This window comes from Thamnophis elegans, chromosome 2 (genome assembly GCF_009769535.1).
Source record: "Thamnophis elegans isolate rThaEle1 chromosome 2, rThaEle1.pri, whole genome shotgun sequence".
NCBI lineage: Eukaryota > Metazoa > Chordata > Lepidosauria > Squamata > Colubridae > Thamnophis > Thamnophis elegans.
Genome location: NC_045542.1, coordinates 148391085 through 148534039, shown reverse-complemented (window position 1 = coordinate 148534039; position 142955 = coordinate 148391085). Strand labels below are relative to the sequence as shown.

General features: G+C 42.9%; 5 protein-coding genes across 11 annotated transcripts; 1 reads left to right on the top strand and 4 right to left on the bottom strand.

The window, feature by feature from the left end:
* Positions 1–6141: 6141 nt before the first annotated feature.
* LOC116504632 (C-type lectin domain family 2 member B-like) lies at positions 6142–20317 on the bottom strand. 4 transcript variants are annotated; one of them, XM_032211784.1, is made up of 6 exons: positions 20054–20317; positions 16387–16500; positions 9227–9328; positions 8043–8230; positions 7360–7457; positions 6142–6419 (listed from the first exon to the last, which is right to left on the bottom strand). In XM_032211784.1, the coding sequence occupies exons 2-6, from the start codon at positions 16463–16465 to the stop codon at positions 6272–6274; spliced, it is 615 nt and encodes a 204-aa protein (XP_032067675.1). In that variant the 5' UTR covers positions 16466–16500; positions 20054–20317; the 3' UTR covers positions 6142–6271. The 4 variants fall into 4 exon arrangements, with proteins under 4 accessions (XP_032067675.1, XP_032067673.1, XP_032067674.1 ...); XM_032211782.1 differs by having other exon boundaries at positions 16387–16482; XM_032211783.1 differs by lacking the exon at positions 20054–20317 and adding an exon at positions 18965–19641 and having other exon boundaries at positions 16387–16482.
* Positions 20318–33839: 13522 nt separating this feature from the next.
* LOC116524049 (C-type lectin domain family 1 member B-like) lies at positions 33840–43325 on the bottom strand. The gene is made up of 4 exons (XM_032239146.1): positions 43244–43325; positions 39982–40083; positions 37734–37871; positions 33840–34057 (listed from the first exon to the last, which is right to left on the bottom strand). Exons 1-4 carry the CDS (start codon positions 43323–43325, stop codon positions 33840–33842), a joined length of 540 nt encoding a protein of 179 aa, XP_032095037.1.
* Positions 43326–47309: 3984 nt separating this feature from the next.
* Positions 47310–55535, bottom strand: LOC116503767 (cholinesterase-like). 2 transcript variants are annotated; one of them, XM_032210380.1, is made up of 5 exons: positions 55371–55535; positions 52124–53648; positions 50725–50879; positions 49284–49332; positions 47310–47749 (listed from the first exon to the last, which is right to left on the bottom strand). In XM_032210380.1, exons 2-4 carry the CDS (start codon positions 53620–53622, stop codon positions 49298–49300), a joined length of 1689 nt encoding a protein of 562 aa, XP_032066271.1. In that variant the 5' UTR covers positions 53623–53648; positions 55371–55535; the 3' UTR covers positions 47310–47749; positions 49284–49297. The 2 variants fall into 2 exon arrangements, with proteins under 2 accessions (XP_032066271.1, XP_032066270.1); XM_032210379.1 differs by having other exon boundaries at positions 55375–55533.
* Positions 55536–59707: 4172 nt separating this feature from the next.
* On the bottom strand, positions 59708–79288 carry LOC116503638 (general transcription factor IIH subunit 4). 2 transcript variants are annotated; one of them, XM_032210191.1, is made up of 14 exons: positions 79200–79288; positions 76379–76552; positions 74669–74773; positions 73959–74090; positions 72482–72578; positions 70940–71028; positions 68582–68693; positions 68418–68486; positions 67742–67825; positions 67408–67540; positions 64893–65023; positions 64719–64766; positions 62835–62913; positions 59708–61148 (listed from the first exon to the last, which is right to left on the bottom strand). In XM_032210191.1, the coding sequence occupies exons 2-14, from the start codon at positions 76510–76512 to the stop codon at positions 60976–60978; spliced, it is 1386 nt and encodes a 461-aa protein (XP_032066082.1). In that variant the 5' UTR covers positions 76513–76552; positions 79200–79288; the 3' UTR covers positions 59708–60975. The 2 variants fall into 2 exon arrangements, with proteins under 2 accessions (XP_032066082.1, XP_032066083.1); XM_032210192.1 differs by having other exon boundaries at positions 68582–68690.
* On the top strand, positions 79242–119838 carry LOC116503637 (valine--tRNA ligase, mitochondrial-like). Of its 2 annotated transcripts, none has more exons than XM_032210190.1 (30): positions 79242–79325; positions 82655–83031; positions 85262–85343; positions 87717–87817; positions 88578–88699; positions 90548–90614; positions 91323–91420; positions 92037–92118; positions 94590–94709; positions 94791–94902; positions 95141–95229; positions 96454–96544; positions 96650–96777; positions 97247–97350; positions 98222–98303; positions 99326–99402; positions 100425–100512; positions 100623–100731; positions 101545–101615; positions 104632–104757; positions 107480–107584; positions 108741–108809; positions 108904–108982; positions 109940–110067; positions 112225–112377; positions 114257–114466; positions 115013–115124; positions 118431–118612; positions 119431–119565; positions 119721–119838. In XM_032210190.1, exons 2-30 carry the CDS (start codon positions 82783–82785, stop codon positions 119820–119822), a joined length of 3273 nt encoding a protein of 1090 aa, XP_032066081.1. In that variant the 5' UTR covers positions 79242–79325; positions 82655–82782; the 3' UTR covers positions 119823–119838. The 2 variants fall into 2 exon arrangements, with proteins under 2 accessions (XP_032066081.1, XP_032066080.1); XM_032210189.1 differs by having other exon boundaries at positions 79284–79377.
* The last annotated feature ends 23117 nt before the right edge of the window (positions 119839–142955 follow it).

Below are 142955 nucleotides of genomic sequence, written 5' to 3'. Positions count from 1 at the left end.
ACTCCAATCAGGGAAGGGGAGCGGCACCTTTGTCCCATCCTGAGAAAGCCCATGGCAGCCTGGACTGCCTCTGGGTTCCCCTCCTCCAGGGAAGGGAGCATTGGTGATGGGCAGGCGGCTGCCCGGGGCAGTCTTGGAGAGCGAAGGTGAGGACCTCCTTTGTCCAAACGGGGATCTCTCTTCCGCTACCCACACCGCCAGTGGTCAGCCTCTACCCCCCCAGCCCGCTTCCCTCCCTTTCTTCGGGTCGGGCCGTTGGAAGGGGTGGGTTGGGCTGAGCCGGGCGGCGGACGAGACTCCTTTCTCAGCCGCGCAGGGCTCCTGGCGGACCCTGGCCCCGTGGGACTGCAGCTCCCTTGGACGTTTGAGGACGAGAGGGGCGCTTTGGCCCTGGTAGTGGTCCTTCGTTTATTCCCTGGAGCCGTCGGCCGGGCTGGGCATCTTCGGCTTGAAGCCAGCGAGAGGGCCCCTGTGCCCCAGCGGAGGGCGGGCGGGCTGTGGGCTCCCGGTCCCCACATCAGTTTGCCTCAGTTGGCGTGGCTCCAGGGTCGCTGCCCGTCAAGCGGGACATGAGGTCGCGCGCCGCCCCTTTTGCTCCAATTCGGGGCGTCCTGTTCTGTCGAGGCTCGCGGCGAGGTGGCGCTCGAAACCTGCCACCGGCCCCTAACAGAATGCGCCGCGCGAAATGTCTCCCCCGCAGCTCCGGCTGTCCAGGAGGGCGGCCGGTCGGACCCAGCGCGGGCTTACGTACGGCGCGGCAGCGGGAGCGAGCAGGCGGGCGGCGACGGCGGGTGGGGGGGTCTCCAGCCCCAGAGGCGCTCGCGGGGCAGAGCGGCATCCCAGGCACGCCGCACGCCCCACCCGAGCCACACGGTAGTTGGCCAGCATGGAGGAGAGAGCCAGCGGGGTGAGGAGACAGGAATCACCTCCCCCGATGCGCCACGGAGTCCTGCCGACGAAAAGGTCGGCTGGCACGGGTCATCCTGCCGCTCATCCAGCCGAGAGCTGCCGGCCCACAGCAAGCTTGTCTCCTGCCGCTTGTCTCCTGCAGGGGTGGCGCGACGCGGGGGCGTTTCTGCTCGGCCTCCTCCTGCGACTCCATGGGCGAGGAAGAGGTCGGTGGCTGCTCACACACACACACACATTCTCCCACGCACAGAGCGGGAAAGGCGAGCAGCGACACCGGGCTGCTTCCTCCGCCGCCGCCGCCTTCATGCAACGTGCACATTCCCTCTCTCTCAATTTCTCTTGGCTTGCAGCTGCAGCTGCTCTCAGGCAGGGTCAGCCCAGAGCCTGCAATGACAAGCCCCACCCTTGCGCGGCTCCCTCCCTCTGGCTCGTCGTCCCCTGGAGAAAATAGGATCGCGCACGTGTGCAACGGCCACGGGGCTTGCCGTAGCTCTGGTTCGGGTGAAAGGGACGACGGCGGCGGGAGATTAAGCGAATTCGCCCCGACGGCTCCCAAGACAACAGAGGCATTTTAAAAACGATTTTTGGGGGGAGGGGGGGGCGAGTGTTTTTCCCACGGCACACCTCACACTGTGCCGCGGCACACTAGTGTGCCGCGGCACAGTGGTTGAAAAACACTGCTCTAGACCAGTGTTTCTCAACCTTGGCAACTTGAAGATGTCCGGACTTCAACTCCCAGAATTCCCCAGCCAGCGTTCGCTGGCTGGGGAATTCTGGGAGTTGAAGTCCGGACATCTTCAAGTTGCCAAGGTTGAGAAACACTGGTCTAGACATAACCTCACATTAAACAGCTGCTACTCCCTTAGGAGAAGTCTGATTGTTTCTCTGGAGGAGACCTAGGCAGAGAAAGCCATAGTTTGCTTACTGCTGTTGCTTTGCATTTCAGGTTTTTTTTTACCAGCAATCTGCCTGTTTTGCAACAAGGGTCCAGCATTAGCTGTGATGCAGGCCCATTGGAAGAAAGAGGAAAAAAAGGGAGGGGAGACTGAGCCTAGAACAGGGGGTCGGGAACCTGCGCCCATAGAGCAGCATGTGGCTCTTTGGTCCCTCTCCTGTGGCTCCCTGTAGGATGATCCCACCACTAGGTGGCCCCTCCCCTCCCCCTCCCTCCTCACCTGCTCTGAGAAGGAAGGGTGACTGCGGCAGATGGAGACTCCCCATATTCCTTTCGCTGCCACATGGCTGCTTGCTCCTCTTGCGCTTAAGCTTAGCGCTTGCACAATAGAGGAGACGATGTCCCCTCCTCCTGTTCTTCCTGGAGCCCATTACAACGGCTGCAGCTGGGCGGCCCAGCCAGTGTCTCAGCATGGAGAAAAGTCGCCTCTCCCAACAAGGGCCGGAAAAAGAGACAAGTAGAGTGGAAGGGAGCTTCGCTTCCATTCAGGAATACAGAACAAGTCTCAATTTGCCACAGTCGCCCTTCTCTCCTCAAGGAAGGCGAGGAGGGGGTGGAGGGAGGGGGTGCAGCCAGCCAAAAGGGAGCCACAGCAGGGGGACAAAAGAGCTTCATTTATCTGGGAACCTGAAATGATTCTGGATTCTTTCCCAAAATGGGATTGGGCGTGGGGGCGGGGTAGTAGGGAGGAGGATAGGGGGCTTGGAGAAGCTCAGCTGGCTTTCTTTTTGGGGGAGGTGGAAGACCCAATAAAAATCCAATCTACCCCAATAAATGGGGAAAATAAAGCCTCAGCAGTCCAGAGTCCAAAAAGGGGGGTGGAGTGGAGTCTGTTCCTCAGGATCGGAGAGGAAATCAGTCAAAATCTGGGCAGGAAGCTATTCAGAGAAGGATCTGCCTGGGTCTCTTCTTTCCTCCCCCTTAGATTCCCCCTCTCTCCCGGCTCTCTTCCCTAGCCTGATTTTAAGGGGAGGGGAAACAAGGTGGGACAATAGTTGCTAAAAGGCTGCCAGGGGAGAGCGGATAGAGAACTCCTTCTGTGGTATCGACCAGCTCTTTGCCTCCCCACCTCAAAGGGCCTTGGTTGGAGGCAACACAGCAACTCCAGACCCCCCCAGACCCGACCCATTTAGTTTCTTTTCAGAGTCCCTTGCCATCTTCTTTGGGAGCCCAAGCGGTTGAATTCACTGCCTTAATTCATGTTTGGTGTATTGCCAGAGGCAAAACTCTTATAATATATTCACTGACTATGAATGTTTTTATTTGCTTTGTTCCAGGTGCCTTATGGAAGCTGAGAGGATTCTTCACCTCAGGCTGCCAGATTGCTCTCCTAGACGTGGCTGTTTCACTTTGGGATGCTCTTCGTTTACTACTAGAGGCCCCTGCAGTTTTCTGAACAAGCTTTAAATAGGCTGCTCCATAACCTTGTATCTGACCATCTTTGCACTTGTGTTTTTATTTCCTTCTGCTGTGGTTCATGAGGCTATGTTTATCCTAGCCTCTTTTGTACAAGTTCTAATAAAAATATAAAAAAGGGAAGTTTGTTCTTTATATGCAATAAGTATATTATATATTTTATATTCGGCCCAAGACAATTCACTCAGTGAGGCCCAGGCAAGCCAAAATTTAGACAGTTGTGGTTTAGATCAACCAGAATACAATGGATGATGGCTGTTTACAAACTTGTCGGGTAAACAAAAGGCATGCTTTAAAAACAACTTACCAATATGTAATGTGTATATTTACTCAACATCAAATCTATTTTCCTCCATTTCAATTCTCCTTCTTAATCACTGCAGTTCAAAATCAGTTTTCCCAGTGAACAGCCAACAAAGAACCAGAATTTCTGCGTCAAGCAAATTCCTGCAATATTTCCCCTCAGTTTATAATGTAGCATAAGGCTCACCGCTTAGAAGCGTGATGGCAAACTGTTCTGACCCCCTCCTCCGTCCAGTAAAGAATGCTGAGACAAGCTTAGTTGGAATGTCACAACTCTTTATTAACAGGAAACACAAATCTTGGTGGCTGAAAGCCCAGGCACAACGAACAGATAAGAACCTTGGCAGCAACCCAGACTCTGACAGATACAGATAACAGCTTCTCCAGCATAGAGAATTAAGTTGAATCCTGCAAACCAGACTCCCCCCAGAGTCTCTCCTTAAATACTATCTTGAGAGGAGCCTAATTACAACCACCTGGATCCAATTATCTTTTGTATCTGCGTAGCTGTTCTCTATGTTATCTGCCCGTCGTTGCCGGGCATCCAGGACCACCTCCCTTGTCTCCTTACCACTGCTCCAAGGCCTGACATCAGGAGCACACTCCCTTTGGCTTTCACCGCTGCTCCATGCCTCAGGCACCTCCTGGTGGTCAACCAGCCTCTCTGATCCCTGCTCAGAGTCGGAACCCTGTCCAAGGTCCTCCACATCTTCCAGAATCGACTCATAAGGCCACTTGCTGTTGGAGTCTGTTTGCAGCTCCAGCGGCTCCTGCTGGGCAACAACACAAACCTATAGCATGTGTGCCAGAGATGGCACACTGTGGGCACATGCACCATCGCCAGCTGCTTTTTTTGACATTTTACAAACATTAAAATCACAATTACATTTTCACAGCTTTCTGTTATTGGTATTTATTTTTCTAATTTCAGGCTTTCCATTTCCCATTCTATTTTATATATATTCTTCTTCGTTTCATACTTTCTCATTTTTATAATAAATACATCTATATCCAATGTTTCCATCTCTATTGCTTTCTATACGCCATCTCTTTTCATTTTGTTTGCTATGTGTTCCTTATACATTGATTTTACATCTCTTTTCAAGCCAGTTATACCATCTGTTCCATATGTTTCCTCTCTATCTTAGTTCCATCATTAGTTTGTCCATTTCTGAACATTCTAGCACCTTTTTAAATGGTTTTTGCATTTGATTTAGTTTCTAACTTTGGGCATATGAAATTCTAGCAGCAGTGATTATATGAAGCATTAAACATTGGATATCCTTACTAATATTTTTTATTATTCCTAGAAGAAACAGCTCAGGGTTCATGTCAATTGCATGTACCATTTTTGAATTTTGGTTTTTGGTTTGGTTTTCGGACACATCCACCACATATGATAGAAGGTCCCCTGTTGGTGATTACAGTTCCAACATTTTAGAAATCTATTTGGGAACATTTTGTCCACAGCTGGTCTTCACAGGCACCGGGACATCAGAACCCCCCCCCCCCCAAAAACAGGCAGTTTTCGGGGCCATCTACTGGCCTAAAAACAGCCCCCCAAACTGCCTGACAATGACTCAAAAACTGCCCTGAAAACTGCCCCAAACATGGCAAAAAACATAGGCATGCACATGCTCGCCAGCTGGTCTTTGGGTTTCCGGTGCTCTGGCACGCACACAGAACAGCTGGCCGCCATGCATGTGCACTGGCCACCTGGTCTGCATATGCACAGGCATTTCGGTTTTGGCACAAAAGGAAGGTTTCCTATTTAGCTTGCAGAGCTTGGATTCATTGAATGACTTTACTAAAAATATAAATATTGCAGAATATACGGGCTTATTTGTATTTTTTATTGTATTTTATTAATACTTATAGGCCGCCCTTTTCCCTGAGGGGACTCAGGGCGGCTTACATAAAATGAGGGGGGGGGGGGTATACAGACAATAAACACAAACAATACATAGAAGTCAAATAGTAAGCAACATTCATTCATCATTCGGGTGGGAACAGTTATCTTTGTCCCCAGGCCTGACGGGCTAGCCAGGTCTTAAGGGCTGTGCGGAAGGTCTGGACGGTGGTGAGGGTACGAATCTCTACGGGGAGATCGTTCCAAAGGGTCGGAGCTACAACTGAGAAGGCTCTCCTCCGTGTAGTTGCCAGCTGGCACTGCCTGGCAGATGGGACTCGGAGGAGGCCTAATCTATGTGATCTGATTGGTCGCAGCGAGGTAATTGGCAGGAGGCGGTCTCTCAAGTACGCAGATCCACTACCATGAAGGGCTTTATGAGTGACCAGTAGCACCTTGAAGCCCACCCGGAGATCAACAGGTAGCCAGCACAGCTCGTGGAGGATAGGTGTTATGTGGGTGAACCGAGGTGCACCCACAATCACTCGCGCGGCTGCGTTCTGGACTAGCTGAAGTCGCTACATAAAGTCGCTTATGCTACATAAATAAGTTCAATTTAATGCTGAAACAATTAAATTATTATTAAACAAGTTAAAATCTATCTTAAATAGAAAACTATATTTAGTTTTAATTTCATTTCATTAAAATAAATTTGATTAAAAAAAATATCTGTTTTAAAAATTTGATTACAATTTTTTTAAAAAAAACATTGATTTTTATCCATTTACGATGTTCTCCTATGTAAAACCATATAATCCAGAGAGGGTGTATTTTCCTTGTCACACAACTGTATAAAAATGATGATCATGTTGTTTCATAAAGTCATTTTTTTTGCAAATGTAACGGTGTTTATTGATGCAGGTCCCTGAGTTGGCAGTTGTGTCAACCAAATACGCACAGTTTGCACCATCTCCCCCGACTGCCAACCTGCAACAGAGGAAGAAATTAGATAGAGGGGAGTATTTCCCACCCAGCAGTACTAAAGGGCTTCAGAGTTTACAGTTCATCTAGCTGAGCCTTGCCTTCTCAAAGATGATTCTGCAGATTGATCCCCCCAATTCAGCTATGGGGAAGAATTGACCTTACAGTACTCGCTGTGTCCCAGGAGCTCAGCATTCTGGACTCCGTGCCAAGTGGAATTCTGAGAACTCTTATTTGTACAGGTAGTCCTTGACTTACAACCATGATTAGCACTGGAATCTCCATTGCCCAATCAAAGCAGTTATTAACTGAGTTGTGCCCAATTTTATAAACATTTTGCCGCAGTTGTTGAGTGAATGAAATGATTTCAAGCGGGTCCAGATTTCGCTGTTGAATCTGCTTCCTGGGAAGATCGCAAGTGGCAACCTCATGACCCCAGGATGCTGCAACCACTGTCTTGCCAACAGACCTGGACACCCCAGCATGATGTGGAGCGCATCAACTGGTCAATGTGACTGTTATTGCTGTAGGGGTGAGGGGAGTTTATTTAGTTTAGTATTGTTCTTTTATTTCTGTAAGCTACCCAGAGTCACTAGGAGTGATTTGGGTGGCCACATAGAGTTTCCTAACAAATAAATATGGGCTACTTGCCAAATTTTGATCATGGGGATACTAATGATAATTGTAACTGTATGGATCAATCACAAGTCATTTCTTTTTTGATGCCATTATAACTTTCAAAGCTTGCTAAATGAATGGCTGTTAGTCAAGGATTACCCATAATGCACCTGAGTTACATTAGCAGGGCCAAATATTTTTAGGAGGAAACGCCTGAATCCTGGCAGCCAGGAGGCTCTTTCTAGGATTATTCCTGAGCTGGGGAGAACCTCAATGGAAGCATTTTATTTTCCACTCTTATAACTGAAAGGAAAAGGGGAAGACTCACGTTGAATTTTCTCCATCTAGCCACTTCCAGGGCTGTGGTGGTTCTCTCTTGAGGCCGATCCAAAAGACGTGGTCTCTTGTGAGATTGGTCACAAAATCCTTTTTTAAAAAAGAAACAAAAACTGTGAATGTTGGAATCTTGCACTGCTAGATTTCCAGCTGAATTTCTGAACTTATTAAAGGTATCTTTTGAACAGTAATTAACCCCAATAAAACATATCAAGTAGTTCTTTGGTGAGCAGCAAAATGATAGACGCCAATTAACTTTTTAAATGTAAGCTTAAAACCTTTTTTTAGAAGAAAGAATACTCTGATTTTCTTAAAATAGATCTTGGCAATGTCTAGTTTGCTTGCTTCCTGATTCTATCTCTGTTCTGAAATTTACATATATTAATCATTTGGAGATAGTTATCACATCTTTCTAAGCAGGAAACAATGAAAGAAGATGATGACAGTGATGTTTATTTCAATGATATTCTTGGATTTTTAATTTTCTGCTTTGTAAAACTGGCAGATTTTGGAACCTGGAGACGATTAAAAGGCTTTTGAAGCTTTTATTCAGAAAGGCATCCAAGGAGACTTTTTTTTAAGTAATAGTAGGACAAAATCTTTTTCCTGTTGTAGAAGAGCGTGCACCATCAATGAAGCAACAATACTTCCATGGTGTCCAGTTACATTACTCACCATTTCCTCCTTTGTAATTTTGGCCAAGGAAGCATTGTGCAAAATACAGAAGTTCCTGCTCTCCATCCAGTTCTTTTCCTCCTTTGAAAGATAGTAGCAGAGTTCCTGATGTGCAATCCAATCAGGTGGACATGTAACAGATGGACATTTTACCACATCCTTTTGGTAGTTTAATCCTACTAATATTCCTAGAACAGAGAAAGATGGAAAGGATAGACACTAATTAATCCCATTCTGTTCTTATGGGTAAGATGGGACCCTCCTGCTCTATCAGTGAGTTCTGACAAAACCCAATCTAGATGAGAAGCCCCATATTCTAGCACAGTGATGGCGAATGTTTTTCTGCTCAGCTGCCAAAAGGGTGTGGGCGTGCAAAATAGCATGCACATGTGTGCCCACGCCCGTAATGCAATGCCCCCCACACACATGCATGCACAACTCATACAACCCACCCCCCTCACATGCGTGCAGGCCTCATTAAAGCCTCCGAACGTCTGGTAGACCCGTTGGGCCATTTTCCACTCCTCCCAGGCTTCAGAAAACCCCCAGACGGCTGGAGAGGGCGAAAAATAGCCTACCGGAAGTTTAGAGACTTCAGTGAGGCCTGTGCGCTCACTATATTCTCTCTCCACCCTCTGGAAGGCTGAAAATCAGATGGCCAGCGTGCACATGCAAGCTGGAGCTGACATAGGGGAACGCATGCCCTCAGATACGGCTCCACGTGCCACCTGAGACACATATGCCATAGGTTCGCCATCACGGTTCTAGCAGATGTAATGACCTCCGTCCTGCAATCCTCAGATTAATAGGGACTAAGGACCTGAGCAGTAATTTGCATGCTGGCTTTGGATCAAAGATACCAGATGCAAATCCATTTATTCAGCCACAAAACTATTTGTGGGATTTTCCTCTAATTTGGCCAACCTATCACATATTTGTCCACCTATTTCACATTTATTGCTTTTGGCAGGAAATCACTAAATAAATATATGTCCCCCCCCTCCATTTTTTAAACATCGAGACTTGTTCCAAACATTGGACCTGAATTTTCTTCTATTGAAGTAGATTACAGTAGCTAAAAATAGGGACAAGGCCCACTCTATGTTTCTGATTGAACTGCATTCAGCTTCATGAAGTTACGTGTAGCATTTAAAGGCAAAAGTATTAGGGTCAGGATTCCTTACCCAAGGAAAAGATAGTGGCGGCGATGACTAGACAAACGGCTGCTAGAATTGCTATTTTGCGTTTACTGCCAAATAATCTCCTTTTGATTGTCTTGGCACATTCTGCACACACACACACAAAAGAAAAGAAAAAGTTAGGTCGAGAGAAATCTGGATACTGGCTTTCCTTCAAGTGAAAACCCAGAAAAAATATTATGCACATTTCTAAGTTGGCAAGGGTTTTTTTTTAATGTACAATTTCCAAACCCAACAGCCCTCCTCTTGAATCAGCTAAAATGCCAGTCTTAATCTGATGAAAAGAAACTGAGCTACAATGTTCTCACTGAGAAAATACAACTGCTTAGGAATTTTTACCTCTAATCCTCCCCCTCCCCCTCATGGATCTGGAGGCACTTTTGTAAATAATGATGATGCTCCAGTCTATACTTGCGTTTCATCTGGTTCAACTGAAGCGAAGCGTGAAACATAAAATAAAGGGTTTTTGGGGGAGTATTTCTTTTCAAAGGCAGAGTGCTGAGGGGCTAGGGATTGATACAATCTAACACTGCCACCTAGCGGACTTTGAAACAATGTTACCAAACTTTACTGCTGGAGCTACTTAGAGAGAAGGTTCTTATCTATTCAAGGTTAAGACATGATAAGAGGCAAGAACCACAGTTGTTACGCAGGTGTTTCTTGTGGATCTTTAGTGTCTGGAAACTTATTTTGGAAGATGAATGAAAATGCTTAAGGGAAAATTGGAGTGACCTTGAGAAAGGAAAAAGAAAAAACTTTGAACTCTCTCCTTCATGGTTTTGCTTGACTATGTTTACATCACTCTGCCTGGGATGTGATGTTTTCTTTCTTTCTTTTTGCCTTTTTTGCATTCTTTTTCTTGTAGAAGCCCTGAAGTTTTGAAGTGTTGAATATTTTTTTTTCCTTTTGCTTGTTCCCCTTCCTACCTTTTTGAAATATTTGAGATATATACATCAAATACATGTACATATACATATGCATACACACACATACACACACACACACACACACTATTGTGTGTCCCCTATTTTCTCTCTTCAAAAAATTGGGCTTTAAAATTTGGATCTGATTGGACAAGGTGGCCAAGATTTTTATTGGTTTTTTTTTTGCCCATTCCTCTTTTATTTTCTACTACACTTTCTATATCCTTTTTATCTTAATCTTGACCTATCTGCTTGCTTCTCTACCTAATTTTTATTTCTCTCCTCCCTCTTTCCTTTTTCTTTCTTTTCCTCTTCCTCTTTTATAGTTAACTATAATTAGATTGAGTCATGAAAAGAAAAAGAGAAAAAATCAGGACGATGAGTAGAAAAATAACGCCAGTGGGCTCCACAACAACGACCCCAGCCTCTTCCCCACAGGAGGGCGAAGATCAATACAAACAATGATCCATCAGGAAAAAGAGAAGGCTGCATCACTAGAGACAATTATGCAAGCAATACAAAAATTACAAACAAGCACCGATGAAAAACTAGATATGCTAGTGGAAAAAGCCTGAAAATATGGAAAAGAGGATGGAGACAATGGATCAGCGAATTGGAAATATAGATCAAAAATAGATCAAACAGAGGGAAAGATTGCAACTATACAAAATTAGATTGTGAAACAAGAAGATAGAATGCAAAAAATTGCCGAAAGAGAGGAACAAAGAGAGAAGAGGGATGAAGAATTTGACAGTAGATTGAGCAAAATGGAAACAGAAAGCAGCACAATAATAGGATGGGAGATGGAGCACTCTGAGTATTTTTTAGATTTCAAAATATAATAGAGGAAAAGGGAGAGAATCTGCCACAAATAATATCTGAAATTCTGATAGATATGTTAAGAGATATCTGAAGAGAAGATGTTGGATTGTATAGATGAGACCTTTCAAGTAAATACAAGATTTGCAACGAGAAACTCTCTTCCAAGAGAAGTCCATGTAAGATTTACTAAAAAAGCACCAAAACTACAAATATTGTAAAAAACAAGAGATAGAAAATTGGAATATAAAGGCAAGGAGATTGTAATTTAAAAAAAAAATTCCAAGAAGAGTGAGAGGAAAAAGAAGAAAATACCAATTTTTGACCACAATTTTACTTAAAATAGGAGTTAACTATAGATGGCTGATACCAGAAGGTTTAATATTTCTATAAAAAGGACAAAGATACAGAATTGATACAATTGAAAAAGCAGAAGCTTTTTATACAGAACATCTGAGAGGAAAGGCCGAGAAGTCTGGAAAAGAAGAACTTCTGGTGCAATTGTTAGACATACCCATAACTGAAACTGAGAAGGTGGAGGGTGCGGTAGTTGGGATTGACATTGAAGAAAGTGCCGTAGCGGGGGGTAGAGATTAGAGAACAACTAGAGCCAAGAACAACTAGAGCTATAAACCCTAATTATAAAACATAATGATGGACTTTCAATAAATGTAAATGGACTTAATTCGGTAATCAAAAGGAAAATATTTCATAAATAAAATAGACATAATTTGCTTACAAGAAGTACATATTCAACAAAGATACGATTATTTATTAGTACAACCAAAACTTGGGAAAACTGTTACTTCCTTGGCGGACTGTAAGAAAGGAGGTGTGACTTTTTATATTAAAGATAAAATCCCAGCAAAACAAATCTATACAGATGAAGATGGAAGAATTTTGATGGTGGAAATTATGGACAATGCAAGGAAAATACTCTTAATCGCAATTTACGCACCTAACGAAAAACAGGATGAATTTTATAAAAAACTCCACAAGAAAATATTTGACTTAAGATTATGCTGCTATTTGCATGATGGAAGACTTTAATGGCATTATAAATCAGAACATGGATCATAAAACCCATAAAACAATAAAATCAAATAGAAAAACACTCCCGAAATCCTTCTTCAAGATGATGGATGAAATCAATCTAAAAGATATCTGGAACGAAAGAAATCCTACCAAAAAACAATATACCTTATATTCAAATAGACACCTATCATTCTGTAGAATTGATATGATTTGGGCCTCAACGGATCTATTTGACAGTATACAAGAAGTGGAAATTGAACCAAGTATTTGGGCTGACCACAACGCAATGATAATAAAATGGAGAGCGCAAAGAACAAGATCTAGATGGACTTTAAAAAAGAAGATACTGAAAGAGAAAGACTTTTTAAAGAAAATCGAAAAAGAATTGACTTTCTTTTTCAAAGAAAATAAAAAAGAAGACACATCCTTGCAGAACCTTTGGGATACAATGAAGGCCTTTTCTAGAGGTCTGATAATAGACTATACAAAAATGAGAGACTCAAAGAAAAGACAAACATCCAAAAATCTAGAAAAAGACTATAGTATTTTGGAAAAAGAACTATAGAAATCTCCACAAAAGAAAGAGACTAAAATAAAAATGGATATAATTAAACATAAAATGGACTTACTGGAAAAGGAGGAACTGGCACAAAAAATTAGAGGCGCTAAACAGAATTATTTTGAAAATGCAAATAAACCAGGCAGATGGTTGGCATATAAACCGAGAAAGGAGAGAGAGGCTAAGAAAATACAACATCTAAAAGACGAACGAGGACAAACCCACTATGGAAATGCAGAAAAGAAGAAAATCATACAAGATTACTACGCCAAGTTGTATGAACAAGAGAATATAAAAGAGGAAGAAGTTACACAATATTTACAAAAAGTTAATCTTCCCCTAATACCCAATGATATTAGAACTGTGTTAGAAGGCAAAATAACAATGATGGAGTTAGCTGAAGCTCTTAAAAGACAAAAGAATGGGAAGGCCCCCGGTCTGGACAGCTTACCTGTGGAATTTTACAAAACACTAGAGGAATCCTTGACTCTTCCCGTTAGAAGTTATGAATGAAGTACTGATTGAAAGTAAAATACCTAACTCTTGGCTAGAAGCATATATTACATTGATACCCAAAGAGGAGGCAGACCATCCGCAAATTAAGAACTGCAGACCAATTTCCTTGTTAAACTCAGATTACAAGTTATTTCCTTCCATACTGGCAGAGAGACTGAAAAAAATATTTAAACGGGTTTATCCATTCGGATCAAAATGGTTTTTTACCAAAGAGACAAATTAGAGATAATATAAGAATAATCTTGGACACATTGGAATATTATGAAGCTCACCCTGAAAAGCAAGTGGCCTTGATGTTTCTTGATGCGCAGAACGCTTTTGATAATGTGAACTGGCTATTCATGATACAACAAATGGAACAAATGAACTTTGGTAAGAATTTTATTCAAGCTATACAAACAGTATATCACAAACAGCTAAGATAATGATAAATGGAGAATTGACAGATCCTATTGAAATAAAGAGAGGTGCGAGACAAGGCTGCCCATTATCACCACTATTTTTAGAAGTTTTAAAACAGAAGGATCAGAGAAGAGGAAGAAATAAAGGGAATGACTATTAAAAAAGAATGTAAGTTGCAAGCGTTTGCAGATGATTTAGTTTTCATTCTCGAGGAGCCACTTGAATCTGTACCCAAATTGATAGAAAGAATTGAAGAGTATGGAAAAGTAGCAGATTTGAAAATAAATAAAAACAAAACAAAAATCATGACAAAGAACATATCATCAAAACAAAAAGAAGAATTGGCAGAAATCTTGGAGATGCAAGTTACAAACAAGGTCAAATATTTGGGGATCTTTTTAACCGCTAGATGCAGTACCCTCAAAGAGGATAATTATTTTAGATTGAAGCAACGAATTGCAACGGACTTGGTGAAATGGGAAAGTCTTCAACTATCAATGATTGGGAGAATCTCTACAATTAAAATGAACATTTTACCTAGAATCCTACACTTGTTCCAGACAATCCCAATTACGTTGGGGGAAGATTATTTTGAAGACTTAAATAAATTGGTGTTGAAATTCATATGGCAGGGGAAAAAAGCAAGAATAAAACGCAAAGTGCTGCAAGATGCTAAATCAAGAGGAGGGTTCGGATTACCTGACTGGGAGCTATATCATCACACAGCTAGTCTGATGTGGGTCAAGGAATGGATAATGTTAAGAAATGGTAGGCTCTGGGAACCTAGAGGGTCACGACTTGCTGTTGGGATGGCATGCTTTTTTATGGTATAAGGGAAGTAAAGTACATGGCTATTTTAGAAGGCACTATATAAGAGAGGCTTTGCTATTAAACTGGGAGAAGGTTAAAAGGCTACACTATTTAAAAATTCCAGTCTGGATATCAACCATTGAAGCTTTTTCATATTCAATAATATACAAAAAGGAACAAACAGTTAGATTATGCTGAACTATTGAATACATTGGGTGAACTTAAATCCATTCAAGATTTAAAACAGGAAAGTATTTAAGTTAATTGGTATTCATATGTGCAAATACATTTTAGATACAATGAAGATCGAAAAAAGGAGGTTTTTTACAATAAAATGACTGAATTAGATAAAATCTTAACAGGTACCGATGAAAAAGTAATTAAAAAACTCTATGGCTACTTATTAGAGGTGAAACTTCAGGAAGAACAAGTCAAAAAAACTATGTTAGCTTGGGGGAAAAACTTTGGGCATGGGACTGAATTAGAGAAATGGCAAAAACTGTGGACGCAAAACTATAAAATGACAATGTCAACTGCATATAAAGAGAACTTGTATAAGATGTTTTACAGGTGGCATCTATCCCCAACGAGAATTGCAAGAATGTCCAAGAATAAATGTCCAAGAATAAATGTCCAAGAATAAATGTCCAAGAATAAATGTTGGAAATGTCATCCGACACTGGGCACATACTACCACATGTGGTGGACTTGTACTGAAGCTAAAAGATATTGGACTAAAATCCACAAGTGGTTGGAGAAAATGATACATAAACACATAGACTTAAAACCGGAATTCTTTTTATTGGGAATAATACCAGAAACATACAATAAGGACTTGAAATACCTGATAATAAATATTTTAACAACTGCTAGAATTGTATTTGCCAAAAATTGGAAAAACGAGAAAGTACCATCACAGGTGGAAACTATTCAGAAAATAATGAAATGTGCCGAAATGAGTAAACTTACATTTGAAATTAGAGAAGGAGAGGACGAGCAATTTTATAAAGTATGGGACTTGTTTTACCAATGGTTAGATAAAAAAAACTGGGAATGAAACTGTTTACTTATGTAGTAATAGGAAGTTATAGTTATTGTTATGAAAGTTGTTTTTCTCTTGTTATGATATAGAGCACTATTCACTTGATATATAAAGGACAATAATGATCTCAATTTATAAGAGTGGGATGATTTGAACACTTTGGTATAATTGTATGTAGTGACCATTTTATATTAGAAAGATCTTTGTATATTAAACGGATCAATGATGATGTAATGAACAATTGATATATATATGAATTGAAATACTTAACCACTATATGGATTAATAATTAATAATGGAAAACTATTTTTGGAACTCTGGATGATTGGTCACATTATGGTCAATTGAAAATATGAATGTATATTATAAATTAATGGGAATTCTTTGTTCTAATCTCCGCTTTTTCTCCTTGGAGATAGGTGATATAATACTTTAAAGACTTATTGTTATTTGATAGATAATTATGAATTCAAGGAAATAAGGATTGTTACAAATGAAAGAATATTAATGGTAATTTGACCACATAATGCTCAATGACAGCGAAATATTCAGTTATGTTTAATGCAAAACCAGTGATGTTATTCTTAATCTTAAGAATTGATGCACAAAAACGTGTAACCAAACAACATGCTTGATGAAATGGAGGAAAGTTGATTTTTTTTCTTGCTTGTTTTGTTTTTTCTTTAAGAAAAAGAATAAAAATATATATTAAAATAAATAAAATAATAATAATAAGACCTCCCCGAAAATAAGGTCAAGTGTTTATTTTGGGGTTCAAAAGAAAATAAGACCCTGTCTTATTTTTGGGAAAACATGGTAAATGACTTCTTAACGCTCACTAGGATCACAGCCTAACTCTGTAATGATATTTGCTTCTTTCTCCCAAGAAACATTAAAATTCAGCGGATGTTTTTTGAAGTCCAATTGGGGACACGGTGCATGTTTTGAATTGCTCCATATGCCCCTGTGGCTACGGCTTGGACATTTCAATCCCTCATTTGCGTGACTGGCTTCCAGATATTGATATTGTTATTACTACCTGCATCTTCCTCCTGTCCACTTGCAGATCCATTGGAAGAGGAGTCCCGCAGCTGTTTCTGCTCATCCATATTCAGCATTCTTGGCTCTGTATAATCTGGAATTGAAATTGGGGCTGTAAAAAGAAGGAAGGCCAAGATGCATACAGAAGCTGGCAAATTGTTACTAATTTCAAAGAATCTCTTTCTATATGTAAGACATAGCCTCTTAAAGAGCATGCAGCAGAAAATAAGTTGTCATGCAAAGTTTTTTTATTGCCATCAATAAATTGGGCAACTTTTTAGTAGAAGAGCAAAATAAATATGCAACATTCTGTTATTTACTTCATGTCAAAAAGGCTGAAATTCAATTGAGAATAAGAAGCTAATCTTGGCTAATCTTAAAAAGCTAAGATGAGATTCTACCATAGACGCTGAAGGCTACATTAACTAAAAACTTTTCATATAGCAACACTCACAAATATAAATCCACACACAACACAGGAGAAACATATCTCTTAAATTTCTCACAATTTCAGCAGAAAAAGCCCTATTAGAAACCCAAGCAGGAGATGATAGTTTATGTAATTTTTCTCTATACACCAATGCCTTTACTCATTTGTTTTTATCCAATTCAGTGACTCACCCAATATCTCCTATATCCACAATTTGTTTTACAATCCTAAAAACTTTCCTGAAATCTTTAGAAAAAAAGTAGTGGAACATATAATTCTATTATTAAATAAATGAAGAACGAACTAAGAATGAAGAATGTGCTTTGCTGGAGGTGTGCTCTGCATGAGTGAGCAACGTTTAGCAAAGACTGCAATCAGTTGGATACCACCAGATTGTCGGAGAAAAAGAGAAATGAAATCCTACACCAATATTACAGGAATATCGGAAATAGCTGTGGACCCAGAACTATGGAAAATGCTTGTAGCTCAATGTGCTTAGCACAGGATGTGACATTATCATTAACTATGTGAGAAGTTTGATATGCAAATATATTTTATACTGTTTCCATCTTCCCTTAAAATATTAGCAGAATCCATACAGGTCTGAGAATCAGTGTCTCCACTAGATAATTGACAGTCAAGCTGAAACTAAATTAATCAACCAAATAAGTTACCCAGACATAATCCGCATATCAAAGGATAAGGTCTGCAAACAAGAGTTCATCAAATCAGGTCTCCCAGGGTAACCTCATATTCACAAGAATAAACATACATAGACATAAAGGTAATCCTCACAACAGATCAGCTGACTGTTTGAAGTCAGTGAAAAAAATTACTTATGACTATTTTTCACACTTATGACCTTTGTAGCATCCCCATGATCATGTGAATAAAATTCAGATGTAGGCAACTGATTCATACTTATGACATTGCGGTGTTCAAAGGATGTGATCCCTTTTGCAATCTTATTGTTGTAATACTATCATACCCCTATGTATTACTGTACCAATTACCAGGGTAAATTTGATTTAAATCAAGTTGATTTAAATCACGATTTAAATCATTAGCAAGAAGGCTTGATTTACTTCAACTCAATTTAAATCATAATTTTTAAAGAGCAACTGTCATTTCTATCCCGCAGCGGCTCCTCCTGTCCTGTTGTTGACTCACCGAGTCCCAATATTGCAGAATATATAGCATCATGCTACATAACTAAGCTCCATTTTATGCTGAATAAATTATTAAGGTATCTTTAGATGGATTTTTACTCCAAGAGCATTTTTTAAATTAATTTGATAAAAATAAAAAAATCCAATTTAAATTTAAAAATCCATTTTTAATTTTTTTTAAAAATCATTGATTTTTATCCACACTGGGAATTACTATAATTATAATATAGGTAGATATTCAAAAGAAAACTGTAAGAAATATAATTTTCACTAATACAGCTAATACCCATTGTTATTGCAGAAGATTTTTCCATTGGTATTAATGAAGAATTTTGCCAAAACATCTCGGATGGACATTTTGCAAGATTGCACACCCAATTTCAGTAACTGTACGCACTCAAATCCTCCGATACAAAGAAACCTTTAGCATGAATTGCTTACTAGAAAATAGGTACAGATTTCCCTCCCAAATATAGCAAGTTCTCAACTTACAACTACAATTGAGCCCAAAATTTCTCTTGCTAAATGAAACACGTGTTAAGTGAATGTTGTCCCATTATAGGACCTTTCTCTCAACGGTTACTAAGTGAATGACTGCCATTGTAAAGTTAGAAACAAGGTTAAGTGAATCCAGCTTCCCCATTGTCAGGTCGCAAAAGGGGATCACGTGACCCCGAGACACTGACCGTCGTAAATGTGAACCAGTTACCAAGCGACTGAATGTTGATCACATGACCATGGGGGACGCTGCATCGGTCGTGAAGGTCGTTTCAGTGCCGTTGTAACTTCGAACGGTCACTAAATGTATTGTTGTAAATCGAGGATATCCTGTAATAATTCCACTTCTCCGAAGTTACCCACTCCCCTCCGCCCACCAGGGAAACCTCCGCAACTGGACGTGAAACAACGCCTGGGAGACCGGCAAGGGAAGGAAGAACCTTCCCCCCACTCTCCGCTTCCTCCCCAGCCCCAAATACCTGCGGAGCTCTAAGCACTTTTCACCCAAACTACCGGGACGTTTTCTTCCGGCCCTTAACAATGACGTATGTTACACGCCCGTGCCCACGTAAAATGGAAGCGCCGTTGCTTAGTTCCTGGGGAGGCAGATGGCCTCGAGGTGGCGTTAAGAGCTGTGGAGGGGGGAGGGGGGAGAGGTGGAAATCCCGTGACTACAGTACAGCCCTCTCGAGGCTGCTGCTCCATTGGAAAAAGAAACCTTTTCAGCTGCCTTTAGAGTTTATTTTCCATCTCCTTTGTCAACGGCCAGGATGGATCTGTGTCTAAAGAAGTTGTTTTCATGGGTTGAAACCTTCCTAAAGCAGATGGGGCTTCAATGCAAGTGCAGACCTATATGGCTTTCAAGCACAGCAAATGGCTTCCCTCAGAGACCTGGGGGGGGGGGGAGGAGAGACGGCCTGTTTTTTTTTTCTTTACTATATACGCTTACAGGGATTTAAATAGAAAAAACCGCCACTATTCATACCACCCGGTAAAAAGCTGCTTCCTTTCCTTCTGATCCCTTGAAACACCGTTTTTCTCTGGTTCTCCCCCAGACCTGTTTTCTAGCACAGCTCTGCTCTATTTTCTAACAATTCCTGCCCTGCTTCCCTTCCCCCCTCTTTTCAGAGAGGGAGGGAAAGGGAGATGAGAGGGAGAGGAAAAAAAAAGAGGAGAAAGGGGGATAGAAAGGGGGAGGGAATGAGGGAGTTTAGAGGAGGGAAGAAAGGGAGGGGAGAAAGAGGGGAGATTGGGAGGGGGAGGTGAAAAAAGAAGGGAAGGGCAAGAGGGAGGGAGGGAGAAAGAGGGAGGGGAGACTGGGAGGGAGAAAGGGAAGGAGAAAGGGGGGAGACAGGAGGGAGGGGACAAAGAGAGACGGGAATAGGCTGAAGAGGAATATGGGATGCCCAGTACAGGCACAAGTACCCGCTTCCCCCCTTCTAATCTCCCCCCCCCCCACTGAAATATCCCATGCTTCTCTTCCCTCCCCTTGGGGTCCCCACAGTGGCTTAGGCCATCTCCCAACCAGCCCTTGCACCCACTCAACCCCGTCACTGATTGCTTTTTACCTTTCTAAGATCCGCAGAGTTAAACATGTCCGAAAAGGGAAGGAAGAGAGGCTTCTCCATTGTGTGCCCGTCCGTCCTTTTCTGAGACGCTGGCTAATTTCCCGGCTAGTTGCCAGCCTTCCCTCCATCCAGCCGCTTAGCTCCCAGTCGCTTATCTGCTGACTCTCAAAATACCCCTTTTCTGCGGTTGCTGAGTGGGGCTTCATGGCGGAAAAAAGAATCAAAACGCCAACGTTCGGTTTCAGTTCCCCCTTTCCCCGCCTACCAAGAGCCGAGGTGGCGCGGTGGTTAAATGCAGCACTGCAGGCTACTTCAGCTGACTGCTAGATCAGCAGGTCAGCGGTTCAAATCTCACCGGCTCAGGGTTGACTCAGCCTTCCATCCTTCCGAGGTGGGTAAAATGAGGACCCGGATTGTTGTTGGGGGCAATATGCTGACTCTATAAACCGCTTAGAGAGGGCTGAAAGCCCTATGAAGCGGTATATAAGTCTACTGCTATTGCTATTGCCTCCTCCTGGCTGCTTTTAGCACTTTATCCACCCCCACTGCTTCCTTCTTGGGAAAGGGCCAGGCTGGGCGTACTTGTAACCCCTCCCTTTCTCCTCTTCCCTTCCTCTCAGCTTTTCATTGAGAGCTACCTTAGGTAAGAAGGAAATATGTTCCTCTCTTAGGGTTTGGCACTTGGTCCTTTTCCAGGCAAGTAGCTATTTTTATGTCCATTTTGACCTTTGCATGAAGCACATGCTTCAGTCTTTGGCATGACAAAACAGAGATACATAACATATCTCAAAGCAGGGGTGAAATCCACTTACTTTAGCTACTTGTTCAGAAATCCTGCTTTCTAGTGTAGGAAGTTAAAACCCACCCCTCTACTAGAAAATGGAATATTTTAGGAAATTTTAAAAGAACAGAATATTTCCTCTAAATGGGAGACTCCACCCACCTTTGTCAATGGGCCATAACAAAGATCCCCCCGCCCCTTCAGCTCCAGGATGATGGGAGTAAAGCATGATAGCATTAGCCCTTTAGATCCATCTCACCACATGGTACCTGAAGCGATGCTCAAGCAAAATTGGACTCAAAACACATCTTACAGAGTTGCTTGTGCATGGCCCCATGGGAGTCTGACAACCAATCAGAATACAAGCTCAGGTTCAAAGCCCAGAGAGGGCATAAAGCCAGAGGCTTTCAGCATCTCTGCTCTTGTTTATTCTTCACCCAACATCTGGAAGTATGTGATCACCCTTTTTCTGTTCAGGAGCTCAAGCCATGTGATCCTGCCCACCATTAAACCATCTTTCCAAGCAGCCTCCATGTTTCCAGTGTCTTTTTCCCCATTTGGAACTGAACCCAGAAGGACATTTCTTCCAAAAATAGCTAAATCACAACACTAAATCACACAGCACAGCTGATTGTCAGAAAAAATGGTTTGCCCTAACGGGTAGCAATATTTTTACTACCGGTTTGGAGGAACAGCTGGCATCTTTACTACCGGTTCAGGTGATACATACCTCCCAGAGGGGAACAACAGAAACAGACTGTGAAATGGGTGTGTGGGGTCTATAACAATGCTTCGAGCTCTAAGCATATAGTGCTTATAAACAGTATCCTGAATAACGGGAAGCAAACTTCCTATAATCTTCTCGACTGTCCTTACCATCCCCAACATAGAGCCCTTCTATTGGCACCATCCAACTGGCAGAGCAAAGTATTTTAAGCTCTTACAAAAGGTCAGGAGTGTTGGATCTGACTTTACTTTGGGGTGGGGGAATAAGATGTTCCAGAGGGCAGGCACAACAGCAGAGAAGCAGTGGTGTGATTCAAAGTGGGCTTGGCTTGATGGGCGTGGCAGGGGTAGGATACTACAAAATCCCCATTCCCTCCCCACCCCATTAACCTGCTTTCCAGCTCCATTCTCCTATGCAGGGCAACAAAAGAAGACCCAGCCAATCAGCTGGAACTCAGGAAGCAGATGGGGAGGGGGGAGGCAGCTAGAGGTGGTATTTGCTGATTATCCGAACTACTCAAAATTTCCACTACTGGTTTGCTACAACTGGTCAGAACCGGCTGAATACCACCTCTGCAGAAAAGGCTCTTCTCCTGGACATCATGCCCCCTTTGCTGGCATTGGTAAGGTGGGCCAATTCCAGTAGAATGGGAAGCCCCTGAAGTAGACTGAACACATGCCTTTTAGTTACTGAAGAAAACTGTCTCACCCCAATGGTCAGGAGTGTTAGAACTGATTTCACTTTGGGCTAATCCCACTTGTGCCTGCTAAAGGAACATGCTCCAGATCCCATTGGCCAAGGAATTCCAGCTGGCAAGGTCCAGGAGAAGAACCATTTTTACCAAGGCTCCCACCCTTTTGAACATCCTGATTCCTGTCCCTCAAGGTGAAATCTCTCCTCCCATCCCCAACATACACACAGCCTCTTAGCCTTCTGAAAGGGCCTGAAAACCAGATTCCAGTTTTCCTGCCAGCTTCTCTTTGGTGACTTTTCAAGAGTTCTTCTTTTCCTTTGGCCATACCAATAATCTAGTTTAGTCGAGTCCATCTGATCCAGTTCCCTGCTTGCTAGCAGGGAGAAAGAACTGAGGCTGGAAATCAAATCCTTTAGAATTTTTCTGCTGGTTTTCAATTAGCTTCTTTATCTGAGGGTCTATTTGTAAACACTGAAGTTGTTTTGAGTCACATAGCAGTCCTGATGGCCATTGACCAATCATTTCTAGATGTAGTGTTAGGCCTGTGGTTGGAGGGCATTGTTTTTCAATTCATTCCTTTATTTGATCAACTCACTTTTAGCAATAGCAGTTAGACTTATATACCGCTTCATAGGGCTTTCAGCCCTCTCTAAGCGGTTTACAGAGTCAGCATATCGCCCCCACAGTCTGGGTCCTCATTTTACCCACCTCGGAAGGATGGAAGGCTGAGTCAACCCTGAGCCGCCGAACTGCAGATAAGTCAGCTGAAGTGGCCTGCAGTACTGCACTCTAACCACTGCGCCACCTCGGCTCTTTTCCTTGGTTGAACCGGATTTCTAACCCTTGCTTCATTCCTCCTTCTCTGGATCTCAGTTTCTGGGTTGAGAATGGGAGAAAGCATTTTAGCAACCTGACACTTTGCCAATTAGTCTCCTGAGCCGATCCCAGCCAATGAGAAAAGGGCAGAAGGATGGGCAAATGGGCTTTCTGCGCTGTCGCCGTGCAGTTTGCTTCGCGATTGGCTATTTCGTCTTTCCCCCTTTTTTTAACTTCGCTTCCTCGCAGCGAGAAGAGCGTCTTTTGTGCTGTCAAAGGATTGGGCGATCGGTAGAGAGAGTAGAAATTTGTTTTCTTCTTTCACAAGTTCCGGCCGGCTCGGGGAAGGCAGCCTCTCCCTGCCTTTCACACTGTGTGTGTGCACGCGCGCGCGGGGTGGGGGGGTGTACGTGCGGTACGTGCGTGAGAGAGAGAGAAAATCCACTCCCCCCGAATAAATAATTTTGAATTGAATTGAAATTCTGAGTTGATCTTAGATCTTAAAAAACTCCGAAATGTGTAGTCCATTTCAGCAATGCTAGCTACTCAAATCCTGTTATACACACACACAAACTTAGTCTGAATTACTTACTTACCAGAGCCGAGGTGGCGCAGTGGTTAAATGCAGCACTGCAGCTACTTCAGCTGACTGCTAGTTCTGCAGTTCGGCTGTTCAAATCTCACCGGCTCAGGGTTGACTCAGCCTTCCATCCTTCCGAGGTGGGTAAAATGAGGACCCGGATTGTTGTTGGGGGCAATATGCTGACTCTCTGTAAACCGCTTAGAGAGGGCTGAAAGGCCTATGAAGCGGTATATAAGTCCACTGCTATTGCTATTGCTACTAGAAGTGAGGTGCAAAGGCCTTTCCCAATTAATAATTTCATTATCTAAAGTTCCAAAGGTGCAACACAAAGCAACCATCCCATCCCCCACCCCAACATCAGGGAAGCCTTCACAGGAAGCTCCCAACACCAAGCGATTCCAAAGATGCGAAGCAGCTCCCTTCTGCCCCTCCCATGAAGCAGGGAATACCTGGGAAGCTCCAACGCAGCTGCTCTCACTATCCGTTGTCTCTCCACTCCTGCACTTTATCTACAAAGATCAGTAGTATTTATTAAGCAGGGTTTAAGCCCTGCCCATTCTTTACTGTGACTCAAAAGCTTTCACTCCATCACGGCTGCCAGCTACCTTATTCATCATGGTCAAACACTACATCTAGAAATGATTGGTCAGTGGCCTATGATGAAAGAAATGTTCTTCTGGGTTCGGCTCCAAGTGGGGAAAAAGACACTGGAGACATGGAGGCTGCTTGGAAAGATGGTTTATTGGTGGACAGGATCACATGGCTTGAGCCCTGAACAGAAAAGGTGATCACATGCTTCAATGTTGGTGGAAAAGAAGAGAAGGGCTGAGGGAGGGGGCTTGCTAGGCTTTTTATAACCTGTTCAGTCCCACCTCTCTGTTTCCTGTTCCTGTGTAAGAAATGTATTCTGATTGGTTGTCAGACTCCCATGGTGTCATGCAGGGGCAACTCTCTAGGCTGTGTTTTGAATCCAGGTTTGGTTGAGTTCTCAGATGCCATGTGGTCAGTTGGGGCCAATATTATCATGCTTTAATCCCATCCACCTCTAGCTGAAGTGGAGAAGTCTTTATTATGTAAAGGGACTATCTTGGTCTTCCTAATGGCCCATTGGCCAAGTGGGGATGGGCAGGAAGCTACAGGCAGCTATTCTGTCTTTTAAAACATGTTTCTTTCTTTTCACATCCAGAGAAATATTCTGCCTTTTCAATATTCCCTAGGATATTTTATTTTTATGGGAGAGGGCTGGGTGATAACTTCCTACACCTACATGACTGCTATGTGACTCAAAACAACTTCAGTGTTTACAAATAGACCCTCAGATAAAGAAGCTAATTGAAAAACAGCAGAGAAATTCTAAAGGTTTTGATTCCCCACCTTCAGTTCTTTCTCCCTGCTAGCAAGCAGGGGACTGGATCCGATGGACTGGATTAAAATAGATTATTGGTATGGTAAAGGAAAAGTAGAATTCTTGAAAAGTCACAAAAGAGAAGCTGGCAGGAAGACAAAATAAAGCTTCCTTTTGCAGGAGGAAAAAAGAAAGATAAAGGGAGAGATTTCCAAGCTTAGTCAGTAAGAAAGCAATTTAAAGACATAATTTCATCACTTATTCACTAGAAACCACTAAGAAGTTTATTTAAGCTGATACATTTTATGAACACACACACAAGAAAAGCACTAACAATTCACAACTATGTTACGAGAAAGAGCAGAAATTATACTGTAGATAATTTGATAACAACATTCCCTCCTTGCCAAGTGATTTAAAGTGTTTGTATCTTTTCCCTGAGAATGTAATTCCCCTTTAATGAATTATTTCCTTACTACCTCACCCAGGGGTGAAATCAACTTACCTTTGCTAACGGTTCGCAAATGTGAGTGTTCGCAGAGCGTCAAAACGGGATGAGCCTGCTACCGACTGCAAAGGTAAGTAGAACAGTGGGAGGGGGAGGGGAATCCACTGTGCCAGGTGATTTAGATTACCTAGAAAGCAGGAAATCCCGATTCTAGCTAATATAAATCGCACGTCACAGCTGATCGTTGGAAATACCGGTTCACCTGAACCGGTAGCATTTTTTTTTACTACCGGTTTGGGTGAACCGATCTGAACCGGTAGCATTTCACCCCTGACCTCACCCCTCCCCAGACCTCTATTCCAACCACAGAGCTTTGGAGAGCAGTGTCCAAAACAGCATTTTAGCTCAAGCTAAAATTTGGATGTATTTACATCCAAAGCTTCTGCCTGGCAAACCCAAGCGGAGAGAGTTGAACAGGATTCAGCAACAATCTTTGGCCCAATCAGCATTCCACACCTGTCTCCTAAAAGGGGTCCCAATTCTTGCAGCCTGAAGAATAAAATAGAGAATGAAGGTTTTTAGAAAGAGCAGACATTCTTCCTGCCATCTTCTCCCCCCCACCCTCCCTTTGTTTTTGGCTGGGTTTTTCTATTCCCCATAATCAGCCTTCTAATATTTATATGTTGATCAGTAGACAGTACATCTTTTATTTTATTTTAACTTTCATCCAGGAACACAGATAAAGAATTGTTTGAAAGACTAGAAACCTTATATGAACTTAATGTTTAAAGAAGACTGAATGGATTTGTGAATTTAGGGACTAAAAGTTGAAAGAGAAGGGAATGGAATTTTTTTTAAAAAAGAGGGAAGGAAAAGAGTAAAAAGGTAAACTGCACAATAGAAAGAGTGGAAGTGAAAATACTATATTTTTAATTATTCAGTTAATTCATTATATTTTTATTTTACGGGTAGTCCTTGACTTATGACTAGTTGCTTAGCACCTGGGGGTTATGTATAACCAGGATTGGAAATTAAGATAGTTGGGCCTCACGTGACTGAACTTTGGACACTCAGCAATTGGGACACCACTTATGGCTGTTTGCAGTGTTGGAAGAAATATCCATCTGGTTCAGTTCCAAGCGGGGAGAAAGACACTGGAAACATGGAGGATGATTGGAAAGATGGTTTAATGGAGCAGAACCATCAAGCACATGGTCCTGATGCAACTGACCAGGGAGAGGGGTGTTTATACACTCTCTAGAGCTTCCTGTTCCTGTGCAAGAATGTGTATTCTATTGGCTGCTGTCAGGCTCCCATGGGGCTATGCAGGAGTCATAGATGAGGTTGTCTGAGCTCCGATGCTTGGTTGAAGCTTACTGGGTGATGCAATGTCCCTAGGTGATTTTGCAATGCATTGAGCCCTGCTGCTAGATGGGTTATTCCTATTATGTCCTGGAGGGTCATGTCTTTATCCCATCACCCTGGAGCTGGAGGTCTTTTGTTTTCTAGATAGGCTGGCCCAGTCCTTCTCAATGGGCACCAAATATCTGCTGGGGGCAGGGAGCTGAAGCTCCGAGTTTCTGTCTTTAGAAACATGTTTTCCCATTAGGGAAAATATAATATTCTGCCTTTTTAATATTTCCTAAAATATTGCATTCTTCTAAGAAGGATGGGTGCTGACTTTCTACAGCAGCATCCTGAAATCACATGACTGCATTTCACTATGTTTTGTTACTGGTACGTCCAGTTTTTGCCAAAACCACTCCCATTGTGGTGGTTTGCTTAACAAACTGCCACAAAAAGGTTGTAAAATTGGGTCGGTCATGTGACTGACCCTTTGATGACTGTCACGACTCAGGACCGTGACGGGCAGTGGTGGGTTCCTACCAGTTCGGGCCAGTTCAGCTGAACTGGTAGCGGTTTGGCGGCCTGGGTTGCTGGAACTGGCAGCGACCCAGGCCTGCCACACTCCCAAACTGGTTCTCCTGGTGGCGCCATAGGTGCTGCCACCTTGTTTTTGGCTTCTGCACATGCGTAGAACAATTTTTATTATACTGTGCATGTGCGCGCAGCGCACATCAAGTGCACCCAGTGCATCAAGCGCGCGTGTGTGCCCATAAGCGAACCGGCAGTAGTGGCTGTCGGAACCCAGCCCTATTGATGGGGCAGGGTTCATTGCAGTCACAAGTCCAGGACTACCTGCATTTAAAAATTACAATTTTAATAAAAATTGTGAGATACTGATTTGAGAGTACATCTCTCCCCTTTCAACTTTACAATCCAAGAAATGGGAAGGAGTCCCTTTTGAGTTTTTTGCCATTCTTGTATACTGACATTTCGTTCTGTAGATTCAGAGGCCACTTGTCTGTCTGTTGTCTAATTTATGAGTCTTCCTGTCAGGTGCAAGCAATCCATCCCACTTATAAATAGCTAAATCAAGTGATCTTACTGTCCTCTACTTAGAGAATCCCCTTTCACTGTTTGCCAAGCTAAGACATTCTACACTTGAGGAAAGGTCATACTAGAATATAAACTGAAGACAAATTGCATGCGCTGATGACGTTACTTACTGTACTGTTCGGTTACTCACGCCCTTGTCACCTCAAGGCTGAATTATTGCAACGCACTCTACATGGGGCTACCCTTGAAAAGCATTCGGAGACTGCAGCTAGTCCAGAATGCAGCCATGCGAGTGATATGGGGTGCACCGAGGTACACCCATGTTACACCTATCCTCCACGAGCTGCACTGGCTACCAATTGGTCTCCGGACGCAATTCAAGGTGTTGGTTATTACCTTTAAAGCCCTACATGGCTTAGGGCCAGCATACCTTCGAGACTGCCTACTGCCACATACCTCCCAGCGGCCAGTAAGATCCCACAGATTGGGCCTCTTTCAGATGCCGTCAGCCAGACAGTGTCGGCTGGCGGGCCCCCGGAGGAGAGCCTTCTCTGTGGCTGCTCCGACACTTTGGAATCAGCTATCCCCGGAGATCCGGACCATACCCACTCTCATAGCCTTCAGAAAAGCTGTAAAAACCTGGCTGTTCCGGCAGGCCTGGGGCTGTTGACCTCATTGTTGAAGTCCTGCCCCGATTAGAATGAATGCATGTGGTGTTGTGATTTTAAACTGTTTTTTTTTCCCTCTCTTTCCCCCCACCTCTTTTTGTAAGCCGCCCGGAGTCCTTCGGGATTGGGCGGCATATAAATTTTATAAATAAATAAATAAATAATACAGATAGTCCTTGAGTTACGACCATAATTGAGCCCAACATTTATGTTGCTAAGAGAAACATCTGTTAAGTGAATTTTGCCCCATTTTACGAGTTTTCTTGCCACAGTTGTTAAGTGAACCACTGCAATTACTAAGCTAGAAACACAGTCGTTAAGTCAAACGGGCTTCCCCATTGACTTTGCTTGTCAGAAAGTTGCATGGAAGCTGATCACAGGGCTCCGAGAAACTGCACTATCATATGAGTCAGTTGCCAAGTGTCCGAATTTTGACCATGTGACCATGGGGATGCTGCAATAGTTGTAAGTGTGAAAAGTTGCCGTAAGTCACTTTTCTCAGTGCCGTTGTAACTTTGAACAGCCACTAAATAAACTATTGGAAGCAGTGGTGGGACTCCAACTTTTTTACTACCAGTTCTATGGGCGTGGCTTGGTGGGTGTGGCTTGGTGGGTGTGGCATGGCTTGGTAGGCGTGGCAGGGGAAGGATACCGTAAAATCCCCATTTCATCCCAATCAGCTGTGACTCAGGAGGCAGAGAATAGATGGGGGCGGGGCCAGTCAGAGGTGCTATTTACCGGTTCTCCGAACTACCGTATTTTCACGACCATAAGGCGCACCGGATTATAAGCCGCAGTATCAGTTAACGTTAATTTTTCAAACTTTTTTCATATATAAAGCGCACCGGGTTATAAGCCGCACTTTTTTTTGCAACATTCATCCGCGCGCAACTTTCGCAAACAAACAAATTACTAACGAAATCGCAACATCTGCCACTCCTCGGACTCCGCACTACATGATACACCCCCCCCCCGCACCGTTCGTCCAGTAAGGTCGGGGAGGCGTTGGGCAGAATTGGGAGGGAGATTTTCAAAGAAGCGCGCCAAATATCTCCCGCGAACTGAATCGGCTTTAATAAAGCAATTACCTGCTCAGCTTTAGTTCCCTTTGTGAAAGTTAGAATCCGCAGCTTGAACCCGAGAAACTATTAATCCTTCTCCCATTAAGCGCTATTCCATCGGACCTCCCCATTAAAACCAATCGGATGAGAAAGCCTGGGCGAGCTGGGGAGGGAAACTGCTCAGATGGTGGGAGGGACGGGAGGCAGGAACGGAGGAGAAAGCCTGGGCCAGCTGGGGAGGGAAACTGCTCAGATGGTGGGAGGGACGGGAGGCAGGAACGGAGGAGAAAGCCTGGGCCAGCTGGGGAGGGAAACTGCTCCATATATAAAGCGCACCGGGTTATAAGCCGCACTGCCGGTTTTTGATCAAATTTTAGGATTTTAGGAGGAAAGGTATGTGAGAAGGAGGGAGGGACCGAGGGAGAGAAAGGAGGGGGAAGGAAAGGAGGAAAGGAGAAAAGAAAGGAGGGAAGGCAGGGGAGAAGGAAGTAAGGGGGGGAGGGAAGAAAAGAGGGAGGGAAAGATACCTAACCTTTGATGTTTATAATGATTTGATAGTATGGGAATATCTCGAAATGTAGTTGTATTGTTTGTTACAAGTTATGGATGTTGTATTTTCTTTTTACCAATAAAATCTTTAAAAAAAAATAAAAAATTTAGGATTTTCAGTGCGCCTTATAGTCGTGAAAATACGGTACTCAAAATTTCTACTCCAGAACTGGTCAGAACCTGCTGAATACCACCTCTGATTGGAAGTCAAAGACAACCTGTAATCTGGGTAATGAAAAGTCTGCATAAAAACAACCAAGCTAAGGCAACATCAAGGACCCCTTCAGGGCATGCTTATGCCTCTTGTAGCTGCACAAAAATTCTAAGCTAAGACCTGGTTTGACCCCTCCTTCCAGCCTAGCTTGCAGTTTCCAAACACTTCCACTAGAATCTTTGTGCAGCTGCAGGAGGCATAAGCTTGACCTGACAGTCCTTGATGTTGTTTTAGCTTGGTTGTTTTAATGCAGATTCTTCATTACCTAAATTGTTATTTAATTCACCACTGCTTGTAAACCAGTGGTGTTTGGTTTCAGTTTATATTCTAGTGGTTTGCCCTGTCACTTTACCTTCCCTAAGATCCATGTCCTTATCTAGCAAGGAGTCTGGGAAGATTCTGTAACTTAAGTAGAAAACAACAGTCACTTGTTTGAGCTATTTACAAGTGTTATTTGCATGTACAGTTACTCCAGTTGAATTGTTTATTTCTGATTTTATTCATTTTACTCAGAAATAGGCTGCATGTTGTTTAGTGGAATGAATTGTCCACTGCAGGATTTCAGTAAGTCTAGAAAGAAATACTCACAGTTTTTCATTCAATGGGGAATCATCAACCCACATCCACTTTCTTGCTGGAAACATTCCTATCAAGCCAATCCATAGTGATTGTGTTTCATCAGAAATACTTTGGATAAAAGTCTGTTAAAAAAACACTTGATTAGTAAAATTATATTTCTATATCTGCTTCTATACCTGAAGCAGTCTATAAATGAATGTTTGCATAAGTATATTAATAACACTACTTGTCACTGTGGAGAAAATAGGCAGAAGCATTAAATATACCATCTGGACATACAGGTAACAGTAGGATATGCATCTGATATGCAAAACACACAGGTACAGTATAGGTGGTACCTTGCTCAATAGTAGTAACTGTGAGAGGGATCTTGGAGTCCTAGGGGACAACCATTTAAATATGAGCCAGCAGTGTGCAGCAGCTGCCAAAAAAGCCAACACAGTTCTAGGCTACATAAACAGAGGGATAGAATCAAGATCACGTGAAGTGTTAATACCACTTTATAATGCCTTGGTAAGGCCACACTTGGAATACTGCATTCAGTTTTGGTCACCATGATGTAGAAAAGATGTGGAGACTCTAGAAAGAGTGCAGAGAAGAGCAACAAAGAGGATTAGGGGACTGGAGGCTAAAACATATGAAGAACGGTTGCAGGAACTGGGTATGTCTAGTTTAATGAGAAGAAGGACCAGGGGAGACATGATAGCATGTTCCAATATCTCAGGGGTTGCCACAAAGAAGAGGGAGTCAAGCTATTCTCCAAGGCACTTGAGGGTAGAACAAGAAGCAACGGGTGGAAACTAATCAAGGAGAGAAGCAACTTAGAACTGAGGAAAAATTTCCTAACATTAGAACAATTAATCAGTGGAACAGCTTGCCTCCAGAAGTTGTGAATGCCCCAACACTGGAAGTCTTTAAGAAGATGTTGGATAGCCATTTGTCTGAAATGGTACAAGGTTTCCTGCCTGAGCAGGAGGTTGGACTAGAAGACCTCCAAGGTCCCTTCCAACTCTGCTATTGCATTATTGTATTGATGATGTTCGTCCATCGTGTTCGAAGAGCACCTTGACATCTAACAGGTTGTGGGCTGTCCACGACGTGTCCGCAGGTGGCTGGTAAGGCCTATAAGGGCATGAAATGTTCTGACACATGTTCGGCAGACGTGTGTGGGCACCATTGTTGCAGCATTTGCAGCTCTGGCTTTGCGGAGGGCTCGCTTCTCTTGTGCTGTGATTGTTCTGTCCTTGGATGTCTGGCAGCCTTGGTGGATCAGCATGCGCCATGTCGATCGATCTTGTGCCAGGGTTTCCCAGGAGGGGGTGTCAATCTCCTGGCACTCGAAGGAGGCTTTCAACGTGTCTTTGTATCGCTTCCTTTGTCCCCTGTACAATCGCTTTCCTTGAGATCATAGAGGAGCTGTTTAGGAATGTGGTAGTCTGGCATCCTTGCAACATGGCCTGCCCCAGCATGTCTGGGCTTTCATCAGCAGGGTGTGAACTGATGTCAGGCCTGCACTGGAGAGGACGTCTGTGTCTGGCACTATGTTCTGCCACCGGATCCTCAGTATTCTACAGAGGCAAGTCATATGGAAGTGGTTCAATTGCCTAGCATGCCTCCTGTATACAAGTCTCACTGGCATACATCAGAGTTGTTAGCACTACTGCTTGGTAGACTTTGAGCTTTGTAGCAAGGCTTATTCCACACTGGTCTCATACATTGATCAGTTTACCTTGACGATTCTGCAGTTGACCTCAATGTCAATTGTCACTGCACGGGAGAGGATGCTGCCAAGGTATGCAAATTGGTCCACTGCTTGCAACTTTTTCCCCTTCACTATGATGGTGGGCTCTTAGTGATGGGCTTTCGGAACTGACCGATGCATCTAATAATATACATCTAATAATAAAGCATTTACAAGGGATGCGGTGGCTCAGTGGCTAAGGTACTGAGCTTGTCGATCAGAAGTTTGGCAGTTTGGCGGTTTGAATCCCTAGCGCTGCGTAACAGAGTGAGCTCCCGTTACTTGTCCCAGCTTCTCCCAACCTAGCAGTTCGAAAGCACGTAAAAATGCAAGTAGAAAAATACGTGGCACGACAAAACCGCGCTTGACTAAAGCGCGCCCGATTAAATCGCGTCGCTGACGTCATCAACAGGGCGACAACAGCGAGCGCGGAGAAAGAAGGGCGCTTTAAATAGCGCTTTAAAAGCAAGCTGATTCAAGTTAAGGTAAGGGTTAGGTTTAGGGTTAGGTTTAGGGTTAGGTTAAGGGTTAGGGTTAGGTTTAGGGTTAGGTTAAGGGTTAGGATTAGGTTTAGGGTTAGGTTAAGAGTTAGGTTTAGAGTTAGGTTTAGGGTTAGGTTAAGGGTTAGGTTTAGGGTTAGGTTTAGGATTAGGTTTAGGGGGGTTAGGTTTAGGGGTTAATTTTAGGTTTAGCGTTTACAGCGTGCTTCTGTCTCCACGCTGTTGTCGCCCTGTGATGACGTCAGCTACGCGGTTTCGTCGAGCGCGCTTTAGTCGAACGCGGTTTTGTGGTGGAACCGAAAAATAGGGACCACCTTTGGTGGGAAGGTAACAGCATTCCGTGTGCCTTTGGCATTTAGTCATGCCGGCCACATGACCACAGAGATGTCTTAATTGCTATTCTATCTAGAAAGCAGGAAATCAGAGCCGAGGTGGCACAGTGGTTAAATGCAGCACTGCAGGCTACTTCAGCTGACTGCAGTTCTGCAGTTCGGCTGTTCAAATCTCACCAGGCTCAAGATTGACTCAGCCTTCCATCCTTCCGAGGTGGGTAAAATGAGGACCCGGATTGTTGGGGGCCATAAGCTGACTCTGTAAACCGCTTAGAGAGGGCTGAAAGCCCTATGAAGCGGTATATAAGTCTAACTGCTATTGCTAACTGCTATTGTGGGGGTTGTAGTTCAGCTCTCTTTCCCTCCATCTTCATTGCTCCCTTGGCCTTCCCAACCCAAACCTTGACCTACCATTTCTTCTTGTTCCTTCAGCACCAGCATTTGAGCGCCTCTGGCTCTGCAGTCTTCCTGGCTTTTGTCCCAGGTCCCCAGTTCTTTGGAAATCCAGTAGCATTTGCCATCATGATAAGACCAGTTTCCAGGACACAAGGGACATCTGAATCTTTCTAAAGGCCAAACAAAAAAAGATGCATTTTTTTTTTTACAAGAATCATATATGAACTTTCTAAAAGAGATGTAGATGTTTTAAAGCTGCACTACGGTCATTCATGCATTTGCCATCACAGTGAGACACTGATAGGCCTCAATTGATGACCATAATGGAGTCTTCTCATTACGGTCCCAAGTCGTGATGGTCATTAAGCATAGCTCTCATATGATCACCTGGCCTAATAAACCCATCCCTGGCCTTCCCGATGTGGTCATTAAACGACCATACTGTAGATTTCCAGAGCTCATATTGGGGTAAGGATGGCTCCTCTGAAAATGGTGCCTGCTTCTGGGACAGAGCCATGTAGCCTAGGGATGCCAAAGGGCAGCGCAGCCGGCTCTCCTTCCGCAATGAGAGCGCCAGGGCTCCACAGTGCAAAAGATAAATGAGTGCTCAGTGATAGGGGATGGGGAGGAAGATGTGGGATCTGGAGGAGTGGCAATGGGGATGAGGGCCACATAGGATAAATTTTATAATATTTGCAAGATGGGTTTTGTAGTACTATTACACTGGCTAACTAATGCGGATTTTCTTGCATTTTAATTTGCCTTATTTCTCTTTCTCTTTAAAATGTATTGTTAATAATTGGCTATTATAGAGGAGATAGGCAGGGAGGCACTGCACCGTCCCTGCAATTGGTTGTAAGGGTGAATCTGCCTGGATTTTATTCACGTGACCACAGAAGTGGTGCAGGAGCTGCTGTATAACTTCGAACTGTAGCTTTGCAGATTCCATCATAACTTTGAATGTTGCTAAGCGACTAGAAGTAAGTAGAGGACTACCTATATTTGCAACTATTCTAGAGGTATACTTTCAAGTACTGAATCTTAAAAAAAATATATCTAAAATCCGGGACAACTGGGGAAGGGTGCAAAAATATCAAACAGCAGCTGTATCAAACCACATGTAAAAAGTGGGGGCATCAATTATATGGCCATGGCTACTATCTCAATTTTTTTGATCCCTCTTGCAGATTCTAAGACCGAACCAGATATAATGAGATCTTTTGGGCAGCTGGCTTTGAAAGCCTCCACCAGGGTAGCTTAATGCAGGTTGATTTTTCTTTTGGTTGAGATTTCAGAAGGGGAAATGAAACTTGATTCATTGTCAGTTACATTGTGAATATTTAATTATTATTCTTGCTAATACACATAGAAGTCATGATATGGGACAATACCAAAATTTAATGAACCCAAATAAGCCAAGCTGTCATTTGTATTCTGGGTCTACTACCATTTAATTTTTTTTTTATAACAGTCTATGCTGTATTTGCTGTAAAGATTAAAACATCAAGTTGACAAATTATTTTTACAAATCCTGACTAAGCTGGGTGAATTTTCACAGCATTGTATTTCTTTTCTGCAGCCTCCTACTAGTGGTGCCATAAATAGCATTCATATTTAGCATTCATATTACGCATAGTTACTTGTTGTGGCCCAGCAGGTGCCGCTGGAGCTGCCACCAGACTCCGGCAGCGAGAGGCCCTATGAGTCAGCTCTGGAGAATGTGGAGGATCCTGGACAGGGTTCTGACTCCGAGCAGGGCGCAGAGAGGCTGGTTGGCCACCAGGAGGCACCTGAGCCTTGAACCAGTGGGGAGGAGACAAGGGAGAGTGAGCCAGAAGCCAGTAGTGTGTTGTTCCTGGATGCACTCCATCGAAGAGCTAATAGGCGTCAGGAACAGTTGCGCAATTACAGGAGGTGATTGCACACATCTGGCATTAGGCTCCTCTCCAGACTATAAAACGCTACTTGTGCACACGCCCCTCTTTGCAGAAGTCAATACAGAATCGAATGTCGGAGAACTTTGTGTGAGCTTGGCAGGCTGGATTGCTACCAAGCCTTATCTGTGTTTATTGCTGCCCAAGCTTGTCTGTGCTGGGTTTGTCTGTTAATTAAATGCCGTAATTTATCTCTGGCTCGGAGTGTGCTTTGGTGTGGAACGAGGGAGGTCAGAACAGATACTGATCTACAGCTTGCGTGTTTGGTGGGGTCTTTTTTAGGCTTTAATATTACTGTAACATAGAATATATAAAATAATGGAGGGAATATAAAAAGGGAATATAGAAAGATGCATTGATTCTAAACCTCTAACAATATAGACATCAATATATTTATAAATATATTGATGTCTATATGTCTACGTATATAAAGAGGAACACGGTGGCTCAGTGGCTTAGATGCTGAGCTTGTTGATCAGAAGGTTGGCAGTTCAGCAGTTCAAATCCCTAGTGTCGCATAACGGAGTGAGCTCCCATTACTTGTCCCTAAGAGCCAAGGTGGCGCAGTGGTTAAATGCAGCACTGCAGGCTGACTGCTAGATCAGCAGTTCAGTGGTTCAAATCTCACCGGCTCAGGGTTGACTCAGCCTTCCATCCTTCCGAGGTGGGTAAAATGAAGACCCAGATTGTTGTTGGGGGCAATATGCTGACTCTGTAAACCGCTTAGAGAGGCCTGAAAGGCCTATGAAGCGGTATATAAGTCTACTGTTATTGCTATATATTGCTATTCTGGCCAACCTAGCAGTTTGAAGGCATGTAAAAATGCAAGTAGAAAAATAGGGACCATCTTTGGTAGGAAGGTAACAGCGTTCCGTGCACCTTCGGCGTTTAGTAATGCCAGCCATATGACCTCAGAGACATCTTCAGACAGCACTGGTTCTTCGACTTTGAGCCGGAGATGACCACCGCCCCCTAGAGTCGGGAACGACTAGCACATATGTGCGAGGGGAACCTTTATCTTTATCTTATATTTATAAAAGTTCTGTATCTTTCATCTGGAAATCCATCATGTCCAGGGTCTTCCCCTAGTTTTACACAGAGATTGTATTGTCTTTATGGTAGTAATAGAGCTATAAAAAGATTCCTTAAATACCCTCCTAGAGGAAAAACTCAGTGATAAAGAGTATTTATTTATTTATTTATTTATTTATTTATTTATTTATTTATTTATTTATTTATTTTAAATGCAAATATTCCTCTTGATATATTCCACAAAATAAGCATTGCTTATTAGGAAAGCTGATATCATATGTTATAATATTTAAATTTGGGAGCAACTGGAATGTGGTCCAAGGTTGTAATGAAACAGAGGAGTTCATAAATGAATTTAGCAAAAAAAAAAAAGATAGTCTAATTTAAAACAATTTTCAAGTACATGAGAAAAGAGTATATTGCCTACATTTTGGGTTTTAAAAATGCCAATTTGTTAACTTACATTCCAATATATATGTTTGTAATACTTATCCATTGTGAGAAAAGACAAAGGGTTTTATGTATTTTATTTTAAATAAATAAATATTTAACATCACTAGCACAGATTACATGTTGATGGTTTGCAGAATATAGTTATGGAAAACATCTATAAAGTATTTCAGAAGTGTTCTTAAGGAGGCCATAAAAAGACCATAATCTGGGCAATAGAAACCGTAGTTATCTTTACTATCAAAAAATAATAATAATATATCCCTCAATGTCCCAAAGCTCGTATTCCCATCATTTGTGAAAAGACAAGTGATGGTTACATCACAGATCTTCCCAATATCTACATAAGATGGAATTTTCTCAAAATTCAGGAGATTGGGTGTGATATGTTCGCCATCCTTATCTCACAGGGAGAGAATATCGGCATTACCTGTTGAGTTAACCGGGACTTGTTTACACAAAAATGCCTGCAAGCGAGAGACAACATTCTCCAATCTGTGCTTAATTTCTGTTTCATTGCTGGTCTCCCGAGAATCAAAAGCCTGCTTGTAGTGTCTTCTCTGAAAAGCTTGAAATTCAAACAGGGAATAAATCAATTGAGGAAAGGAAGATATTATTATCCTTTTTTTCCTAACCCACCCTCCACTCCTTCTTATTAATCATCTGATTATGATTTAACTCATAACATTTTGTTCTTCTGAAGAGTATGATGCAGGAGTGGGTTCCTGCCAGTTCTAACCTCCTCTATAGAAGAGGTTCCACAAATCTACAGTGCCATTTAGAACCAGTTCCAGCTCCCTCCCCCCGCCCGTCTGCACATCATCAAGATGAAGAGCGAGAGGAGAATTCTGGGAGTTGAAGTCCACAAGTCTTAAAGCTGTCAAGTTTGAACACCCCTGGGGTTTTTTTCTAAAGGGTGAGGGGTGCAAGGGTCTTGTAACTTGACAGCTTTAAGACTTGCACACTTCAATGCCAGAGTTCCTGAGCCAATGTGACTGGAGGAGGAATTCTGGGAGTTGAAGTCCACAAGTCTTAAAGCTGTCAAGTTTGAACACCCCTGGGGTTTTTTTCCTAAAGGGTTAGGGGTTCAAGGGTCTTGTAACTTGACAGCTTTAAGACTTGCGTGCTTCAAATGCCAGAGTTTCTGAGCCAACATTTTGGTTGCTAAGCAAGAGCGTTGTTAAGTGAGTTTCCTCACATTTTACAAGTTGTCCACGCCCACTTGGTCACATGGCCGGCAACCAACTCCCACAAAGCAGGCCACATCTACAGAAGAGGTTCTAAAAATTTTGAAACCCACCATTGGTATGATGAAACACTTAAAATACATAAATAATAAGATAAAGAAGAGTTACATTACAACAGGCTTAGGTGAGCAAGAAGAAGCAAACACAAGGATGATTTGGATTTAATAATATAATTTGAAAGCACAGATGATGCCAGATTCCAAGAGGTAACTGTTAACATTCACAATCCCTTTCCCTTTTTGGGGGCGAATCAAGCACATGGTTTCAGCCACCATTTTGGCTTTTATGTCATACACACAGGGAAGGAGGTGTTATCTGTCACCATACTACCATCACACAAATGTGTGCAGTTACTTTGTGGTATATGTTTGGTCTAGTGGTTAAGTCATGAGGCTAGGCACCAGGAGATTGTGAGTTGTAGTCCCACTTTAGTATGAAAGCCAGCTAGCTGGTTTTGGACCAGTCGCCCTACCTCAGCCCAACCTACCTCACAGGGTTGTTGTTGCGGGGAAAATAGGAGGGAGTATTAGGCATGTTCACTACCTTGAGTTATATTAGAAATAATAAAGGCAGTTAGAAATAATAAAGGCAAGATACCAACTAACCAACTAACTTTGGCTTCTAGCTGATATCTATGATTCCTGGCATGATTTCCTAAAATTTATCTGAGAGAATGACTGAAGAAGACATTGTAAAATATAATAGCTATAATGCCTTATTAGTGAGCAAAATTCCAAACAGGAGAACCTTAACGTGGTTGAGAAGAGTTATCTTCTGTTCTATGCCATTAAATCCTGGTATTTTGTAAGCCCCATTGGATGAATGAGACCATGGGAAAGCTAAAATTATTTTGATTGAGATTAGCTACAATAACAGAATCTTGCAAATCTGATTTGACTGAACAACAACCTCCTCCTCCTCCTCCTCCTCCTCCTCCTCCTCCTCCTCCTCTTCCTCATAGTTCAGTGAAGTAGGGAACTGTCTGAGTTCGGGGTGGGTTCTGGCAGCCACTACTACTGGTTTGCTTGTGAATGTGCACACGCTTGATGCGCACTGTGCATGCATGCACAGTACAATAAAAATTGTTCTGCGCATGCGCAGAAGCAAAAAACAAGATGGCGGCGCCTATGGGGGTGTGGAAGGCCTGGGTCACTGCTGTTTCCAGCGACCCAGGTCGCCAAAATACTACTGGTTTGGCCAAACCAGTCCGAACTGGTAGGAACCCATCACTGGTCTGAGTTGCTTCCAAATGTTATCTTCCTGTTCTTACATTATCTGCCTGTTGCTGACTTCAAAACTATTTCAGCCCTCTTTTTTTGCCTAGACAATAGCTCCTGCATATCCTCGTCAAAGTAATCTTCCTTACTTTATATAAATTTCAAAATATTCAGAAGTTCAGGGTAGAAGGTTGTTAAATTTATAGTGACTCACCACAGATACGCAATGCTATCACACCTCCTACTAATAGGCTGATCACAACACATCCAGCCCCAGTAATGATCCAACGATAACAACGGTATCTCAGCGGACGATCTACAAAACAACCCAAGGATAACGTTGGATTGGAAGAAATATCCATCTAGTTCAGTTTCAAGCCAGAAGGAAGACACTGGAAACATGGAGGCTGATTGGAAAGACGGTTTAACAATGAAGCAAATGCACATGTTTCTGGTGCAGCTGAACACATGGAGTTGAGAGTGGGGTTTTTTATTCCTTCTCATGGACTTTGCACTTGAGCTTCCTGTTCCTGTGCAAGAACATATATTCTATTGGCTGTTGTCAGACTCCCATGAGGCCATATGGGGTCATGTTTGTATACAATATGTTTGGTTGACGTTTGCTGGGGGTGATGCAATATCCTTAGGAGATTGTGCCATGTGGTGAGCTCTGTTGCTAGATGGGTTAATCCTATTATGTCCTGGAGGGTCATGTCTTAATCCCATCACCTTGGAGCTGGAGGTCTCTTGTCTTGTAGATAGGCAGGCCAAGTCTTTCTTAAAGGGCACAAAATATATCTGGGAGCAGGGAGCTGCTTTCTGTCTTTTATCATCCAGGGAAATATAATATTTTGGCTTTTTAAATATTTCCCAAAATATTTCATTCTTCTAGGAGAGGGGTGGGTGCTAACTTTCTACAATAGGAAAAGAGGTTCATTTTGTGATGATGATCAAAATTTTCTCTCCACATGAAATAGTAATAATTTCCATATGCTCACTGAATTAATGAGGAGATTAATCCTTTTCTCACAACTGCGACATGGCACAACTGACAATCTTAATAAAACAGAATAATTTATCTAGTTTTGTTTTCGTTTGGAAACAGCTTCTGGACTCTGTGCTCTTAATGCACACACAAAAAAAAGAATGTTAAGTTTTGAGGACTAGATTTAATTTTTCTATAGAAATAGATTAAAATCATTGCAAATGTAAACTAAAGGGATGTTTGTAATTTTTTGTACTCTACTATACTGAAAAAATGGAAATCACTATCTTGTTTCTTTTTCCTTTATTCTTTGCACTCTACTCTTTATTATCTCTCTTTCTTGACTTTTATTTCCATTTGTATTTTATCTCAAAATCAACTATATATACTCTGTGTGTATATAGTGTATTTTATATATATATATATATATATATATATATGTATATATGTGTGTGTGTGTGTGTGTGTGTGTGTGTGTGTGTGTGTGTTTGTGTGTGTTTTATTTGTGCTGATAAATAAATAAAGGGAGACTAGTATAGATCTATTTCAAGCTATTTAGCTCTCATCAGCTAGCCATAGATATATAAATATAAATATAACAAAGGCAACAGTAAAAATATTGGGTTTCTGTCCTGATGGACTCTTGTGACGAGCCAATTGACAGATGATGGAAGCAGTTAGCTTCCTCCCATAATTGGGGCTTACCAGGGGTTGTAAAAATCATATATATATATATATATATATATATATATATATATATATATATATATATACACACATACACATACATACATACATACATACATACATACATACATACACGCACACTGCATACAATATATATATTGTAGATGAAGATGATGGATAGGTAGGTAGGCAGGCAGGCAGGCAGGCAGGCAGGCAGGCAGGCAGAGATAGATAGATAGATAGATAGATAGATAGATAGATAGATAGATAGATAGATGATAGATAGATAGATAGATAGATAGATAGATAGATAGATAGATAGATAGATAGATAGATATAGGTGATGGACGATAGATATAATTTGACCTTTTCTCAGAGTCAAGACAAAAATTTTCTTTCATTGCTCATTGTATTTCACATTGTCGGTTTGCAACTATTTGTCTAATTTATGACTCCCTTTGATCCAAGAAGCTGAGAGGTAGCTCCCTGGAATTTCTTTGTGGTTTTACAAGATTGTAAAATCTCTAATCTTCTCTAATCCTTGCATTACTCTCAAATCAGAGAGTGAGAAATGAGAATTTAGTATAGGCAAATCGGTGAGTCTGCCAATAGGCCAGAATGTCCCAGTTCTTCCTTTATGCCCTCTTCGAATCTTCCTGTGTTGTGCTTTTATAGCATCACCAAAATAGTTCCGGTGTTTCTCAATTCCAGCAACTTTAGGGTGTGTAGATTTCAACTCCTGGAATTCCCCATGCTGCCTTAAAGTTGTTGAGGTTGATAAACTGTTCTAGCAGCTCCACCTTCATTTTCTGCCATCAAAATCTTATCCACAACGATTTATTTGTTGATTTCTTGGTGTTCGTTTTGCTGGCTGTATATATTGTTTGCCAGACTTGGGGGATTTGGGTGGGCATCTTGAGAAGAGCAAAGCCAGAGGCATTGCAGGGTGGTAGGGTTAAAAAATTCCAGGGTGGTGTCTGCAACTATTTTAACACACACAAAATTGACAAGGCTTTGATTACTTATTTGTGGCAATTATCTTGTTTATTGACACCCTCTCTGTGGACATTCCTGGACCAAAATAAATCAGGGCAGTAATTAGTATACTAAAATGCAAAATGAAGATGTTCCTTTATGGATCAGAAATCCCTTAATTCCAAGTTGCATATTTGGAAATTTACCCTGTCTTGGAAGCAGATATCTTATTCAGTGATCAAATATTTTATGTTTCCTCAACCATATCCAACATTTTGATTTGTGAAATTGGGATTTAACAGCTTCACTGGCTTTCAAATTAAAAGCTGAGATAGACAAACGTCAGATTTGCATTTCCTTCAACAATATAACCATGGTTCCTATCAAATTAAAGCTACTCATATCAGAGGAAGACTGTCAGTCTGTTTCCTTTGTGAATGTCCATAAATGTCATATACTCTATAAGTATCAGAACATAGGATGGCCAAATGTACTGAACTAGAAAAGCACGCCATATTTTTATACGTCTTTTGGATGTCTTCTCAAAGACATTCAAAATTTTGGCTGGTCTAAAATCAGCCACTCAGCCTCATATCTGAGAGGATTGGAGTCCAACAATTCCCAGTTCATTTAATCTAACACTCTTCGCAATGCTTCCCTCATTGCAGCAATCAAAAATATTTAGCAGACATGGCAATCAAACTAATAGGCGGAAGGAAGAATGTAGAGAGAAAGTGTGCTGTTACCTACAGACCCAACCTTCCATATTTGATTATAGATCTCATGAAATCATAGTTCTTAAACTAGTTCAGATAAAATTTTATTTTACCTGATTCCCGAGACACAGAGATTGGATTTTGCTGTTTTCTGGCTTGAATGTTAAGCGCCAAGTAGCCTTCCTCATCCTCCATTTGACAAGATGTTCTTCAGAGTGCCCTTTGAAGAATGTGGGGGGTGTGTGTGTGTGTGTGTGTGTGTGTGTGTGTGTACACGCTTTTCTGAGCTTGCAATTCTGTGGGAGAAGCCGCAGAACCGACCACTTGTGGTAGAGAAGCAACAGAGAGAATGAGGCCTCCGGCTTGACCATCTCTCAGCACCTCTGCTCCGCTCTTGATAGCTCAATTGTTCCAATGAATTTGTTTCCAAAAAAGGCTGTAGAGAAAGGTCACAGGCCAGCTCTTGTTCACTTAGCTGTTCACTTCATCCCACCCACCCCTCTCACCCCGTGAGAAAACAGCCAATAAATACTATATCAACTGACTACAGAAATGTGCAGGCCTTCCCATTAATGTGCAAGCCTATCTGTCTGAAGAATGCAAGGTGAAAGGTGGAACTGTTAAATGCTTGCTATGCTTCAACCAAGATTATATTATCTCAGGGTGTAAAAATACCCACAAAGGGAGGAAATCCAGACTTCGGCCTCAAGGCTCAGACCCTTACCACGCTGGTTCTAAAGAAAAATAAGTGTTTGGCAAGCCAAGAGATGCTTCTAATGATGCAGCCACATTTATTTAATATGCTTCAGAGGTGGGTTGCTCCTGGTTTTATTACCGGTTTGATTCGCGCGCGCTTTGCTTTTGTCTCGTCTCTCCTTCCCCACTTTGATTCTATGAACACCCACTTTTTCACAAGTACTTCAAACAGTACAGCTATTTCCTCAAAGAAATTAAAATCTAAATAGCTTTGTGGGTTGTGGATTGGCATTAGTCCTAAGGGCCTGAGGGCCTCACTCTGTTAATTTGCAGGCTTTGGGATTAATCAAATGGTTTCAACCTTCTTTCAACCAGCTGCTGGAAATGTTTTTGGAGAGTTTTCCACCATTTCTCTGATAGTCACAGAGAGGTAGAATAATGTTGAGGGACAGGAAGTCCTCCCAGGTCAGTAAGGACAAAATTGTGACGTCGTTGAAAACACAGACTGTGCGATGGGACTTTTCTTCTGGCCTAACTAGCTGGCCAATCACGCTGACTTTAACAATGCAAAAGCTGGAGATAGAAGTCCACTGGATGGACTTGATAGGGCATGAAAGCTTATTCTTGTATAATAGTCTCCGTCTGTATGCATGCGGAGCAGAAGTGGGTTGCTACCGGTTTGGCCCAGAACAGTAGTAGTGGTGGCGGGAGACTCCACCCACCTGCCCTGGATGCTTCTGCTCATGCACAGAAGTGTCTCTCGCGGGAGCATGCCTGAACCAGTAGTAAAAAAATTAGCAACCCAACTCTGGTGCAGAGCCTATGCTGACCACTAGCAACTGTCTTAAAATTCCTGCACTTTTCTCTGAAAGGCTTTTTCACTAGAAGATGGGAACCCACTTGTGACAGTAAAAATAACAATTGTAAATACAAATTAAATAAGGTGTCAAGAGTGTAGGAAGTGGAAATGGAATACTGGAAGAAGGAAGATTTGCCTACTATTCAAGAATGGACATTAAAAGTAACAAACTTAGCAGAGATGGCTAAAATATCAGCATAGCTTAAGGATCACTCAGATGAGAAATATAAAATGGACTGGAGAAGATGGATTGATTATATTCAAGATAAATACGGGACTAAGAAATTCCAGATAGTTTATGACTAAAAAAGCGAGGAATGAGATAATGTGTTTAGAGTTAGCCTAACAAAAGACGAGTTAAAGCACAAATGAAAGATGATACTAACTTTATTTTAGTTTATCGTAGAATATGCTTGTTAAAGATTTATACCTTGTATTTGCTCTGGGAAGCTGGGGGGGGGGAGGTTGGGGGGGGTGGGTTTGGGCGGGGAGGGGAGGTAAATATTTGTAAAAGCTTTTTTAAAATTTTCAATTAAAAAAAGAGTGTAGGAAGTGAAAACCACGAAATAGGTCCTGATATAGGCTCTCATCAGTGCTTGGTCAGATTCAGAGTTACTAGCCCTCCAGCGGCGTTCTAGGTGTCTCTTTTGGCGCTTCATCTCCCGGAGTCCTCGGTGAACCAAGGAGCCCTCCTGGATCCATTGCCTCGGAGAGGCCGTAAAGGCGCAATCCGGTTTAGAGCCCCCGCCACCGCTATATTCCAAGCAGCGACTAAGGACTCTACCGGACTGTGGACGAGAGCGACAGGTATTTCTCCAAACGCCGTCTGAAATCCCATAGGGTCCATCAGGCATCTGGGGCGGAACCACCTAATCGGTTCCCCCTCCCTACAGTGGGGGATTGGTTATATCTATCTATTGGTTATAAATATCTATCTCAATAGCACTAAACTACACATTCAGAATTCTTTCTTCATTTACTGTATTAAAATTATTACTTTTTGATTGAAGTATTATGTTAAAGAAGCCTTTCTTGCTTAATGCTGTCCAAAGATTTTAACCTTGAAAGGATACCAGGTAGGAACAAGGTAGGCTTAAGGATATTTACCTCTAATAGCAATAGCACTTAGACTTATATTCTACTTTACAGTGCTTTACAGCCCTCTCTAAGTAGCTTATGGAGTCACCCTATTGGCCCCAAACAATCTGGGTCCTCATATTACCCACCTTGGAAGGATAGAAGGTTGAGTCAAGTTTGAGCCGGTCTGAATCGAACTGCAAAACTGCTGGCCGCCTGCAGTCATCAGAATTAGCCTGATGTACTATATTCTAACCCAGTGATGGCTAACCTTTTCCGGACCAAGTAGCCAAAGCGTCCGTGCATGAATGCACGCACGGGTGCACAAACCCCCAAAATGTCATGCATGTGCATCCCCTGCAATCACTCTATGTGCATGCACATGCACCTCCTGCATGCGCCCCACCCCTGCATGCACGCCAGAGACCCAAAGACCAGCTGACTGGTTGGAGGTGCACGCATGCACGGTGGAGCTGAACTGGGCTGACAGCCCATTAGAAAGGGTGCTGTGCGCTACCTCTGGCACACGTACCATAGGTTTGCTATCTCAGTTCTAACCACTGCGCCACGATGGCTACTAATCCATTATAGTAGAGTTTACAGATTAATCCAGTGTAGTATGGTATGGTATGGTATAGTATGGGGTGGGGTGGGGTGTGTGTGATTGTATGGTGTGGTGTATGTTGTGTAGTGTGGTGTGTGATGTATGATGCACATAGCATGGTGAATATAGTATGGTGAGGTGTGAGTGTGATATGTGTGTGTGTGTGTATGGTGTGTATGGAGCAGTGGTGGGATTCCAAATTTTTTACTACCGGTTCTGTTGATGTGGCCTGGTGGGCATGGCAGGGGAAGGATACTGCGAAATCTCCATTCCCTCCCCACTCCAGGGGAAGGTTACTGCAAAATCCCCATTCCCTCCCGATCAGCTGGGACTCTGGAGGCAGAGAATAGATGGGGGCAGAGCCAGTCAGAGGTGGTATTTACCAGTTCTCCAAACTACTCAAAATTTCCGCTACCGGTTCTCCAGAACTGGTCAGAACCTGCTGAACGCCACCTCTGGTGTAGAGAAACATTGGGAGTTTGGGATATGGGAAGGTAATGGAGGTAGTTTCAGTAGATAGTTGCTAAGGGGAAAACTTTGAAAAGCCCAACTCTCAATGCTATGAATTTCTGTTGACCCTAACCCTAACCCTACCTTTCCAAAGCAGGACCCATGGATTCCAGTAACTACTAGTATCTCCGATTGAAACTGTTCTTACAGCACATGAGAAAACATCTCTAATTAAATGAATCATGTCCCAATGTAAGCATCCTGCCTAAACTGGTTTCTCCATATCAGGGTATATTAAAATAATTTTGATACCCAGAATACCAAACCTGCCCATTTATTAGATTTAAATGGGCAGGTTTGGTATGAAACCTAAGAAAAAGATATGAGAGTCATTAGGTTCTACCAAAATTTGGCAGAATTCCTGTTTCCTTTATTTGTTTTTCCATATTGCATCAAGTTCTGACATGGTTGTGAAAATAAAGAGATGTTTAGCCTAAGAATTCAGGAGTATTTATTAAGAGGTTCTTTTTGAGGGAGGGGGATTAATTAAAAGCCTGTCTCAAATCAAGACATAACAAATTACTCCTAGGAATTTATTATTTTAACAGCAAAAGTGATGTGGGTTTTAGTTGTCTCCTTATTTGTCTTCCAAGTTCCCGCCAGTCAGTCCCTGAAAGGACAATGGATGCTTCTGGAAGGTTCTCTGGCTCAGCTTGTCATCATTTCTCTAGGCTTTAAGGGGAGGTCTTGACTGGTTCCCGAGAGAAATAAACACACAACCACTATTCTAAAGCAAACAAACTGTAGCTAGGTTTTCAAATGGTGCCTTCGACATATGGATGCCATTTTCAAAGAGAGTCAACCTAAGGGGCAGTCCTTCATAGTAGGCCAGTTCAAGACACAGGCAAAACAGAGATTCCGGGATGCTCTTCTCTGTAGTAAGATAGAATAAGAGAATTTTATTTATATTTTGTTTATTATATGTATCCCACCATTATTATTATTACAAATAACCCAAGGTGGAGAACATACCCCCACATTCCTTCCTCCTCCTCCTCCTATTTTCCTCACAAAAACAGCCCTTTGAGGTAGGTTGGGCTGAGAGAGTGACTAGTCTAAAATCAGCCTATTTATTATAAGAAGAACACAGAACACCTTAGATGGATTTTTGAGATTAAGTCACCAGGCTAAAAGTTATCAGACTGTGAATTTTAATCCTACCTTTTTGTCTTTCATGGCTAGGGTAGGATTAATCTCCTGATGTCTAGCCTGGTGCCTTAATCTTAACCTTAAATGTCCATCTAAGGTGCTCTGTAACCCCCTTATGCTAAACCTGGAGGGGTTTGTGGAATCAAAATGCAGGATCCAAAGCTCGTAATCGAGGCTCGTTGCAGTATTTACTGTTAACATTGGAGAAATTCCCTTGAGAAAATAATTCCTGCAGAGAAAAGGATGCTGTCAGGCTTGTCTCAGCTTGGATGTTTAGGAAAGAAAGACCCTTGAATCCACTTGTAGCAAAAGGTATACTTTTCTTAAAGTCAAGTGGTTACAGCGCAAGAAAAGCTGGATCTGAGTATTCCCGCAGAAAGTCTGCCTTTTCCCCTTCTCCAGGGCCCTCCCATCTTGTTTTAAGAGGCCAATAATATTAGGAGTTTTGGTAACAGCTTTAAGGTTTGATGCCTCTTTGGTGGAGTTTCACATTCCGTTCTCATGCTTATGTTATTGGATCAGCCAGCCTGTTCCAGACTGGCATCTCTGGATTCTGTCATCCTGTCATCCCCCTCCCCATATTTTATGGCAGGATGCTGAAGGCTGAAGCCATTATAATGGCAGATCTGACAAATTCACTCATATTTATACATTTGAAAATGAAGGGGAATTTATATGCATGCATACACATTGGAAATTAATAACCTAACTGATCTCAAGTGACTTCCTGTCCTTCTTTCATCTAGAGAGGACAATGGTCTTAGTTAGAAGAAATATTTGCATCTTGAGATTCAGGGGTGCCTATGGGAATGTTCTGATAGCATTTATCACTGGGCTACAAGGACACATTCCTAATGTCTCCATTAGTCTATTAAATAGTCCCATTCACCTGAAAACTGATTCCCCCCCCCCCACAGGTTGAATTTCATTTGCATGCTTTCTCTTTCTCAGCACTGCTCATCTTCTCTGTAAGTTACTCTTCGTGGCTCGTTCCTTCCTTCCCCTATGCCCAAGATCTGTATTTGTTTATGCTGAGATCTAGAGGTTTCTCCAGGTTCCTCTTCCATAAAGGCCATTGGCATCAGCTTGGAGAGCTTCCATTCCACACAGCGAAGCCGAGCCACAAAAGTGTTATTTAAAAATGGTTTGGAATGCCGATGTGAAATTACTATTTAAAAAGAAGTCTAGCCCCCTTCTGAAATCATCCAAATTGATCCCAATTGCTGGCCATTACTACAACCAAGCACTGGATTCTTACCTCCTGTCTTCTTCCTAGTCTGATGAAACAGAATCACCTTCGGACTTGTCTGCAGAACAAAGAAAAATACAATATCAAGATAAAGTGTACATCTTATCACTAGAGAATCTGAATCTAGAAGTAGGATTCTGAGGATTCCATGATTTATGGCATAATATACTATATTTATTTTATATATATATATATATATATATATATATATATATATATATATATATATATATATATACACACATACATATATATATATACATACATACATACATACACACACACACACACACATACATACATACATACATACATATATACACATACACTTAAAGTCACAACCCCTGGTATGCCCAAGTATGGGAGGAAGGTCACACTTCCACTCTCTGTCATTAGGCTCGTCACAAGAGACCATCCAGACAGAAACCCAATATTTTTTACTGTTGCCTTTTTTGTTACATTTGTTATATTTATGCTGATAAATAAATAAAGGGAGACTAGTATAGATCTATTTCAAGCTATTTAGCTCTCATCAGCTAGCCATACCCAAGTTTGGGAATCGAACCTGTGCTCTATTGCCTCCCAGGCAGGGAGTTAACCATTTGAGCTACAGAGAACGACTCCTTATCAGCCAGCCAGGGTGGGAGGTATATACTTAAAGTCACAACCCCTGGTATGCCCAAGTATGGGAGGAAGGTCACACTTCCACTCTCTGTCATTAGGCTCGTCACAAGAGACCATCCAGACAGAAACCCAATATTTTTTAAAATTGACCTTAAAAGTGACCTTCCTCCCATACTTGGGCATACCAGGGGTTGTGACTTTAAATATATATATATATATATATATATATATATATATATATATATATATATATATATATATATATATATATATATATATATATATATATATATCAAAACATTGTTTTGGTCAGCCAGATGTTTAGGATTTGACATTTTTTGTCCACCTACTCTGTCCTTCCCAAAAAGCTGGGATGAGCAGATATTTTTTTGTTGGTATTAAAGTTACCATTGCAGGATGTAAGCTATTCCAAATAAAGCTGCCTTTTGCAATTGACTGAGAGGGATTTTGTCAATGACGATGGTCATCAAGTGGTGAGCCAGATGTTTTGGGATTCGTTATTGTTGTTGTTGTCATCTTTATGTGAGCAACTAAGGCTTACTTAACGGACATTACTAGAGACCTAACTCTTAGGATGTCATGAAATATGCTTGCTCTACAAAATTTATCACTAGCATTACGAAATTGCCCAGTGTAAAATCAAATGAGTATGTTTCATCAAAGAGTGGCAATAAAATCAATTTTTAGAGATTGCTCTATGAGTGAGATGGGTGATCTCTATATCTGATATATAAATGATTTTTAAAAACATCTTTTCCATCAACCCCCACTCCCTTCCAAAGGCAGAATTAATAGCTGAACTTACGTGTCTCTTCAGCCTTTGAAAAAAGGCTCTTTAAAAAGTCACAGTGCTCTACCATCCTTTTCTGGAATGGCTCAGTATTAAGAAGGAAGAAATTCTGTTCTGTGGGATTATAAAGTGGCCAGTCATCCTTGCTGGCCACTAAACCAGTGGGATTCCTAAGGAGGAAGAAAAGGACATCGATGGAAACGAATCAAAGGGAGAACCAACCTAGAAATAAGGAGAAATTTCCTGACAGTGAGAACAGTTGATCGGTGGAATAGAAGTTGCCTTCAGAAGCTATGCCTGCTTCATCATTGGAGGTTTTGAAGAAGAGATTGGACAGCCACTTGTCCAGAATGGAATAAGTCTAGTTCTAGTTGCCTGCTTGGCAACTGCTTGAGCAGGTTGGGCTAGAAGACCTCCAAGGTCCCTTCCAACTCTGTTATTCTGATGTAGCTCTTTTCCAAAGAGACTGGTTTTGACTTGAGAAACCACAACCAAGGAGAACTCCCAAAGGGGACTTTGAGGGAGGGGTGGAGCTTGGCTTTGTGAAATCTCTTGTGTCTCCCCCTTGCTGATCCGAACCCAATTCAACTCCTCATAGACTCTTGGATCTGCCAGTCCCAATCCTGACACCCTGGGCACCCTCCATCTTGTGAGTTTCCCCTTCACTACTTACTCCCTTGCAAGCCTTTGTTTGTTCTCTTAATGGTAGAGTAACGCTCTGTTTCTTATCTCCCTTTTGCCTTCTTTATTCCACTTGGAGATATAATGTACCGTAGAATAGGTGTGATACCACTGAACTCATAAAAGAACAATTATCTATGTGACATTATTAAGAATCCTTAGAAATTCAGGGCTGTTTCCAGTACAGGTAGTCCTTGACTTACAACTATTCATTTAACGTCCATTCAAGGTTACAATGGCACTGAAAAAAGTGACTTACAACCGGTCCTTGCATTCACAATGATTCCAGCATCCTCACAGTCACGTGATCAAAATTTGGCTGCTTGGCAACTGGTATGTATTTACAATGGCTGCAATATCCCGGGGTTACATGATCAACATTTGCAACCTTTCCAGATGACTTTCAACTAGCAAAGTTAGTGGAGGAAGCTGGATTCATATAATCATATATTGTACTTAATTGCAGTGATTTGCTTAATAACTGCGGTAAGAAAGGTTTTTAAATTGGGCATGATTCATTTAACAACTGTCTTGCTTGGCAACAGAAATTCTAGTCCCAACTGTAGTTGTAAATCATGAACTGCTTGTATTAACACAACCTGCAAACATATGGAAAGGGAAAGCGTGCATTACTTTATGGTTGTATTACTTTAGATATAAAGTGCATTTGTTGAATGGAAAGGCTTTTTTTGGATTTAAAATAGAGATTTTTGAAATAAAGTGAACCACTTACCCAGTTCTGGCAAACTCTGCCCAGTAGTGCATCATTTTATGGCTCAGTCTGGCTTCAGCCTCTGTGTACGTTTGATTGAAAGGCGGCACTGATTCAAGGGTTCCAAAAACATAAGAAATCTCAGCACCGTGAGTTGCCCCAATCCATTCAGGCCAAATTGACCATGAAGGGCGATGTGTGAATAAATAGGCATATACAGGACTCCCAGTTTTCCTGATATTTCTTGCAGCTTCCCTCGATGGGCATGCAATGATCTGATCTGTATAGAAGTGGGACAGAGCGGAGCGGAACTGGGCTGGCCCATATTGTCCTTCACTGAACTTCTGTGCAATAGCCTGAATAAAATCTTCAGTTGCATTTCCAACCAACAGCTGTATCCCTTTCAGAAGCTGCTCCTGATTTATGAGATTGTGGGTGATGTTAGGGAAAACAAAGTGGACAAATGAGGCTGCTTCATCAGAGGTTTCACCTATGAGGACTGGTTTGACCTGAATTTGCCCCTCCTCCATGAGCTTTTCTGGTTCACCAAGCAAAAACTCCCCATCTGTGGTTGGCACGAAGGGAAAATTCGCAAGGAAGCCACCTTTGTAGAACAGAGATATTTCATGCCGAATAAGTTCAGAAACATTTTTTGTTTGCAGACAATGCCCTATGCTGATATTATTGTCCTCAGAGCAACCTAGCAGATGAATAAATTCCAGTGATAACTTTTTGGCATCCTCAGGAGACTTCCAAGACCAGAAGGCATTGGCTGTTCCACTCTGGATCACCGCTTGGGCAAAAAGGTCATGGCTTTTTGGTGCGAGAAGATGGAGATTCACAGAAGCTCCTCCAGCACTGTGGCCAAAAAGGGTCACCCGAGAAGGATCTCCCCCAAAGGCAGCTGCATTCTCTTTTACCCACTTCATGGCCAGCTGTTGGTCCCATAAGCCAAGGTTCCCTGGAGCAGCTGGTGGTAAGTAAAGAAAGCCTAGGGCTCCCAAGCGATAATTGATGGTGACCACAATGACGTTCTCAGTGGCAGCCAAAGGTGCCCCATTGTACATGTCCACAGAAGATGTGCCCATTAAAAAACCCCCTCCGTGTATCCAGACCAAAACAGGGACTGGTGAAGAAGGTTGTGGGTGTGGCACCCAGATGTTGAGAGAAAGGCAATCTTCTGACAGTGGTGTTTTAGGAGACCACATCTCTGCTTCAGGGACATCCCGGAAAATAAATTGAGGACAGGAATTGCCAAAACTGGTGGCTTCCAATGTTTGCTTCCATGGCTGATGTGGAAGAGGTTTCTGGAGACGCAACTTCCCCAGGGGGGGCTCAGCATAAGGAATGCCTAGATAGGCTGTCACAGATCCAGGGCCAGCCAGGAACTGCTTGCCCTTAACAGGGCCACTGCTGGTTATGACCACTGTGTCCCCATTAGAAGCAGAACTGGAGGCTAATGGAAAGTGGAGGAGGAGGAGGAGGCAGCACAAGAGAGGCGGGCATAGCAGACAAGCCATTGCAACAGTAGGACAAGTCAGTGGACCTGGAAAAAATTACAACCAATATGAGATTATTCCAATACTGTATAAGTACATCTTATGCCAACTCATGATTACTTTATTGTGATGGTTGGGCTCCATTTTTGCTGAGGACACCAATGGTGAGCATGAAATGACTTAGTCAACCTTGCCCTTCTCCATGATGTATATCCAACATTCTAGAAGAACCGCTTAGAACTCCTGTTTACTGATCCCTTTGCTCAGCGGATGGACAGCTTTGTACAGAATTGCTAGTAGATCTTCTCCAGGGTTCCCAATGCAGTGTTGTTATATATTATCTATGTTCTAACACAGTTAGAACACAGATAATATATAACATAATAAGTTAGAATAAGTTTCTAACATTCCAGAATTCTATTCTGGAACTTGGTGTACTAAGCCCTATCTTGTAAATTATGATATAACTGAAATAAATAACAATGTAAAATTACCCCAAATCAACATTTTTATTGCTCTGATCTTGTTTTAAATCCACCTACCATGTCAAGCCAGAAGAGTCACTGAAACCTAGGATTACCAAGGTAAGTGTGCCCTCTTTTGGGTATGTTGTGCAATAAAATTCCTTAGAAAAACTAGTTATGGTAAGAATGGCAAAATAAGCAAAATTGTAAAACATCAGGAAAAAAAATGGAGAGAGCTAATCTATAAAAGGCTATAAATCAGTGTTTCTCAATCTTAGCAACTTTAAGATGTGTGGACTTCAAATCCCTGAATTTTGGGAGCTAAAAGTTAGGTACAACTGAAAAGATGAAGAGCACACTTTCAACTTCTCCTCTGAACCCAGTAATTCAGTAACTCTAATCACCATGGGATTTCCTATTTTCTTTCACACAAAGGCTAGCATCAGAAATATTTTTTAGAACAGCTACTTTCCCCCAACCCAAGGGTGCCCAATCTCTGGGCTGTGGCCCATTACCAGGCCTTGAGACTTTTGGAACCGGGCCACGGAGGTGGCAGGTGAGTGTGTGAGCATGCACGCATCCCCACTCACGCAAGCAGCATGCATTTGTGCCTGCCGCACACACAGATTGTTCCCCTCTACACCCACACACGGCGATCCACAACCGAAAAGGTTGGGGAACTCTGCCCTAACCTTAATATTTTCCCATCCACACATGCTTTTCTCAGCAGGCACTCTAGGCTGCCTAACAAGCATTTCTGTAGGCTTCCTGAAGAAGGCCTAACATTATTTGTCCTTGAGGAGCAAGACAGACTCCAAAACTGAACAAATTGTCAATTGTACAGCCAGCAATATTAGAGCAAAGCAAAGTAGAAATAATACCTCCCATCCCATGATGTATCCAGTCCAATTGCACAAGTGCTTTAGGAAATGCAATTCTATCAGCATCTACCTAGAAGAATATCCCACTGATTTTTAACGGGTCTTATTGCTAGATAAAGATGTTAGGAATTTGCAAGCACATATCTGAACCTAGAAGAAATGGCAGCCCACTATGGGTTTTATCTTCACTGCTTTTCTTTTCAACTCTTGTTCTCTGTGTCTCAAACTCTACAGGCATTTCCTATTATGGTTGAATAAATTGTTGTCTCTTTAATGTTATGTTTAGCCTGGAATAGAAATAACTAGTCTAAACAGAATTAACCAACCAGAAAAAACAACAAGAAATTCTAGTCCCTTTCCTAAAAATCATCTTCTAATTCTCTGGAAAAAAAATCACTGTTTTTCAAAAATTCTGCAGACTTACTCACTTGTCAGATTTAACGGGATTATTTGTTATTCGAAAGAAGAAAGCAGCTTCAGAGACGACCAGGCTGTATCCTGTTCACACAGACCCAGAAAAAGATCATGAAAAGAGGAACTTTATATATTGCGGGAAGGTGCATTGACCAACCGGATTCGGTCCATAAAAGGGGAAGGAAGCTGAAAGTTTTGGCAAAAGGCTCCAATATCAAAGACATGAAAAAACAGAGAAGTTCCTTCAAATGGGGTGAGAGAACTCCAGAGCAAAGGACAATCACTATCTTTGGTTGTGCAACCTGCAGCCTTGAAAAGAGCCATTGCAACATCTGTCCAGATTTCAAAGCAACTAAAGAACCTGAAAGCAAATAACAGATACCCGATGTGACCCTAAATTTGATGGCTCTAAAAATGTAGGACAGACAGCATCACCACCAGATAGATTTGCAATTGGCTGACCAATTGCACTCAGCAGGTATCACGAACAGTTGTGGGAACTAGCAGCTAGCCTAAGGGTCGGCAATCTTAAACAGTCAAAGAGCCACAAAGATCCTAACTGGAAGCCTCCGGTTCCCGCCCCCCCCCCCCGAGTCTCCTCCTCACGCTGTGTCCTTTTTCCTTTACCTGTCCTAACCGAAACCTCTATCAATTGTGGAGCTGACCAGAAAGCCCACCCCTTGCCATAGAGTCTCCTCCTGGAGTCCCCTGCTTCCCCCTCAACTGGAAGCTCCCCTCAAAATTGTGGTGCCGACTGGCAACAGGGAGCCGCAGCAGAGGGATGAAGAAGCCACATGCTCCACCAGAGCCACAGATTGCTGATCCCAGGGCTAGCCTATTAAAAAGGATGAGAGGGGATAGCTGTCTTCCAATACTGCTGTCACACAAAAAAGGGGACTGAAAAAAAAGTACATTATTTCCATAGCAGGGAAGATAAGGCAGGAATGGTTAAAATGACCATTTTATTTAAAGAGAAAAATATGTTCTTATTTGGGTATCACTTCTGGAAATTGTGCTTGTGAGGAACAAAAATGAAACTCTGACCTTGGTTTTGTTGGTTAGCGGGATTTGGTGTTATAGGAATGGCTAGTTATATATTAATGTGTAGAAGCAAACAGTTGAGGTTGGAATGTATTTATCTTGTTCTATGCCAGGAAGAGTTGGAAGTCAATGCCCCCTTTTCTTTCTTTTTCTCTTCCCCATTGTGTCTCACACCCCCTTTTCCCCGTTCCCTTTCCCTCCCTTAATTTCCTATTTTCTTTTCTTCTTTGTATTTTATATTAGAATAGAATAACAGAGTTGGAAGGGATCTTGAAGGTCTTCTAGTCCAACCCCCTGCTTAGAAACCCTACACTTCAGATAAATGGATATCCAACATCTTAAAAACTTCCAGTGTTGGAGCATTCACAACTTCTGGAGGCAAATTGTCCCATTGATTAATTTTTCTGTCAGGAAATTTCTCCTTAATCCTAGGTTTCTTCTCTCCTTGATTAGTTTTCACCCATTGCTTCTTGTTCTACCCTCAGCTGCCTTGGAGAATAGTTTGACCCCCTCTTCTTTGTGGAAGTCCCTGAGATATTGGAACACTGCTATCATGGTATCACTAGTCCTTCTTTTCAACTAGATGTACCCAGTTCCTGCAACCGTTCCTCATATGTTTTAGCCTCCAGTCCCCTAATCATCTTTGTTGTTCTTCTCTGAACTCTTTCTAGAGTCTCCACATCTTTTGTACATTGTGGCAAACAAAACTGGATGCAGTATTCCAAGTGTGGCCTTACCAAGGCACTTTAAAGTGGTATATATAATAAAATAAAAATGATACACGTGTTAGAAGACCTCTAAGGTCCTTTTCAGCCCTATGATTCTAAGTTCTATGTCAATTAATTTGCACATAAGAGAGTACGTTCTCCAGCTTGATACAGAATTATTAACGCTGATGCTCTGCACATGGTTCTTCATTCAGTTGTGGACTCCCCTTACTGCACTGCGATTCAAACCCACATTTCGATGGCTGGTTAATGACATTGTCACAGGCAGCCTGATTAAAAGCTGTACTGAAATTGAGGTACATTCCAAGTCTTTTCTTTATCAATCAGAGTGGTTACCTTGTCAAAGAAGGAGCCAAGATTTGTTTCACACAACTGTTCTGGGCTGTGTTTTATGAGATAGGCCAGAAAAGAGTTTACAGAGTTTGATGCCTTTCCAGGTCAAAATGTGGGAGCAGATCTCAATTCAAGTGGGGAGATAATCCATAGAACGGGGCCTCCCCAGCCCAAGGACGCCCGAGATTCCAGTTTGTAATATGCCTTCAGGAAAGAAATGTTGGTTTATTGGTGGGAGAAAGAGGTACCCTACAAATGCAACTCTGGCATGTGCACAGCCAAGATTAGCTCAGTTGGTTCTCCTCCCATGATAGCAATGTTTGCCAATAACCAGGTCAATGGCAGTACATTGATCCTTATAAACCCTTTACATAAGCAATCTTGTGTGTTTGGAGGATTAGTTTTACATTATGGTATTTCCTGTGACACTTTATGGCAGCAAAAGTTGGTATCTAAAGAAGCAGGATAAGGAAGTATTGTTGACACCTTTGAACTTAAATGTTGGAGAAGACTCCGGAGGCTACCACGGTCAGCCAAGAAAAGAAACAAGTGGATCATCGAGCAAATCAACCCAGCATTCCCACTTGAGGTACAAGTGACCTGTGTCAAATTATTCTACTTTAAAGGAGAAGAGTTGTAGCTCAGGGTTGAAATGAGGGGTTCCACCACAAAACCGCGGTAGACAAAAGCGCGCTCGACGAAAGCGCGTACGTGACGTCATCACAGCGCGACGAAAACATTGCGCTGTGATCGATAAATGTAAAAATAAAGCGAAAACCTTACCCTAACCCCCCCAAACCTAACCCTAAACCTAACCCTAACCCTAACGCTAACCCTTAACCTAACGCTAACCCTTAACCTAACGCTAAACGTAACCCTAACGCTCTAAACCTAACCCTAACCCTTAACCTAACCCTAACCCTTACCTTTATGTGAATCGGCTTGTTTAATTTTATTTTTATTTCAATTTTTAATTTTTTTCGTCGCGCTGTGATGACGTCAAATGCGCGCTTTCGTCGAGCACACTTTTGTGGACCGCGGTTTTGACGGGTCACGGAAATGAGGAACCCTTGGTGCTCTCTGAGCTTGCTTGTTTTCTTGCAGAAAAAGGGGCAATTTGTCAAGAGTGCCAGTCAGAGTGCATGACGAAAACTCTTTAATTTCACAATGTATGGACTTAACCACAGTTTCAATTGAGAAACTCTGGCCATCTTAGACTAAGCCAAGTCCACAAATACCAGAGAAGTCCTGGAAGCCTGGCACTGTATCAAATTGGCCATCAATAGACAAATAATATCTACCTACTGTACAAAGGGCAGTCCTGTTGGGAAGGAGGGCTCTTCAATTTTAATATAGATAGCGTCTGGCACCTCTTTCAAACCTCTCTGTCCAGATGATGGACTTTGCTATCTTCAAAAGCGTGGCCTTCGTCTTTGAAATGCAGATGAACTGCTGCATTTTGTAAGGCAGATGGACTGCAAGATCACTCAGAACTGAAGGAGCTTCTGGGATGACCAGCTCAAGGCCACCCAGCTGGTTTTTATGGCTAACCAGCTTTCCCGGTTTCTAGCCTGGTGCTTTAACCACTAGACCAAGCTGCCTTTCCCATCATCACTTCCCTTGCTTTTTGCCACAAGATGGTCCATCTGTTTGGGAAAATGGTACCTTTAGGCTCATGGCAGATCATTTCAGAAGGACTGGTGGACAGCAGAACACAATCCCCACATTCTGGTCAATCAAGGAAGTGAGGGGGAGACTGGCCTAGCTGGGAACATTTCCCAAAGCAGAAGGACAGGGGAGTTTATATAAAGTTATTGTAAGTTTGTATCACAATAGGGAAAAAAAATCACTAAAGCAATTTGGCAAACTTCAGATTGAGGAAGGAATTCCCTTTCAGTGATACAAAACCTGTATCTATGAGAACCAGAGATAACTAAGAATTTTATTATGTCTGGAATGAGAACTTCTGCATTATTCACCTCTGGCAATTATACATTTGCTAGATTTATCCTTTAGAATGACAGATCCCTCTGAGTACAGGAATACACCCAAGGTACTTTATTTTATTTCATTTTTTTTAAAGAAAAAACATATTTATCTGTTTGATGTACGTAAAAAATTCCCATTTCCTCTTTACAATCACCCATAAGCCACTTAGAGCAGCTTCCCAAGTATAAAATACACCATTTCCTCCGCAGTGTTTGGAGATGCCAAATTTAGGATGAAGAATAAAAACCTGAAGATATTCCCACAATTTCTCAGCTAGCTTTAATTCAACATCTGGACTTCAGATAAAAAGAGGTGGAATGACAAGCCTGTTGACCTACATGTCCATGTCAACAGAGGCTTCAACTGTGCATACAGGATTTAGAAAGTTCACCAACGCAGGGCAGATTGGTGAACAGGTAATTTGCTCAACTTCAACTGAAGACTTCAACCGAAGTCTCCCACACAGGTAGAAGAGGAACAAGTGAAATCATAGCATCTTCATGCTGGAGTGACAGCGTTGAGTCACGGTGAAAATCTGAGTATTTGGCACTGGTTTTTAAAAAAAACAAATGGCATCCCCATGATGGAATATCAAATTGATATCAAATTAGGCAAACCACCAGATCAAGAGAGGGTGATTTGGTGTGCTGAACACATTATGTTAGGGCCGAACTAATCACAATATGGGTGAGTGCAATGTGTAAACCCAGCTCCTGCATAGAGATCTGTCTTCATTCACACATGGATAGAAAAAACTCCTTGAATTACCCCTATAAAAACACACATCTTATTAGAACAAGGCAACCTGAATATAAGCTGTGTTTTGTCACAAATTAGCAGTTTCTATAAAACTAGAATGAAAGGCTGTCTCTTCTTTCTGTACCCTTTCAGCGGAGAGGGTCAAGCCATTTAAAGGATAAAAATGATAATTGCTTAATACTTTTTTTCCTGACCTTCTTCAAGGTGTTGCATTCCAGATGTACTGAGCTCCAATTTCTATCATTCCCCAGACAAGTCTCAGGAAGGGTCAAAAGAGTAGGATGGTGCCAGGTTGTAGACAGTCTGATACTAGAACTCCCTGGCACCTTGAAGATTCAGTATTCAACCATGCAGGGAACATCATCTCAACTTTAGTAACTTTCCACAAACAAACTTTCTGGACTTTTAGTTTAGTGAGATGGCTTTGTCCCTGCTATTTCTATTTTCTCAAAGCATTTCATTGTTCACTTCTAACCTATTTCAATGCCAGTGTTTCATCCCAGCTAGGGTGTCATTCCTACCGGAGAGTGTTGATGCAAAGGTGACACTTAGACTGAACCAATGAGCTTTTTTGTTCTTTTTTTTTAAAAAAAGCAAGTTTCGAATCTCTTTTTGGCTGAAAAGGGATAATCACCCCTGTTTTCCTTCTCTCCGCCTGTCTTGCATCCACTCGAAGTAATGGGAGGGAAAGAATATTCCTGCCTTTCTGTTTGGTCCACTTTCCAACAAGCATGATCAGAAGAACACGGAGTACAATCAATGCCTTCATGAACTGTGTTTCTGACGCTTCCAGAAGCGCTTGACGTCTGAGTGGCCGGCGGGAGTCACCACCATGAGACGCTTGATTGGGTTCTCAAAAACCAGGACCCCAAGTTCCTTGGCATGGTCACGGAGCAGCTCAAAGTCCACCTGGGATAAGAACTGGTTGTATAGGACACCTGTGGGAAAGAGTTGGAGAAACAGATGAACAGGAAGGCATGCAAAGAGAAGCTGATGGAGAAATAGAAAGAGACAGGTGTGGAAAACAGGCGGGGGCAGCAATATATGGCAAAAGAGGAATAAGAGTGGAAGAAATGGGGCAAACAAGGACAGACAAAACCACAAACAAGAGCCTCTTTATATCCCCCCTGCAGACATCAGGGCCAACTCCTGCTTTTTTAAAATGATAATCATGACCACCCCTGTAAGTGGCGTGACCCAGCCACAAAGAATATGGCTTCTTAGCTGTACACAAAGCCCTAGATGTGGTCCAGGAAGCAGGCACCCTGCTGGAGAAATTAAAATTCACATTTTAATTTCAATTTAATTTTTAACAAATCCATCCTAGAACTAAGTAGGAATTTCCTGACAATGAGAACAATCAATCTGTGGAATGCCTTCAGAAGTTGTGAGTGCTCCATCACTGGAGGTTTTTAAGAAGAATAACAGAATAACAAGAGTTGGAAGGGATTTTGAATGACATCCAAACTCTGACCAGGAAGTCTATAGCTAAGGCAGAGATGTCAAACTCAAAGGTCTGGGGGCTAGATCCGGCCTGCAGGGTGCTTAGATCTGGCCCGTGAGGCTGCCCTGCAAACAGTGAAGGACTGGCGACGGTGCCTCTGCCAGTTAAAATGGAGCTTGGGAGGGCCACTTTTTTTGCTGGCGGAGGGTTACAAGAAGCTGTCACAGCCAAAAATGGAGCTCAGAAGCCTGTTTTCGCTGGCAGAGCGCTCAGGCTACTACAGACGCCCCCAACACAAGTGACATCAAGCTGGCCACACCCACTCCAGTCCCCCCAAGGTCAACACAACCCTGATGAGGCCCTCAATGAAATCGAATTTGACGCCCTTGAGCATTATATTTGGACCATGCAACTTTAAGGTGTATGGACTTCAGCTCAAGGCTGGCTGTGGAATTCTGGGAGTTGAAATCCACACGTCTTAAATATATTAAGGCTGAGAAACACCCGTTTAATTAAAACTAAAGAAAGCAGAGATGAAAGTGAACAAGAACTGGAGTCAATGACCAAAACCTCTGATATATAGGTGGTCCTTGATTTATAACCATTTTTTTAGTGACCATTTGAAGTTACAGCAGCACTGAAAAAAGTGACTTAGGACTGGTCCGTACATTTATTGCTCTCATAGCATCCCCATGGTTACATTATCAAAATTCAGGCGCCTGGCAACCAGCATTTATTTGTGACAATGCCACATTTCAGATTCATAGGATCTCCACTCGCAAGCTTCCCGCCTGCCTTCGGACAAGCAAAGTCAATGGGGGGAAACTGGATTCACTGAATGACCATATGATTCGCTTTACAACTCCAGTGATTTACTTTAAACAGCGGGGCTTTAAAAACAGGTCATAAAATTGGCTGCAACTCATTTAATCTTGTTTTAGCAATGGAAATGAGGGTCTCCATTGTGGTTGTAAGTTGAGGACTACATCTATATTGGACTAAAGATTAATGCCCGGACGGTCTGGCTAATGGCCATACTGAAGTTCAACGCACTGGGAGAGGAGACCAGGTTGGGGAATCTGCCAAACTATAATGGACCTAGTTTGACATCCTATTAGATTCTTCTCCCGGTTATCGCTTCCTCTCCTGACCACCTGTCCCATCTCTCGGAGATGCTCACCCTCAGAAAAGCGCAGTCTATCCCGTTCCAGTTCCCACAGCCGGATCTGATCTGTGATTGTGGGGGGCAGTACAGGGGTCTGTGGAGAGGAGAGTGGAAAAGTTAGAGATGGCAAAATATCTATTTGCTAAAGAGCAAAGAAAACAATCTCCCAATTGCATTGTCCTCTAGAATTGACCAATCCCTACTTTCCCTGAACCTGTGGTGGTGGCCTGCCAGCGGAGTTAGCAGCAGATTCGGACAGTAAGGAGGTTGGGAAGGAACATGGGTCAGTCCTGGAGTCTGGGGAAGGCTCTGGGGAGGGCTCTGTGTCAGAGGCAGGCAGGGGGCCAGAGCCGTATGCCAGTTATCAGCTGCCTTCAGAGTCAGACATCAGTGAGGCAGAAGAACAGCTGGAGCCTGTTCCCAGTGTGCGCATACACAAAGTTGTCAGACGAAGGGAACAGCTAAAGAACAGGGGTTGACTTGGGAGTAAGGCCACAGGTGGACGATAAATGACCCCTCCCAGAGGAAATAAAAGGGGAGCGAAAGGGGAGTGGAGTTTGCAGGAGACAATTAGTTCGTTTAATTGGTTTGTGACTCTCCAAGGCTCCTTGCCACGTTTTGCAGATATCAGCCTATCAGCTCTCCAAGTCAGTTAAGGTCTGTGACTGTAAACCCTCACTTGAAAGACTTTGCTGAATGAGCAGAATTCACAGTAAATTAATAAAAGGGTTTTTTGTTGGGTCAAGGAGTTTGCGTCATGCTCTTGGGAAGCCTACGTCAGAACAGAACCTTTTAATCCAGGGATCCACAACCCCGGGGCTATGGCCTACTACTGGGCCACGGCCTGTCTGTAACCAGGCTGTGAAAAACATCAGACAAGCGCATCTGTGTGCACAGCTCCCCTCGCATAAGCGACGGGAGTTTGCACTCAGGTGCGAAGTTCCCCTCTCATGTCTGATGGGCATGCGTACCCCCGCTCGCACAAATGGAGCTGGGTGCAGGCCCACCACTCGCACACAACCATTCCCTCTCCCCCCACCTCTGCACAGGGTACCAAGCAGGAAAAGTTTGAGACCTCTGTTTTAATCCATATTTCATATTTGGGATCATGTTAAGTCTTGTATTGGGCTTTCTCTCCAGAAGGCTTAGCAATCTTCTTTTATACATAATTTCATAGGACCTTTACAGTGTTTTATTTATATCTTATAAGTTTTGTATAAGGTAAAGATAAAGGTTCCCCTCGCACGTATGTGCTAGTCATTCCCGACTCTAGGGGGCGATGCTCATCTCCATTTCAAAGCCGAAGAGCCAGCACTGTCCGAAGATGTCTCGGCATCATTATATGCCGAAGGCGCATGGAACGCTGTTACCTTCCCCCCAAAGGTGGTCCCTATTTTTCTACTTGCATTTTTACATGCTTTCAAACTGCTAGGTTGGCAGAAGCTGGGACAAGTAACGGGAGCTCACTGTTATGCGGCGCTAGGGATTCAAACCGCTGAACTGCCAACCTTTCTGATCAACAAGCTCAGCGTCTTAGCCACTGAGCCACCGCATCCCTCCTAGGTTTTGTATAGTATCTTTTTAAGATACTTTTTAAGCCGCCCAGATTTATCCTATGGCAACATGGGTGACCAATAAATTTTCCAACCAAAAAAAAAAAGGTTCGGGCTGCCAATAATTTTCAACTTTTTAACTGTCGCAAGACTAATATATTTTTAAAAATTTAATTTCTGGGGATGCGGTTTGGGATGGCTTGGCTGCTGCGTTCCTTAAGCTAGCATTCATATTGCCCCAGCTTTATTAAACAACAAATACATTGTTACAAAGGGCAACATTTTTCTTGGATGCCCTAATCCCCCAGGGGTCCTCTCCCTTCATTTCCTCTAGCCATTTCCTCACCTGTTTCAGCATCACGGCGTGAGCTCGTGTCCGTAGGAAGTGAATGATCTGTAGCAAAAGAGGATAATGAACCTTGGGTACATTTGAGACTTTGTCATTAAAGTTTTAATCCCCATCCAACCAACGGAGAGAAGCAGAGCATGATTCCGAAGTCCCCTTTAAACCTATCCTCACCTGATCGGCCGTGATCCCGTTGGCAATGGCCTGCTGTGTGCTCTCCCGGGTGACTTGCGCCACCACCAAGTTAGGGAAGCGATACAGCATCTCAGAGAAGAGGGCAATTAGTGCAATCTGTAGTTCTGAATCTGGAAGTAAGCACATGTAGAAAGTTAGCACCCACCCCCCTCCAGAAGAATGAAATATTTTAGGAAATATTAAAAAGGTGGAATATTATATTTCCCTGGATGAGAAAAAGAGAAACAAGTTTTAAAAACAAAGCAGCTTCCTGCCCCTCCCTGCCCCTCTATCTTCAGCTCCAGGATGATGGGATTAAGACATGGGCCTCAGGACATGATAGGATTAGCCCTCTACCCAGAGGTGGGTTCCTACCAGTTCGCACCTATTCGATAGAACTGGTTTGTCAAATCTACCGAACTGGTTAGAAGAGGTTCCACCAGTGGACCTGGAAAGCAGGCCACACCTACAGAAAAGGTTCCAAAATGTTTTGAAACCCACCACTGGTCCTTGGATATGATTATTCTACACTATCAAGCTCATATTTATAAAACTCAGTGCCTCTGTGAAAGGTAAGGATGACTATTGCGTTTGTGGTACAATCAGAACATTGCGTGTCTTGATGTTGTTTTAACGCAAACCAAAGATGCCTTTTAAAAAACAAGTTTACATCATATTCTTATGCATGCCGGTGCTGTGTGTGAGGTAATTTAAGGTGGTTCTGACAAGTGTCGTCAGTATCTTCATATCCGGTCACATGGGTGGCAAGCCACACCCACAAAGGAGGCCACACCCACAGAGTAGGTTTGAACAATTTTTGAAACCCATCACTGCCTCTACCTATCTCACCACATGGCACCTGGGAAGATTACATCACCCAGCAAGGCTCAACCAAGCCTGGGACTCAGGACAGCCTACAGAGTTGTCCCTGCATGGCCCCATGGGAGTCTGAGAACCAATCAGAACACAAGCTCAAGTTCAAAAGCCCAGAGAGGGTATAAAACTCAAGCCCTATCAGCATCTCTGTCCTTTTTTCTTCACCCAACATCTTCAAGCCATGTGATCCTGTCCACTGTTAAATCATCTTTCCAAACAGCCACCATGTTTCCAGTGTTATTTTCCCCACTTGGAACTGAATCTGGAAGGACATTTCTTCAAACACACACAGAGAGAGGGGGAAATACAACATTTTTAGATAAGGTTTCTCAGGCTCAGCCACTTCAAAGGTGTGTGGACTTCAATCCCAGATTTCCCCAGCCAGTGGGCCTTGGTTGAGGAATTCTGGGAGTTGAAGTCCACACGCCTTAAAGTGGCCGAGCTTCAGAAACACTGCTTTAAAATAGGCAAGCAGCTTTCCCCAGTCCAGTGTCCTTTAAAATCAGGGGTTCCCAACCTGTTGGCTACTGGACTGCATGTGTGGCTGGCCTGTGCACGTGTGTATGTACATGCACAATTCCCTCACTCATGCTAGTGTTGTGTTGCGTGCACTAGCGTTGTGTACATGCTTGTGGCTCCGTTCGCGTGCTTGGGTCACCGTTTACACGTGCCCATGTGTGCGTAAAGGTGCCTGCCCCTCCCCGCCGTGCTGCCAACCCAGAAAGGTTGGGGATGTCTGCTTTAAATAGTTCAGTGTTTCTCAACCTTAGCCTTTTTAAGATGTGTGGACTACAATTCCCAGAATTCCTCGGCCATTATTGCCCCTCCCTCCCCACCCAAAGGGGCAAATGAAATACTTAATTTTGGATTATATCTCTTGGTATAGTAGTATACCCTTTATTGTCATCGTGCATCATGTATACAACAAAATTGGTTTTAGCCTCACTGGTGCAATCCATGACCAAAAATACAAACAACATAAATAGTATAAAGAATAATCCCTATGCAAGTAATTAGGGAAAAAAAGAAAAGAAACAGAAAAACTAGTCATACATTTCATACAAATGACGCACCCCTTTCCCTCAAAAAAGAGGTTGAAAATCTGGGTGCATCTTATACACTGAATACAGCATTTTTTGCCTCCTGAAACCCCGCCCCCTTCACCAAAATGTCTGTGCATAGCCTTTAGGAGGATTCCAGAGTGCTCCTGGCGGCTGGGGAGGGCAGAAATGAGCGAAAAACAGGCCATTTTTTGCTCAATTTCAAACCCCCCCCCCCAGGCCCCAGGAGCACTCTATAGGCCTCATAAAGGCTATGCATACCCTTTTTAAAAAGAAATTGGGCCAGTTTTCACAAAAAACGGGCCATTTCTGGGAGGTATGCAGAGTGCAAAAACTTTTTTTAATTTGCCTCTTCAAAATCTTGGTGTGTCATATTTTCCTAAAAATACGGTATATCAAAACAGCCAATAATTTGAGAAATATTGTCCTAGGTCAAATGAATCAGTAAAGCAAAATCTTGGAAGTATTGTGTTATACAACCAAGAGATATTTAAAAAACTGGAGGCACTGATTCCTAATTCTGAATTAGAAGAAGAGGGATGGGCCTCTGAAGAAAGGAAATCAGTATGGTTTCAGACCTGTGTATGCATAGATCCTGTAGTTGGTCTCCACCACGATAAAGCCTTGGTTATGGGTGTCCACGGTGGTACCTGAGATGCCGGAGGAAAGATTAATAGCTAAGCGGGTGGGATAGTAACGCCTGGATTTTCTCTGCAAAGAAAGAAGGAAAGACATTGGCAACCAGTTTGTGGAAAGTTCAGAGCTCTCTGACAATTCATCTTTCAGAAGGCTAACCTACCATTTTTGCTCACAAGATCCTTGAAGAAGTCCTTAATACCTCTAACATCTGACAATTTGTGTTTTTTAATACTCTGGTTCAGCTCCTCATATAATCCCCCTACTGTGTTGTACCTTTCTTTGAAACACCAGGCCAAATTCCCGGAGATGCTGAAGGAAGTTCAGAAGAGAATCACTCATTCCTTCCACAGAATAATCCTGAGAATAAAGAAATTGGAAAATAATTTATTGATAGACAAGTACATTGCACAAATATCTTGATTGGTCAGTAGATGAATAGGCAATCAAATCACATTGAGAGGCCATGAACAAATTCTTCTGCTGATTTACCTGTAAGAGTCATAAATGGAAGATGCACTTACTAAAGAATGAATGCTCTGTGCACATATCATTCATGCTTTGTTTCCTAAACAATTAAGCTATGGTTGTGACATCATAATTTACACTAAGCATTTAGCAAACGCACTATGTCTTCTTTTCGGCCATCTGCTCCAATTTTCTAGGTTCTATGCTTGTAAGACCCTGTTCCGCTCAACATCAGAGGCTATTATTTGGCTTAATAATTGAATAATGTGTGCAATCTAGATGTGAGACTTTAATTAGGGTTAGTTCAAAGACCACGGTTCCCCTAATCTTTAAGGTAAGCAACCTTAAACCCTAAAAGAGCCACAAAGATTCTAACCGGAAACCCCCCCCCCCCCCCCGTTCAATTCTGGAGCCAGTTATTGTCTTGATATGTAGCCCAACTTCTCACCAACATATGTTACTGATAGATAAAGTTCCTTCTCACCTTGCCAAGCGTGGAGAAGCTGAGCTGAAAGAGGAAGGAAAGAATCTCCACCAAGTCCATGCCCCTGGTCTGTAGAATGATGCAAAAAGGGGAATTAGAAACAAGAAATGGGCAGAATAACCAGAGCCGAGATGGCAAGCAGTCATTTCATTGTTTCTCCTCACCTCTGCTGACTGGAGATACTGGAGCATGAAGTACCACAGCTGTGATGAAGTATCCAGCAACAGGAACTGGAAGCCGGAGGATGTGATGCAGGGAGGTTCCCCAGGCTCACTGCTAGGAAGAAGCAGAGTAACTCAAGAAAAAATCCAGAAAAGGAAAAACAATTCTTAGTTTTGCAAAGTTGTACCCAATTTTCACATGATTTACACTGATGGTGGCTAGGGTTCCCTGATGCTACAGGAGACTGATATGCTGTACATCATCCTGCCACTATCTGAGTGTTAATGCCTGACAAAATAATAAAGTTGGTAGGGACCTTGGAGGTCATTTAGTCCAACCCCCTGCTCAAGCAGGGGACTCTAGACCATTTCAGACAAATGGTTGTCCAATCTCTTCTTGAAAACCTGCAGTGTTGGAGCACCCACAACTTTGCGGGGAGGGGTGTTCACTGATCAGCTATTGCACTGATTAATTGTTTTGTCAGGAAATTTCTCCTTATGTCTATATTGTGTCTCCCCCTGATTCGTTTCCATCTATTGCACTGATGGTGTGTGTGTACTAATTGCTTTCCCTCCCATCTTTCCCTTGTGCCTGTCCCCCAATCGTTTGTTTCACCATCCCTTGTTCTCAGGGATATGAGTTATTGCAATGTGACACACAAATAGCCTCATCTTACATAAGCCTACGATTATGTGCAAATGTAACTTGGGACAATGAATTTATGACACAGTATGTTCTCCATAGGTGGGTTGCTCCCGGATTTACTACCGGTTCGCTTTGCATGCGCAGAACATGTTATAGTGAATTGCGCATGCACTTGAACTACTAAACAACATGCCGGCAATGGCGACTGAGTAATTGGTTTGGGTGTGTGGCCAGCCTGGGCCGCTGCTGGTTCTGCAATCCAGGCCAAAATACCACTACTGGTTCGGCTGAACCAAGCCGAACTGGGAGCAACCCACCTCTGATGTTCTCCAAACTCAAATTATATGTACTCAATATTTGTGTATACTTAATTTCTGTGGTACTGCAACTTTCTACAATAGAAACAAAAGGATGATTGGAAACCTGGTTGGGCAAGAAATAAATATGCCAGCTTTTAAATCTGACATTTAAAAATTAAAAATCTAAATCTTACAAGGATTCTTGCTCTCTGCATGCAAAACACCAGTCTCCACACTTTACCTAGACCAGGAGTCTCCAAATTCATGGCTGTGAATTCTTGGCTGGCCAGGGGATTCTGGGAGTTGAAGCCAACAAGTCTTAAAGTTGCTAAGTTTGGAGACCCTTGATCTAGACAAACCTGACCAGGGTTTCAAAAATGATACCTGCCCCATAGTTGCTCAAGACACACACATACCTCCTCCGGAAGGTCCTAACCCATAGTTTGAGAACGTCTGCAGTACATCATGATCAGAGGGTAAAAATGTTGTCTGAATGCTGGCCCTATCTTTCTGCACAGCCGTTCTTTTTTTCCTGATGTCAAATCTGACAATTCTCTACTGTTCTTAAAACAGATACTGGGCTGTATTATGGCTGGAGGAGATACTTTGGGAAGGGGGTGACCTTAATCAGTGGTCACCAACCTTTCAGACCTCAAAGACCGCTAAATTCATAATTTTAAATCCCACAGACTACTAATATGATATGCCTAATGATCAGCTGGCTGGGCGTGGCTAGGTGGTCATGTGACTGGATGGGCAGGACCAACTTGATGTCACTCACATCGAGGGTGCCTCGCCTGCTTCTACTCACCCCTCCCCTTCCAGCCTGCGTGCCCGGGCTCCTTAGTCCCCCACCAGGAAGCAGTTGTTGGAACTAAGCAGCTACCATGAGAAAGAGTTGGCAAAACAGCTGGCTCAGTTCAAATTGGATCTGACCGAGAAGGAGACTCAGCAGAAGCACCTCACTGAGAACGATGAGCATAGGCTTTCCAAGCAGAGGGAAGACCTGAGGGAGTGCAAGGCCAGGTTGGCACTTGGAGGCTCAGTGGGCTGAGATGGTCAACCAGTTCCAGGCCATGATACAGTCCCACTGGAACAAGGCTTTCTGCTCTTCACAACCAGCAGCACTTCCCTCCAGTCTTCACCCAAAGACTTGCACCAGGAGGCTGAAGCAGACCCCAAGTCAGAATTTCTGCCCACCTCCGACCCACACAAAAAGACCCTGAAGGGGGAAACTCTCTGTAGCAACACAAGTGTTCATTGCACGTATCTGACACGTATCTGTAGTTTGAGGACCCCTGATTTTGTGCCATATAAGAAATGCAAATAATTTTTCTGCAGACCATCAAGATTTTCTCGGGGACCACCAGTTGGTGACCGCTAGACTAAATGCTTGTATCTCCCCGAGACACTTACCTCTTCATCAGGCCAGCTTCAGTCAGCAGTTGAGCCAGGTCCTGACTCACTGCTGCACTAGGAGAGCCTACCATGAAATGCAGGATGACCTAAATGGAACAATGTGGAGAAAAAGAAGAAAATTGTGATCTCTGTGGAATCTGGTGTTTGGTACACTCAATTCATTGTGTGCTGCACACCCTATGCAAAGGCACCCAGTCACTGGAGACTCTACAAAGGGTTGCAATTCCACTCACGATTCATCATGATGTCTATTGCTTTGATGGGCAGAATTCTAGGATACACCCCATTGAGGGATCCTGGCTTGTAATGGCAACTAATCTCAGTTGAAACTATGAAGCAATAGACAACTGCAAATGCTACTAAAGGACAGTAAGACCACATTAGATAAAGGGAGAGTTAGTAAGGAATTGGGAAACATGGATGTCCACCCTAGGCCTGGTGAAAGGAAACGCAATAGTATTCTACCATGAATGAATTCAAACAGGAAGAATCAGGAGCTTAATCCTCCATAGAAGGAAACACACCATTTAAAATACTCTGATTTCAAGGAAATTTAAAATGCTAAGCACAATGGTGCTGGAGGAGACTCCTGCGAGTCCCTTGGACTGCAAAGTGATCAAACCAGTCAATCCTGAAGGAGATCAATCTTGACTGCTTTTTAGAAGGCCAGATCCTGAAGATGAAACTCAAGTACTTTGGCCACCTAATGAGAAGGAAAGACTCTCTGAAGAAGAGCCTCATGCTGGGAATGACTGAGGGCAAAAGGGGAGGACAGAGAATGAGGTGGCTGGATGGGGTCACTGAAACATTCAGTGTGAGATTAAATGGACTCCAGGGGATGGTAGAGGACAGGAAGGCCTAGAGAAAAGTTGTCCATGGGGTCGCCATGGGTCGGACACAACTTTGCAACTAACAACAAGAAGCACGTTAACCAAACCATATCAAAAGATCTTATTTTTGCATGATTAACCTGGTGTTTTCTCAGAAGGAAGGCTTTTGAACTAAATACAAACAAGAAAGGAGAGAGAGCAGCAATCTTGGTGACTTCACTGGCAAGAGGTGGGAGAACACTGCAACAAAATCAGTCTTTTGAAGACTAATACAGATAGTCCTCGACTTATCATCACAATTGGGACCAGAATCCCTGTTGCTAAGCAAGGTGGTTGTTAATTGCGTCACACCCTATTTTTTGGCTATAGTTAAGCGAATCACCACAGCTAAGTAAATCATACAGTCATTAAGTTAATCCGACTTTCCCCCCATTGAGTTTGCATGCTGGGGAGATTGCAAATGGCAAGCCAATGATCGTGGGATGCTGCAACCATCCGAAATACATGCCAGCTGCATGCATGTAATTTTGATCATATGACTGTTGGGATACTGCAAGAGTTATAAGTGTGAGAGCTGGTCATGTCACTTTTTTCAATGCCACTGTAAACTTCAATCCTAAACAATCCTAAACAAAATGTTGTAAGTCAAGGACTACCTGTAAATACATCCATAGCAAATCAGGCTACTTAGACAAGGCAAAATGCTCACCTCCCACCTTTCTTCTGCATACTTGTCCAAAGATGGGACATCTCGGGCATGCTTATCTGGGCCCAGTTGGCTGGTATCATCGGACCAGGCCTTACCTCTGTGGACACAGAATTGAACAGTAAGAAACTCCATTAGTATTTATGGGCTGTAACTTAAGGATGGCACTACTAATGTCCTATTCAAGAGTAAGGATTCTTAAACCAGGTAATAGATCTTCTGTAGGTATTAAATGCAAAAGCAATTCCTACAAAGGAATTATTGAGCCTGTCATTTCTATCTCTATACCTTTGGGACAACCATGACATGGATGATTGAGAATCTCCATAGACATTTGACCTATTAATAGTGAGACTACTTCAGTGATCTCCCCCACCCCCCTCTTCCCACTTATGGCTATAACCATGTTGCTTGTATCTTTAACATTTTTTTTTTCCTAGTAAAATTTGACTGCTTATTAGTAACCTGCTGTGGCCCAGCAGGAGCCGCTGGAGCTGGCGATGGACTCCGATAGCGAGGACCCCTATGAGTCGGCTATGGAAGATGTGGAGGACCCTGCGCAGGGTTCAGACTCAGAGCAGGGACCAGAGAGGCTGGTTGGCCACCAGGAGGCGCCTGAGGCATGGAGCAGTGGGGAAGATCAAAGGGAGTTTGTCCCTGACGCCAGGCAAAGTAGGGCGGAGAAACAGAGGCAGCAGTTACGGAGACAGACTCATAAGAGATAATCAAGCCCAGGTGCTTGTGGCTTGGCCCCTCCCAAGAGAGTACATAAGAAGAGACTTTGGGAGGAGTCCTTTTGCAGGACACAACTGTTTGTAATAATCTGGAGAAGCTCTTGTCTGTATTGTCTATTGGAGTCTGGGTTGCTGCCAACTTCTTGCCTGTGAGTTGTGTTTGGGCTTTCAGCCAACAGGATTGTAATTGCTGTAAATAAAGAGTGGCAAACTACTAAGCCTGTGTCGGCGTTAATCACTGGACGGAGGGAGGTCAGAACAGTAACCTATGGCTATCACTAAGTGTTGTATCTTATAATTATTGATGAATGTATTCTATTTTATTTTTCTTTATGTACGCTGAGAGCATATGCACCAAAGACAAATTCCTTGTGTGTCCAATCACACTTGGCCGATAAAGAATTCAATTCTATCCTATTCATCTGACTGCTAACTGCAATTTGGCAGTTCAAATCTCACTGGCTCAAGGTTAACTCAGCCTTCCATCTTTCCGAGGTGGGTAAAATAAGGACCAGATTGTTGGGGGCAATAGGCTGACTCTGTAAACTGCTTAGAGAGGGCTGTAAAGCATTGTGAAGTGGTATATAAGTCCAAGTGCTATTGGTCTTGCTATTGCTAGTTTGCTCTCTTATCAGGATCCCCAAAACACCCCTTTCAGAGAACTGAAATTACCCTCATCTTCAGCCAGTGCAGTCATTTCTATGAACTTCTGCCTTCACTCTCCAACCTTAAGAATTTGGACTCACCCTCCCAAGAGAGCAATGCGCAGGTTTTCCTTGAAGATGGGGTTCAAGACGATGCCTTCGAGCCCACCTGGAAGTAGCTGTGTGTGCCAAAGTCGCAGTCCCAGCAGGATATCCGAGCTCTCCTCTTGTTCCCTGAAACACCATAGCCCATCATGAATTCAGGAAGTGTAGTTCCTTGATGAAGGTACTTACTGTAGTTAAGTTTAAGACAACTAAGAATAATTAATCAAGGAACTACCAAGAAGAAAACACTCCCACTGACACAGACAAGGCAAGCCACTGCATATAAACAGAGAGGAAATCCCATTCTTTTCTAGCACTGATGGTATTACCTAGTTGGGTAATGAAACGTCTGCAAGAAAACAAACAAGTTCAGAGAGCATCAAGGACTCCACACGTTAACCTTCACCTGTCCTTTTATATTATTATGTTGCTACTGTTGTGGCTTTTGAGGTTTTTTCTTATTTTAGTCCAAATATGTAAAATGTCTCAAGTTGTCATTGTAATTGAGGCTGTGGACAAATTTATTAAATACATGATAATGAATACGAGCTTTATTTATACCAGCCGGCCACATTTCTGCTAATGGAATATCTCAATGCAACATACACTTTCAATCTTACAATATTTATTTGAGCAGTAATCGCATTGGAGTTTTTGTTCTTTTAAAAATCTTTGTTAGACAATCAAGGCTTGAGTTATAAACTTACTTGACATATTCCTTCTTCACCCACAGGGCCACAGCTGCCTGACGAAGAGGCTGTTCCAGAAAAAGCATCCGCATGACATAATTTTTGGCTAACCCGGGCAGTTCCCTGGGAAGAGAAGAATGTAAGATCAGCATGACGCACAAGGTACCTTTGTTTTTTTCATAGCCATGGAATGTTTGCCAAAGTCTTTGTCGGCTGCCACCTTAATGCTTGCCTGCGCTTCAGCCACAGTGACATACGGCTATGAAGCATGGGGAGGGGGAAAGCAAGGGGAGAGGGGGAAACGAAAGTGAATGCTGTATCGCTTCCAGACTCTGCTTCAAGGTCACATAACATACCAGCTGCATATCGTCCTGAACTTGAACTGGCCATTACAAAAATATCTTTCCTGAATCTGACTGCTTGTGTGTGTGTGTGTGTGTGTGTGTGTGTGTGTGTGTGTGTGTACGCGCGCACTCAATCCTCATATCTACTACTTTAATGCACTTTTCTTCTAAGAAAACTGTCCTTTTCTTAACAAATGGAGCCAAGGGTCATTTCTATTTAGAGCAGAGGTCAGACCCGATTTCATTGAGGGCCGCATCAGAGTTGTGTTTGATCTTGGGGGGTCGGATGGTGGTGTTGGCTGGTTGTGGCCAATAGCACTTAGGCTTATATACCGCTGCATAGTGTTTTTACAGCCCTCTCTAAGCGGTTTTTACAGAGTCAGCCTATGGCCCCCAACAATCTGGGCCCTCGTTTTACCCACCTCGGAAGGATGGAAGGCTGAGTCAATCTTGAGCTGGTGAGATTTGAACTGCCAAACTGCAGCTAGCAGTCAGCTGAAGTAGCCTGCAATACTGCACTCCAACCACTGCACTAACTTGGCTCAACATCACTGTGACAGCATCCTGCAGCCCTCTGCCATAAAAAAATGGAGAAAGCGGCCTCCCGGTGTCTCCCTTTTCACCGGCAGAGGGCTGAAGGAGGCTGTCGCAGCAAAAAACAGAGGCCTTGCGCGGCCTCCTGGAGCTCTGTTTTTGCTGGCAGATGCACCGCAGGCTGCTCCTCAGGAGGCCCTATGGGCCAGATCTAAGCACCCTGCCGGCCAGATCAGGCCTCCAGGCCTTGAATTTGACACCACTTTATAGGTTTCAATGGTGGCAGGTATGACAGTCTATTCTGCAAAACACTGGGTCCAGCAATCTGGAACTAGGAGCAAGTGATCTTTCTTCTCTCTATATAAAAATGTCTGTCCGTCTCTGTCTATCTCTGTCTCTGTCTCTGTCTCTGTCTCTCTCTCTCTGTGTATGTGTGTTTTCCAGCATAACTCTGGAACGTCTCAAGCAATTTCAACCAAACTTGAACAAATGTCTTACTCCCTGGAAACAAATACTGTGGGGATAAGAAACCCCTAAAACCCCTTGGGGTGTGTGTTCTGTTAAGATACAGCTGGTTGTGCCTTAAAATGGCTTCTACTGTACAGCGCAGTGGAGTTGCCATGGTAACGGCTTCACAGTACTCCACAAGGGAAAATCCAACATTAGAAATTATATTTGGTCCAGACATTTCCCCCCTATAAATAAATACCCGGGCAACGCCTGGTTATCGGCTAGTTATCTATAAAATACGGCTTTGAATACATGAGGTTAAAACCTATTTGCATTTTTATCCCCAGCTGATACAAGGCCTAAATTCTAATATTTGAGGACAGGCGAGATTCTCACTTACCGAAGGACAGCAAGGCAAGTGGCAGGATGATTATACAGCCGATCTAAAATCCCAGGGCTGAGACCCCGCAGGTATTCATGAAGGTTCTTGCATTTCAGCTGAACTCTCTGGAGTTTCATCCCTGACTCCGTCATGACAGCTACCCTTCATCACCTGGACATTTTTCTGCAAAGGCTGTGATAGTTGAAAGACAAAACATCTGGTGAATTCAGTAAAACAGCATGTTCGCTGTGGACAGAACTAGCACTGGGATAAGTACAAAACCACATTTTTTTTTTAGGAAAGTCTATGAATTAAATCACACAGGCAGAAATCTGTGGCATAATATTTAGAATCACCTGGTAGTCCTCATCTTACAACCATTGTTTAGTGACCAAAGTTACAATGGTATGGGAAAAAGTGACTTGTCCTCACAGTGATGACCATTGCAGCATCTCCATGGTCCCTTGATCAAAATTCGGGTGCTTTGCAACCAGCATGTATTTACAATGGTATCCTGGGGTCATGCGGTCATCATTTGCAAACCATTGTCAGCCAGCTTCTGATGATGAGCAAAGTCAATGAAGGAAACCAGATTTGCTTAACGACCACATGATTCATTTAATAATTGCAGTGATTCACTTAACAGCCAGAGCAAAACAGCCATAAAATTGGACAGGACTCACTTAACTATCACCTTTCATAGCAATGGAAATTCTGATTCCAATTTTGGTCGTAAATTTGCCTGTACAGCAAATCTGACTCAGTGGTAATAAGGAAGAATCCATTTGCAATATCTTCACAGGCAGGCTTTTTTTAGCTAGCCCGTTTCCCTGTAAATAAGACCTTCCCTTGATAATAAGCCCAATCGGGATTTTGAGTGCATGCACTAAAATAAGCCCTCCCCCAAAAATAAGCCCTCCCTGAAAATATTGCAACACAGCAGCAGCCATGAGGTGATCACGCTTGCTGCCTCCTGCACCTCAAAAATAAATAATACCTCCCCAAAAATAAGGCCATGTACTTATTTGGGGAGGGGGGTCAAAAGAAAATAAGACCCTGTCTTATTTTCAGGGAAACACAGTAATTCCCCCATAAGGAAAATGCCCCAATAAACAGCAAATGTGTTGCTTTGTGGTCTTGCTTTTGGTAGATGAAATCTTCCATAGACAAGGAGAGATTTTTAATTTTAAAACAGGCAGTCTAGAAAACACAAGCTGTAATTTGTAGGCAAAAGATCCCTGCCAACTTCTGGTTTTCTTCCCCTTAGAAGAGAACTAGAACTTAAAATCTGTTCGCAGATTTTCCTATTGTAAATGCTGAGACTTTACATGCCATCAATTCATCCATGACTTACCAGTTCAATAGCTTGGAAACTGTTTAGTTCAATGTTTTTCTAACTCATCAATATGTGTGGACATCAACAGTTTTGGGGGAATTCTGGGAATATAAACCTTCACATCTTAAAGTTGTTGAGTTTGAAAAAACACTGATATAATGCAGTTTAAAAATTTAATGCCAGGATAGCCCCATGCTTTGAAAAGCTATTAAGACTTGACTCTTGGCATCTTTTCAAGACTTGACAGGTTAATTTTTATTATTTATTATAACAAAAAAATATTTCATCTTTAAAAAAGAAATTTTTTAAAAAAAACTAAAATACAAACTAAAGGGAAAGAAAAGGGAAAAAAACCTCTCTAATATACTTATCAATAGCCACTGGATTACTAATAAATTTGCTATTATAATCTGAATAATATATTATTGTAAGATCACAGAATCTCTGCCATAGAAACACATATTGTTGCATCCTTCAATTAGTACAAAATATTGCCTTTTCCAAAACAGACAGATCACAACTTTTTCTTCACCTTTTAAATAATACAACTTTTCTCATTTCTTAATACAATTCTTTTTGCACCACGCCCCACTCTAAGCATGTAGTCCTCAACTGACAAGTTCATTTAGTGACCGTTAGAAGTGACAACGGCACTGAAAAAAAAAGGCTTACAACCGTTGTAGCGTCCCCATGGTCACATGATCAAAATTCAACTGATTCATATTTATGACGGTCACAGTGTCCCGGGCTCATGTCAGCCTTTTTTGCAATCTTCTGACAAGCAAGGTCAATGGAGACATAGATTCAATTAACAACTGTGTCACTCACTTAACTGCAGTGATTTACTTAACAACTGCGGCAAGAAGGGTCGTAAAATGGGGCAATATTCACTTCATAACTGTCTCGCTTAGCAATAACTATGGGCTTAATTGAAGTGGTAAACTGAGGACGACTTGTACAGCCACAATGAGGAAATGAATGGGTTCGTTAATTTGTTCCTAGTTAAGTGTTGACAGACACATGTTTAGATGAAGACTAGACAAAGAACCAGAGGTTATACAATAGGCAAAAAAGAAGGGAGACTTCCGGCGGGGAGGAAAAATCTGTATATGAATTGTTGCTAATTGTGCCTACTTGGTGCATTTTGGAATCATATATTTTTATTCTTTTCAATCGGATTGCTGCGTCGGGTATATATATATACATACATACACCGGTCAGAACTTCTTAGGACTGGAGCGGTTTATCAAACATAAATACGTTTATGATCTTCCTATACTTTCCCACGCTGGCACAGCAAAACGCGGCGCTCCCTTCGCTAGGGTCTCCTTCTCCAAAGACCCCGGGATGATGCCCAGGGCTGGGAGAAGCTCCTCCGGGGCTTTATTCTCAGACGGGGCGGCGTTGCCAACCCGCCCCACCCCCGGATCGCAAGGCTCCTCCGGTTTCACCAAAATCGGCTGCTGCGGGGGCGCTTGCATGTTCGGGACCCAAAGGACTCACCTTCACCAGGAGCGCATCGGGGACGGGGACAAGGATCCGCGGCAGCGCCCCCACACCAGCCGGCCCTCCCGGCGAGCAGGAAGCGATCGGCGCACTCCACCTCTCGGCGTCGGCTCCTTTTCCTGTGTGAGTTGCATGTCGGGAGCGCGGAAAAAAAAAAAGGCCCGGGTTGCAAGGGGTAAGCTCGGTTTTGAATGTGTCCCCGGATCGTGGTTTTGGGGCGGTCTAGATTAGTGTGGGAGGGGGATGACGTGGGTGGGGGGGAGAAGAAGGAAGGCGTGTATTGCATTCACAGTTGCAGAGAGGAACGGGGCGTTCAAAACTAGTGTAAAACTGGAGTCTGGGAAGCACAAGAATGTAGTGTTGGGGGCGAGGTGGGGATGTGTGAGCCTCTTAATAACTGGGTTTTCTAGATGTTGTGCTCCGACGCTACCATCCCTGGCTCTGCTGGCTAAGGCGTATGGGATTTGGAGTCCTGCCCATCTTTCTATTCCTAATCCAATCTCTCCTCCTAATCCTGTCTATGGGATTTTAATTCCTTTGTCGTATCATTTTTATTCCTTTTCTGCTCTCTGCGTTGCTTATTCAAAAGGGAATAGCAGTGCCTATTTGCGTGTGGGTATTGTGTGGGTATATTTATAAATATGTATATCTAATATTTAATTAATATTAATATTTAAATATTAATATTTAATATTTACTAAGGTCATATGTAATGATCTAAGTGCCAGAGCCCACTGTAATAACATTGCCAAAAAGGCAATGGTTAGCAGTACAATATGATAAATTAATCATTGTTAATTTAAACCTTGTGTAGCTGCTTCTCTGGTCATATTGTACTGCTAACCAGAGCATACAAAACATTTGCTACACCAATTCTCGAATACAGTTCATCTGTCTGGAACCTGCACTGCATATCGGACATTAATACGATTGAGTGAGTCCAGAAGTACTTCACGAGAAGAATCCTCTGCTTGCAACTGAATACCTGATGCCACCAGACTTGAAATTTTGGGCTTAGATAACTTAGAACTACGCCAACTTTGGTCTGACTTAAGCATAGTGCATAAAATTATCCGCTAAAATGTCCTACCTGTCAATGACTACTTCATCTTCAACCACCACAATACGAGCACACAATAGATACAAACTTAAGGTAAACTGCTCCAAACTTGACTGCAGAAAATACGACTTCAGCAACAGAGTTGTCAATGCCTGGAATGTGTTACCTGACTCTGTGATTTCTTCCCCAAATCCCCAAAACTTTAACCTTAAACTGTCTACTGTCACCCTATTCCTAAGAGGTCTGTAAGGGGCATGAATACCCTCCCTGTCCTAATGTTTCTTTTAACAATAGCAGTTAGACTTATATACCGCTTCACAGGGCTTTCAGCCCACTCTAAGCGGTTTACAGAGTCAACATATTTGCCCCCAACAATCTGGGTCCTCATTTCACCCACCTCGGAAGGATGGAAGGCTGAGTCAACCTTGAGCCGGTGAGATTTGAACAGCCGAACTGCAGAACTGCAGTCAGCTGAAGTAGCCTGCAGTGCTGCACTCTAACCACTGCGCCACCTCAGCTCTATGTTTCTTTTTATTCTTATTCATTTCATGTATCCAAAATTATGTTTATACATACTGTATTTTTCAGAGTATAAGACGCACTAGAGAATAAGATGCACCAAGATTTTGAAGAGGCAAATTAAAAAATAAAGTTTTTACACTCTGCAGACCTCCCAAAAACAGCCCGTTTTTCACGAAAACGGAGCCGTTTTTTGTTTTTTGTTTTTTTTTTCAAAAAAAGGGCATGAATAGCCTTTAGGAGGCTTATAGAGTGCTCATGGGGGCTGGGGGAGGGAACAAAACTGAGCAAAAAAAAGGCCCATTTTTCGCTCATTTCTGCCCTCCCCAGCCCCCAGGAGTACTCTGCAAGCCTCCTAAAGGCTATGCAAAGCCATTTTGGTGAAGGGGGCAGGGTTTTGGGAGGCAAAAAAAGGCTATATTCAGTGTATAAGACGCACCCAGATTCTCAGCCTCTTTTTTGAGGGAAAAAGGTGCAACTTATACTCCGAAAAATATGGTATATATATTGTCTGATACATTCTTGATGAAAATAAATAAATATATGAACTTGAAATGATTGACTTAGGATAGTGTAGTCCGAGAACCCCTAGACGACCCCCTGAGCGATCTGGAAAATCGAAACGATTTGGCAGCCTATGCTGAAAAATAGTACAATATTAAAGTCTCATCAAATAATCCTGAGATGTAGTAGTGGCAGCAAATATGTCAGTTTTAAATTTTAATCTGGTCAATATCAATTAACTAATTGATATGGATATCAATTAATATCAATTACAAACAAAAGTTTATTTTGAAGTCCTCAAAGTAAAATAATTTTTAAAAGTGGAAAGGGATCCCGACAGAATAAAGTTTAAGAAACACTGTTTTAGGGTAAGAAAGTAATGCATGATAATTCCATATAATTATAGTTACGCCCTCAGATCATGCAGCTGTTTACTGGGGCTACCTGTTATAGACTTTGATAGATTTTGAAGGGAAAAAATAAATCTCTCTCTCCCTATCCTTTTCTTTCCTCCCTCTTTCTCCCACACAACTAAATCTTATTATCGCAAAGGTGCTTTTTCAAGAGGCAACTGGACTTTCTTGCTTTTCTCTGAAGATGTTTTGCTTCTCATCCAAGAAGCTTCTTCAGCTCTGACTGGATTGAGGGGAATGAAAGGATTTATACTCCTTGCAGACAGCTGGTTATTTGCATTCTTTTTAGGGTGTCTTCAAGGACACCCAGATGACAAGGGCAACATTTAGTAGAGAGAGGTGATACAGGATGTATTTTTGATTGATGTACAGAGCCATGGAGATGGTCAAGGCCTGGGGGCCGGATCTGGCCTGTGGGGTGCTTAGATCTGGCTCACGGGGCTGCCCTGGAAACAGCAAAGGACCAGCCCGTGGTGCCTCTGCCAGGGAAAATGGGCTTAGGAGCCCAAATGGAGTTGGCAGAGTGATGGGGCCACCACAGACGCCCCCAACACTAGTGACGTTGAGATGGCCATACCCACCCTGGCCATGCCCACCTGGTCCCCCAAGGTCAAACACAACCCTGATGCTGCCCTCAATGAAATCAAGTTTGACACCCCTGGTCTTCAAGGAGCCATATAAAAGAGATTGCAAAATGAAAAAAGGACAGAAGTCTGCCTTAAGTCCTGGGAAAGGAAAACAATTATTAGTCTGGTTCCCCCTTAACTCTAGGAGTGTAAGAGGATGGGAAGAGAAAATATCAGTGGACTAGCAAGATTCCATTCCTAAGTCTTAACTCAACAAAGCTTAGTGTTTTTTTTTAAACTTGTAGGGTCTGTTTCCTGATCTGGACCAGTGGCCCCCAACCTTTTGTGTAACCTTAATTTATATGATTTCTTTGGTATTTATTTCTATAGGCTCCATCAGCATTATAAGGGATGGAAAAGTGACTATTGGAAGCATGTGTGTTTGGAACCAAAGGAAGAAAGGCGGCGTGCTTTTTTCTACACATGTGCAAGAGGACTGAGCACACCTATATTCAAACATGCCTTCAGCCCATCTTAATTCTGCCTCCCATCGGAATATGTCCGTTGTTTGCCGTCTGCTTCTCTGGGCAGAGAAGAGGAGTTGGGATGGATTTGGTGGATGGAGGAGGAGTTATTCCCAAGGAAGCAAGCCCGATCTTAATAAGCAAGTGGGGAAAATGGACCATCTGAAAAATAAGGAACAAAGACAAAGGCGGTTGTGGAAGAAGATGGAGGCTATTGAAGCTCAGGTGGCTGCTGGGCCCAAGGTAAGACTGCTTAATGCAGTGTTTCTCAACCTTGGCAACTTGAAGATGTCCGGACTTCAACTCCCAGAATTCCCCAGCCAGCGAATGCTGGCTGGGGAATTCTGGGAGTTGAAGTCCGGACATCTTCAAGTTGCCAAGGTTGAGAAACACTGGCTTAATGGCAACTGATGTTTGGTTATTAATTTGGTCAAAAATAATGGCTTGATTTTTTTTAAAAAAACATCAATATCTCCCTTTCAAGGCTAGGAAGAGTTTACTAAGACTGTATTACTATTATTCTTCTCATCCTTCCTGGTATCTATCTCTTCCCACTTATGACTATAAGTTGCTTGTATCTTCACAATTTATATTGTTTTATTTGTTTCCTAGTATGATTTTTGCTTATTAGTAACCTATGACTATCACTGTGTTGTATGATATGATTCTTGATGAATGTATTCTATTTTACTTTTCTTTATGTACACTGAGAGCATATGCACCAAAGACAAATTCCTTCTGTGTCCAATCACACTTGGCCAATAAAGAATTCTATTCTATTCTATTCTAGTCTATTCTAGTCTAGTCTAGTCTTTATTGTTTATAGAACTTGCCATGATTTTATCACATTGATGGTAGAGTTGTGGCATTCTGATTACTGGCTGCAACAAATATTGTTTGTCAGCTGTTTTTCACATCCATCTGAACTAGACCTACACACAATCCCTGGTAAATACAAAGATGTAGAGAGAACAGTAAACAGCAATACATTCCCCCCAGTAACTTTACAATGTGGGGAATGGAAGGATTCTACCATCCAGTCAGAGCTGCAAAAGCTTCTTGGATAAGAAGTGAAATATCTTCAAAGAAAAAGCAGAAAATCCAGTTGCCTCTTGAAAAAGCACCTTTGGGACAGCCATGACTGCATGACTGAGAATTTCCATAGATACATGTTGTGGCCCAGCAGGAGCCATTGGAGCTGCCGATGGACTCCGATAGTGAGGACCCCTATGAGTCTGCTATGGAAGATGTGGAGGACCCTGGGCAGGGTGCAGACTCAGAGCAGGGACCAGAGAGGCTGGTTGGCCACCAGGAGGCACCTGAGGCATGGAGCAGTGGGGAAGATCAAAGGGAGTTTGTCCCTGACACCAGACAACGGAGGGCGGAGAAAGGAGGCAGCACTTACAGAGACAGACTCATAAGAGATAATCAAGCCCATGTGGTTGTGGCTTGGCCCCTCCCAAGAGAGTATATAAGAAGAGACTTCGGAAGGAGTCCTTTTGCAGGACATAACTGTTCGTAGTAATCTGGAGAACTCCTTGTCTGGTCTGCCTTGCGTTCCCATGTCTGTTGGAGTCTGGGTTGCTGCCAACTTCTTGCCAGTGAGTCGTGTCTGGGCTTTCAGCCAAAAGGATTATAATTGCTGTGAATAAAGAGTGGCAAACAGCTAAGCCTGTGTCTGTGTTCATTACCGGGTGGAGTGGGGCCAGAACAGATATATATTTCAACTTGCTGTCTCTTGCTTCCCTGGGATGCAGCACCCTCTCTCCTGGGTGCCTAGTACCTACCACCTTCTACCACTAATCTCCAATATCTCCTATGGTCCAGCTTGTCAATTAATTGATGCCATCATGATTTGAATACATTATAGGCTGATAAATTTGCACGGGACTGAATACATTATTTTTAGGATTTTAGAATTGGCACAATGACATTATTTTATTTTAGTGTTTCGTTATTTACCATGGGTGGCTTAACACTTCATGATTAACGGCTATGTGTCCTACAGGATTTGGCATTATACAAGCCAAATAAATATATACAGGTAATCCTCGACTTACAACAGTTTGTTTAGTGACCATTTGAAGTTACAGCATAACTGAAAAAAGCGAAACAATGATTTTTCACACTTATGACCATTGCAGCATTCTTATGGTCATGTGATCTAAATTCAGACACTTGGCAAGTGACTCATATTTACGACAACTGGAGTGTTGGGAAATGGGTGTGTGATGTGATCCCCTTTTGCAACCTTCTGACAAGCAAAGTCAGTGGGGAAGCCAGATTCACTTTACAACCATGTTACTAACTTAACAACTGTAGTGATTCACTTAACAATTGTCTCAGTTACAGAAATTTTGGACTCAATCATGGTTCTGTCGAACATTACCTGTAAATAAACAAGAAAAGGACTGCTTCCTGTTTTAAAAACTTTTTCACACTCCCTCCTTTCTTTTTCTCCTCCTTTTTGAAGGAACCTTCAAATCAAGACAAGACCCTTTCCTCAAAAAACATTGCGGAATATGACATCCCAACTATAACTGGACAGAAAAAAGGTAGGGCAGGAATAGCCTGGTTCAAATGGGCTTCCAGGATTTCCCTTTTCTTTTTAATGCTGTCAAAAAGAAATTTAGCTTATATTTCTTTGTGGAAGAGGTGGCTAATATGAAATTCTGGCTTTCCATAATCTGGCTAGTAAAAGAAAAGGACTAGATGTGGCCTGCCAGCAGAGCTGACAGCAAAGTCGGACAGTGAGGAGGTTGGGAAGGAACATGGGCCAGTCCTGGAGGTTGGGGAAGGCTCTGATGAGGGCTCTGTGTTGGAGGCAGAGGTAGGGCCAAGGCCGTCTGGCAGTTCTCAGCTGCCTTCGGAGCTAGACAGCAGTGAGGCAGAGGAACAGCTGGAGCCTGTTCCCAGTGTGCGCATGTGCAGAGCTGCCAGAAGAAAAGAACAGCTAAGAAACCAGGGTCGACTTGGGAATAAAGCCACAGGTGGACGGTGATTGGCCCCTCCCATAGGAAATAAAAGAGGAACGAAAGGAGAGTGGGCTTTTGCAGGAATCAATACATTCGTTTGGTCGTTAGATTCGTTTCAGGAGTGTGAAGATCTGTCCGTGAATCTCAGAAACTGTGTCAAGTCTTTCCTTGCACAGCACCACATTTGGAAAGTATTTGCATGGCAGATTTACAAGCTAGATAAGGTCTGTGGTCATAACCTCGCCTTTGAAAGACTGTTTACCAGGGCTTTGAGAGGAATTCACATTCATTTAATAAAAGGGGATTTATCGGGACCAGGAATCTGCTTCATGCTTTTTGGAGAAGCCTAGGTAGAAAGCTAGACAAGAAAGGAATGGAGCCATGATATAGCCAGAATTAGATCTAATGTTGAGATCCGTACCACTTTTACTGCGTCCATACATTTGTATTAAATTCCCTTTCGTATGTTTAGCTGTCTGAAAGATTATTAGGCAATTGATTAGAAAAATATCACTCTTCCTGCTTCTATTTTATCCAGACTACTTTGGGAAAGCAGTTTATTTGATACCCCCCATTCTAAACTCATAGTGATGTACAAAAAACAAAGATGAGACCAATGTGTCCTTTTTAATGTGCCAAGAATTCTTTGTCCCATATAAAAAGTATGCACAGGCCAATGACTGGATGTTTCATTAATTTTTTCCCCAGAAAAATGTTTATTTCAAAGAGTGTGTCAAATGAGTAAGGGAATTTGTAGAAGAAACTGCCAATCAACCTTAAAACCTGGCTCTGTTCCCATATCTGGAATTAATTTCTTCATTAATATATCTGTGGGGTCCTGGTTGTATGGTTTATCATTTTGGTTGTTTTAGTCCAGGCTGCCTATTTCTCTGAATTTAATTTGATTTCTAAACTTCATATTTTATCTAGAATCCAGTAGAGTGGGCAACTACAGCAAATTTAATAATTTGATTTACTTAAATTTGAACATCTAATACACGGGTGTCAAACTCAAGGCCCTGGGGCCGGATCTGGCCTGTGGGGTGCTTAGATCTGGCCAGCAGGGCCACCCTGGAAGTGAAGGACTGGCCCACAGTGCCTCTGCCAGCGAAAACAGAGCTCGTGAGGGCTGCACGCAGATCCTCCTGAGCTCTGTTTTCGTAGGCAGAGGGTTGCAGGAGGTCGTCGCAGCCGGAAATGGAGCTCAGGAGCCCATTTTCTCTGGCAGAGTGCTCAGGCATCACCAACACGAGTGATGTTGAGCTGGCCATGCCCAACCTGCCCACGCCAGGTGGCGCAATGGTTAGAGTGCAGTACTGCAGGCCACTTCAGCTGACTGCTAACTGCAGTTCGGCGGTTCAGCAGTTCAAATCTCACCGGCTCAAGGTTGACTCAGCCTTCCATCCTGCCGAGGTGGGTAAAATGAGGACCCAGACTGTGGGGGCAATATGCTGACTCTGTAAACCGCTTAGAGAGGGCTGAAAGCCCTATGAAGCGGTATATAAGTTGAACTGCTATTGCTATTGCCTCCCCGCCCTCCCCCGAGGTCAAACACAACTCTGATGTGGCCCTCAATGAAATTGAGTTTGACATCCCTGATCTAATGAATTTTGTGGCATTAAATTGTCTATGGGGCCTGATTTTATATTTACCAATATTTTAGCATATTTCTATGCTCAGTTAGCATACTTTTGCATAGAGTTATGCTTCTCTTTTGTCATGCTGTTAAAGATCTGAGATTCTATCCAGATGTTCTCCAGATGTTCTTGACTTGGTCATCAGTGCTACCGGTAATATATCCTTATTAACATCTGAAAGCTGAGAATTTTAAAATGGTGGTTTCGGTGTCCTGTGCTCAGTTTTGCTGCACTCATATAGCAAAATTTCGGACATACAGATTGCACAAGTGCCTGTTTTAATTATGGGATCTTAGCGTGGCTTTCTTTCCCGCAGATACCTCAGCCCCTTTGCCCGCCTCCTATAGTCCTCGCTATGTTGAAGCTGCTTGGTATCCTTGGTGGGTGAAAGAAGGTTTTTTTAAACCAGAATGCCAGGTAAAAAAAAATGTTTCTGTAAAATTATTAATATTAGATTTTGTCTACGTGTTCCAACTTTTGACAGGTGAAAAAGTTGGTAAAACTTTTTTCTTCCTTTTCTCATAATAGTAACTATTTGAGTCCTCCAAGCCAATTGACTGAGGATAGAGGAAGTGTTTAATGTGATTTTGCATGCATCTGTGGTATTCCTTGGATATGATGAGTCAAACAGACCCCCCTTTGCGATCAGGCGATTTTTACACTTGGGGCATTCAACAATTGGACTGCATTTATGTCGACTTGCAGCATCCCACAGTCATGAGACTGCAATTTACAACATTTTTGTGCCAGGAAACCAACTTTTACTTCCAATTTCTGGCAAAAAAAATGCCCATTGTGCACTGTGGTGGGCTTGCTTAATGACTGCTGCAAAAAGTGTCATAAAATTGGGTGGATCATATAATAACCTACTACTAGTGTGATTTATGACCGTAATTCCTGTGTCAATGACAGTCGTAAGTCGAGGACTACCCGTACAAATTTGAATTAAATGGGTTAAGAACGGAATTTGTTCTTCACTCAGGAATGGTTCATGTTTCTCTGTGGGAAATGCAAGTCAAACTGTTTTCATGCTCAGTTTGTAAACAAACTGGAGAAGAAGAGTCCTTCCCTCACATTTTTAAGAATGTCAGGGTTTTTAGTACCAGCATGGAGCCTCAATAGGATGGTATGGAGGCGAACTCGGACCGATGCTAAATCCAGTTCCTCTTTTTGACAGCAACACCTGCCCCACAGAAAGCCAGAAACGTTTTCTATCTCTCTTCCACCACCTAATGTCACAGGATCCCTTCACTTGGGGCATGCCTTTACTGTGGCTATTGAAGATGCTTTGGTACGATGGTAAGTGTGTTTCTGAAGACTTGGAAAATGGCTGTGCAGATATTCTAGCATTAATAGCAATGACCCCCACATTTGATTATGCCATGCCACCGAGAAATAGAGATATCTATAAAAAGACCGACGAAGACCAAAATATGGCATCACTCCTGAGAAATTAGAGTTGATGTGGTTCATTTGCGTCTATTGGCAATGATTTGGCCTCAGTTTCAAGTGAGGGACAACCCATTCCTTAATTTAGTGTTTCTCAACCTTGCCAAGTTTAAGATGGATGGACTTAAACTCCCAGAATTCCCCAGCCAGAATTGAAGTTCACCCATCTTAAATCTAAGTTTGAGAAATATTGCCTTAGCTGACCACAGTCCTTTCCCCTTCCTGTTCCTCTGCATTTTGGGCATTTCTGTTTGAATCTAAAAGCCATCTAAGGATATGGAACTTTTAAAGAAGAGAGTTGAATTCTAGATTTGCTTCTTCTTTTTTTCTTAAAAAATATATATATATATATATATATATATATATATATATATATATATATATATATATATATATATATATATATATATGTTATATTTATACTGATAAATAAATAAAGGGAGACTAGTATAGATCTATTTCAAGCTATTTAGCTCTCATCAGCTAGCCATACCCAAGTTTTTTTTTTTTGTTTTTTTTGGGAATCGAACCTGTGCTCTATTGCCTCCCAGGCAGGGAGTTAACCATTTGAGCTACAGAGAACGACTCCTTTATCAGCCAGCCAGGGTGGGAGGTATATACTTTAAAGTCACAACCCCTGGTATGCCCAAGTATGGGAGGAAGGTCACACTTCCACTCTCTGTCATTAGGCTCGTCACAAGAGATTGTGACGAGCCTAATGACAGAGAGTGGAAGTGTGACCTTCCTCCCATACTTGGGCATACCAGGGGTTGTGACTTTAAAGTGTGTATATATATATATATATATATATATATATATATATATATATATATATATATATATATATATATATATATATATATATATATAATTTTTAAAACCAACAAAAACAAAACAACACATAAAAAAAACTTTCCTCAATTTCGTCAAGCATGTCGTTTGGTTACAAACTTTTGTGCATCAGTTTTTACAATTAAAAATAAGTTCACTAGTTATCCATCAAACATAACTAAATACATCATTATAATTGAGCATTATGTGTACAAATTACTGCTAATATTGATCATCCATAGAGTATACAATACTTATAGTGTAACATATTCAACTCCAGAAATAATTTCCCATTGCTAATCCAAGTAGTTATTCAACATTTCAATTCGGTTCCACCACAAAACCGCGCTCGACTAAACTGCGCTCGACGAAACCGCGTAGCTGACGTCATCACAGCGTGACGAAAAAAGCACGCTGTGAACGCTAAAGCTAAAATTAACCCCTAAACCTAAACCTAACCCCCCTAAACCTAACCCTAACCCTAAACCTAACCCTAAACCTAACCCTTAACCTAATGCTAACCCTAACCCTAACCCTTAACCTAACCCTAACCCTAACCCTTAACCTAACCCTAACCCTAAACCTAACCCTTACCTTAACTTGAATCGGCTTGCTTTCAAAGCGCTTCTTAAAGCACCATTTTTTCTCCACGGTCGCTGTTGTCGCGCTGCTGATGACGTCAGCGACGCGGTTTAATCGGGTGCGCTTTAGTGGAACGCGTTTTTGTCGTGCCACGTTCAATTCATATATGTATTAATTATTCATTACATCATCATTAGTCCATTTAACATATAAAAAGTCTTACCAGTATAACATGGTCAATGCTTACAATTATACATAGATTTGCTTCTTTTTGATGTGTTCCAGGAGACGAATGCAAGGCTATCGAGTTCTATGGCTTCCAGGTTCTGATCATGCTGGAATTGCAACTCAGGTGAGAATCAGCAGTTCAAAGCTGAATCTTTTAACCCTGAATAACCATGGATAAGTCTTCTGCTTCCTGTAAGGATTCTAACCTGTTTAGAATTAACTGGAAGGATTCTTGGAGTGGGAAATGGTATGGATGTGTATATACAGCCATGTGCATATTTTAACACAACAATTTGCCCCAAGGGGGAGACTCCTTATTCTGGCAGAATCCAACCAGAAAGCATAAAAAGAAATCTCAGCACATTTAAATACACAGGTAGTCCTTGATTTACAACCACCCATTTAGTGACTGAAGTTATCATACCACTGCAAAAAGTGCCTTATGACTAGCTTTTCACATTCATGACTGTTGCGGCATCCCTATAAGTCACATGATCAAAATTTGTATGCTTGGCAACCGGCACGTATTTATGATGGTTGCAGGATCCCGGGATCATCAGTTTTTGTGAGCTTTTGACAAACAAAGTCAGTGGGGAAGCCAGATTCACTTAACAAGTGTGTTACTAGCTTAACAGATGCAGTGGTTCACTTAAAAACTGTGACAAGCAATGTCATAAAATGGAGCAAAATTCACTTGCCTTGCTTAGCAGTGGAAAATTTTGGGCTCAACTGTGGTCGTAAGTCGAGGACTATTTGTATACTATTTGGATAGATTCTTCATCTCACTAGTGAATCTCTCACAAGTTTTTATGTTCTTTCTTGACCTGACCAGGCAGTGGTAGAAAAAAAGATTTGGAAAGAACGGGGAGTTTTGCGGCAAAATCTCTCACGTGATGAATTTCTCCAGGAAGTTTGGAAGTGGATTGAGGAGTGAGTATGAGGAGGTGAAGAGGCTGCAGTGTTTGGATGGAAGTGGAGGTGACAATTTTCTGAACTAACAGTGGTCTGAGTTTCTTGAAGTAGGGGTCTCCAACCTGTGGGCCATGGCCGTGGCCTGTTGGCCACCGGGCAGTGTGAGTGGCTGGCCTGTGCATGCACTTGTGTGCACGTACTGCCCACATAGCAATAGCAATAGCAGTTAGACTTATATACCACTTCATAGGGCTTTCAGCCCTCTCTAAGCGGTTTACAGAGTCAGCATATTGCCCCCATAGTCTGGGTCCTCATTTCACCCACCTCGGAAGGATGGAAGGCTGAGTCAACCTTGAGCCGGTGAGATTAGAACCGCTGAACTGCAGATAACAGTCAGCTGAAGTGGCCTGCAGTACTGCACCCTAACCACTGCGCCACCTCGGCTAGCATTGCCAGCATCACGCGACCACGGCTGATTTGCATCGAGTGCACGCTCGCAGCCCCATTGGTGCGTTTGCATGTATGCATAGAGGCACCTGCTCCTCTCCCTGAACAGTTAACACTGTCAAATGCTTTGTATTTTTCTTGGGATTTCTGACCAAAAAAGATTTATTTTTTCTTTCTGCAATATCAGGAAAGGGAATGAAATATTCAAACAGCTGAAAGAGATGGGAGCATCTTTGGACTGGGACAGAGCCTGCTTCACTATGGACTCAGTGAGTAGTTGCTATCTTCATGGGCAATTTTTTTTCTGTGGGTCAGGATTGCTATATTCTTTCCTCACTTTCAGAGATTAAACACAACAAACCCTCGATTTAAAACTTAGCAGATTTAGTATGCAGCATCTGTCCATGGTAAGCTTTGCGGTGTGTAAAATATTGTTACGGCACGCCAGTGGTCAGCAAAGCTTGCAGCGGAAAGTGAGGAGGTTGGGGAGGAACATGGGCCAGTCCTGGAGTCTGGGGAAGGCTCTGATGAGGGCTCTGTGTCGGAGGCAGAGAGGGGGTCAGAACTGTATGCCAGTTATCGGCCGCCTTCAGAGTCAGACATCAGTGAAGCAGATGAACAGCTGGAGCCTGTTCCCAGCTTGCGCATGCGCAGAGTTGCCAGGCCAAGGGAACAGCTAAAGAACATTTGGGATTAAGGCCACAGGTGGATGATGAATGGCCCCACCCAGAGGAAATAAAAGAGGAGCGAAAGGGGAGTGGCATTTGTTGGAGACAATTAACTCGCTTAATTGGTTCGTGACTCTCTTGAGACTCCTTGCCAAGTTTTGCAGATATTGGCCTAGCAGCTCTTCAAGCCAGATAAGGTCTGTGACTGTAAATCCTCCCTTGAAAGACTTTGCTGGATGAGCAGAATTCACAGTAAATTAACAAAAGGGTTTTTTTGTCAGGACAAAGAGTTTGCTTCATGCTTTTGGGAAGCCTAGGTTAGAGTACATGCGCCCAAGTAGCTCGACTTACAACTGTAACAGATTCTTTCATAAGTTATGATGGTTGTAAAGTGAGTCACCTACACGACTGACCCATTTGCAGCCGTCATTAACATACATATTGGCCGTAAAATGGATGACACACTCATGAAGTAAATGCTGCAGTCGTTAAGAGAACCCATTGCTTGATATGGTGTGGTTTTGCCAAAACCTAGAAATAAATACCAATTTTGGGGGGAGGAAATGTAATAAATTGTGATCATATTGCCATAAGATGCTGTAAGCAGTCATAAATTGGGACTGTTGCCAAGTGTCTGAAACTCAGTCATGTGACTGCAGGATGGGTCCTGGCTGTCGGAATTGAGTATCCCTCATAACTTCAAATGGTCATTAAGCAGCTAGTCATAATCAAGGACTATCTGTAAATGTCCATTCTCATTTTGCATAGGCATAAAGTGCAAAAATGCAAAAACTCCTGCGTGGATCATTACCTTGAAGTGGTGAAGGGGCTTGCATGTACCAATGATACTGATTTGATGGTCCAAATTTCACAAATACCTGAAAAACTCTGGACCAAATTGTGTGGTATTGTTAAAGATGAAGCAATTGAAACTAATCTACATTATAAGAAAGAAAAGGAGACAAAAATGGCTTTCAGCTGATACCCTGAGAATAGCTGAGGAAAGGAGCAAAAGTCAATAGCAACAGGAAATTTTACCAAACTAAATGTGAAATTCAAGAGAAAGATGTAGATTTATAAATGAAATTCCATTCAGATTTCATATTCCACTTAAGGAATCACTTTCTAATCCCATTGGTTCTCAAATTGAGTGTTTTCTGTTTTGGGATTTTGGCAGGGACATTAAGACTATGCCTTGCCTTAATTAAATTAAATTGTTCCTCATCACCAAATTAACAGGTGGCAGGCAGAGCCATTTGTTAGGGCACGCAAGGCATTTATAACACAATACAATACAGTAGCAGAGTTGGAAGGGACCTTGGAGGTCTTCAAGTCCAACCCCCTGCCTAGGCAGGAAATCTTATACCATTTCAGACAAATGGCTATCCAACATCTTCTTAAAGACTTCCAGTGTTGGGCATTCACAACTTCTGGAGGCAAGCTGTTCCACTAATTAATTGTTCTAACTGTCAGGAAATTTCTCTTTAGTTCTGTGTTGCTTCTCTCCTTGATTAGTTTCCACCCATTGCTTCTTGTTCTACCCTCAGGTGCTTTGGAGAATAGCTTGACTCCCTCTTCTTTGTGGCAGCCCCTGAGATATTGGAACACTGCTATCATGTCTCCCCTAGTCCCTCTTTTCATTAAACTAGATATACCCAGTTCCTGCAACTGTTACTCATATGTTTTAGTCTCCAGTCCCCTAATCATCTTTGTTGCTCTTCTCTGCACTCTTTCTAGAGTCTCCACATTTTTCCTACATTGTGACAACCAAAACTGAATGCAGTATTCCAAGTGTGGCCTTACCAAGGCATTATAAAGTGGTATTAACACTTCACGTGTCCCTCCAAGATCCCTCCAAGGTCCCTCCTAGGACTCCAATTTCCCTGTCAGCTCCAGCACGCATGGGTGCGCTGGCCAGCTGACTTTGGCCTTCTTTTTCGTCCATTTTTCACTGTTTTTCGTAATTTGGTAATGCTGAGCAGTTCCAGGTTCCAGGTTGGGTTTTTTTTTTTTTTTTTTTTGAGAATAGAAGAGTGGTTTATTGTAACAATTATCATCCTCCCCTTGTCCAGCGTTTCTCTGAAGCTGTGACAGAGGCTTTTGTGCAACTCCACGAACAAGGCCTGATATATCGAGACAGGCGCCTGGTGAACTGGTCCTGTGCTTTGCAGTCCGCCATTTCTGACATTGAGGTATGTGGTTGGAGTAGAGCCCAAAATAAGGACTTTGGTCATATTTAGAGACTAGAAACTGATAGATTATATTCCTGGCAGGTGGAGAATAGACAGATAGAAGGACGGACAAAGCTCTCTGTACCTGGACTTGAGGACAAAGTGCTGTTTGGAGTATTGGAGACATTTGCTTACCAAGTAGAAGGAGAAGAGAGTGAGTTGGCCTCCCTGAGGCATGATGCTAACCTTAAGCAGTGCTGAAGGCCACAGGCAAATAACCAAAATAATATTTGTTTGTCTATTTATTCGGTTTTTATAGCCAGCCATTTCAAAGAAGTAACTAGGTGGCAAACAATCAGAAAATAAAAGACAGTTAACAATAATGTTGGACGATTCTTTTAATTTATTTATTTTTCATTCCAATGACACTTATCTTTCTTTGGTGAAAACAGGCATGGAACTTCCTGTGTCCACCACCCGTCTTGAGACAATGTTTGGTGACGTGGCCGTTGCCATTCACCCAGATGACTCACGCTATTTGGTAAGGCACTTCTGCACAGATTCTCCTTTCTGAGTAAAAGGAAGTTTTGGTCCATCCTGAGACCAGATTGAATGTTACTCTATCTTGTAATTGTAATGGCTTGGAGCCTTTTCTTTCTTAAGGAAAGACTGAAAAATAAAGGAAGCCATCTTAAATGATAGGGTTAAAGGGTTATCTCTGATTGAGAGCCTTGACCAGGAAGAACATAATTGGAGGACTTCTATCCCCCACTCTCAAGTTCTAAGACTACAAGAGATTTGATGAGATATATGGCGTCTCTGGAGGGAGAAAATAGCAATAGCACTTAGACGTATATACCGCTTCATAGTACTTTTACAGCCCTCTAAGCAGTTTACAGAGCCAGCTTATTGGCCCCCAATAATCTCGGCCCTCATTTTACCCATCTCGGAAGGATGGAAGGCTGAGTCAACCTTGAGCCAGTGAGATTTGAACTGCCGAACTGCAGCTAGCACTCAGCTGAACTAGCCTGCAGTACTGCACTCTAACCACTGCGCCACCTCAACTCCATGTTGGTGTGGGAGTATCAGAAAGAAAGTATTAAAGTATTAAACCTTTGGGAGCCTATCATACCATTTTTACACTTAAAAAAATAACCTACATGGTGTAATTTAGTGATTTGTCATGAAATTTTGCCCTATGATTTTAGAACATATAAAAACTGCCAAAAGAGATTTGGGGAGCCATATATAAAACTCTGGATTTCAGTTGATCCATCCTTACTCTAAAGCAGTGTTTCTTAACCTTGGCCACCTCAGGATGTGTGGACTTCAAGCCCCAGAATTCCCCAACCAGCAATGCTGGGAATTGAAGTCCATACTTCTGCAGGAGGGCAAGGTTGAGAGACACTGCTCTAAAGCAATGTTTTTCAACCTTGGCAACTTTACGATGCATGGATTTCTACTCTGCCAGGCATCTGCCAGGGAAGATGCTGAGGAATTCTGGGAGTTGAAGTCCACGCATCTTAAAGCTGTCCAGGTTGAGAAACATCGCTTTAGCGAGATCCTGAAAAATCAGTGCCCATAATACTGGCCTTTATCACTTTATAGCCTAGAACCGAATAAAGCAGCTTTGTGTATTCTACCCTGTTGAGTCTATGGGAGGCCATATTGTCACAAATATTTTGCCCATATATTTATTTCAGGGAGAACCCCTTGACCCAACATGTATATGACCTGAACTGTCTTTCTTGCATGTTTTTGGCAGCACTTGCATGGCAAGAGAGTGTGCCACCCATTCACCGGACGTCTCCTTCCTATCATTACGGATGAAGCTGTGGAGCCGCAGATGGGCACAGGTGAGAAACACACCTCACTCCCACCTGGCAGAAGCCAAATGTGGGTTTTGCAAATGCTTGCCTTGAGGGATACCTCTCAACTTGGGACTTCCCACCATCTTTCAGGGGCTGTGAAGGTCACTCCGGCACACAACCACGTTGATTACAAACTGGCCCAGAGGCACAATTTGCCGCTCATTTCAGTTATTGCAGAAAACGGCATGATGACCGCAGAATGTGGAGAATGGGTGCAGGTAAGACCATTTTTGGACTTGTCGGCAGTTCAGCGGTTCGAATCCCTAATGCCGCCTAATGGAGTGGGCTCCCATTAGTGATTTTCCCAGCTTCTGCCAACCTAGTAGTTCGAAAGCACGTAAAAATGCAAGTAGAAAAATAGGGACCACTTTTGGTGGAAAGGTAACATCGTTCCATGCGCCTTTGGCGTTTAGTCATGCCGGCCACATGACCACGGAGAACGTCTTTGGACAGCGCTGGCTCTTTGGCTTTGAAGCGGAGATGAGCAGCACCCCCTAGAGGTGGGAATGACTAGCACATATGTGCAAAGGGAACCTTTACCTTTACTAATATTTCTGTTATGACTCAAGATAGCTGAACATGTGTTTGGGGGGTGGGGTTGCCCCTTTTGAAGAGGCAGCCCAACCAATTGCCATAGTAGAATAGATGCCACTGAGTTGGTTTGGACATGGGTGCTTCCTTTTCCAGGGATTGCATCGATTCCTGGCTCGAGAGAAGGTGTTGGCTGCTTTGAAGGAGAAAGGGCTCTATCGGGGTGCGAAAGAGCATTGCTTAGCCCTTCCTGTTTGCAGGTAATGGGACCCTGAAATGTTTATATTGGGCTGTCCCTCTTTGCCTCCCTTCCTTCAGGTCATGGGTCAGATTAAGCTGCCAAGAAGTCACAGGCGGTCAGGGAAAACATTTGACAAAAATACATATTATATAACATGTGTAACTGATGATATTACCTAGTTTGGTAATGAAATGTCTGAGCGCACCAAGGACCCCATAGGAACCTTAAATGCACCTTGCAAAGGTCTTCAAATGCCATACTTAGCTTTAGTTGTACAATTCAAGCATTTTTATGTTTATTAACCTTTTAGAAGTTGTACTGATAATGTAAGCTTCTGTCCACCTTACTGTTAAAGATTTAACTCCTCTAGTTCTTAGCTTTGTATCTTTAACTGCATTCTGTTCTCATTTCTAAATTTTTGTAGCTCCCTCACATGCTTATGTGGGACGCAGTGGTTCAGTGGCTAAGATGCTGAGCTTGTCGATTAGAAAGTTCAGTGGTTCGAATCCCTAGCGCCACATAATGGAGTGAGCACCTGTTACTTGTCCCAGCTTCTGCCAACCTAGCAGTTCGAAAGCATGTAAAAATGCAAGTAGAAAAAATAGGGACCACCTTTGGCGGGAAGGTAATAGCATTCCGTGTGCCTTCGGCGTTTAGTCATGCCGGCCACAGGATCACCAAGATGTCTTCAGACAGTGCTGGCTCTTCGGCTTTGAAACAGAGATGAGCACCGCCCGCTAGAGTCGGGAACGACTACCACATTTGTGTGAGGGTAACCTTTACTTTTACCTTTACACATGCTTATCTGAGCTGAAAGGTGAGCCTTAAATAAAATTAAAAGGAACAAGTAGATTGTAAGGGAGCTCTTGGTTTATTTTTCTCTCTCACAGCCGCTCTGGAGATGTGGTTGAAATCCTCTTGAAGAACCAGTGGTTTATCCGAAGTGAAACCATTGCTCAAAGCGCCTTAGAGGTAACACTCCAAATTCGGGGGTGAGGTGGAAGGGGGGTGCCACTATGGCAACTTTATGACTTATGGACTCCAACTCCCAGAATTCCTGAATCAACTGTGGCAGTCTCAGGAAATCTGGGAGTTGGAGTCCACAGGTCATAAGGTTGCCATAGTTACCAACCAATGGCCTAGTGTCTGATTTTTTCAACACAGACCACCCTGTCCTTGGATAGCTGAGTGGACTGGACATTAACATTTGACCTGCTATAAGTCCATATATTTGTCATACACTAAATAAATAGTTACCAACCCCATGTTCCAAATTAATTATTATTTTTGGTCTGTTTGAAGAATTGGCAATATATTTTTATTTTGAGAATGAATCTGCAGGCAGTCCTTGAATTATGACCATAATGGAGCCTGCCTGTTATCATTGTAAGTCATAATATTCAGAAAATAGGCTGGCACATGACCGACCCAATTTTATGACCTTTTTTGTACTGAGCAAACTTGCTATGGCACATTTTTCCCGAAAACTGGAGGTAAGTGCTGGTTTTTCGGCAAAACTGTTGCAACCTGCAGTCACAAGATCATGGGATGCTGCAAACAGCTATAAATGTGGCTGTATTGCTGAGCCCAAAATGCAGTGATGTGACCACAGAGAGGGGTGACTGTCAGAACTTTGGATCTGGACCATAAGTCCCCAATTTTCAAATCCATTGTAACTTTGAACTTGTTATAAATTGAACACTACCTGTAATATATTCATACATGGCAGCCATGTTTGTTTTACCTATGGTATGTTGGAAAACGTCTAAAGATGATTTACTATCCTAGCAATCAAGTCCACATATATTGCGAAGCTAAAATAAAACAAATGCTATTATGGCTTCTTGTGACTCCTGATTCCAGTCATAGAAATTAAAGCTTTGCTGTAGAGGTATATGACAGTGTTAAATTGTACGGGTTTGTCATAAACACATTTATGAAGAAGATAAACAATAGATTCTGTAAGAATTCACCTCTCCTGTTTATCTCTTAAGGCTGTGGAATCTGGATCTTTGAAGCTCATCCCGCAATTTTATGAGAAAAACTGGAGGACTTGGCTCTTGAATATCAAGTAAGACAAGGGAGATCTCCCATGAATGGTTTGCAAGTTCTTTTTATTATCCTCTGCTTGGCTGGGTAGGATTTATGTTTTTGAACATTGAATATCTATCTATCTATATCTATATCTCTGCCTGTCTGCCTGTCTATCTATTTATCTTTTTTTTAGTTTATTGTCATTGCACATGGTACAATGAAATTAAATGGCGTCTTCAGTGTACATTACAATTATCAAAATAAAAATGCAAACATACATCCTTTACATTCTATATAATTGAAATTGAAAACCTGATACTGCACTATACCGTAAAATTTAATATGGTTGTGTATGTATATGTGTGTGTGTGTATGTATGTGTGTGTATGTATGTATGTATATATATATGTGTGTGTGTGTTTGTGTAATTATGTATGTATGTATGTATATTTATTTATTTATTAGTGCACAACACATGTACAATGAGATTGGTTGAGCTCTCTCAGTGCACCCCCCCCAACACAATACAACTCAATTCACAATGAAGACAGAAAATCTCTAACCCAATAAATCATATTAACAGACACCCAGTCCTATTGCACCAGTGTGAACATGTTACACGTTGCACCCACATGCAAGTCCATCATACTACGTAGTTATGATGCTATTTTGCATTCAGGAGTCTGACAGCCCACAGATAGAAACTGTTCTATAGCCTATTTGTGCGGCTGGCTATGCTTCTATATCTCCTTCTCAGTGGTAGGAGGGTAAAGATTGATTCAGCATTGTAACCTCCGTGTCCATTGTAGGTGAAAAATGGCCTTTATTAAATAGTTTATTGGCTTATTCTGTGTTTGGTCACCACTGTTCAGTCTTGGTGGTGGTAGCATTGCATGGTCTCTTGAGCTGAGCTTTTGCAGGTGTTTAGAGATTGCAACTCCAAGGAAATTATGCAAAAGAATTAGCTTAGTTTATGGAAAAACAAGCTAGATGATCTAACATGATGCAGAGAGTTTCTTCTTAAACTCCTCATGCTGTCTTTCTGATGTCCTTGCTTAGCGATTGGTGTATTTCTCGACAACTGTGGTGGGGTCATCAGATTCCAGCCTATCGGGTCATGCTTCCTGGGTCACCTGACCTAGGAGAGGTAAGCATCAACCTTTCTGATTGGATGAATGCTTGGGTGAGGGGGAAGGGGGGAATGTCTGCTTCTCTCAGCCACCGTGCAACTTATATTCCTTTGTGTGCGCATTTCAGCAGAAGGAGAGCGATGGGTTATGGGTAGTTGGCAGGACGGAAGTGGAAGCTCGGATGAAAGCCGCTGGCATGCTTGGAAAATCTGAACAGCAGCTGGAGCTGGTGAGAGGTAAAGCAACAATATAGGAACTTATAGGTAGTCCTCGACTTATGACAGTTTGTTTAGTGGCCGTTCAAAGTTGCAACAGGACTGAAAAAAGTGACTTATGAGCATTTTCCACACTTATGACCATTGCAGCATCCCTCTGCTCACGTGATCAAAATTTGGATGCTTGGCAACTGGTTCATATTTATGACGGCTGCAGCTTCCTGGGATCATGTCTTCATCTTTTGCAAATCCTCTGACAAAAGTCAGAGGAAGCAGAACCCCTTAACAACTGTGTTACTAACTTAACAACCTCAGTGATTCTTTTAACAAATGTGGCAGGAAAGGTCGTAAAACAGGGCAAAACTCATTTAACACCTGTCTCACTTAGCAACAGAAATTTTTGACTCAACTGTGGCTGTACGTTGAGAACTACATTTCTGTGAGGAAAAGAGAATTCGCATTCCTAGGAAGCAGGGGTGCGATTGTACCGTGCGCATGCCAGGAGTGAAATTCAGCAGGTTCTCATAGGTTCTGGAGAACCAGTAGCGGAAATTTTGAGTAGTTCAGAGAACCGGCAAAAACAACCTCTGACTGAGTGGGGAGGGAATGGGGATTTTGCAGTATCCTTCCCCTGCTACGCCCACCAAGCCACGCCCACAGAACTGGTAGTAAAAAAAATTGAATTTCACCACTGGTGCGTGCCTAACATGGCAAAACACAGTATTTCTAGAAAACCTTTTCCACAGATACATGGCTACACTGAGTCTTTTAGAACCAAAGAGGTTGTGAGATGTTTTTAAAGGCAAACTTTCTATTTGCTTTTCTCTTCTCTAGATGCTGATGTCTTGGATACTTGGTTCTCCTCCAGCCTTTTCCCTTTTGCTGCTTTGGGCTGGCCCCACAAGGTGAGTAACCTTTGGGGAAATAGAGCAGTTGGCTTGCATTGGCCATATTTGTGGCAGTCTGGACAGGAAACCAAAGCCATGAGTAGTAACTATACCTTTATTTTAAGGTTATAGTAACAATCTTGCAAGCCTTCTCTCCTCCATTGCCTTTGCTTTCCAGAGAACTAAGGAGAGTCCCTTCTGAGATGCTTTGCCCATTCCCATTCATTCTGTGGGATGAGATGTCTCTTATGTGACCATGGCCCAAGCTGTAGCTTTTGCTCCTGTCTCCCAAAGCTATTCTTGTTTAACTACCATCTTTTTCGGACTATAAGACGCACTGGAGTATAAGACACACCATGATTTTGAAGAGGTAAATTTCAAAAAAAGTTTTTGCACTCTGCAGGTTTTCCAAACACTCTGCACGCCTCATTTTTTGCAAAAAAAAAGAAGAAAAGGGCATGAATAGCCTTTAGGAGGCTTGTAGAGTGCTCCTGGGAGGGGGGGGGGGGCAAAAACGGCCTGAATTTGCTTGTTACTGCCCTCCCCAGCCCCCAGGAGCACTTTGCAAGCCTCCCAAATCCTCTGCACGTCCATTTTTGCAAAGAGGGCAGGGTTTTGATAGGCCAAAAATGCTGTATTCAGTGTATAAGATGCACCCAGATTTTCACCCTCTTTTTGGGGGGAAAAGGGTGCGTCTTATACTCCGAAAAATACGGTACATCCAGATTTCCTTCATCTAGGTATATTGGATCCCAACTCCCATCATCCCATCATCCCTGACTCTTGTTCAGGCTCACAGGAAATTATATGTGCGAATCAAACTCCCTTTCTTCTCATCCATCCTTTCTGGGTAGAATGTGTGAATTGCAATCCACAATCCAGGATAAGCGTGTTTGGGAAGCAACATGTTCTGCTACAACCATTTCTAATAAGTCCTACCCAGAAATGATAGAGAATCAGAACATTTGAAGTGGGTGGCATTTTGGCATTTGATTGCTTTCCCGTGAAAATTGTCACCATAGAAAAAAGAAAAACTTTGGCAGACAAGGATTTTACAGCTTTTGACCCAACCCGGCCCCCTCCAGATCTGATGGGACTGGAAAACCTACCCACAGAGACCCCACCCCACAAGTCTGTCCTCATTGTCTTCAGAATCAAGCCAAGAGTTGGGTTGCTGGTCTTTCCATTTCACAGTGTGGACATGGAGATTTAGGCTTAATTCACCCATCAGGGAAAAACATACATTTGCTTAGCTATGGTTTAATGATGGAGCTGGAGATGGCTGGGATGATCAAGAATGTAAAGGCATCAGCTGTGACTTATAAACCACAGTGGCTCTTTCCACCCAAAATGCTAAAATAATACAAAAACGATGTAATGGTTTAAAACAGGGGTGTCAAACTGGATTTCTTTGAGGGCCGGATCAGCACTGTAGTTGTCCTCTATGGGTCAGTTGGGGGGGGGGGGGACGACAGATGCTTCCTGCAGCATCCTGTGAGCCAAAATGGGGCATGGGGGGAGCCTCCCTGCACCCCATTTTGGCCTGCAGGGTGCTGCAGGAGGCCGTCCAGGCTGAAAACAGGGTGCGGGGAGGCTGCCTGTGCCCTGTTTTGGCCGGCAGAAGCACTGTGGGCCAGTCCTTTGGTATTTCCAGTCTGGTCCCTGGGCCAGATCTAAGCACCTCACGGGCTGGATCAGGCCAGTAGGCCTTGAATTTGACACCCCTGGTTTAAAATATTCTGTGGATTAATCATTCCAACCCCTTCTTTCCTACCAGAGGTTCCTGAGATTGATAAATAAAAAATATGAAAATGACCATTTGTTCTCATAAAATGTATTTTATTTTATAGATTATCTATACCACCTGCTCAAAACAACTCTGAAAAAATATACAGTGTAAAATAATGTAAAGCACAAACCCTAAATGACACCATGCAGTTTGCCATAAAAACCAACAACCCAGTCAGCCCCAATATAAAAACAGCAAGATGTAACTCAATGGCTGCCTATTCATTACTGTTGTGGCCCGCCAGCAGCCAGCAGAGCTTTTATGAAATAGAGAAAGTCTGGCAAATCAACCCCCTGGATCCTCTGGATAGCTGTACCTTGCGCAAGGTCTCCTAAGCTGAAGCTAAGAAGTTGTTGTGGCCTGCCAACGGAGCTGTGCAGCAGATTCGGACAGTGAGGAGGTTGGGGAGGAACATGGGGCAGTCCTGGAGTCTGGGGAAGGCTCTGATGAGGGCTCTATGTCGGAGGCAGAGATGGGGCCAGGGCCGTCTGACAGTTATCAGCTGCCTCCGAAGTCGGAGATCAGTGGGGCAGAAGAACAGCTGGAGCCTGTTCCCAATGTGTGTATGAGCAGAGCTGCCAGGAGGAGGGAACAGTTAAGGAACAAGAGGCGACTCGGGAGTAAAGGCACAGGTGGATGGTGAATGGCCTCTCCCATAGGGAATAAAGAGCAAAAGGAGTGGAGTGTGCAGGAGACAATAAGTTCAATTAATTAGTGTGAATATTTGTTCGTGACTCTCAGAGACTCCTTGCCAAGTATTTTCTTGCATTTGGAAGCTATCGCCTTGGCAGATCTCTAAGCCTGATAAAGTCTGTGAATTGTAAATTCACCCCTGAAAGACTCTTTTCCGTGACTTTGCTGGATATGAATGAGAGGAATTCACATTAGCTTAATACAAAGGGGTTTTCTTGGGACAAGGAGTCTACTTTGTGATTCTGTGAAGACTAAGTTAGAACAATTACCCGATAATGTATCCAGGGTGTGCTAAAAAAGAAGTGTCTTCTTTCTTCAGTCCGGACTTCCAGGAATGGGTGGACCAATTGCATCGGTGGGAGCAATATGTTCCACAGCACCGGGGCAATCACCCCAAAGTCTTGCTCCAGGGTTCACTGTTTTCATCTCTTGTGAACATGGGGCCTTCAGCAGACGTGCTCTAGATGATTTCCCAAGTTGGATAGGAACCTTGTGAATAAGAATGTTCCCTAATGGTGACGGTGATCTCAGAGGCATCTCTGTTTCCTTCAGACAGAAGACCTCCAGCAATTTTTCCCCAACAACCTTTTGGAGACTGGGAGTGATCTTCTGTTCTTTTGGGTCGCCCGGATGGTGATGCTGGGAAAACAGCTGACTGGAGAACTGCCTTTCTCTCAGGTGAGAGCTGGAAGCCAGGCATTTTGCCTTTTGGAGCTCTTGGGCCTCAAGGACATGAGGGCATAGTAGGAATACCCAACTGAGAGATAGGAGCCAAAATATCCATCCACACTGAGAAGCTTTCTTTAGTGTTAGACTAGCAATAGCACTTAGACTTATATATCGCTTTACAGAGCTTTACAGCCCTCTCTAAGTGGTTAACAGAGTCAGCCTCTTGCCCCTAACAATCTGGGTCCTCATTTTACCCACCTTGGAAGGATGGAAGGCTGAGTCAACCTTGAGCCTAGTGAGATTCGAACTGCCAAATTGCAGACAGCCAACAGTCAGCAGAAGTAGCCTGAAGTACTGCATTCTCATCACTGTGCTACCACGGTTCTTAGCTAGGTATTAGTTAATGCTGTGTTCTTCCTCACAGGCTGCATTTTCCCTGTTGAATTCCATTGCTTAATTTTTCTGTCATCCTGAAATCACTCTGTTTGGGCTGTTACATTGATTGACATCCCCTGTATTTGTCACACAGAATTCAGCTTAGATTGTTATTTAGACAGTCCTTGGCTTATTATTGGTCGCACAGTAACTGTTTGAAGTTTGAAGGCCTTCTTCATCATCATGTGACCGAACTTTAGACCGTCGGCAACATGGCTGCATTTACAGATGTGTACAGCATCCCATAATTACCTGACTGCAGTTTATGCTGCTTTTGCCACTCTTGGTTTTCAGCAAAACTGTGCCCATAACAAACCATTAGTTTTTTTAAGGACTGTGTTTGATAAAAAATATAGCATCTGCTTTATGATTGCCACATTCACTTAATGGCTGCTGTAAAAAACATCATAAAATCAGGTTGTTTTGTTTTGTGACTGTTGAAACATATGACCATAATGGACAGACTCCATCACAGTCATATTAGTATTATTGTGTTGTACTTTGTCACTCTGGATCATAACTTGGGGACTATCATGACCTTTTATTGTCTTCCCAGTTATATAGTGTAAATTAGAAATAAAGAAATTTGTGCCCTTCAGTTTGATTGCATTCCACCAGCTACAGCTAAATTCTTTTTACAAAGAATTGTAAAAACCGTTGCCTAAAATAGGGAATATCATATTGTTTACCTCAGTTTTTGTTGAAGGACCATAATACATCTACTACAGGATAGGTTTCTGCTAACCAAGCAGTTTGAAAGGATGTGAAAATGGAAGTAGAAAAATAGGAACCACCTTTGGTGGGAAGGTAACAGTGTTCCATGTGCTGTCATGCTGGCCACAAGACCACAGAGACGTCTTTGGACAGCGCTGGCTCTTTGGCTTTGAAACAGAGATGAGAACAGCCCCCTAGAATCAGGAATGACTAGCACATATGTGCAAGGGGAACCTTTATCTTTCTACAGAATAGGCAGTTTAGTTGGGGCTTTAAATATCCAGAATGTAGTTAATGACAAGGAATCATAGTTGTACAAATAATTTGGAGGAAATCATGTTCCTTTCTACTGATCAAGCACTCCCACACTCCGGGTCTAGAACTGTTCTCCTCGTACCCTTCGCCGCCCCTTGTTCGCCCCAAGGTTCCGTCCCCCAGCCATGGACCTCTGACCATTTCGCCTCCCCTGAAAAGACCCTAGGCAATGGGACGCAGCCTTTTCAGTCCCAGAACCTTCCTCACGGACCATTAGACGAAATACTGCTCACCCTGGCCTTTTGGGCTCAGGAAACTAGACAGGGAAACTTTCTCCCTTCCTCTCTCTCTCTCTTTCTCCCTTCCCTTCCTCCGATTGGCTGGCGGCTCAACTTTCTCCTGAGCTCAAAAGGCCAGGGTGAGCAGTATTTCACCTAATGGCCATGAGGAAGGTTCTGGAGAGGCTGGGTCCCATTGCCCAGGGCGAACAGCTAGGGTCCTAACAGCGGAGGCGAAATGGTAGAGGTCAATGGCTGGGGGCGGAACTCTGTGGGTAAACAAGGGGCGGCGAAGGGCACGAGGAGAACAGTCCCATTCCACGCACTCCTAGAGTAGAGGATGTGATCTTAAGTTGCAGTCATATGTCAGAAGGATTTTCTTAAATTATTTGTTCATCAGTGCAATCCATTATGTAGAGAATTGATGACTGAGGGGTCCTTGATATACAGAAGACACACAGCCATTGATTAGAGAAGCTTGAACTTGGATTGAGAAGAAGGTAGGACGTGGTCACCTAACCAACCTTGGTTACCTCTCAGTTCTACGATTTTACAAATTCTGTGTCTGAGAAAAAAAGAATCCAAGGTGAAGATTTTTAGTAAAGTTTTGTGCTCCATCCTGTGTCAGGGTTACAAATGACACCCCCAACGAAAGAAGACTCAGAGTCTTGAGTTTCCTCAAAGTTCCATTTTATTAGATATGTCATATTGGCACATCTGGGAAAACCCGAATTTGAAAGTTTCCAGGTTTTCCCCATCCAAGTGAAAGTTCAAGTCCCTGCCTCCAGCACCCACATGTCCCATCAGATGGCCCAATCGGACACCGTCCCAACTGGAGATGTCTCCCAGTCACGCCACTCCAGGTGCAGGGCAAGGTGTCCTTGACTCTCTGAGAAAATAATGTCATTTAGACTATATATATCTCTCTCACATAGTCCATATAATCCCCCCTCCCATTTCCCCACAGCAGAAAATGTGGCAGGCCTGAAAGCCGAATTCCAAAGATGGCTTCCGGGTCTGATACCCTGTCTTCTTTCTCTCTGCTTCAGGTATTCCTTCACTCCTTAATTCATGATGCTCAAGGCAGAAAAATGAGCAAATCTCTCGGGAATGTGATTGACCCTTTGGATGTTATTCATGGGGCCCCTTTGCAGGTATTTTGCATTTATTTATTTATTTATTTATTGAATTTATATTGCTGCCTGTTCGCCCCTGGCGACTCAAGGCGGCTTACAGACTATAAAACCTCATTTAAAACAATAAAACTAATAAAAAGAATCAAATAAATTAATATAATATAATATAATGTAATAAAATCATAATAAAACCATCACCCACCCTGGCGATAGCAGAGCACAGGAGCCATTTAATGGGCTCCATCCCGCTCTGGGTTCTCCAGGCCCACTGGCAGAACCAGGTCTTCTACACCTTCCGGAAGAAGTGGGGGCCGTGTTGAATGGGGGTCATTCTAATCTCTGGGGGGATGATGTTCCAGAGAGAGGGAGCCACCACAGAGAAGGCCCTTCTGGGTCCCACCAGGTGTATCTTCCTCAGGGATGGGACCCGCAGCATTCTCTGCCTCCCTGCTCTGATGGGTCAGGTAGATGTGAGGACATTTAAGAGTTTCCTTCGTAGCCTTCCCTTTGAGTTTTTTAAAAAAATCCTCCCAACGGCTTATTTGTACAACAGAGGATGTAGGGTTATAGCCCGGAGACTCAGAATCTGAGGGAATAAGACAGTGATGGCTAACCTTTTTGTTGTCACGTGCTGAAAGCGCAATGCAATGCAATGTCCGCGCGACACTCCCCACGACCCATTTTGGACCTAGTAGGCCTCCCTGCCGCCTCCTGGTTACAAAAACGGGCTGTGGAAGAGGGGCACCACAACCCCCTGCGCTCTCCCCCGCATGCGTGCATGAACCTCTGCATGCACACGCATCTCCCGCATGCACGCCTGTCTCCTGCAGGTGCGCTGTCCCCCTGCGCATGTGTGGCAGAGACCCCAAAACTAGCTGGCTGGTGGGAGATGTGCATGCGCGGTGGAGCTGAGCTGGGGCGACGGCTTGCGTGGCTGCAGAGGGCTGTGAGTGTCACCTGTGGCACGTGTGCTATAGGTTCGCCATCATGGGAATAAGGAATGCTTCATCTTAAAGTACCTGGGGGATTATATCTTGAAAAACATGAGAAAAATGCTGCCAAAATTTGGGTGCCATGATTTGGGGTAAAGGTTTTGGGTAGGCTGTAAAAATGGACTTGGGTTGCATGGAGGTGGCTTCCCATCAGTCATTGGCTGCTTCTATTCCTGTTTCAGGTCCTGCAGCAGAAGCTAAAGGAGAGCAATCTAAGTCCACGAGAGCTTGTCATTGGTTCAGAAGGCCTGGTAATCGCTTTTCCTTTTTGTCCCCCCTTACCCCATCCCTCTCTATTCCCATGGCCTTTGTGATCTCACTGCTCCCTTCTCTGCTCCCGTTCAGCTGCAGAATTTTCCTCAAGGAATTGCTGAAAGTGGCTCGGATGCGCTAAGGTTTGCTCTCTGCCGTTACAGTGCCCATGGTGAGAAATTCATCCATTCATTCAGTCCTTCTCTCATGATGTTGAGCTGTTGCTGGCCCTTTAAGAACTCCTAACCAGAAGAACAAAACCAACAATTTATTATTGACTTGGCCATTGGTCAAACTCTCAGTAGTTGGCCAACTAAGGAGGCTAGAATGAAACAGATTTTGGAAAAGTCTCTTTCATGCTGGTTTGGTTGAAAATGTAACCTTGAAAATTGTAAGGGTCAATTCTGATCTAGACTTACATTGAATTCATTAAGGTGACTCTCCCTCCCTCCCTCCCCCCTGTACAAGTCCATATATCTTAAGGTTTCCAAGGCTTGAAGCATTGCTTTAACTATTATACCAAGTGGGCTTTCTGGCAACAAAAAACTTCCTGTTTATTTATTTAGATTAAAAGGATATGTGGACAAAGTCAGAAGAATTAGGAAATCTGGGGTGTCCAGAGAGATATTATGGGAGGAATCAATAGGCACCATGTAGGTAGTTAGTCCTGAGGAACATGGCGGCTCAGTGGCTAAGACGCTGAGCTTGTCGATCAGAAAGGTCGGCAGTTTGAATCCCTAGCGTAGCATCGAGTGAGCTCCCATTACTTCTCCCAGCTTCTGCCAACCTAGCAGTTCGAAAGCATGTAGAACTGCAAATAGAAAAATAGGGACCACCTTTGGTGGGAAGATAACAGCGTTGCATGCGCCTTTGGCATTTAGTCATGCCAGCCACATGACCATGGAGACGTCTCCGGACAATGCTGGCTCTTCGGCTTTGAAATGGAGATGAGCAGCACCCCCTAGAGTTGGGAATGACTAGCACATATGTGCGAGGGGAATCTTTATCTTTACCTTAGCTAGTCCTGACTTCATGATAGAATACAACTACTGGTTGTATAAATTAATGACAACTGTCTATCATAGGTGCACATGAAAATTTAGGTTCCACTTAATTTATATCCCAACAGGCACCAGTATTAATCTAGATATGGCAGACATGGAAAAAGCCTCCCATTTCTGTAATAAGGTGTGGAATGCCCTAAAGTTCACTTTTGCAGCCTTGGGAGAAGAGTTTGCCCCACTGGATCCAGAGCAGGTAACTGGGAGTGAAAACTATGGTAAAATTGTGGGGAGATATTTAAAAATGGTCTTTTATTGTGTGGGATGAAAGCTCTCTCGAGACATGGGTGACCCCTATGCCCATTTTAGGTAATATTTCTAACTTTGGGTGTCCAGATGGTGTTGAAGATCATTGGATATTGTCGATCTTTGGTCAAGAACTAAGGAGAGGCATAGATAAATAAACGTCAGGTCCCCAAATATTGTGGGTCTTCTGAACTCTGGTCCACAAATATTGTGGGTCTTCTGAACTCTGGATCCCCTGGTGGTGTGGATAACTATCTCAAATAACAGAATAACAGTGGAAGAGACCTTGGAGGTCTTCTAGTTCAACATGCTACTCAAGCAGGAGACTCTACCGTTCCGGACAAGTGGCTGTCCAATCTCTTCTTCAAAGTGGATGAAGCACCCACAACTTGTGAAGGCAAGCCGTTGGCACAGTAGTTAAAACGCTTTACTGCAGGCTACTTCTGCTGACTGCAATTTGACAGTTTGAGTCTCACCAGGCTCAAGGTTGACTCAGCCTTCCATTCTTCCGAGGTCGGTAGAATGAGGACCCAGATTGTTGGGGGCAATATGGTGACACTGTAAACCACTTAGACAGGGCTGCAAACCAGTGTAAAGTGGTATAGAAGCCTAAGTGCTATAGATATTCCACTGGTTAATTGTTTTCACTGTCAGGAAATTTCTCCTTAGTTCTAGATTGGTTCTCTTCTTGATTAATTTCCATTCATTGATTCTTGTCCTGCCTTCAGGTGCTTTGGTGAATAGGTTGTCTCCCCCGCCCCCCCCCCCCTCCACTTCTTTCTGGCGGCCCCTCAAATATTGGAACAGTGCTATCATGTCACTGCTAGTCCTTTTTTTTTCATTAGACTACACATTGATCATTGCATTAGAAGTTAATTATTAACTCCTGGCAATTGTTCAGAAGCTGTGTGAGTGGAGATTGTGCTTCTGCTATGGTTTGTCATGTAATCACAACTGAGAAATGACCATATTTAGAGTTCGACAAGAAATCTCAGTCTCAGCATCTAGCACCTTTAGCACAACTACAGTGATGGACAGCAATTCGGTGCAAATTAGAGGCTGTGTTAAGAGAAATCTAGAATATAGCATCCCCCCCCCCTTGTGTAAAAGATAGTCCTTGACTTATGACCATAATGGAGCCTGCCCATTATGATTATCAATCGAGATAGTCATAAGGGCATCACCATGACCCAATTTTACGATCTCTTTATCCAGTGGTCATGAGCCGAAGTGGCGCAGTGGATAGAGTGCAGTACTGCAGGCCACTTCAGCTGACTGCTATCTGCAGTTCAGCGGTTCAAATCTCACCGGCTCAGGGTTGACTCAGCCTTCCATCCTTCCGAGGTGGGTAAAATGAGGACCCGGATTGTTGGGGGTAATATGCTGACTCTGTAAACCGCTTAGAGAGGGCTGAAAGCCCCATGAAGCGGTATACAAGTCTAACTGCTATTGCTACTGCTATTAAAGGAATCACCAAGATCATTAAATGAATCCATGGTCATTAGTGAATGCCACAATTTTAGTATTTTTTTGTTGAAAATCCTAAATAAATGGCTTTTTCAGCAAAAACGTAAATAGAAGTCCCATGATCAAAGGACACTGTAAGTGGCAATAAATGCACTCATATTACTGTGTGGGATGAGGGGCTGGCTCTCAGGACTTCAAAACCAGGTCCTAAATACCTTTGGATCAGGGGTGAAATTCAGCAGGTTCTGACAGGTTCTGGAGAACCAGTAGCAGAAATTTTGAGTAGTTCGGAGAACTGGCAAACTGGCCCCAGAGTGGGATGAGAATGGGGATTTTGCAGTATCCTTCTCCTACCATACCCACCAAGCCACAGCCACAAAACCACTAGCAAAAATTTTTTGAATTTCACCACTGCTTTGGATGGTCTGTCATAACTTTGAGCAAACAGTCATAAGCTGCAGACCGTCTGTAATGGTCCCAAGTTTCAAACTTGTCCTCTTCCTTACTTCCTTGCTGTACTTATGGCTTGTCTGCAATCAGTTTTTAATCCCTTAATCTTCTTCTGTTTTCAAGAAAGTAGATCTTTATTAATACCCAATAGGCATCGTGACTGTGAATTATCTTTCTGTACGGCCTCCAGGTCTTCCCCAGATTTCCCATGGACCAGTGGATCTTGAGCCGTCTCTATCACACAGCAGAATATTGTGCCCAGCACTTTGAGAACTACAAATTGCATTCTGTGACCAATGCTATTTATCTTTTCTGGATGCAAGATTTTTGCAGTACCTATCTGGTAAGCTTACCATTGATTCAGGGTTCAATCACCCCTTTGCTGTGGGATCAGTGGTGGGATTCAGCCAGTCTGCACCTGTTCGGGAGAACCAGTTGTTAACTTTCTAAACAGTTCAGAGAACCGGTTGTTGGAAGAAATATCCTTTTATTTATTTATTTTCACTTTACAGGGCTAATCCTGGAAGGAAGGCAGGAAGGAAACATTCTGATGTTGTTTCTAGCCTAATCTTTATTGCCCAGCTTACAGAAACTGCCTCCCGTTAACCCTTATTACATTGTAACAGCTAAGGCAAAGTGCCCATCAACATGAGTGATGTTGAGTTGGCCATACCCACCCAGTCACATGACCACCGAGCCCCACCTACCCAGCTGGTTATTAGAACAGAGACCCGATTGTTAAATTATTTGAATCCCACCACTGTGGGGGATGATCTTAGTTTGCTCTATTACGAAAGAATGCACAGGTTGATGTTAAGAAGGAAAATGCACAGAGTCCAAGAATTTGGAGGATTTGATTTTTTTTTCCATGTGAAATTCCTCATGGAGTAAAGGTAGTCCTCCATTTACAACCACAATTGAGCCCAACATTTCTGTTGCTAAGCGAGACAGTCGTTAAGTATGTTCTGCCCCATTTTTTTGATCTTTATTGTTAAGTGAATCGCTGCGGTTGTTAGGTTAGCAACACAGTCGTTATATAAACCTGGCTTCCCCATTGACTTTGCTTGTGAGAAGGTCTCAAAAGGTGGTCACATGACCCCAGGGCACTGCAACCGTCATAAATATGAACCGGTTGCCAAGCATCTGAATTTTGATCACATGATCCTGGGGATGCTGCAACGGTTGTAAGTGTGAAAAAAAATGATCCCAAGTCACTTTTTTCAGTGCCATTGTAATTTCCAGCGGTCACTAAATGAAAAGTTGTAAGTCGAGGACTCCCTGTAAATAGATTAATTCTATGTTGGGCTCTTTTTATGTGCATTTCCTGAAAGACCTGGATGTGTTGGATTACAGTACCCAGAAGAGGTGTCTTTTGTTAAAACAGGCTTCTTGAAACTGATACCAATTCCAGGATTTGTGATCTAACTCCTGCAGGGTTGTTAGGTGTGTGAGCTCATGTTTTCATGGGCCCTCACGTTTTAGAGCTCCGTGTGAGCTCTAAAACTTGAGGCATGGCTTGGGGCATGGCATGGAAGCAACACAGCCAGAGAACAGGTCTAATTCCCCTTTATTGCTCCAACGTTGCCCCCCAAGCGTCCCCACATTTACTACAAGTCCTGGAGCAAAGCTCTCACATGCTCACCTTCAACAGCCTCTGTTGAAGTCAAGCAAACAAGGTTTGCAAACCAGTAACCAAGGCAAGAAGTCCAGTTAGCAAGGTTAGCAGAAGAGTAACCAGAGTCGGAGGTTCAGCAAAGCAGGCAAACTGAGCAAGCCCCACAAGGCAGAGCACCCTCTCCAGACTTTGGCAAGTGCACACAAGGCTCCACAGATTCAATGCTTGTTCCTGACAAATGCCCCTCCCACCTCCTTACATCTCAGTCCCCAGGTGGGCCTTGTGAAGGGGGGCGGGGCACTCTCTTGTAGCCGACTCAGTCTGCGTTGTTCTCACCTTCTCTCTTCTCTCCGTGCTCTAGGATCAGGAGTGGGTGATCCCTGCTCATTGCCTGAGCTCTGTCACTCCTGCTCCTCCCTGTCTACAAGCCTTTCTGATCCTGAAAAGCCCTTCCCTTCCCCAGTTTTCTCCAAAGCCAACAGAGCCGCCTCCTCGATCTCTGTCAGCTTCTGTTCCAGCTCATCTCCCCCCCCCCCCCCCGCCGCAGATTCAGGCTCCAACAGGGACATGACACTCCGCCACTAATGTGTTGGGTCTCTCTTCCCAGGAATCTGTCAAGCCCATCCTAAGGAGCGGAGATACAGTTCGCCTTTTGTCTACTCAGCAGACTTTGTACACTTGCGTAGACCTGGCTCTGCGCCTCCTGTCTCCCTTCATGCCTTTCCTTACTGAGGAACTGTGGCAGCGACTTCCCAAGACAGACCTGGAGACGTCTCCTAGTATCTGTGTGGCCAGGTACCCAAGCCCTGAACATCTGGTGAGTCCAACTTTCACTTGGAAGCTCCTTTGGTGACCTCCATTACTTGGGGCAAACTTACCGTATTTTTCAGAGTATAAGACGCACCAGAGTATAAGACGCACCAAGATTTTGAAGAGGCAAATTTAAAAAAGAGTTTTAGTGCTCTGCAGACATCCCCAAAATGGTCTGTTTTTCATCAAAAATGGCTGTCCATAGCCTTTAGGAGGCTTATAGAATGCTCTTGTGGGAAGGGGCCAAAAACAAGCAAAAAAATGGCCCGTTTTTTGCTCATTTCTGCCCTCCCCAGCCCCCAGGAGCACTTTGGAAGCCTCCTAAAGGCTATCATGGCCATTTTTGCAAAGGGGGAGGAGTTTCGGGAGGCCAAAAATGCTGTATTTAACGTATAAGGCGCACCCAGATTTTCACCCTCTTTTTTGAGTGAAAAAGATGCGTCTTATACTCTGAAAAATTGGTAGTTCTTCCTCCAATAAATTATAATGAAGTTCTAGAATTTGACAGCACGAAAAAGATATCTTTTAAAGAGCGATTTTCTTCCACTTCTAGAGACATTGGTGTAATCCTGAGGAAGAGGCAAACTTCTTGGCAGCGCAGCAAATTATCCAAGTGATACGTTCCATGAGGGCAACTTGCCAGCTTACCAAAGCTCGACCAACAGGTGAGCCTGAATTCTCCATTTTTCTATCAAAGCCTGTGGATGCATGGACTTTCCTCTAGCAGGGTACTACATGGGTAATACTTCATGGGTAGCACATAATCTTGTGGGACGCAGTGACTCAGTGGTTAAGACGCTGAGCTTATTGATCAGGAAGGTCGGCAGCTTGGCGGTTCGAATCCCTAGTGCCGCTTAACAGAGCAAGCTCCCGTTACTTGTCCCAGCTTCTGCCAACCTAGCAGTTCAAAAGCACATAAAAAATGCAAGTAGAAAAACAGGGACCACCTTTGGTGGGAAGGTAACAGTGTTCCGTGCCCCTTTGCTGTTTAGTCATGCCGGCCACATGACCACCGAGACTTCTTCGTATAGCACTGGCTCTTCAGCTTTGAAACGGAGATGAGCACCACCCCCTAGAGTCGGGAAACTAGCACATATGCGCGAGGGGAATATTTATTTATTTATTTATTTATTTATTTATTTATTTATTTATTTATTTATTTATTTATTTATTTATTTATTTATTTATTTATTAGACTTATATACCGCTTCATAGGGCTTTCAGCCCTCTCTAAGCGGTTTACAGATTTTTAGCAAATTGAGTCAGCAAATTGCCCCCACAGTCTGGGTCCTCATTTCACCCACCTCGGAAGGATGGAAGGCTGAGTCAACCTTGAGCCGGTGAGATTTGAACCGCTGAACTGCAGATAACAGTCAGCTGAAGTGGCCTGCAGTACTGCACCCTAACCACTGCGCCACCTCGGCTCGGCTTTACCTTTAGCACATAACCTTAAATAATAAATACGGTGTACAATTTAATGCATGTACAGCTCTGGGGCAGAAATAACAAATGAGAGCTCTGAGCATGGTAGACTCAAGTAAAATACTATTTACAGTAAGCCACAAACCGAATTGTTGTTCTCAGACAGCTTAGCAAATTGAATAATCAACCACTATAAAAAGAATTTTTAAAAAATGTGCAAGGAGTCCTGACACAGCAAAGAAAGTGTAGATATTATCTAGAAAGAGCAATAAAATGCCTCAGAGTTTAAAACATTTCTAAGATATCACCAAGAGTGCATATGGCATTTAGTACACTATAGTGAAGATGAATAGCAGAATCTTAAAACTAGAACCTACTACCCGGGGGAGGGCCTTCTCTGTGGCAGTTCCGGCCCTTTAGAACGAACTCCCCGCAGAGATTCGGACCCTCACCTCTCTCCAGGCCTTCCGAAAAGCCATTAAAACCTGGCTGTGTCGGCAGGCCTGGGGTTGATGAGTTCCCTTCCCCTCTCTATCTGTGTGGCTGTTGGCTATTTTTAATGCTTGTATTGTACTTTTGTGCTCCCTTTCCCCCTTGGGTTGTTCGCCGTCCTGAGTCCCGCAGGGAATAGGGCGGCATATAAATAAAACAAACCTCAAACCTCAAACCTAAGTGCTAAAACCAAAATGACAACATTAATTAAGCCATAGGCCTATGGATTGTAGCACCCGCATCAGCAGATGTGGTCCATTCTGTCTGTCCTGCATTTTCAAGAGATACTTTAAAGCCACTGCAATCCAAAATATATTTGAATAGATACAGGCGTATTTTGTTTTATTCACTTTTCTTGATAGTGCTTTACAGACATCACAATTTTTTTTACAAGATTTTCCACTAGCAAAAGAGGTAACAATTTGCCGAAGCTCAAATTATGCTGAACATTTTTAGCATAAAGTATTTTTAATTAAAGTATATAATTGTGGTTTTTTGTTAAACATAAGAGATTGTCATTTACTTAACGGCCATAAGGGAGCCTGGTTTATCACAGTTTAAGTCCAATCTGTGGTTCACTCTGGGTACAGTTTTGCTGGAAACCAGAAATAAATGCCAGTTCTTGACCAAACTGTCATAAAACTTGGTCATGTGACCATGGGATGCTGCAAACAGCCATAAATGCTGCCTGGTTGCCAAGCACCCAAAGTTCGGTCATAGCCATGAGGTTGGCCATAACCATGGGGAGAGGTTGCCAAGCAATCAGTCGTATGTTGAGGACTATCTGTAATGCTATTCCTCAGTTAGTTAATGCAGTGTGGTGTAAACATAACTTACATGCACTCAGAAACCAGAAATATTTATGTGATTCATTTAAAAAAACTTTTTTAAATAAAAAAATTGGATTATGGAATAAAATACAAAAATGCAAAAGCAAATAGTAAAGAAAAGGGGGAAAGAAAAATGAAGAGGGGGAGAAGAAAGGAAAAAAAGCGTTGACTTCCGATTCCCTCTGATGCAGTAGATTAAAGCATTAACACCAAACCTCAACTTTTTACTTTTCCATAATAATATAAACTAGCCATTTCTGCAAGAACAAATCAATCTAATCAGTAAAACCCAAAATCAAAGTTTCATTTTTTTCCACCTCAAACACAAAATCCAGAAGTGGTCTCCATGTAGCAACAAAAATACTTATATTCTTTTCTTTGATCAAAACGGTCAATTTAGCCATCTTTGCCAACTCCATCAAATTTTGTAGCCCTTCATCCATGGTGGGAATCGAAGTGTTCTTCCACTTTTGGGCATACGGTAGTCTTGCTGCCCTCAGCATATAAAATCAAAGTTCCAATTTTTTTTCCCTAAGTCTTTTTCTTGTGGGAAAAATTATATGCACTGGGGGTCCCTCCCAAAATTTATATGGCTGACTTTCTTATTTGCTTTTTTGCAATGATCTGGAATGAATCTCACAATATCTCTTGAATTATGGCCAGGTTCGTTGCAAAGGTAATGTCAGGGCTCCGACAGATCATGAGTCTCAAGCCAACCTTCAAAAGAAATCCAGTTATTTATAAGGAGCTTCATGTTGGCAGGTTCCCAAGTGAAGCCAGCTCTGACCCCATGTAATTTACGACCACAATCATGACCCTATTTTCCCCTTCCTCCGGGTGTGTCATCAATCACATTCGGCAACAGGGCAATTTCACGGGTTGTAGAGATCACTCCCCTCTGCCCATTGGTGGATTCCAGCAGAGACTACTGCCAGTTTACTCAGGGTCTCTCACCTTCTCATCCCGCCTTTCCTATGGCAACTCGAGAGCAGGCCAAGGATGCTTTGCGAGTTGGCAGGTAGGCAGAAGATCAAGACTTACGTTTATTTGAGGAGGAAAGTTTCTCCTTGCAAGGTTTATTAGACATTTATTTATAGACTTTATAAAATATATCCACGTAAGGGTAATAACAAGGTTCCCAAACAAAAGTATGTTGTTTTCTTCTTTTCTTGGGGTCCTTGACCTTGAAAGTGGCAGTTATAGTTATTTTTTTCTATTCGTTCACAGTGTATCTGGCTTGCTCAGAAACGGCCCCCTGGGCTGCCTATGAGAAATATCAGGAGCCATTACAGACATTGTCTTTGGCTGGATCTGTGAATCTTCTCCCCAGCTCTGAGGAAATAGAGCTACCTCTGAACTGCCTGGCTGTGAAAGTCAATGATCATACCAGCATTTACATGGATCTGCAGGTGGGTTGTCATTTAGCGTATTACTGACTTTCAAGATTCATGGAGAATCAGAAAAAGGAGGTGATTGAAAGAGCTGTGGAAAGTTTATGGCCTCTTATCAGGGAACATGTATAGGCCAGTGCCTCATAAAGAGATGATAGAAGGATGGAAGGCTGAATCAACCTTGAGCCGGTGAGGATGGACAGAGAGACAGACAGAGAAAGAGAGAGGGACCCTAGAGAGATAGATACTATAGATGAATGGATGGATGGACGGACAAACAGACAGACAGACTGGGTTGCAATTTAGCTTCAAGATTCGTGGGGAATCAAAGAAAGGAGGTGATTGAAAGGACTGTGGAAAGGTTATGACTTCTCATCAGGCAACATGTATAGGCCAGTGCCTCATAGATAGATGATAGAAGGATGGAAGGCCGAGTCAACCTTCAGCCGCTGAGGATGGATAGAGAGATAGAGAGATGATAGCTATAGAGAGATAGATACCATAGAGAGATAGCTATTGTAGATAAGTGGATGGATGGATAGATAGAGGGATAGATACTGTTGATAGATATTGTAGATGGATGGATGGATGGATGGATGGATGGATAGATGATAGGTAGGTAGGTAGGTAGGTAGGTAGGTAGGTAGGTAGGTAGGTAGGTAGGTAGGTAGATAGATAGATAGATAGATAGATAGATAGATAGATAGATAGATACAGAGATAGATAGATACAGAGATAGATACAGAGATAGGACTATAAATGGAGAATGAGGTGTTTAGAAGGTGGGTTATATCTTCCACTACAAGTTTTTTTCCTGATTTTTCCCCTCATCCTAGGATATGGTGGATCCTCACAAAGAACTCCTCAAACTGACATCCCAGCAACAGAAATTAAAGCAACGTCTGGCAAATCTCACAGAAAAACTTCAGAAGCAAAACTCCTTAAAAGCCAAAATGAATCACGAGCAAAAGGTATCAAGAGCCTCATGCTGAGATTCCTGATTGTTTGGTTCCACTGGACCAGTAGACGTTTTGAGAGCATGTCATAGGGCTCAAAGAAAGCCATTGCCATGAGGTTAGCAAAGCATGGCCCACCTACTTACTTAACACTCTCTTTTTCCTCACAGATTTCCTTCATTCGTTCAGAGCTGCAGCACATAGAACAAGTGTTTGCCACTTTTCAGAAAATGGCCAAAAAACAGGATGCTGGACTGACTAAGGAGAACTAATGGATTTACCCTGTTCCAGATAGTAGAATTTACTCCAAAGCAGAGGATGCTGAGCTTGAGGGCAGGTCCTGGAAGGTTCACATGAGTTTAGGCATCACCTTCTGTGGTGGGAATTGATCTTATATTGCTCAGGGTTTGTCAGCACCAGCCCAGCTTTAGAAGCATCAGTGATGATGGAGGCTGAAAAAAATATTAGAGCCATCATGGTGGCATCTGCCATGAAACCTTCCCCCCCCCCCCATATGATCACATTGCTTAGAAATTGTTGGGATAGATTATTTGAACAAGGATATAAATGTCGGAAACATGTCATAGTTTATTGCTCTAATTTTCTAATAAAGAGGAAATGGGTGCTGTATTTCCCCCCCTATGGGTAATTTCCTTTCCATTGGCAAGGATGGTCAAATATGTAACATTTTTGGTCCTTTTGACTACTCAGTTCAGACTGCTTCACTATAATATTGTTTGGTACCCTATTAAAATATTTATGTTTTTAAAACACTTACTGTTTTTATCTATTTATCTATCTATCTGTCTGTCTGTCTGTCTGTCTATCTATCTATCTATCTATCTATCTATCTATCTATCTATCTATCTATCTATCTATCTATCATTGTCTGTCTGTCTGTCTATCTGTCTATCTATCTAAATTTAAAGGGCTTGTTCTCCAATTTTGAGTCTATGGCAATCCTTTGTTGAAGGACAAAGGAGTTCAGGACCATGGACAGTTCACTCCTCCCGCTGGTCATAAAGCTAAGCTGTAGTTGGAGAATTGCCCTAATAAGGTTGTCCTTGACTTAAGTGACAGTTTGAAGTTCTGATGGACCTACCTGAGGAGTGCTTATGATCTGGATTTAAAATTCTGGTGGTTGCTCTCCCCCCTCCCCCACAGTCACATGGCCACACTAGGTGTTCCGTGGTCACATGGCCTCATTTTATGAAAGAAAAAAAAACAGTGTAATGTATATAATTATAACTTTATAATCTAGGTGTGTACGTATGACCCTTTCAAGTCAGTTTTGATTTCTGGCTTCACAAATTTATAGGCCTACATAATTTTTCCTGTATGTTTTTGCTGCCATCTAGTGGACACCTGGAATGTGATAGCCCAGATCCAATAATCCAGACTCTAGTATTACTGCTTTAGTAAGTTTGTAATTTTACCAGCAGGAGGCCTGGTTGTCCCAACAGAGAAGCAAAAGAGAACTGTCAAAAGAACCATTTATTTAAATTGCTGGCTTATTTCCACACAATCCAATTTTACTGCTCCATTAGTGTGTCATCTTGCAATTTGTCCTGTCCATGGTGAGCTGCTGTGTTGACTATAGAATCAAATCCCGCCACGGTGATGACACATTCCTACTTTTTGTTGGCCTCAAATGCCTTGAGATATGTAAGTAAATCCATCCTGGTTGATTATACAAGACCACTTGGTAATGAAAGATTTCATCAAAGGCTACAGTTAAGAAAGATGCTGCTGTTTTTTAAGGATGCCTGACTCACTGCATCAATGCCTTGCAAACTTTTTTCTTCATTACCCAAAACTATTTATCAAAAGTTTTATCAAACTTCAAAGACCGGTCGTACGTCCTTTCCTTCAGCACTGATGTAACTTTGAATGATCACTGAATTAATGGACATAACCCAAGGATTATCTTGTATTTTATAAAAATAATATGATTGATGTCATTTCAACAAATTTCTGTTGATAGTTTCATCCATTTTTGTCCTCATAGGAATACTTTGGGAGGTTTTTGAATATCTTTATGACAAACCTTAAAAGATAAAGGTTCCCCCACACTTGCATGCTAGTCGTTTCTGGCTCTAGGGCTGGTGCCGAAGAGCCAGTGCTGTCCGAAGACATCTCTGTGGACATGTGACTGGCATTACCAAAGACCAAAGGGGCACGGAATGCTGTTACCTTCCCACTAAAGGTGGTTCCTATTTTTTCTACTTTCATTTTTACAAACTTTCAAACTGCTAGGTTGGCAGAAGCTGGGACAAGTAACGGGAGCTCACTCCATTACGCGGCACTAGGGATTCAAACTGCCAACCTTTCTGATCGACAAATTCAGTGTCTTAGCCACTGAGCTACTGCGCCCCATAGACAAACTTTAGGTCACCATAAATGTCCCTGTTTGATGAGTAGAGTTTATTAGAGTTTTATTAATATTTGTAGGCCGCCCTTTTCCCTGAGGGGACTCAGGGCGGCTCACATAAAACAGGGAAGGGGGAATACAGACATCAAGATAGAAACATATAATAAAATAGTAGGCAACATACATTCATCATTCGGGAGGGGTGGCTATCCTTATCCCCAGGCCTGACGGGCGAGCCAGTTCTTCAAGGCTATGCGGAAGGCTTGTACGGTGGAGAGGGTACGAATCTCCACGGGGAGCTCGTTCCAAAGGGTCGGGGCTACTGCTGAGAAGGCCCTCCTCCTTGTAGTTGCCAGCCGACATTGGCTGGCCGATGGGATACGGAGGAGGCCTAATCTATGAGATCTTATTGGTCGCAGGGATGTAATTGGCAGAAGGCGGTCTCTCAAGTATCCAGATCCACTGCCATGTAGGGCTTTATGGGTGATTAATAGCACCTTGAAGCGCAGCCGGAGATCGACAGGCAGCCAGCGCAGCTCGCGGAGGATAGGTGTTATGCGGGTGAATCGAGGTGGGTTTGTCTATTGTTATCCAAAGAAAAAACACTTTTGAGTAACATACCTAGGATTGGGGAGCACTGAACAACATAGCAGTACAAAGAATAGCAGTGCAGGAATCCATAAATCTGGTTCCCTTTCTCCTCTATATCTTTTACACTTTTCTGGGCATCACTCAACAGTTTTCTATGGCCTCAGTTTGCAAGAGTTTTATTTTTGTGATAACAAATCCATACTTTATTCCAGAAAAGCTACACACACACACACACACTTCCAACACAACTCATGGGATTGATTCATGGAGGTCATTTAAGGTGAATTACTTCTTGTCATTAAGTCATGCTTCATTTCAGTGCAAACGTGGAAAGATTATCAAGGTATTCTAGCAATCAAGAACTTTTTGCCAAGCTTTACAAAGTACTACTTCAAACTCCCTTGATATTTTGTCCAACAGATAAAGCATCAGAAAGTCTTGAAGGTAATTATTTAAATGGCCACTCAGTGCTGCAAGAATGAATTGTTTTAAATGTCGCTATGGTGGCTGTTCAGTGACGCCACCACCTCCCATAGGAAGGTGGAATTGAAATTTTGGGGGTGATTTCTTTGTTTCTTGTTGGAATTGGCCTGTTTTACAGCTTACTTTACTGCCCACTATTTTGTGTAAGACTATAATGGCATTTAAAGCTTTTGAGAAATGAATTAATCATTTTCTGGGCAAAATCTGTGGAATCGTGGGCTAGATAGTTCAGAGAAATTTCAATAGTTTGGGATCACACTTCAAATCCACAAACTGCTGCAAGTGCAGAGTGCCTTCTGTTTTACATTTTTATCCCACCTTTATTACTTTTTATAAATAAAGCAGCCAATCTACCTAACACACCTTTCTCTTCCTATTTTCCCCACAACAACTCTGTAAGGTGGGTTGGGCTGAGAGAGAGAGTGAATAACTCCCCCCAATGCCTAAGGCGGGACTAGAACTCGGCATTTCCTGGTTTCTAAGCTAGCACCTGAACCACTACACCAAACCGTCTGTTTTAGGTCTTTCTGCTCACTTAGTCCTAGAAGAATTATGTGATCTCGTGATTTGTTTTTGCATTTCATAAGCCTGTTTTATTGAGAGAAGGAACAGGAATAACGGTTGGAAAGAGGCAATAAAAATCTGGACAAAGATGTTTTGCAAAGATGTTTGCCCAGTTAGATGTGAGAGGGAAATTTTATTGCATGTTATCAGCTTCATATTTCTCAGTGTCCATCAGTGCTTGGCAGACTCTCATATCACTAGGCAAGACACATCTCTTTATCAAATGGAGACCCACTTTGAAGTCAGGGGAAACTGGAGAATCTGCTTCCTATAAAACCATCCAATCTGATCTCTGGAAGCCCTGCCGTGTATAAGTGGTGAAGGGAGTGGGAAAAAGGTACCATGGAAGACTCCTTGGCTGCTTTTAGCAAGTTCCTTCTCATAGTCACCCTGTGTCTTGCAACAGGTAAGAAATAATCGACATGTAGCTTAATAATTGCACACAGATGTTTTCCTGGAAGTTATTTTCATGCATTTAAATCAACAATCAATGGTAAAAGACTGACCTGGTCACTCGGAATATGGACCAAGGAACATTGCAAGGGTACCATGAAAAAGGTAGGAAGGGCCTCAAGTCATTCACAATGCTTGGTGTCTTCTTGGTAACAGTAAGGAAATGATTTTTTTAAAAAACGTTTCAGCCCAGTTTACCATCCTAGAGTTTGCAGGCGATGTCCCATCCAAATAGTAATCAGGACTGATTCTGCTTAGCTTATGACACCAAACTAATATAATACTTTAGACATCTTGTGATTTTTTTTCTTAGGCCTGAGGGTTTTTTTTAGCCTTGAACTTCCTTTCTTCTTTCCTTCCCCTCCCTCCCTCCCTCCCTCCATTCCTTCTTTCCTTCCCTAAAATAATGAATCTTGAACTATCAATAAATTTTTGCTGGCCTCGAAAAAAAATATCTTCCTGTTAACCTTCTTTTCATGTAGCTGACCATCATATTTTCAATATTCTCCTCCTCCTCATCCAAGCAGCATTTTGTTTGTCTTTCAACTGCTTCAAAATATACCAGCAGTCACATGAAGTTGTGAATGTGTAGTTCACGATGCACTTTGAAATTTAATAATTTATCCAGAATTAGCTCCTACTTTAGAGCTTGAACTAGCCATACATTAAGCTGAGCAAGGCAACTATCTCAGATAGAAAACAGTGATAGATAGGTTGATGGATAGATGATAGATATGTAGATAGATAGATATTGTATTTTTCAGAGTATAAGACGGACCTTTTCCCCTCAAAAATGAAAGTGAAAATCTGAGTGCATCTTATACACTGAATACAGCATTTTTGCCTCCCAAAACCCCGTCCCTTCACCAAAATGGCCGTGCATAGCCTTTAGGAGGCTTCCAGAGTGCTCATGGGGGCTGGGGAGGGCAGAAATGAGCAAAAAACAGACCGTTTTTTGCTCAATTTTGCCCCCCCCCCCAGCCCCCAGGAGCACTCTATAAGCTTAAAGGCTATGCTTGCCCTTTTTTTTGACAAAAATGGGCCCATTTTCACAAAAAATGGAGTGTTTTTGCTTGTTTTGGGGGGCCCCCAGGAGCACTCTACAAGCCTCCTAAAGGCTATTCATGCCCTTTTTTGGAAAAAAATGGGCCCATTTTTGCAAAAAAGGGCCGTTTTGGGGAGGTGTGCAGAGTGCAAAAACATTGTTTTTTATTTGCCTCTTCACAATCTTGGTGCGTTTTATACTCTGTGGGTCTTATACTCCGAAAAATAGATAGATGATACAGAGATGATAGATAGATAGATAGATAGATAGATAGATAGATAGATAGATAGATAGATAGATAGATAGATGATAGATAGATAAAAAGAAAGAAGAAAGAAAGAAGGAAGGAAAGAAAGAAAGAAAGAAAGAAAGAAAGAAAGAAAGAAAGAAAGAAAGAAAGAAAGAAAGAAAGTAGATCATGTAGGTATAATGATAGGGAGAGAGAGACAGAGAGATTTCCCATTAATTTACCTGAAGAGCTCAGGAACATTGATCAAATAAAGACAGTTTTACTCAGTGGTAAGTGAAACATCCACCTAGAATGTCACCCACTAACTGCAGGATATAGAGCCATATTCTCTATCAATGTTGCTTCCTGATAAAGAAAAAAAGTGTTCCATACAGGGAAAATGTGATTGTCCTTCTGGCAACTATATTCCCCATTTCAGTTTTTTGGGAGGCCAAAATTGGGAGTGTTGCAACCTTAAATGGAATTGTGACTGTTGAAATAAGGGAACATCTTGTCCTTCTTCAAGGAATTTTGCATGATCAGGAAACATTCACTTCTCTAGAACCGTCTGAGGATCTGACCTCTATTTCAACCAAAAATAACTCTGAAGCCATCACTGAAGAAGCCAATTCCTCAAACTCTGAAGATATGACCAGCCATCGGATGGGAATTGATTCTGGAAATGTCCTTCCCAACCACAGAGATTTTGCTGTTAATCCTGAAGGTATCCAATTCTTAAATCTATCATCCCATTATAGATTTGTGGTGGAACTACAGCTTACATATGCACAGTGGATTCTCCAACCTGCAGCTGAGCTCGGAAGGCAGATGCATTGGAAAGATGGATCTTAAAAGATTTGTATAAAAGAACTAGCACAGAAAAAAGTGCATAAATCTTTCAGTGTCCTTTTCATGGCAAGGTGACAACATTTTTCCCCCAGCCTGGCTCTGGGGGAAAATGGTCTTAAATTAATTTAGGCAGGTATTGAAAAAACAAGATTCCCCAGCTATTAATTCTTCAGTTCCAAGTTCTCTTCACAACTTTTACAGGTCAACTCCTAAGTTCATATTTCTGTGTCTTTGGAGTTCTACCAATGTCTTGTTTCTTGAGAATTGGGAGGGATTTGTAATGATAACAAATATATCAACTGCTCATATCCAGGGGTGGGCTGCTACGGGTTTAGCTGGGTTCAGGAGAACCCATAGCTAATGTGGCTGGTTTGGAGAACCTCCAAATCCGACTCCTGGCTGGCCATGCCCACCACTTCTCTCCCAGGAGTCTCCCCATGGCCCGTTTTGGATGTGAGGTGAGTGCAGGGCTGCACGGAGGCTCAGGAAGGGGGAAAAACGGGCCTTTGGAGCCCAGGGGAGGAAGTTTTTGCCCTCCCAGAGGCTCGAGGAAAGCCTCCGGAGCCTGGGGAAGATGAAAACACCTCCCTGGACATGGTGCAGGAGGCTGACTAGGCCACGCCCATCCAGCCGCCGGGCAGAGAACCCATTGCTGAAATTTTTGAAGCCCACCCCTGCTCATATCCTCTAGGGAAGATGTAACCTTTTAAGTGGCTTTTATTTTGCCCTTAGAGTATCAGCATACAGCTAAATCTGCTGAGATCCTGCACCGTAACTAAGGGTCCTAGGACTAGGTCAGTGGTCCCCAATCTTTTCAGTTCAGGGGACTGGCAGAGGCGACGGCAGGGGCAGAGGGGGTAGTATCATGCGCGTGCATGCTGTTTTCACAAATGCATCTAGTTTTGCCCACCGCAGCCCGATTCCCAGTGGGTCACACCCTGGCACTGGGCTGCGGACCAGGAATTGGGGATCTCTGTCTTAATCCAGTAATTGATTCTGGAGGAAGCATTATTATGAGGAGGCGGGAGTGTGTGCATAAAGAACCACAGAAATTTAGTAAACAAACCTCAACCTCCAATTATAGTGTACATTGTGGAAAGCAGAGCTGTGTTGGTGTAAGTGTGCAAAAAAATCAAAAGGCATCAGGTAGCACCTTTCCCAATTGCTATTAAAAACTATAAGGTTTTGTGAGCTAATAAAATTTATCAGTCGGAAGAGGGGCTGCCAGAATCCTGGTTTTTGAAAATTATAAATTAGTTAATCATGATTAAATAAGTGCCCTGTGTCTTGGTGCAATAGCTGAGCAGACACAACTCAATAGTTCTTCAACTGAAATAAAGACAATGGGCCAATAGATGCAGCTTTACCTGTTTCCTAAGACTCTAGAAAGCTTGTGGAGTAAACAAGGAATCAGCTGATCAAAATATATTCTTTATCCTGTCATTTACAGGAAACATCGACTCTTGTGAGCCCAACTGCGAAACTCTCCCCACCTGGGCTACAATCTTCCTGTGTTTGGCAACAGCTTTCTTTGTTTTCCTGCTGAGTGGTCTTTTATTCTGGGTAAGTTTCAGAAAAGTATTGCTGTAAATCAACTCTGACTGTTCTTTGGAAGGACTAGATCTTGCTGTCCATTGCAGCTAGGAATCTCAAATAGGGCCAAGAATGAATTAGTTTGTCTTGTAGCCAGCCCGGGCGCGAGATCAGCCCCCTGCAAACTCTCTCTTTCGAAGAGCCCACCCAAAGTTTCATGCAACACTCACTGAAGCGCTTGGACCCCCAGGGAGGGAGGGAGGGAGGGAGGGAGGGAAGGGATGGAGCTACTAACAAGCAGCCAAGCTAAGTGCCTGAAGGACCCCATCCCATCAGCGAGCGGGAGTAATTGCCAGGGACCGTAGTTTGAGGATCCCTGATTTAGTGCAATATAAAAAATGCAAAAACTCAAAAGGTTTTTCTGCGGACTACCAATATTTTATCGCAGAGCCACACTGGTCCGCAGACCACCAGTTGGTGACTGCTGCTCTAGACTACAAACAAGATCATTGCTAAAAGCCGTGAAATTCTATAAACATTCTCAAAACATTCTGGCTAGTGCAGTCTCAACATGTCCGAAATTGATTGTGAATGGGTGGGTACCCAACCCCTTACAGTATTATACTTCCTTCAATATTATCCTCTTTTTCCTCAGATTTCCTACTGCATCAAAACCAGAGAACCTTCTGCCATGTCATGTAGTTCATCTCCTCGATGTTCCATCTAGACTAGAGTGACATTTCTCTGAAATTCCAGAATAAATTGTTTTTAGTGATGACACCTTGCTGTCTTCATTATATTCTTTTCAGCTGTCCACATTGGTTGTATAACAGTGGTGGGATTCAAAAAAAATTACTACTAGTTCTGTAGGTGTGGCTTGGCGGGCATGACATGGTTTTGTGGGCATGGCTCAGTGGTGGGTTTCAAAAATTGTTCGAACCTACTCTGTGGGTGTGGCCTCCTTTGTGGGAGTGGCTTGCCGCCCATATGACCAGATATGAAGATGCCGACGACACTTGTCAGAACCACCTTAAATTACCTCACACACAGCACTGGCATGCATAAGAATATGATGCAAACTTGTTTTTTAAAAGGTATCTTTGGTTTGCGTTAAAACAACTTCAACACACACAATGTTCTGATTGCACCACAAACGCAGTAGCCATCCTTACCTTTCACAGAGACACTGAGTTTTATAAATATGAGCATGATAGTGTAGAATAATCATATCCAAGGACCAGTGGTGGGTTTCAAAAAATTTTGGAACCTCTTCTGTAGGTGTGGCCTGCTTTCCGGGTCCATTGGTGGAACCTCTTCTAACCGGTTCGGTAGATTTTTTTTTTTTTTTAAATATATTTTATTCAATTTTCACATTCCATTTGCAATCATTTATATACAGGGTATTTACTATAAGAAAAGAAAAAAAAGAAAAAGGGAATAAAACGAACAAGTAAAAAGGAAACACAACTCATCATTCACAACCCCACCTAACCCTTTCATCCTCCATACACCCCATCTACCCCCTCCAACTTTCCTTTCTCCCTCTAACACTCCCCTCCTACTTCCCTTTCCCCTCAAACCTTCCTTCTCCCCTTACTCCCCGGACACCCTCCTTACATTCCCCTTACTCCTTCCTTACTCCTCCCTCTTCTTTCCCTCTACCTCCCTCCTTGGTGTATGCCTTTATTCGAGTGTTGTTTGATCTGATAAAAGTAAAATGAACCAAGGAAAAAAAAAGAAATAAAAAAAAGGAAAAAAAAAAAAGAACCACCGTATATAAATACATTCTTGTTCTTATTAAGACTATGTTAACACCCCCCCCACCCCACCCCCCACAATCCCCATCCCTAATCCTCCCGACTTCCCAGGGCCCACACCTGGCACTACCTTCTGTCTAAAATATCTTGTATACATATGGATTAAAAAATAAAAGTAATATATCAAAAGAAAAGAAAAAGCAGAGAAAAAAAAAAGGGAAAAAAGAAAAAAGAAAAGAGGAAAAAGAAAAAAAAGAAAAAAAAAGAAACCACTCTTTGCGTTGATCTCAGCCCCCCATCTTTATCTATGCTTAAATAGTATAAATCATTCTATCTATATTTTATTCTCGTCTCTTACTTCTTTGCTATTTACCCCAACCTTCTGTAGATTCTCCCGTTCCTCTTCCTAAACCTCATGATCCCTTCCAATAAAATTTAAGCAACGTGGTTCATGCCATATATTCAAATATAACTTTACAGACAAGTAATCAAACTTTCCCTTCTAGTAAAATTTAAACAGCGTAAATGATCTTTCTTTACCCCCTTTTCAAACAGTAATTCAAAATAATCTAACCAAACTTCCCCTTCTTAGTAAAGTTAAGCAGCGTAGATCAGATATTACTTTACACAGGAATCAATTTCTATCTTAAGATAATTCCAACCGACTTCCTCTTCTAATAGGATTTAAATAACTTAGTTCATTCCACATGCATTTTACCCTCATCCCTCACTTGTCTGATATTTACCACTATCAAATTTATACTAGCATTTGTTTAAAATATAACTCAGAGCGATTTAAGTAGCATGGATCATTCCACATATTCAAATAATACTTTCAGCAAGAGTCAGTTAACCTTCTATTTTAAGGTAGTCCCTTCTAACAAAGTTTAAACAACATAAATCATTCCGCATTCTTTTTACACTTATCTTAAGATAATCCCAAGCGACTTTCTGTTCTAATAAGCTTTAAACAACGTAAATTTTACCCTCATCCCTTGCTTGTCTGATGTTTACCACAAATAACGTAGTTCATTCCACATGCATTTTACCCTCATCCCTTACTTGTCTGATATTTACCACTATCAAATTTATACTAGCATTTGTTTAAAATGTAACTCAGAGCGATTTCAACCAACTTTCCCTTCAAATAAAAGTTAAATAGCATGGATCATATTCAAATAATACTTTCAGCAAGAGTCAGTTAACCTTCTATTTTAAAATAGTCCCATCTAACAAAGTTTAAACAACATAAATCATTCCGCATTCTTTTTACATTTATCTTAAGATAATCCCAACCGGCTTTCTGTTCTAATAAGCTTTAAACAACGTAAATTTTACCTTCATCCCTTGCTTGCCTGATGTTTACCACTATCAAATTTATGCTAACGTTAATTTAGAATCTAGCTCAAAGTAGTTTCACCCAGCTTTCCCTTCTGATAAAAATTAGTCCGCTTTTTCTACCGGAGAGAGGTCTCAAACCCCCATTCAGTCCTCAACTTTAGCAAGCATTTTGAAGTGTCTAAATTCTCGATCTCCGTTTTTCTGCTTCTCCGAGGGAGGAGGGGCTACCCCCTCCATCTTGCAGCCACATGGCCAGCCGCTTGCCTTCTCCTTCCGCTTGTCTCTCCTCTCTTCCAAGCGCGTCAGGAAGTCCCGCCTTCAGAATCCTACAATAGAAATCTTGAGCCTCCGAAACAGAGTTAAGACGAAATCTTTGATTCTCAAATGTAACCGTGATACCGGCAGGGGCCTCCCATCTGTATCGAATCTGTTGACTCCTAAGCTCCTTAGTTAAAAAGGTGTAGTCCCTTCTTGCCTTCAGCATCTGAAAAGGAATATCTTTGAAAACAATCAGGTCCTGGCCGTCAACTCGGAAACTGTTATTATGAAACTTTTGCACAATCGCATTTCTAGATTCTTTTGTAGAGAAATGTATAATTATGTCCCTCGGGAGCTGTCGCTGTTCCGCTATCAATGAGTTCTGGCGATAGATTTTCCGAATCTGCCAATAAAAGTTAAGTCCCGGGCTTCCCAGCGCATGGCTGAAGGCTTCAGCAAAGGTCTGTTTCAAATTCTCTTGCTCCTTTTCACGGAATCCTCTGACTCTTATTGCAAATGCCTTCCTATTAAAATTTATCATCATAAGCTGTTCTTCGTTATCTCTAATTTTTTGTTGTAAAATTTGAATATTGGTAGACAAATTAAAATTAGCCTTCTCCAGACTTTCCAATTTGTTCTCTATTTCAGCAGAGTAATCTGACAGGGCAGACACGGCTGCAAACGTATTCGCCTTCATTTGATTAACTTTAGATTTTAGATCATCATAAAGTTCCAATACAAATTCCTTAATTTCTTGCTTAAAGGCATTAAACATTTTAAAGAGATATTCCTGTGTTAAAAATTCTCCAGTAGAGGGCGTAGGAGACAAAGGCTGTGTTTCCAGAAAAAATTCTTTAAATTCTTTAGACACATTTGTAGCAAGACGCTTCTTTGATCTGGGTGCCATAATAAATAAACAAGTAAGCAGCGCTTCGCTCCCCTCTATTTCCAAAGAAGAAGAGTTTATTTTGTTAAGGAGCGGTCTGCAGGAAGATAAACCCGGCTAAGTACATCTAGTAATCATCCACGGAGAGAAATCGCCATTTTGAGGTCTATTTAGACAAAGAAGTCTCTAAGACGAATGGTGCTGGTATTTAAGATAGTAATAAAAGCATAAATCTCACAGGGGTGGTACCCTCCCGTATCAATTCTAGCTTGAAAAAACTTTGTTTTGTCCTGGGGGGGGCTAGCCTGTCTGGGGCTGCCAAAAAAAAAAAAGGCAGCTGAGAAGAAATGGCTGGAGATAAAAGCTCCGCTTCGGCTGGATCTAATCTCTTTCCACAGCCAAAAAAAGAAAAAGGCTGTGGCTTACGAATAGACCCTAGCCTACGGAGCTATCCTCCCTGCCCCTTTCTTAGCCAAAAAGGGGTGCTATCTATGATCTTATTTAGATATACAAACCAGATCTCTGAGGAGCTCGGTGGAGCCCTCCTCGGCAACAGGCCACGCCCCCAGGAAGATTTCGGTAGATTTGACGAACCGGTTCTACCAAATAGGTGCGAACTGATAGGAACCCACCTCTGGCATGGCTTGATGGGCATGGCATGGCTTGGTGAGTGTGGCTTGGTGGGTGTTGCAGGTGAAGAATACTCTATAATCTCCATTCCCTCCCCACTCCAGGGGAAGGTTACTGCAAAATCCCCATTCCCTCCCCATCAGCTGGGACTTGGTAGGCAGAGAATAGATGGGGTCGGGGCCAGTCAGAGGTGGTATTTACTGGTTCTCCGAACTACTCAAAATTTCCGCTACCGGTTCTCTAGAACTGGTCAGAACCTGCTGAATACCACCTCTGGTGTATACTTTGTTTCTGTCCAAACAGAATAGCTTGAAGGAAATAAAATATGATTGTACAGATCTAAAAAGTTAGAAGGCAATAATTCTTTCCTCAAATCACATTGGATGGAAACAGGAAATCCAATGAACTTTGATTGTATTCATTTCTAGTTCCTCCCTCCTTGATTTTAAGTCCATGTTCTCTTGTATTTTGCACATCATTTTATGTGAAATTGTTTTAAAAGCAGCCTGAAAAAATTGTCTGCATTTAAGCCTGGCAATTTGTGATAAAAATTCTCAGCTAATTGTTGCCTAAGTTGGTCATTACACTTATTGATGATAAAGCAGCTTGTTTCCACATACCATACAGCACTTTTCAAAAAAATAAAGAAATAAAAGAAAATAATCTGAAAACTACTGAGACTAATACCTTAATTAGCAGTTGTATTAATTAGGTATTGCTTGTCTGCCTCTGGCTGAACTGGATTTCTATTCCAAAAGAAGAAGAATCAGGAATTCATGCCTTCTGGAGAGAACATTTTTACATTATGAAAAATTTAAGACTAAAGCTTTTATACCTGTTGCCCCACATTATATACAGCTTCAATTATCTTAAGGTGGTCTAATTTTCTTTAAAATAAGGGTTTGTTGTAGAGAAAAATAGGATGAAGAAGTTTAATTTAATTTAATTTAATTTATTGCATTTATATGCCGCCCTTTTCCCCGAAGGGGACTCAGGGCGGCTCACAATCCAAGTCAGGGAAGGGGGTACAGATAAGGGATAAAAAAGACGAACAGAACAATACACAATTTAAAAGCACACAACAACCATACCTCGAGGGGGGGGGGGGCAAAAGCTCTTTAGCCCCAGGCCTGTCGGAACAGCCAGGTTTTAAGGGCTTTGCGGAAGGCCTGGAGGGTGGTGAGGGTTCGAATCTCCATGGGGAGCTCGTTCCAGAGGGTCGGAGCAGCCACAGAGAAGGCTCTCCTCCGGGTAGTAGCCAGTCGGCATTGGCCGGCGGATGGAATTCGGAGGAGGCCTAATCTGTGGGATCTAATCGGTCTATTGGAGGTAATTGGCAGCAGGTGGTCTCTCAAGTACCCAGGTCCAATACCATGAAGGGCTTTATAAGTGACGACTAGCGCCTTGAAGCGTATCCGAAGACCAATAGGCAGCCAGTGCAGCTCGTGGAGGATAGGTGTTACGTGGGTGAACCGAGGTGCACCCCCGATCGCTCGCGCGGCTGCATTCTGGACAAGCTGAAGTCTCCGAATGCTCTTCAAGGGCTGCCCCCTGTAGAGCAAGTTCTCTGCCTTGAGTAACTTGTAAAAAACAATAAAGGTGTGATATAAACAAACAAACAATCCTTGACTTAGAACAGTTTATTTAAGTGACGGTTCAAAGGTACAACACTGAAAAAGTATTTTAAGACAGTTTTTCACCCTTACGACTGTTGTAGCATCCCCATGGTCACCTGATCAAAATTCGGATGCTTGGCAACTGGTTCATGTTGAGGACGGTTGCAGTTTCCTGGGGTTGTGTGATCACCTGTGATCTTACGACAAGCAAAGTTAATGGGGAAGCCAGATTGGTATTAACTTAATCGCATTGATTCACTTAACAACTGTGGTAAGAAAGGTTGTAAAATGGGGCAAAACTCACTTAACAAACATCTCACTTAGCAACATACGTTTTGGGCTGCATTGTGGTTGTAACTCAAGGAGTACCTGTATCCTGGGTTATGAAATTTTGGTCTCTGCTGCCATCTAGTGATCGCCTAAATCTTTTTATAGTTCAGATCTGACGTTTTCATATCTGTGCACCTGTGTTTGAGTCAGTGTTGTAAAGGCCTGGATGAGTCCCTGTAGTTTTCCTGCTGAGATTTCAGAGGTGGCTTTCCATTGCCTCACTCCTAGGGCTGAGAGAGAGTGACTGGCCCAAGGGCATCCAGCTGACTTCATGCCTAACCTGTATTAAAACTCATAGTCTCCCAGTTTCCAGCCTGGTGCCTTAACTACTACATCAAACTGGCTCTTAGATCTTGTGGAGTTATAGAATAACAGAGTTGGAAGGGACCATGGAGGTCATCTAATCCAACCCCCTGCTCAAGCAGGACACATATTATTAAAACCGTTTTCTATACAGCCTCAGAATCTATGGAAAGCCTCTTCTGAATGTCTTTCTCCATCCTTTATAGAGTGGTGGGCTCTGCCGTCTCTTATCTGTCCCTTCCCTGGGAAGCATCTCTTCACCAAGATGCTGAAGGTGTTTCCTATGTACAATGACCAGTATCCAGAATGTCTTACAGAGAGGAAAAACCCATTCCTAGCACAGACTCTGCTCCAGCAACTCTCTGCAATTTCTGGATGGCGTGAAAGTTTGCTTTGGTTTAGCCCTGCTGTAAAATACAAGCAATGTCACCTTCCCCTCCATCACATTTGTGCTACATTTAATCAAGATGATGTTAATTAATTGTGAGGGTAGTTCATTTATTCCCTTATTAGATTTTTAACCCTGCCTTTTTACTTTATTGGATACGTTTCAAAACCAGAGACACCAATAACCACCATATTACTCCTTTGCATCTTTCCAATTGGCCAGCGAAGGGTTTGATGTCACAATTCCTTGTATTTGCATATGGGTGGGAAGGATGGACGCCTCATAGATGCATATTATGAAGCTCCCCAGCTGCTATGTCACAAGGTAGTTGTATTTCTCCAGCTAGCCAGCCAACCTGTCCTTCACCGAATCCAATTCCCAGAGGTGGCAAGAGGAGAGACACCTTTGTCCCTAAGCCCCAAAGCTGGCAGCGAGAAGGAAAAGGAAAATGCCTGCTGCCCAAAAGGGAAAGAAGAAGTCTCGGCCTCAGAAGAAAGCACAGCAGCTTCCAGGACGGAAAACCCCCGGCAAGATAATACAACCCGAGGAGAAGAAACCAGAGCTCAGGCAAAGCAAACGGGACCAAAACACGCCAACTGTGAGGCCGGGGAATAAGAGGAAGGAGATGGGAGAGGCTTCCGGTTTGCCTGTGCCTAAGACATCTCCAGTGGGCCACCAAAGGAAGGCTCGCTTGCCTGCAGAGGGCAGCGGGAAGGCAGCTTCCTCAACCAGGAGCGGTGCTACCCGACGGGCCTCCTCCAAAGCTAAAAGGACAAAAGTTGCCAGGAATCTCTGTTTCTTCAGTTCCAAAGACCTTCAGTATGAAGTGAACGAGTTGATGCGCAAGGAACTGACCACGCACATGTTTCCCAGCAACCCGCGTGGCCATCACTGACCAAAGCCATAAACCCTTTCTTCTTGGGGACCCACTGAAGCAGACACTCAAGGGGGAGGGGAGGAAGAGAAGCATCAACTGGCCAGAGCAAAATCCCATCTGAGAAGATTTAAGGTGCCTTAGCAACCCAGCCGTCTCTAAGCCTCTAGAAATTATTTTGCTGAGCTGCAGCCATCCTTAGAACTCACAGTTATCTCTCCCTAAATGCAAGAGCAGCACATTTTCACCCAAATAACTTCAGAGAAAAACATTCAACTTCTTAGAGAAAGTCCTTCTTTTCACTAAAAAAAAAAAAAAAATCCTTTGGCTTTAAGGACACTTGGATTTTCAAGCGTTATATAATTTTTTCAAGAAAGGAAACACTGTGAGTTATTTTCATGCTAATAAAATGGGATTTTAGAATGAGTCCTTTTACGTCTTTATTTAGCTTTCCACCAATAAAATATATGAGTTTTTGCTGCAGACATGGCATATGGTTTATCATATTCTTTCTCTCATCTTCTAAGATCGTGATGGCCAGTGGTGGGTTGCAGGTGGTACACCCCAGTACAGGTGTACAGGTGCCTGCCGGGAGCACCGGGCACCGTTCCGGTACAGTACTCAGGAGGGCACACCCGCCTGCCTGCCATCCTTACCTGTATTTGAGCTCTTCAGCGCTTCCGCACATGTGCATGGAGCATATGTCACCTGCGTGACGCTCTGCTGAGCAGCTGGAGCATTGTGGAAGTGTCGCGAAGCATCGCAGGAGGTAAGGATGCATGTATGTGCTATGCGCATATGCGCACATGCTGCGTGCATTCATGTGGATGCCGGGCCCCAATGCACCGTACCGGTTGCACTGAGATCTGGAACCCACCACTGGTTATGCCTCCTGCGGCCAGCTGATTTTTGGGTCTCTGCCATGCATGAGTGGGGGTGGGGAACATGTGCGGGGATCACATGTGTATGCATGGGGTCACACATGCATGGGCAGGGGTTGTGTGTAGATGGGTGGCAGGGTGACATATACATGTGCAGTGGTGTGGGGAGTACAGCCTGTTTTTGGTCCCAGGATGCTGTAGGGAGGCCTACTACGGCCAAAACAGGTGCAGCGTACGCATGCTCGGGGGGGGGGAGCAGCACGTGTGTGTGTGTGTGTCACACGTGCATTGTATTATGGGTGCAAGCATGCGCTTTTGGCACGCAATGACAAAAAGGTTAGCCATCACTGTTCAAAGAAAATATTCACGGTAATGTATTGTGCATAGTGAGAATGTAATTAGAAATAGACTGACATTTATTCTTCATTATATTAAGATTTTCTATTACCAAATAATCTTGTCCCGGATTCTAAAGTATACATTGTGAATAGGACTACTAAATTTGTAATTAAATAGCAATTGAGCTAAGATTCTGTTATATCAACAGATGGCAGTATCCTGTAAAGGTGACGATTCTTTTTATTCATCACATATGTATTTTATTAGTGTATTTTCTTTTATCTATTTACTCTGGAATTAGATTCTCTATTTTATTTTTGTTTGTTTTTCAATATAGTCATAGGGACTAATCAATTAATAAACTAGGTAAATAAAATAGATTATAAAATGCTAACAACCCTAAAGTAGTTTCAGGACAAACTGTTTAACAAAATAGAACATATTAATAGCAATAGCAATAGCAATAGCAGTAGACTTATATACCGCTTCATAGGCCTTTCAGGCCTCTCTAAGCGGTTTACAGAGAGTCAGCATATTGCCCCCAACAATCTGGGTCCTCATTTTACCCACCTCGGAAGGATGGAAGGCTGAGTCAACCCTGAGCCGGTGAGATTTGAACCGCTGACCTGCTGATCTAGCAGTAGCCTGCAGTGCTGCATTTAACCACTGCGCCACCTTGGCTCTTTTTATTAGGAACAGTTCAGCTTTCCTTTTTTAAACAACGATATAATTTTACAAAATAAATAATTTCAGATATGCACATTCTCTCCTAAGGTAAAGGTAAAGGTCCCCCTCGCACATATGTGCTAGTCATTCCTGATTCTAGGGGGCGGTGCTCATCTACGTTTCAAAGCCGAAGAGCCAGCACTGTCCAAAGATGTCTCTGTGACTAAAGGCTGAAGGCGCACGGAACGCTGTTTCCTTCCCAAAGGTGGTTCCTACTTGCATTTTTAATGTGTTTTCGAACTGCTAGGTTAGCAGAAGCTGGGAGCTCACCCCGTTACACGGTGCTAGGGATTCAAATCACTGAACTGCTGACCTTCTGATCGACGAGCTCAGCGTCTTAGTCACTGAGCCACCATGTCCCTTCTCTCCTATACATGACTTAAATAGTACAAGATCACCAAATCCTGTAGGATTTATGTACCGTATATACTCGAGTATAAGCCGAGTTTTTCAGCCCACTTTTTGGGCTGAAAAAAGCCGCCTCGGCTTATACTCGAGTCTACAACTGGATCCGGCAGTGCTGTTGCCTGTTGGAGGAGGAGGAGGCGAACCAGCCTGCCATCGCCGGCCACCGCCAGCCCTGCCGCTCTTCCCACCCCCTTCCAAGCCCCACAGTCCAGCGGACGGAGCAGAAGCAGCCCCGGGGCTTCGCTGCCGCTCTCCGCATTTTCTGCATGGGGATCCCTTGGAGAGGGGATTCCAGCCTGCCATCGCCGGCCACCGCCAGCCCCGCTGAGAAGAAACCTCACTGATGCAATCCATGAGAAAAATATACAAACAACATCAATAGTATAAAGAATAATCCAAACTCCTTGGATGTTCTGGGCACCTTTTTCCCACCTGGGCCTATTCACAGATGCCACTTCAGATCCTTTCTCAGGTTCCCTGGCTCCTGTTTTAGCACACTCCCTAATCTGGTTCAGTGGTCTTCAACTCCCCCCCCCCAATGAATGGGAAGACACTCCCCCCTCCATCCCCAAATCCTGAATGCCTTTGCCAACTGGAAGGAATCGTGGCTGAGAAGCAGAGTTACAGGGGTTCCTTGGGAGAAAACGGCACATTTTTGGTTCTTTTCACCTCATTTTATTCCGTCCAGAAAATGCAGGGAGCGGCAGTGAAGCCCCGGGGCTGCTTCTGCTCCGTCCGCTGGACTGTGGGGCTTGGAAGGGGTCGGGAAGAGCGGCGGGGCTGGCGGTGGCCGGCGATGGTAGGCTGGAATCCCCTCTCCAAGGGATCCCCGTGCAGAAAATGCGGGGAGCGGCAGCGAAGCCCCGGAGCTGCTTCTGCTCCGTCCGCTGGACTGTGGGGCTTGGAAGGGGTCGGGAAGAGCGGTGGGGCTGGCGGTGGCCGGCGATGGCAGGCTGGAATCCCCTCTCCAAGGGATCCCTGTGCAGAAAATGCGGGGAGCGGCAGCGAAGCCCCGGAGCTGCTTCTGCTCCATCCGCTGGACTGTGGGGCTTGGAAGGGGTCGGGAAGAGCGGTGGGGCTGGCGGTGGCTGGCGATGGCAGGCTGGAATCCCCTCTCCAAGGGATCCCCATGCAGAAAATGCGGGGAGCGGCAGCGGAGCCCCGGAGCTGCTTCTGCTCCGTCCGCTGGACTGTGGGGCCATCGCCGGCCACCGCCAGCCCCGCCGCTCTTCCCGACCCCTTCCAAGCCCCACAGTCCAGCGGACGGAGCAGAAGCAGCCCCGGGGCTTCACTGCCGCTCCCTGCATTTTCTGGACGGAATAAAATGAGGTGAAAAGAACCAAAAATGTGCCGTTTTCTCCCAAGGAACCCCTGTAACTCTGCTTCTCAGCCACCATTCCTTCCAGTTGGCAAAGGCATTCAGGATTTGGGGATGGAGGGGGGAGTGTCTTCCCATTCATTGGGGGGGGGGGGGAGTTGAAGACCACTGAACCAGATTAGGGAGTGTGCTAAAACAGGAGCCAGGGAACCTGAGAAAGGATCCGAAGTGGCATCTGTGAATAGGCCCAGGTGGGAAAAAGGTGCCCAGAACATCCAAGGAGTTTGGATTATTCTTTATACTATTGATGTTGTTTGTATATTTTTCTCATGGATTGCATCAGAGAGGTTTCTTCTCGGCGGGGTTGGCGGTGGCCGGCGATGGCAGGCTGGAATCCCCTCTCCAAGGGATCCCCATGCAGAAAATGCAGGGAGCGGCAGCGAAGCCCCGGGGCTGCTTCTGCTCCGTCCGCTGGACTGTGGGGCTTGGAAGGGGGTGGGAAGAGCGGCAGGGCTGGCGGTGGCCGGCGATGGCAGGCTGGTTCGCCTCCTCCTCCTCCAACAGCACTGCCGGATATCCGCCCAACGCTGCGGGGGCGCCAGCGGGAGCTTTGGCGGCTTCACCTCAGCCGCAGCGCTGGGCAGCAAATGTGCTGGTGCTGTTGGAGGAGGAGGAGGCGGCGGCAGCAATAGCACCTGAGGACAGGACAAGAAGCAATGGAAACTTGTCAGAAGGAGACTCAAGCTGGAAATAAGGAGAAATCTGACAGTAAGAACAATTAAAATCCTAGGAAAATGTCCTTTCATGAAAAATTACTTTTTCAGTTAACTCTGCCTGGCATTAGTTGGGCGAACAGAAATATTAGTTGGCCAATTCTAAAAGGGAGCACCAGAAAGAACTTAAAATATTTTTTAAGAGAGCTGGGTTTTTCATTTATATTATATGTATGAACAGAATTAACACAAATTGCAGATACCAATCAAACATAAAGAAAAAAAGGATGAAATAATGCTCATTTTTAAAAACTCAGTGAAAATAAAAACAATATACCAAGAAGGTGGCATACCGGTTGTGATTTGATCTCTTCGGGGGATCCCGGGGATCCCCTATACAAGTATTTTAATATTGCAGACTTGCAGTATTATAAGTCATACTGATATTATAGAACACTTTAATTAAGCGGGTCCCTTGAATAAACATAACTTTGAGTTTCAAATAACACTGATTTTTTATTTTTGAAATTTACCGGTAGTTGCTGCATTTCCCACCCTAGGCTTATACTCGAGTCAATAACTTTTCCAGCTTTTTGGGGTAAAATTAGGTGCCTCGGCTTATATTCGGGTCGGCTTATACTCGCGTATATACGGTAATCTCATCTTCCAGCTTTTATACATTCTCAAGACACTACAACAAGAGCTCACCCATTGTCACCCGTGATCTTGCAGGATCTTCTACAGGAATTGCAGCATCTCCTGAGATTTTGTAATTTTGCTACATTTCCACCATTCATTTTTGAAGATCATATACAGTAATTCTGGGAGTCCATAGGTGTCATCTTGGAGCATTGTGTAGGCTGAGCAAATACATTCCTGATTTTTGTCACAATCATCTAGTTTTTAATGTTCTGTAAAGGTTTTTGGCACTCTTTGACCAAGATCTGGACTGAGACTAACAATAGCCAATGTCTTATCCACCCCAGGGTGATATTCAGTGTTTCTAACTTTGATTATATTAAGATGTGTGGACTTCAACTCCCAGAATTCTCCACCCAGCAAGGCTGGTAGGGGAATTTTGGGAGTTAAAGTCCACATATGTTAAAGCAGCCAAAGTCAATCAATCAATTAGAACAGAGCTTGAAGCGTCCTTGGAGGTCTTCTAGTTTCCTCTTGTCAATCTTCCCTGAGTCTTTGTACCACCTGGGTTTGGATCAAAGTTGGGGCTCAGGACCCTGGACAGCACCCCGGAGTTCGGGGGAGCTGGTTGAAGTTTTTAAAGAAGATTTGGGTTAATGTCAGTGTTCCACGTAACACCCCAATGAAAGAAGACTCTTTCCTCAAAGTTCAATTTTATTAGAGATGTTATATTGGCACATCTGGAAAAAGTCAAATCTGAAAGCTTCCAGGTCCCCCCCCCAAATGAAAGTTCAAGTCCCTGCCCAGCACCCACATGTCCATCACATGATCCAATCAGGCGCCGTCCCAACTGGAGATACCTCCCAGTCACACCACTCCAAGTGCAGGGCAAGACAACCTTGACTCTCTGAGAAAGAATGTTATTTTGACTATATCTCTCATACTCTATATAATCCCAATTTTCCACACCTATACAATTTGAGACGAGGCTGAGAAACACTGTTGTATATAAACACTCCAAAGAGGACAAGTCAGGTTGTGTCCTGAATCAAATAATTCTCATCATTCTTGCCTCTGTGTTGAGCAATAAAGATTTATTAACAACAAACTGTGCTATTTTCTGGGGTTTTTTTTCTGATACTCAGAATCTGCTGTTTATAGCAGAACCAGACCTGATTGGGGCTACCAAATAGGCAAATCGACTTAATCCTTCCCATTTGTAGCTTTCAGGTGTTTATGACTGTTGTCAAATTGTTCCTGCAGCAAATACCAGCTTTGAAATCATGATATTCAATGGAACTATAACATGGTGATAGAATTAAACATGCATTTTCCCACACATTGGATCTAATATGGATGGGAAGAAAGGATGTTTGTTCTTTAAAGCACATCTTAAATATAATGTGGCTTTGGGCTATCAGCACAAAATGTCACATCCATCACAAACAGCAGCATAACCTCATATGCTCCACTTATTCTAAAGTGCTGAAATATGGTGACACATGGACTTCCCTCTCTAATAAGCAGTTACATGGAAAACAGGGCTTGCCAGACGTGAAGCAAATAAAAGAAATACTAACTTTTAAAAAATGATAATTAGATTTTATCTCAATGGGATTTATCTTAGAATATAAATTATTATATGAACTAGTTAAGGTAAATGCATACACTGGACAAAGTTAACCATATGTTATAACTTCAAAATAGAACGAAAGAAGAAAGGAAAGGAAAGGAGGAAGGAAAGGAAAGGAAAGGAAAGAAAGGAAAGGAAAGAAAGGAAAGAAAGAAAGGAAAGGAAGGAAAGGAAAGGAAAGGAAAGAAAGGAAAGGAAAGAAAGGAAAGGAAAGCTTGGACAATTATCCCAAACATTCCAAGAAGTT

What these genes read in the sequence shown, in the direction of transcription:
- LOC116503767 (XM_032210380.1), bottom strand. Translation starts at nt 53,622, where the DNA reads ATGGCTTGTCTGCTATGCCCGCCTCTCTTGTGCTGCCTCCTCCTCCTC. An exon ending in GCAGAGTTTGCCAGAACTGG is followed by an intron (nt 50,880 to 52,123) that starts GTAAGTGGTTCA and finishes CTTCCTCCTTAG; the next exon opens with GAATCCCACTGGTTTAGTGG. An exon ending in TTCAAAGGCTGAAGAGACAC is followed by an intron (nt 49,333 to 50,724) that starts GTAAGTTCAGCT and finishes TTTGTTCTGCAG; the next exon opens with ACAAGTCCGAAGGTGATTCT.
- LOC116524049 (XM_032239146.1), bottom strand. Translation starts at nt 43,325, where the DNA reads ATGGAGGATGAGGAAGGCTACTTGGCGCTTAACATTCAAGCCAGAAAA. An exon ending in CTCTGTGTCTCGGGAATCAG is followed by an intron (nt 40,084 to 43,243) that starts GTAAAATAAAAT and finishes GTTGTTTTGTAG; the next exon opens with ATCGTCCGCTGAGATACCGT. An exon ending in AGTCCCGGTTAACTCAACAG is followed by an intron (nt 34,058 to 37,733) that starts GTAATGCCGATA and finishes TTTGGCCTTTAG; the next exon opens with AAAGATTCAGATGTCCCTTG.
- LOC116504632 (XM_032211784.1), bottom strand. Translation starts at nt 16,465, where the DNA reads ATGCTGAATATGGATGAGCAGAAACAGCTGCGGGACTCCTCTTCCAAT. An exon ending in TGGACAGGAGGAAGATGCAG is followed by an intron (nt 9,329 to 16,386) that starts GTAGTAATAACA and finishes GTGTGTGTGCAG; the next exon opens with AATGTGCCAAGACAATCAAA. An exon ending in CGCCACTATCTTTTCCTTGG is followed by an intron (nt 8,231 to 9,226) that starts GTAAGGAATCCT and finishes TCTCTGTTCTAG; the next exon opens with GAATATTAGTAGGATTAAAC.
- LOC116503638 (XM_032210191.1), bottom strand. Translation starts at nt 76,512, where the DNA reads ATGACGGAGTCAGGGATGAAACTCCAGAGAGTTCAGCTGAAATGCAAG. An exon ending in ACTTGCCTTGCTGTCCTTCG is followed by an intron (nt 74,774 to 76,378) that starts GTAAGTGAGAAT and finishes TTCTCTTCCCAG; the next exon opens with GGAACTGCCCGGGTTAGCCA. An exon ending in ATGCAGAAGAAAGGTGGGAG is followed by an intron (nt 71,029 to 72,481) that starts GTGAGCATTTTG and finishes TGTTCCATTTAG; the next exon opens with GTCATCCTGCATTTCATGGT.
- LOC116503637 (XM_032210190.1), top strand. Translation starts at nt 82,783, where the DNA reads ATGCCTTCAGCCCATCTTAATTCTGCCTCCCATCGGAATATGTCCGTT. An exon ending in CAGATGACTCACGCTATTTG is followed by an intron (nt 95,230 to 96,453) that starts GTAAGGCACTTC and finishes TGTTTTTGGCAG; the next exon opens with CACTTGCATGGCAAGAGAGT. An exon ending in ACTTGGCTCTTGAATATCAA is followed by an intron (nt 99,403 to 100,424) that starts GTAAGACAAGGG and finishes GTCCTTGCTTAG; the next exon opens with CGATTGGTGTATTTCTCGAC.